The sequence below is a fragment of the Schistocerca gregaria genome, chromosome 8 (assembly GCF_023897955.1).
Source record: "Schistocerca gregaria isolate iqSchGreg1 chromosome 8, iqSchGreg1.2, whole genome shotgun sequence".
Taxonomy (NCBI): domain Eukaryota; kingdom Metazoa; phylum Arthropoda; class Insecta; order Orthoptera; family Acrididae; genus Schistocerca; species Schistocerca gregaria.
In genome coordinates this window covers 506529822-506673688 of record NC_064927.1, presented here as the reverse complement: position 1 = coordinate 506673688, position 143867 = coordinate 506529822, and the positions used below count along the sequence as shown (strand labels likewise).

The following is a 143867-nucleotide window of genomic DNA, read 5'->3' as shown; positions in this document are numbered from 1 at the left end:
TGTGTTCTTCTTCTTCTTCTTCTTCTTCTTCTTCTTCTTTTCTGTCTAGAGCTCCTGTGGTGTGTACTGTTTGTTTTCTGTTGTATCCCATGGACTTCATTCAATGGACCAAGGGACTGATGACCACGTAGTTTGGTCCATTTAAAAATAAATCAGCCAATAACCCCCATCCATCACGAATAAATTCAGTGCTGAAGACTCTAGTCCACACAGCTTGAACACTTTCAGATAAGGAGACCATCACTGAAGAATTACATAACACCTACAACTAGTGTCCTGAAGTAGTAGGTACTCAGATCATGAAACTGAACGGGTGGTGCAGACAAAATCAAGAACACCTGTGAAAGAGGTTGACATCGAGACTGAGGAATGTATTACGTAGAGGTGATACGCAAGAAACATTATTGACACAGTCAACTAAAACAACGAAGCAAATCAGCTGTCACCAAGCACTGTTGCAAATATAATTGTGGAACGCAATATGATGAGACCAGTATCATGGTGCAGATGTCAAGTTCCTGGGATAGCATAGTGAAGTAGTCAGTCAAAATAAAGATGTCAGAAAATCTAATAAACAGGGACAGCAGTTTCAGTTTAAATAACGCTTGGGTCCAGCTTCAGTTTATTATGATCTTCCAGGCCGTCACATCTACCAGAGTCGGAAAACCTTGCAAGAATTTCTATTTCATGAAAATCAGCTCTGAAAAACAAGAAAGCATCAAAAGGAGTAATTGGCATCGGGAATAGAACTCTGCTATAAATACTGGCATGAGTCCAACTACAGTTCAATCTGGTTGGGGTCCATATACAGCAAGTATAGATAACAATGGAACTCACAGCACCTGAAGAAGATAATTGGGTCAGTCATTAAAGTACTGTGCATTAAATGGAAACATCACCATTACAAAACACACGGAAGCACACTATTAATAGGTACTGGTAGGCAGTTTTATGACTGGTCTAAAGTAATTTCGTGTTAGTTGTAAGATGATTTGTAGAATGCTGAAATGTGCGGTTACATGTAGTTAACATTATTTTTGATAGCATGTAATTCATAGTTAATGTAAAATAAATTCCGGTTTAAAACATGTTAGCAGTGCTTTGAGAATTAATCAGAATTGGCATTTATCACAGCACAGGTGTTACAATTGAAAATTTGTTGCCCAGTGTCTGAAGACTGGCACAAGAGATTGTGTGGTAATAGATAAGACACACTGCACCCATTTTGCACCATTCGTCTTTCTCGCATCATCGGTATAGACGGCTCCACAAATACTACGAGACGAGTCATCATCATCATCCACATGGATTGCTTCTTTCAGCTTAGACTCTTCCTGAGACATAGACAGTGCTGATGTTTCCCATTTGTTTTCTTGGGTAGCAGTGAGATACTTTATCCCTTCTCTTTTTCTGCAGCTGTACACTTAAGGATGTGGTGAAGGACTTAAGTTTCATGTGGTCAGTAATCTGTAATTTTTTCTGTAAGCAGCGATAGCTTACCTTGAGATAGCTTCCTCAGTGAATGAAAAAATCACTGTTTTTAAAAAACATTAGAAATATTCTGGCTATTACCCTGAGATAGCTTCTTCATTGAATGAAAATATTCCTGTTTTTTTAAAAAGCATTAGAAATATTCTTCTGGCTAAAAACAATGACAAAAGTTGCATTTAGAATTTATGGAAGTTAAACAATGGGAAATCCAGGATGGAATGTAACAATTTTAAGAAAATGAAAGTTGCTACTCACCATATAGCAGCGGAGGTGCTGAGTCGCAGAGAAGCGCAACAAAATGACTGTCATGAATAAGCTTTCGACCAAGAAGGCCTTTGTGAAAAATAGACGAAACAAACACACACACACACACACACACACACACACACACACACACACACACACACACACTCACTCACTCTCTGGCAGCTGAAGGCATACTGCGAGCTGCAGCAGTAGTAGTGCATGATGTGAGTGGCAACTGGGTGGGGGTAAGGAGGAGGCTGGGGTGGGGAGGGAGAGAAATAGTAGGGTAGGGTAGGGTGGGAGATAGTGAAGTGTTGCTGGGAGTACGCAGTGATGAGGTGGAGAGAGGGTAGGGCAGCTAGGTGCAGCTGTTGGGAGGTTAGACGGAGGGCAGGGGAAAGCTTGGGGGAGGGGGGGGGGGGGTGTAGTGCAAAAGGAGAGAAGTAAAAGGACTGGGTGTGATGGTGTAATGAAGGCTGTGTAGCACTGGAATGGGAACAGGGAAGGGGCTGGATGGATGAGACAATGACTAATAAAGGTTAAGGCCGAAAGGGTTACAGGAACATAGGGTATACTGCAGGGAGCGTTCCCCCTGTCCACTATTCATACCACCCCTCCCACAGTGGTATTACGCTGCCCACCGAACCTACACAATTTACTCGTCCATCACTACACAACCCCTCCTCCCAACCCCTTATCTCGTGGCTCATATCCCTGTAACAGACCTGAAGCAAGTCCTGCCCCATACATCCTCCCCCCACCACCTACTCCACTTTAGTCACAAACATCACCTATCCCATCAGAGGAAGGGCTACCTATGAAACCAGTCATGAGATCTACAAGCTGTCCGTGTGAATGGTCACCGACAAACTGTGGCCAAGAAAAAAGTGGACTATCCTGTTCCTGAGCACACTGTGAAATGCGACATCCTTCATTTCAATGACTGCTTCAGAGCCTGTGCTATGTGGATCCTTACCATCAACACCAGTTTTTGTGTATTGAACAGGTGGGAACTCTCTGCAATATATCCTATAGTCCCGTAACCCTCGTGGCCTCATTCTTCATTAATAATTGTCCTCACCCATCCAGCCCCTTCCCTGTTCCTGTTTCAGCACTACACAGCCCTGTTTCAGCCACCACACCCAGTCTTTTTACTTCTCTCCTTTTCCACTACTCCCCCTCTGTACCTCTCCCCTGCCCTCTGTCTAACCTCCCGACTGCACCTAGCTGCCCTACCCTCTTTCCACTGCGTCCCTGCATACTCCCTAGCAGCACTTCACTATCTCCCCCCTCCCCTACTATCCCTCCTCCTCCCCACTCCAACTTCCTCCTTACCCTACAACTAGGTGCCTCTCCCATCATGCACCGCAGCTGCTCAGTGTGGCTTTAGCTGTCAGAGAATGCAGCCGTAACAGTCTTTTTGTTGTGCCTATCTGCGACTCAGCATCTCCTCTATTTGGGGAGTATATTGTTACTTTTATGGAAGTTTGTCATCTTGGGTATGCTGTTGCATCGTCTGTGCAGTGTGACTTGGTAGCTTTGTAAATTGATACACACAGAGGCGGCAGAAGATCTGTAGTATGCACAGGAAAATTCAGGGAGAATTATATGTGATGAATGAGAGCCCATAATCAAGGCAAATGGCCTTCTAGGTGGAATGGAATTAATGAAAAACTGGAACCATTGCAGGAATATCTCACTGGCGATCCACCTCTTTGGAGAAAGTTTTACAATATTCGATACACAAACCATTCTTAGCCGTTCATTACAACAGACTCCTTAAAAAAATCAGTGATGGTGGTGTCCAATATCCCATTATTGCGCACACACAAATGCACATCCAAGAAGAGTTTGAGTTTCTACTTGTTCTTTATAAGTTCTTTTATAAACATATTTTTCCCATTGCTGTCACTACTTTCACAGGTTTGACAACATACTGCAGGTAGTTCCAGATTGTGTAAGGATTGTCCTTGATATTCACTTTCATTAGAAACTCCTCTAATTTCTTGTAGTGGTCTTCAGTAATCTTCTTATTGCCCGCTGAAGTTCTGTCAGTAAAGAGATTCCCAGTAATCATAAGAGTGAAGTTGCATTTTCTCTTGAAACTAGCCAACAGCTACTTATGAGTAATGTAATCACTGGGGTTTAGAAATTTCTGCCTGTCAACCCTTCTCCCTATCTGATGGGCAACGTTCCTTACCAAGGTAACTGTCAACTCAGATCCTGTTTCTTGGATCTTTATAATGCAGTTAAAGAGCAGAATTTCCATTTCTGATGCCAGTGCAAATGATCTCCCTAATTTAGGCAAATTTACTGATTCTTACTCAGTCGAATGTCGGGAAAGAGTGTTAATGTGTTTTAAGGTAGGTAACTTCATGATAAGCCACAATGAAAAAAATATTTACATGGAAATGTAGCTAGTTATATAGCCAGTCAATTTTAATTAGTGCCGTACTCTGGGAGAACTGTGCCATTCTATTTTCTTATGCTTGGTTTGTTACCTAAAAATGCAAAAAAAAAAAAGTAAGTTTTTGAAACCATCCTAAAACATGAGTCTTGGTCTCTAGTTTCATAATCTGTGGATAGGTGACAGCTTACTTATGTGTTTACACAGTACAAAAAAATAAAAAATCATGTTTGGCAATGTTACCTGGCAAACCGGCCAACTGAGCCCACTGTGTTAAAATCAGTGGAAATCACTAAAAAATAACTGAAAAAATGTTTAAACCCTTGAAAACAAATAACACACAAGAATTAAACTCATCAATGCAAAGATAGTTACAAAGAAAGTGACACAGAAAGACACACAAAATTCAAATCTTCAAAGTTAAAAGAAAAGTTAAACATTTTCATCTGAAAAGAAAAATTTGTCGTGGTTTGTATTGTAAGGATTATTAATTGTGTACACAATGTCTTTTACATTCAGGGATGCTTTGTCTGGCACATTTGGTAAGTAAAAACTTTAACCCCTGTCTGTCGTGTGAAGATACAACACTTCGAACTTCCAGACTCCGTAGAACTGAATAAGGTTACAAACAAAATGCTTGATACTTTTAAAACACATTCCAAGGTTTAGTTTTGGAAGACCCTGGCCATTGTGGCATTAATTTCAGTATGTTCACAAATGGCGAATTACGAACTTCTTGAAACTTCCTGGCAGATTAAAACAGTGTGCCGGACCGAGACTCGAACTCAGAACCTTTGCCTTTCGCAGGGAAGTGCTCTACCAACTGAGCTACCCAAGCACTACTCACACCCCATCCTCACAGCTGTGAGGACGGGGTGTGAGTTGTGCTTGGGTAGCTCAGTTGGTAGAGCATTTGCCCACGAAAGGCAAAGATCCCGAGTTCGAGTCTCGGTACAGCACACAGTTTCAATCTGGCAGGAAGTTTTATATCAGCGCACACTCCGCTGCAGAGTGAAAATATCATTGTGGATACGATTTTCTTCACAGCAGAAAGTGAAATCAACAGGATCAGCTAATTCCCGACTACTTCGTACTTCCGTATGTTCTGCATCTTGTTAAAATTCAGAGTCAGATGCGGTGTATAAAGAAAAAGCACAGTCAGATTCGTTGCTGCTGTGATGGCTATTCCTCTTAGTGTTTTTCCTTCTGTCAGTCCCCTCAGTTTGTTTCATTACAAAGGTACTTGGAAGAGACTGGTGGGGACAAAAAGTGTGATTCATCAACAGCTTTTGGTGCCTCATAAATTCTTCTCCTTCTCTTCAGTGGACTATGACTATTATTTCCATGATATAGCTCCTCCCTCTGTCAGAAGGCAACAAGCAGCTATCCGAGAACGGAAGAAAATTAATGACCCCTCTCTCTCTCTGAAGATATACCTATCCGAAAAATATTGGACCAACTACCCGCCTAAAATCCAGGAAACCTATCTGGGAAGACGAAGTCCTCAAAGTCAAAGGAATGAAGGTAATAATGGTCACTGAATAATCACCATCCTCTCATCACTGATTTTGATCCTTCGATACTGGTGGAAGGAATGCAAATGCCCAGAAGAACTTGGTGCAGACTTAATCATGTGAGGACTAACCACGGCAGGTGTAACGCCATTCTCCACAAATGGAAACTCAGATGACCCACCTAATCTTCGAATAATGCCCTACGAGAAGGTTTGAAGGAGAGTGGAGGAATATCATGACTGCTACTCCACATGCTGTTCAGTGGGTGACCTGCTTAGATGTGGGCTTCTAATAGCTGCAGTGGCTGTCTCCCTAATCTTTCACGTATTGTTGTTTGCAATCAATCATTTAATAATATACGAGGGTCAGTCAAAAAGTAATGCCTCCTATTTTTTTTCTACGTTTAATTGTCAGGAAATTTAAATGCAATTACATAGGTTGAAAACCACAACATTGAGGATCATTTTGTCATTTTTCAATGTAATCTCTGCCCATCTCTACAGTTTTGGTCCATCTTTGAACAAGGGCATGTATCCCAGCACGGTAAAAATCACAGCTCTGCTTCCTAAGCCATTGACGCACGGATGTTTTGACGGCCGCCTCATCTTCAAAATGAATCCCACGATGAGCTTCTTTTAGTGGCCCGAACAGATGGAAGTCTGATGGTGCCAGGTCAGGGCTGTATGGGGGATGAGGCAAAACTTCCCATCCAATTTTGACAATCTCGTCAGAGGTGTGACGACTGGTGTGTGGTCTTGCATTGTCATGCAAAAGAAGAACATCTGCCATTGATTTTGTTGGGCGAACTCGCTGAAGACGTGCTTTAAGTTTTTTTAGGGTTGTGACGTATTGAACAGAATTTATTGTGCATCCCTGCTCCAAAAAATCAACCAGAATCACACCCTCTGTATCCCAGAAAACTGTTGCCATAACTTTCCCTGCCGATCGCACAGTTTTGAATTTTTTCTTCCTCGGCGAGCTTGTGTGACGCCACTCCATTGACTGCCTCTTTGATTCGGGTTCAAAAAAATGCACCCATGTTTTGTCCCCGGTCACAATTTTTTTCAGAAACTCATCTCCCTCCAAACGGAAGCGCTGCAAGTGTTGGGAGGCTATTGTTTTCCTTGCCTCTTTATTCTGATCGGTTAACATTCTTGGAACCCACCGTGCACAAACTTTTGAGTACCCCAATTGTTTAATAATCGTGATCACACTGCCTTTACTAAGAGAAATAATGCGACACACTTCATCTGCAGTCACCCGACGGTCACCACGAATGATGTCATCAACTTGCTGAATGTTGTGTGGAGTCACTGCACTCACCGGCCTGCCGCTCCGCTTTTCGTCAGTCAACGGTGTTTGCCCTTCAGCTTCCTTACAACGACGAACCCATCGTCTAACAGTGCTGACATCTACTGTCACAACACCATACACCTTCTTCAGTCTTTCATGAATGCGTATGGGTGTTTCACCTTCTGCATTCAAGAATTCAATCACACAACGCTGTCTCAAACGAACATCGATGTCGGCCATCTTACAAACTTCTGCTGTGCTGCCACCTGTTGACACAGAAAGTTACTACTGCAGTGGATTGCAGAAGAAGGTTTGAGGAATGGCGCCAAATTCAAATTTTTCACTTAACTTAATTTTTTTAAGTAGAAAAAAAATGGGAGGCATTACTTTTTGACCGACCCTCGTATTTGTAAAACTTCCTGGCAGATAAAACTGTGCCGGACTGAGACTCGAACTCGGGACCTTTGCCTTTCACGGCCAAGTGCTCTACCACTGAGCTACCCAAGCACGACTCACGCTCCGTCCTCACAGCTTTAATTCCGCCAGTACCTCATGTCCTACCTTGGAAGGTAGGAGACGAGGTACTGGTAGAATTAAAGGTGTGGCGATGGAGCTTGGGTAGCTCAGTGCTAGAGCACTTGCCGAGTTTGAGTCTCAGTCCGGCACACAGTTTTAATCTGTCAGGAAGTGTCATATCAGTGCACACTCTGCTGTAGAGTAAAATTTCATTCTAATATATTTGTAATTCGTTTATTACATTAATTAATAGTATGTGTGCAATTTTACTCTGTAGATGCCACACACTAAATAAATAAACAAATAAAATTTCCACGACAGGCTTGAAGGTAATTCATGAGTGAATAACTAATTCTTGTAGGTGTGCCATTACCATCAGCTCTCTCTGTATGTAAGTAATAAAACTAAGTGCAGTACACAACCAAGTAGCAACATTCATGACTACCAAAATGACACTTTTTTTTTTTTGTACCTTGGTTGGTTATCATGAATTTTCAGCGGTAGTGCGCACACTGCTACAACTAACGATGACCCAAGTGCCAGCTTTTTTCTCTCAGTTGAGTGTTTGCAGCTAGGTCAACATTATCTTGTTCGCCAAGCAATGATATCCCAAGAGACTACAAGCCGAAGTGGTGTGCTCCAACAGGTATAGTTGTAGTGAGTTAAAGAAAATCATGAAATTACCTGTATCACAGAAGTATCTGCCTCTACAGTATATGTTTTAGCACTTTATGTGCTACTGTATGTGGTTTTTTTTAATGTTCTACATCAAAAGCTTTTGTAAAACGATCATGTAAAACGATTATGTAAAACGATTATGTAATGTGTTGTTTATGTACACCACAGGCAAATGATGCAGTCTCATCTGCAAAACAGAGGTGCTTCCTATATGTTCCATTCACACATTCCTTTTTCATTTCTTCTTTAGGACTGCTGGGAACAATTTTGGTTGTACGGAATCTCCATGCCCATCTCATCTTTCAGTTTTCCAGTTCATTGATGAAATCTAATTGTAGCTATAACACTGACAAATGTATGTACAAAGCAACTGAAGTAGTATTTACAGCTTCTGAGGGTGCATCCAGAATTAGGAGACAGAAGCCTAACCCCTATATAACTAAAATTAAGCATATGGACATGTGTATTCTTCAGTATTCTAAGATAGGTTGAAAATTGCTGCCTTATTTCTCAATGACTGTTGCAACAGAATCAAAACCTTATTCATAATCAATGGGGCCTGAAGAAAGTAGTAATTTATAATTTTTAATCTATAATTTAGTTAATGAGTTGCAAATGGTCCTCCATGTTATATTTAAAGACTATTCGTTTCTTTGCCTAAATCTATTGTTTCTGACACTGAAGTGACAAAGAAGTTGGTATAAGCATGTGTATTCAAATGCAGAGATATTCAAACAGGTAGAATATGATGCTGCAGTCGGCAATGCCTATATGAGACAAGTGTCTGGTGCAGTTTTTAGATTGGTCAACTGCTGCAATGGCAAGTTATCAAGATTTGAGTGAGTTTGAACATGGTGTCATAGTCGGTGCTCGAGCGATGGGACAAAGCATCTCTGAGGTAGCAATGAAGTGGGTATTTTCCCATAAGACCATTTCACGAGTGTACTGTGAATATCAGAAATCTAGTAAAACATCAAGTCTCCCAAGGTCGCTGCAGCCAGAAAAAGATCTTGCAAGAACAGGACCAACAAGGACTGAAGAGAATCATTCAAAGTGACAGAAGTGTAATCCTTCCGAAAATACTTCAGATTTCAATGCTGGGCCATCAACAAATGTCAGAATCCGAACCATTCAATAGAAACACCATCAATATGGGCTTTCGGAGCCAAAGGCTCACTCGTGTTCCCTTGGTGACTGCACAACACAAAGCTTTACGACTTAGCAGGGCCCGTCAGCACTCACATTGGACTGTTGATGAATGGAAACATGTTGCATGTTTGAATGCATCTCATTTCAAATTGTATTGAACAGATGAACATATATGGGTATGGAGGCAACTTCATCAATCTATGGATCCTGCATGTCAACAAGAGACCGTTCAGGCTGGTGGAGGCTCTGTAATGGTGTGGGGTGTGTGCAGTTTGGGTGATATGGGACACGTGATATGTTTAGATACGACTCTGACAGGTGACACATATGTAAGCATTCTGTTTGATCGCCTGCATCCATTCATATCCATTGTGCATTCTGATGGACTTAGGCAATTCCAGCAGTACAACGTGACATCCCACACCTCCAGAATTGCTACAGAGTGGCTTCAGGAATGCTCTTATGAGTTTAAACACTTCTGCTGGCCACCAAACTCCCCAGACATGAGCATTATTGAGCATATCTGGGATACCTTGCAACGTGTTATTCGAAGACGTCTCCACCTCCTCATACTGTTAAGGATTTGTGGACAGCCCTGCAGGATTCATGGTGTCATGCGTGCTTGTGGGAGTCCTACATGATATTAGGCAAGTGTACCAGTTTCTTTGGATTTTCAGTTTATATGCATATGTTGATCATTTTAGTGATGTAACATGAGATTCTTTGGGATAGCACATTCCACTATTATTCTCTTAGGCCAGCGAAAGATGTTTGCGAGAGTTGAAAAAGTATTTTTCAGTAGTTAGTGAATGGAAAACATCCCACTGTCTACACTCATGTGTTGAAATATGACCAGATATGATGACAGAAGTGTGGGCACAGGTCATTGACAAAGCACAACGGCAACAGAGTGTCTCTGCCTGCTGTGAAGGAGTAGCTTATGCTTTGGTGTCGTGGCTTGGTGTTGATTTTGGAGGCAGAGAGAAAGAGGTGTGGCCTATAATGTTAGCAGCTTAGGAGGCAGTTGATCTGTTCTGTTCTCAAATGTCTTTTCAATACATTCTCCTTATGTGATGTTATGAAAGTCTCTTGGTGCGTGTTGTTATGATGTATGTGACTTACTGCATAAGGAGATGAGGTCAACACGGCCACAACTAATGGGATAGCACAGTTGGTCCACATCATCAAGAAAGCTAGAAGACAGTGACTGTACACCTTAATAAGGCAAAGGTGACTGCTTGGAGCTGCAGGGTGACAGACCAATCATGAAGTGAAAAAATTATGTCACTTCAGTGAATACCTTTGTATGAGCATGTTATGTGGACGAGACTGATGGTCAGTAGTTTGTGTTGCACATTTCCTATCTTCAATGACGATATGATTTCACATAAGTTCAAAACTATGTTCCTAAATCTGTTTCATAATTTAAAAGTATATCTTTATTAATTACTGATAAAATAGTGAAAGTAATGGCAGACAAAGACTTCCATTACAAGGTCTCACCCTTGTTCTGCCAACAGCTTTGTCGAAGAGGACGGAGGAGTGCACAGAGGTTTAAGGCAGTCTCTTGCCTTTGTAGGGGAAAACTGTCCTAAAAGGTGGAAGAGGTTCCTGTTGTACAATTAAACATGGAACACAGTATTTTAAACTCAAAAATATTTTTTTGGAAACTTCCATTTGTTACAAAGACAAAGGTCACACTCTCCAAAAAGAACGATTGATGTCTAGACCTCCTCTTACACTGTTCATTTTCGATTTTTTTTCCGTTTTTCTCTAAAGACAAAAAGAAAAACTGTTTACAGAATCATCGACTGTGGACATAAACAAAACTCCTATAACTCCCCCACCCTCTGCCCTGTATATTAATCTGTTACTTGTACTTTTCAGGGTATTTCACAACTCGACCAGGTCGAGTAACTTTCTTTGGTGAGAGTCTTGGAAGTGTGGGTAGCTCTTTGACAGGTGAAGTGCTCAATAGATTATCCTGTAGGCCATTGGTGTTTAAGTTCATAATAATGTAGGCAGGTTTCAGTCTGTTGGGTGAGATGTTAATTGCCACATCCTTAATTTTTAGAGTGATTCTTTTTTGTCTCCCCACTCCAGTATTTTACTAGAATCTTTGTAGAGAGGGCGCTAGTGTGGCTTTAACTTTGTCATTCCTCACAATTACATGAGTCTTATTATGCAGATCTTTTCTGACAAATATTGTCTCCTTTCTTGTGGGCCGTTTTGACAGGCATAGTTTATCCATATGTTGGCATAACTGAAAAAGTGAATGGTGTTTCATCTACTTCCTGTTTATTTTCTGACCTTACAATGAAATCACCAGGCAATGTTAGAGTTGTGCCATATAGCTTCCCAGCAGCTGTTGACCTACTTTCTTCCCTCACAGAGCAGCACAGACCTAGGACAATTGTAGGAGTGATGTCACCCTATTTATTTTTAGCATACGTTCTGATGTGTGTCTCATTATTTTACGGAATCTCTTTATTTTTCCATTTGATTGTGGATGATACACCATAGTTTGTGTTAATTTAGGACCACAGATCTGAGCTAATGCACTTAATGTGTCTGATTGGAACCGTGCTCCTTGGTCCGTCACTTTTTTGTGAAGTGCTCAAAATCTAGTCATCCAGGAGTTATAAAATGCTCATGCTACTGTTCCTGCTCGAATATCATGTAGTGGAATGACATCTGTTTAGTTACTGAACTGATTGATACATGTGAGGTATTGGTCCTATCAGATTAATGTGTACTTCCTCAAATTGTCCATCTATGCCTGGAAACTGGCCAATCACATATTTAATATGTCTATGCATTTTGTCCTTTTGCCATGGCTATGCATGAGTTCACCCATTTTTGGATATCGTGTTTGATGTTTGACCAAAGAAAAGGTGTGACATACTGTAGTAAGCTGAAAAACTGAATATCTAATTGCTGAAGAATATAAATATTGGTGTTAATTGTTGATTCATTGTAACATTAATCTTCCACCAGGGGTTTTATGCTGTGTAAACTTCATTGAGGTATGAGGAGTAAAACAAAGTTTCCATAGATCATCACTCACACGAGCATCTGCTATCTTCTCGTAATCATCTGGTACTACCTTTTCCAGTATGGATCAGTTGTCAGCCACAGTATTCAGTTGCCCAGAAATTTGTCAGATAGTTGTCATAAATTGTTTTATGAGTTGTAGGTGATTTAATTGCATAGCGATTGCCCCACTGTTTTACTGTTTAAAAGCATATGTTGAAGGAGCTAGGTGAGTATGCAGTGTGAATGAACATCCTTCAAGGAGATATTAAAATACCTTATTGCCATGTATATTCTGAAAAGTTCCAAATCTTAAGTTGAGTATTTTTTTTTGGATGGTGAAAACTTTTTGAAGTAGAAACTAGTTTGTTTCCTTATTCCTCGTCCTTTTCTTTGCAGCACTGTTCCTGAAGCAAAATCAGAAGAATCTACAGATAATGCATCTTCATTGTTTACATTCAGGAATGTTAAAAGCATTGCATTTGCAAAGTCTATTTTGTACTTTTTGAAATGCCTTATTGCATCTTCTGTCAGCTGTATGCTTCTTCTGTCGTATTTCTTGGTGTTCTTCAAGGAATCATTTAGGATAGCTTGGTGTTCTGCAATATGTTCCCAATGCTTTTGGTCAAAATTCAGTGTGTCAAAGAAATGACGTAATTCTGACACAGCGAAATTAGTTATCACTTGTACTCATATTGGGTCTTGTCTGGTACTTTCTCGAGTTATCACATGACCTAAAAAGCTGAGCTCCATTTACAAGTTTTCCAACATTAATCCTTAAACCAAATTTGTTCAGTCATTCAAACAGGATAGTTAAATGTTGAGCGTGTTTTTCTGGAGTGATATAAGTTACCAGTATGTCATCAAGATGTGCAAAACAGTAATATAATTCTCTCAAAACTACATTAACGAGTCACTGAAAGGTACTGGATGCATTTCTGAGGACAAATGGCATGAAATTGAATTCATAAAGTCCAAAGGGCGTGATCGTGGCACTCTTTTCTTTATCACTTTCAGCTAGTGGGATTTGATAATATGCCTTCAGGAGATCAGCTTCAGATAATAGTTTCTTGCTCACAAGAATGGAATTTACATCATTTTTATGAGAAACTGGTTTTAGTGATCCAGAAGGATCTGGCCATTAAGATGTCCATAGTCTCCACAAGCACTTCACTGTCCATCCGGATTTTAGTAGGCCACTGGGATTTAGAGGGGCAAATGGTGATATGATTAACTAGGAACTGGGTGTTTGTTTAGCCAAGTTTATTTTGTGTGGATCTAACGTGTGGACTTTTGAATAGACTGGAAAGTTGCTACTAACTGCGATATGTGTAACTTCATCCTTGATTTCTCCTGGCGAAAGGTAGGTTTTGTCACTTCAGGAACTATTTTAAGTAGCTCTAAGTATTTACTGTTAGCATGGAGTGAGGTAACTGAATCACACAAATCAACTGTACAGCAGAGTGCAGCCACACATAACTGAGTATTACTGTCATCTATTAATTTTCGTTTCATGTCTATTAATAAACTAAACTGATGAGAGAGTGCACTGATTATACCTTTTGTTGGCTACATTGAAAGACAACTCAAATCAAGGATGAGTAACTTTGATCTGTAAATTTTAATCTCAGATCCATTTGCAGCATAAAGTTTGTAGTCTGCATGTTTAACCTTATCCTTGGGACATGCTGGTATAACATAAACATCAGCACTGCTGTCATTCAGGAAATGTAACCCTAACTAATTTTATCTTTCTTCTATAAACTTTACATTTCTGAAGCAACTGACTGGGTTTCCTATCATCAATTTCTTATTTTCTAATTAGTTTCTTAATATGATGCTCTTCAATTTCCTTAAAAGTCATTTACATTCTTTCCTTAGATAACAAATATTTGTTGCTTTGTAATTGTTCACAAGATCCCATATATTTTCAACAAGCTGGGGCTGTAACTGTGCTAACAGGTGATTGAATCTTTTTACTTTAGTTTCTGTTCCAACAATTGTGAATTGTGTTTTAGCCTGATAAAAGTATATATCAGCCTTTTCTGTCCAGAGTGGACGAAATTTCACACTAACTTTGCCCACTTCTATTTTAGTATCACTGCTTGAGACATTACTGTTCACTTTTATCTTCCATCATATTTTTAGATCACATCAGTGTCAGCACTTGTTGATCCTGTTGTGCAACAAAATACGAAACAGTTTTTAAATTCAAAAATATTATTTGTTGATGATGATGTAGTCCCATACTCCTTGACAGAGCGTAGCAGAATGATGTGGGAGACCTACACTGTACTAAGCAAGGTCCTAGTGGAGGTGGTTTGCCATTGCCTTCCTCTGGCCGTTGGAAATCCCTGACCCCACTGGGAATTGAACCCAGGACCCTGTGCTCGGGAAGCGAGAACGCTACCACGAGTCAATTGATATCCAGACCACCTCTTACATGGTGCATTTCAAATGATGTTTGTTTTCAAGGAAAAATAGTCAACACAGAGAAGAACTATATACAGAATTGTAGACTATGAACACAAACAGAACTCTACTGAAGAACCAGCCATGGTTGATGACATGAAGATGCTAAATCATTGCATTAACAACACAAAATGTGTACCCACAAGACTTGGGGTTTGTAATTGAAAAACTGTTATGATTATCTCTCCATTGGCAAAAGATTCTGGATTAACCCCAATCCCAATCTCCAGTAGGGCACTGCTTTAGAAGAAAGTGTGCATGAGAAAAAGATTGAAAAATCAGCAAAGGGATAACATTCTAAGAATCAGAGGATGGTATGCCAAAAGTCTGGTTATGACAGAGAAATTAGAAAATGAATAGGGAAATTGAACAGCTCAGTTTAGATACAGTGGAGGTCAGTGAAGTAATCTAGGAAAATGAGTGTAGGGTCACGTCAACAGCAGCAGAAAATGGTGTAATGGCAGTGGGATTCATCACGAGTTGTCAGGTAGGGCACAGTGTGCAATACCATGATTAGTTAGTGTGCTGAGTAACAGGAATGAGAGGGGAGAAATACTAATTGGGTTCTGTAATAAATTGCAATTAGTGACATTGAATACACTGTTCAAAAATCACAAGCAGAGCAGATATTCTTGGAGGAGGACTGGGAACATGGAAAGATTACAACTGTATTACACCATGGTGAGGTAAAGATTCCAAAATCAGACAGTTGACTGTTAGGCATACTCACGGAGAGACAAGGATTCAAATTACATTTTAGTAATGTAAGAAAATTGGTTACGACATTCATGAAGAATTATTTATTTATCTTCTAGTTACAAACTTTATTCCTGAACTGTTAAAAAAAAAAAAAAAAACTTTTTCAGCAAACTCAGGTTTTTTTCATGTACGTTATTACACCAATATTCAGCTTCTCTGGTGTGTCACCAGTCTTTGTCAGCAAGGAAATCCTTAAACCCCTCATCCAAATCCCACATCCAGTCATCCTGGCAATAATGAGTAGTGACATGACCAGGACTGCATACATTCAGGACATTTTTTTGTAGTCCTGTTTTATATCATTAGTTTTAACTTTATCATTAGTTTTAACTTTTGTAACCCAATAGTGACCTAAATTCTTGGTCTTCAGCTTTATTGTTGGTCCAGTGGTGTTTGTTTATTGCCACCAGTTCACTAACTTTGTACTTGGATGCTTTCTTCTGACATCAGTTGAAGCTATCACCATTTCTTCTTGCACCTTGCTGACATGTAACTTATCATCTTCTTTCAGTTTACTGCATCTCTCTTCAGATGAATTAATAATTTTTTCTTCTAATAATTTTGTGATATGAAGATCACACTGTGTTTATATCTTACCTCCTATCTAAAGTTCAAATAGTGTTTTCTTAATACTGCTGATGTATATTGAATTCATGGCACATCGTGCTGTTATTAGGGCTATCAATACTATGCTTAGCAATGCTTTTAGCCAAAATATAATTAATCCTCTCAGCCCATCCATTGGTTCTAGGGTGCTCTCTTGTTATTAAAATGTGTTCAATTCCTTCTGCAGTGCAGTACTCATCAAATTTTTGCGAAGTAAAGCAAGTCCGTCTATCAGTAATTACTTGGACTTGATTCCAAAAATTAATTTTCTATAATTCCATCTTACTAACAGCTTCTGTTGACTTTATAGTCTTTACAGGGTATAGCCAGGTGAACTTGGTAAATGTGTCAATAACACTTAAATGTGGTTGTGTCCTTCGCACATTGATTGAAGTGGTCCAGTATGATCCACATGATAAGTGTATAATGGCTCACTTTCTTTGAATAATAAATGAAAGAAACCTTTTACTTCCTTCACAGTTCACGTAACAGCATAATGACCTTTCTCATGTACAAGCTTGATGATTTCACATAGCACAGTAAGTGGAACCACCAAAGTCTCTTTCCCATCATTGAAGTTGAAAAGAATGCCATCTTTCATTAAAAAGTTCATCCTTCTTTTGAGCTTTCCTAATTCTAGATATTAAACCATTTGCCAAACAAAAGGGTGGATTGACACAATGACTTAAGCAGTTTACATGTTTCATCCTAGAACTGGATCATTTTTGGATGGTGTGGGAATACTCTTCCTAATCTAAAGCCCACCTTTCTATTCTTGGACAAGTCCTTCTTACCCATAGTCTTTTGCAATGCAGTGTAGTCCTTTACAATTTTAAAACATATTCCTAGTAAATAAACCCAGAATTTCTTTAAGGCATCAACAACAGCTAAAACTTTAAGTTCAGAACTATTGTATTTTTCATCTTGAAATGTTCCTTCCTCCCTCCCCCCTCCCCCTCCTCCTCCTCGCACTCCCCTCATATGCGAAACTGGATGGAACTTGTCATCATCTAGAAATTTTAGTAATAACAAGCTCCAAAACCCTCTTTGCTTGCATCCCTGTGTAGTTCACTTTTTTTCCGTTGTAGATTTTTAAAACTGGGTCTGATGAAAGAATATCTGTGAGCATCTTGAATGCTTCCCTCTGGTCATCTTCAAAATTATATTGTCTATTACTACTCTTAGAGGTGCGGCAATTCCAGAATAATTTGAGATAAACTTCCTAAAGTATCCTGTTACACCTAGGGAAGTTCATATTGCTGCAACAGATTTTGATTCAGGGAAGCATTGAACAGCTATTGTCTTCTCAGAAAAAGTTGAGGTTTGCCCACACTGTGTAACATAACCAAGAAATGCAACAGTTCACTTCAGGAACTGACATTTTACAACATTAATTTCCAAGCACATTATGCTGCAGTTTTTAATACTAATTCAAGATGTTGAAGTGTCTCAACATCATTTTTTGTTGGTATTATATCATCCCTGTAAATAAATACGATGTTTTGTCGAGCCACTGCCCAGAAAACAATGTTTATAAAATGATAGAACACTGCAGATGGATTTCATAAGCCCATTGAAACTTTTGTGTTACTGATGTATATTTTGGACTTTCCTCTGCAACATCAATATGGAAAAAACCATTCTTGAGATCTAGTGCGAAGAACACACAGGTGTCTTGTAATTTATCTAGAAGATTTAGGTGGGGCAGTGGGTAAAGATCTTTCATTGTGATCTTGTTTAATTGCCTGTAGACTATACAAGCACAAAAATATCCATTTTTCTTTTTTTTTGCAACTACAGCTTCACTAACTTATTCAAATGAACTTCGTTCTATTGTTCCAATGTTACCAAAAGGAAAGTTGCTACTCATCATATAGCAGAGATGCTGAGTCACAGATAGGCACAATAAAAAAGACTGTCACAAATAAGCTTTTGACCAGTGTGGCCTTTGTCAAAAATAGACACCCCCCCCTGTCCCCCCCCCCCCCCCCACACACACACACACTAAACTGCAGTCTCTGGCAACTGAAGCCACACTGCGTGCAGCAGCACTAGTGCATGGCGGGAGTGGCGACTGGGTGGGGGTAAAGAGGAGGCTGGGGTGGGGAGGGAGAGGGATAGTAGGAGGGGGTGGGGTACCGTGAAGTGCTGTCGGAGAGCGCGCAGGGACAAGGTGGATAGAGGGTAGGGCAGCTATGTGCAGTTGGGAGGGTAGACATTGGGAAGGGGAGATATGAGTGACGAGGGGGGTTGGGGGGGGGGGGGGAGGGGTGTGTGTTCAAGCCAGGTTTGGACGTGTGTGTCAAGAGTTTCATTCTCTCCTAGTGACAGTCTTTGCGTCGACTATGTAACAGTTGTTCTTTCACAATAATCTTCATTCTGACATCAGTGGCCTTTGTCTTTCTTGGAGTGTGATTAGTTACTAGATTGTTTTATCACTAACAGAGCTGTTTTGTCTGCTGTATGGACACACATAAGATGAGTTTCCCCTTGTGGTTTCCTAAGAGATATTCTGTCCTCGCTTATCAAAACTTCATTTTGATCTAGTAAATCGGTTCCAACTTCCATCCCTAAATTCATAGTGTCTCTAGAAACTATATAAATATCTGTTTCAATTTCCATCCCACCAATCTCTGCAATGCCAGTGAAATCTGCATGTAGAGAGAAGTAGTTTTTCCCAAATTCTTTCAAAACTCCATCTGTTTTTTGCAAGCATACATAATCTCATAAACATCCTGGAATTAAGTTGTGTGCCACAGTCAATTAGCACCTTCACCTCTTGATTAATTATTTGTCCCTTTTTAAATTTTATAGTTGTTACTACTCTTCTTAATAGCGCTTGTATTCATTGTTGCCTTAGATTAGTCTTCCCTATCATGCATACAGATGAGATGTGGCCAAACTCATTGCAGTTGAAGCACCTCTTTACCTTGCCCTTGTGGTTACAGTCACTTTAGCTCAACCGCTGGCAACACAATTGAAACACTTTTTGTTTGGATCCCAAGTTGCACTTTTAGTATTTCTGTTAATTTACCATCTTTCTTACTGGAGTTTAATTTTGTGTTGCTCTAACTTTTGTTATTTCTTTTCTGCAAAGACTGCACACTTCTTTTGGTAATGCATCACACTTTATACCTGAATCCTTTTCTGTCTCATCAGCCACATGCCAAAACAGCGAGTCATTATCAGTATCAGTACTTCTGGCAATTTCCTTCATTGCAAGAAATATTCTTGACAAGACACTTCCCATTTCTTGTTTCATTGAGACAGCAGTTGGTGGATTTTTGCACCACTTGTTTTCATGTCGAATTATTCCTGCAGAGTTTTCTTTAGTGCAGCCCATGACGTTAAGACCCTTCTCACTATCAAAAACAAGCTTATCCTAAACTTCAGGTGATTCTTTTTCTTCTTTTTTTAAAAAAAAGAAAAAAAGAAGCATAATCAGTTTACTCCAACTCACTAAAAATGCAGGTGCCTCCAAGTCCACGGTCAACTTTTTAAATGGATATCTGTCACCACCACTAAATGACTTAAGAGCCCCCTCGACATTATGAAATGACGGAGAAAATTTACATTGATCACATGAATGTAGTAAGAATCGCATTTCACTTTTATCGCCTATTTCTAAATTGGAATCTCTTTCCATCTGATTTTCGAGTAAATCTGATCGTTTCCCATTTGGATTACATCCTCTTCACCACCATCATCATCATCATCATCATCACTACCATCCTCCTCACATTCTATGTTGTCATTAATTTTCAGTTTGTCTGTGATGGATAAGTAATAAAAAATCCTGGTAGTTCTTTCATTTGTCATTCCAGTGTCTACAGTATATATTGCAGATTGCTCCTTACTCTGCTTCTGTAAATGTTGCTCCAATGAATGGCATTTTAACTTCAAGTTCACCAGCTAGTGATTGAAAAGTAAAACCAAACAGTTCACTCGAGTGTTTCTGATTTCTTCTGTCATCGGGAACTATTCTGAAAAATAACTTATGTAGAGATTTAATATTTTTAACGAGCACAGAGGTTACATTTTTATTTACTTTTTTGATTTCACATAATGTTGCCATTCCTAGAAACTTCCTTGGTTTTTTTAGGTGGTTGTTTCTCCTTTCATCACATTTAAAATTTCTCGATGCATTACTCTACTACTATTACTACTACTACTACTTCTAATAATAATAATAATAATAATAATAATAATTGTATTTAAAATGTGAATCCTCATAGTAGATCTAATATCACAGGTCACTATGTTGTTGCAGGCAAAACTGTGCTCAGAAAAGTTCATCATAAAAGTCACAGATTAGGCAGCAAAACTCATTCACTCATTCAGTTGATTTGGTACAAGCCCCCCAAATTTGTAGGCAAAATGGTTCCATCTTTCACAAAGAACTATTAATTAATCTCCTAATTACAAACTTCAGCACTGAATTGTCAAAAGATACAAAAAAACTTTTTTTTTTACTTCGTTTATCCATGAATACACATAATTACTGTCCAATATTCAGCTTCTCCAGCATGTCACCAACCTCATCAGCAGGAAAACATTTAAACCGCCCACCTGAATTTCACAATAATGATAAAGAGTAGGCTGAAACTTAAGAGAATCATCTGGAAGAATTACTCGAGGAATGATGTGCATTCTGGATTCTGTAAGGCTAAAGGTACTGAGATAGTAAATACTGTAGTAGGTGGTTCAGTTGAAGAGGAATGGACTCTTTTAAAGAGGTCAACTGCAGGAGATGGAGATATGAACAGAGGTACAAGGAAGGTAACGGCAAAGAAATCTGGGGTAATAGAAGAAACTTCCATTGATCAACAGAAGAAAGTACAAAAATATTTAGGGGCAGACAGGAATTCAGCAATGTAAGTCCCTTAGGAATGACAAAACTAAGAAGTGTAGGGAAGCTAAAGCAATATGGTTGCAGGAAAAATGTGAAGAAATCAAAAAATAAATGTAGTCAAAAGGACGCATTCAGAATATATGAAAGTCAAAACAACCTTATGCACATCTGTCAACATTAAAAGTACAAGAGGAATTCCACTGAAAAACGCAGAGGAAAGAGTGTATTCAAGGCCTCTTTGAAGAGGACAACTTGTCTAATAGCTGGACTTGATTGAAAAAAAAAATGGAAATATAGTTTTAGAATTGGAGTTTACATCTACATCTACACGATTACTCTGCAATTCACATTTAAGTGCTTGGCAGAGGATTCATCGAACCACAATATACTATCTCTCTACCATTCCACTCCCGAACAGTGCGCGGGAAAAACGAACACCTAAACCTTTCTGTTCGAGCTCTGATTTCTCTTTTTTTTATTTTGATGATCATTCCTACCTATGTAGGTTGGGCTCAACAAAATATTTTCGCGTTTGGAAGAGAAAGTTGGTGACTGAAATTTCGTAAATGTATCTCGCCACGACGAAAAAAATCTTTGCTTTAATGTCTTCCATCCCAACTCGCATATGATATCTGCCACACTCTCCCCCCTATTATGTGATAATACAAAACGAGTTGCCCTTTTTTGCACCCTTTCGATGTCCTCCGTGAATCCCACCTGGTAAGGATCCCACACTGCGCAGCAATATTCTAACAGAGGACGAACGAGTGTAGTGTGAGCTGTCTCTTTAGTGGACTTGTTGCATCTTCTAAGTGTCCTGTCAATGAAACGCAACATTTGGCTCACCTTCCCCACAATATCATCTATGTGGTCTTTCCAACTGAAGTTGTTCGTAATTTTAACACCCAGGTACTTAGTTGAATTGACAGCCTTGAGAATTGTACTATTTATTGAGTAATCGAATTCCAACGGATTTCTTTTGGAACTCATGTGGATCACATCATACTTTTCGTTATCTAGTGTCAACTGCCACCTGCCACACCATACAGCAATCTTTTCTAAATCGCTTTGCAACTGATACTGGTCTTCGGATGACCTTACTAGACGGTAAATTACAGCATCATCTGCGAACAACCTAAGAGAACTGCTCAGATTGTCACCCAGTCCATTTATATAGATCAGGAACAGCAGAGGTCCCAGGACGCTTCCCTGGGGAACACCTGATATCACTTCTGTTTTACTCGATGATTTGCCGTCTATTACTACGAACTGCGACCTTCCTGACAGGAAATCACGAATCCAGTCGCACAACTGAGATGATACCTCGTAGGCCCACAGCTTGATTAGAATTCGCTTGTGAGGAACGGTGTCAAAAACTTTCCAGAAATCTAGAAATACGGAATCAACTTGAGATCCCCTGTCGATAGCGGCCATTACTTCATGCAAATAAAGATCGAGCTGTGTTGCACAAGAATGATGTTTTCTGAAGCCATGCTGATTACATATCAATAGACCGTTCCCTTCGAGGTGATTCATAATGTCTGAATACAGTATATGCTCCAAAACCCTACTGTAAACCGACGTCAATGATATAGGTCTGTAGTTTGATGGATTAATCCTACTACCCTTCTTAAACACTGGTACGACCTGCACAATTTTTCAATCTGTAGGTACAGATCTATTGGTGAGCGAGTGGTTGTATATGATTGCTAAGTAGGGAGCTATTGTATCAGCGTAATCTGAAAGGAACCTAATCGGTATACAATCTGGACCTGAAGACTTGCCCGTATCAAGCGATTTGAGTTGCTTCGCAACCTCTAAGGTATTTTACTTCTAAGAAACTCATGCTAGCAGCTGTTTGTATTTCAAATTCTGGAATATTCCATTCGTCTTTCCTGGTGAAGGGATTTTGGAAAACTGCGTTCAATAACTCCGCTTTAGCGGCACAGTCATCGGTAACAGTGCCATCGGCACTGCGCAGCGAAGGTACTGACTGTGTCTTGCCGCTTGTGTACTTTACATACGACCAGAATTTCTTTGAATTTTCTACCAAATTTCGAGACAATGTTTCGTTGTGGAACCTATTGAAGGCATCTCGCATTTAAGTCCGTGCCAAATTTTGCGTGTCTAAATTTTAGCCAATCTTCGGGTTTTCGCGTTCTTCTGAACTTAAACAATCCATTCACAAAATGTAGGGCTGCATTTGGCTGATGTTTTGGTGGCCACATTACACGTAATGCCGCATACACCAGGTGTTCTTAGTCCTAAGGTATCTTTTGTGTAGCCAAGCCTCATCCTAGTTTTGCATGCAAGGTGGAAAACCATCTTCACATTATGTTATGAAGGCAACATTATGAGAAGGATAGATTGACACTCACCATGCAGAGGAGAGGAGCAGCAGACAGGCACAACAAAAACACTGCCAAACAAGTGAGCTTTTGAGGAGGACAGGGTGTAACGAAGATTGAAGTGATGTGGGGGTTATGGGAATTCGGGACACATTGCATGGAGAGCCCTCACCGGTGCAATTCAGAAAGATGGCGCCAGTAGGAAGGTTCCAGATAACATGGACTGCGAAGCAGCCATGAAGTGAAGAACCATGTGTTGGATAGAATACTCAGCAACCATGCGAACCAGATGTCCACCGGCCAGTTTTTGTGTGGCCATTCATTCATGCAGACAGCCAGCTCGGCGGTTTGTTTAAAAGAGCTTGTGAAGAAGCAAGCTGGGATAATTTTACTTCCCCTCTTCTTTTACCATCTGCCTCCTCAAAATTCATATTTTTTTTCCATTTTTGAACAATTATCATTAACAAATGTGTGTATAATCTATATTTTCATAAAAGAGAGAGGTTGGCCCTCAGTTTAAAAGAATATAATGCCAGATCTAGTTTTGTGCTTAGTTTTATGTATGTCATAAATTTCCTAATTTATTTTGACTGTTCCTAGTTAATATCTTTTGTTATAGGATGAAATCAATAAATGTTCCGTAACTTAAATTCTGTTGTTGACTTGCAACAAATATAAATTCTGTACTAATGATAAACATTTGGAAGATGAAACAATAGCACTAGGGAGCCTGTCTCTGCAGTAGGGATATTTTTTGAGAATGCACTCCACTGACTAACAAGGTAAGAAATGTAAGTAAAATAATGGAGCTGACAGACATGATTAATGAAAAAGATAACTGTGCACAAACAAATGTGGTGTAACTGTATTGAGGATCTAAATTTTGATCGAGGCAGCACTTGGTACTGTGTATATTGTGCAAATCATGACACTGCAGCTGGGAATGAGAGCATAACAGAAAGAGCAATATTTTTGTGAGGTGCAAGTCATATAATGCTGCATCATTGGATCTATACATTATCTGAAAACTTCTATTTGTGTTTCTGTGGAATTATGAGATTAAAGTGGTAATACTGAAACGAAGAACAGTAATTTTGCTATTAACTGATAACTGTGATGTGAATATTTCTGACAGGTCACATATTTGGTAACATTTTGTGATTTTGTGAGGATTTAATTTTCTGGTTGAATGAGAATAGTGCCAAGAGCTGAGTAGAGAAGTGAGGCAATGATTTGGTACAACTTGCATCCCCTTAATTTTGAGTTGAATAGTAATTAAATTATGTGATGGTGACTATTCTTTTTTCATAATATAATGATTTATAAATCTGTGCTACTGCACATCTTGAGTTCTTGCTTGAATTGGGTAAATTTCAAACCAGGACTTGGCATTTGAGTGATTTTGTAAATGGGAAAGAAACCCAGAAGCTTTCAAGATTCACAGGTTTCAGGCAATTATGACTTAAAGTAATGTTTTGTAGTGTAGTGTGCACTTGATTTAAAATTTTTACTTGTCCACATCTTTCGTACTATAGTCAATTTCAGTGCTAATTATTGTGATGTTATAAGAACTGTGTAATGTATCTATTTATGAAGTAATGACTATCATTTTTAGTGTGAAACATTTTTTCCTTACAAGTTAGACTAAATTAGAAGTAAAAGTAATTGTACTAAAGTAGGGTATTTTGTCTTAATTCTTTCATGTACTGTGGTGGAGGAAAACCACCTCCAAGGGAACTGATAGCAGTGTATTTCCTTACTAACTGCCACTGGTACCTGTTGAAGGTGTGGGTAAAATGTTTAAAAGCTTATTAAAAGAGTGAAAGTGCTTGTGAAAAATACTAAACATTGAGCAAGTGAAATTTTCTGTTTAAAAAGTGAACTGCAATGCACAGTGTAATTTAACTTTGTGCAACTCATGAGGATTTATTTTTTTAAGCAAGACAGGACTTGTATAAAGTGATATGTATGTTAGAATGTAATCCTTGTTTAACCAAAAAGGGCATCACTTACAATGAAGATGCCTAAATTTTATTAAAAGTATAACTTGTGGATATTTTGTGCCATTGTACCATACACTGTACGTAAATATTTTGTGTGGGGATTTTCGTATGGCCAGTTCATGTAAGTATAAATCTGCAGAGACTTACATACTATAGTTTTGATAAGATTTCTTATGTAATATTTTTTGTGTGTAGAATGTTAAATCTATCTGGGGTCTCTTGTGGTCATTGAATTGCCCAGTTAGCTATTTGCAATATCTATCTGGTAAACCCAATGAGGGGGTGATGTGATAAAGCAAGCTGGAATAATTTTACTTGCCCTCTTGTTTCGCCACCTGCCCCCTTAAAATTCATTTCTTTCATTTTTGATTAATTATCATTAACATACATGAGTATAATCTGCATTTTCATAAAACAGAAAGGTTGGCCCTCAGTTTTAAAGAATATAGCACCAGATTTAGTTTTGTGCCTAGTTTTGTGAATGTCATCAATTTCCTAGTTTATTTTGACTGTTCATAGATAATACCTTTTGTTATAGGATGAAATCAGTAGTTGTTCCATAACTTAAATTCTGTTGTTGACTTATAAACAAATATAAATTCTGTACTAGTGATAAACATTTGGAAGACGAAACAATAGCATTCTTTTTGGCTTTATTCGAAAACATCTTAACAAAGCCAGCTCTTAATTAATTCCAAGGTAATTACCAGTTATGTCAAAAGTATTGTTTGTATAATATATATGTGAATTTCATCATTTAAACAAATAATTCAGCTTAACCATCATGGTAGAAGAAACTGTTAAAACGAACCAATTTTTTGATGTATTCAGCTAATTTAATGAGTGATGTTTTAAGTGTAATTTCTGTAAATTAAACATCAAACAGTGTATAGTTTCAGTGCCTATTATTGTGATGATATATAAAGTCTTGAGTTTTGGTCCCAAGACAGTCTGTGTATGGCTGATTTTCAAACAAGAAACCCGTGCTGGTTAGGTCAACAACAGTGCATCAACTTAACTATGAAATAAGTGTAAAACAAATAGGCCATGTGTTAAAACAATGACAGTGTCTGTTCAATGTGTACTGTATTATTCTGCAAGAACTGTGAACTGTGTTGCTCATAAATAGTCAACAGTAAACTATTGTAGCAGTATATTGATGTTTGCTTGCAACCTATTAATGAGGTTTATCAAAATTTGCCAATATAGCTGTGTATATTGGGGGTTGTGAACAGTGAAAGTAAATAACTATAAACACAACTGTGCAACTGTTGGCTACATCATTTAAAGTAGTCAGTGAACTTCCACGCTCCTACTTTTCAGCCAGTATAACAACACAGTACGCCGACACAGAGAACCATCAACGAAGAAATAAAGCAGGCAAACATCACAAGCTTCAGAAGACTTAGGATCAGGTAAGATGGAAGGCATAGGTAATATTTCTTTGAAGTTTCTAAGTATTTGAGGAAAGTGACAACCAAATGATTAGTTAGGTGGTTTGAAGGATCTTTGAGACTGAAAATAAACCATCAGACTCTTGGAAAAAATCATCCACATGATCCTGAAGATAGCAAGGGCCTTCACATGATCCTGAAGACAGCAAGGGTAGATGAGTGTGAGTAAATTGCACAATCAGCTTAACAGCTCATGAATCCAAGTAACTGACAAGAAAAATGTACAGAAGAATGGAAAAGAAAACTGAGGACTGTTAAATAATGATGAGTTTGGTTTTAGGGAAGGTAAAGGCACCAGGAAGACAGTTCTGATGTCTTGCCTGATAATCGAAGCTAGAATTAAGCAAAATCAAGACAGTTTCACAGTATCTCAAAAATTTAGGATAAACAATCCACAATGTAAAATGACGCAAGATGTTTGAAATTCTCAGGTAAGTAAGGTTAAGCTATAGGGAAAGCTGGGTACATACAAAACTTTAAGGGAAAAAGAAGAATGAAAACCCAAGAACAAAGTGCTTAATTAAAAGACTGTAAGACAGGGATGCAGCCTTTCATGACTACTGTTCAGTCCTTACACAGAAGAAGCAATGATGGAAATAAAAGAAAGTTTCTGCACTGTGATTAAAATCCAGGTGGTGCTCAAAGGTTTCCTATCCTTAGAAGACTGTAGGTCCCTTAAAGAAAAAAAACTGGAGGACCTCATCTTTGGTTGCGCACCTCGATATAGATTTTGAGTGGAGCAGTCAGCTTTCTTCTTGTATGGGACATCACATTGATGAGCTACAACAGTCTTAATCTTCTCACAACTGCAGTAGCTCACTACATGCAAGTAACCACAGTTTCTGCACTTTGCAGGGTGCTTCTTTGGATAGAGGTAGTGTTCCCTTTTATGGTCACCAGCACATTTCAAATGTGCCTCTGGGAAGGACCAGCAGTGTGCCACATGGCCTATCCTTTGACATCTGAATCCCTCTGAGAAGCCCCTCAAGTGCTTCAAACGCTCTACAGCAGTTGTGGTGTTGGCCACCATCTCCAATTGAAACAGCCTCCTATTCCCTAGACCGTTGACTGTGATGACCAGGAGAGATGGGAGACCTGACACATGACACATTTGCACACACCAAAGCTGAGGTCCTTGAATTTATCTTTAAGGAAGCTAGGGTCTTCCAAGAGTAGTAAACCTTTGAACACTATCTTTATGCATCATTTCAGACTGGTAGTATGCATTTGGAAGTGCAGCCACAGTGCTGCTGCCTCACTCACCACCTTCCAGAAATATTCACTGTTGGTGAGTTGCACTAGCATCATGTTACCTTCCGCAGTTCCCAAGTGTGAACAGCCATTGTCTTCACGAATCCACGGTAGTCATTCTTCACCTTGATAACAATGGGAGGTGGCTACTGATTTAAACGCCTGACTGTATGGGGAGCAAGAGTGAGATCCTTCTAAATTAGTTTGCTGCCTGCTCTGCAGCTGGCTAGGACTGTTTTCTTCTAGGGCAGCAAGTGTGGTGTTATGCTACATGGTCTGCAGCAGCTCTTCCATCTCTACATCTGCCAGTGTTTGGTAGCAGTTGATAGTGTTTGTTGGTGGTGTGTTGGGCATCACTGCTGGTCGTGCTGTGCATTTTGACATGACGGTAGACCAGACGAGCCCCACAGCACTAGTATCTGCAGTGGCCCACTTTCTGCTGTTGGTCATCTTTCAAGAGCACACATTGTGGTTGTTCACAAACCACCACATCATCATCATCATCATCATTGTCATCCACGACCATCTCGGGGTCAGTCTTCGGTGATCAGATCATCATAAATGGTGTGTCAGATGGGACTGCTGGGGAAACAAACTCCACCAGTGATCTGCAGCACTCTTCTTTGCAGTAGACATTGTAGATCAGGAGCCAGATGAGACTGACAGAGCAAGCTCCATTGGATAGTGATCCACCCCACCTGCTGCTCAATTCAGTGTTCCTCTAAACTCCAGGCACCTCCACAACATCTCTGCACTGTGCTTCAGTGATGGCTTAAGTATATGCTGAGACATTCCAGGAGGTGGCACGTAGATGGAGCAATGAAGAAGAAACAGTTTACAGGGTGGGCATGTAGGAGGCAGACAGCTAAGCACGCAGAGGCAAGTGACAAGATAAAAGTTTACAAAAAAACTTTAAAAGTAAAATATACAGCACAAAATGGTATTGAAAAGGTTAATATGGATGCATAATGGAAAGACTTGTAGAAAGTACTATTATGAAAAGAGAAATGACAACAGATCATGCTCAGAGTCACTACTCTGAAGGAAAATTTGATCTAGAAAACTGTTGACGGCAAACAAATGGAAGCAGTCAAGAGTATCTCTGTACACAAAAACAATATTAATACAACTTGCTGCCATGAGAAACTGAATCTAGTCTGTCATTTATAATTCTGTGATACTATATAATGAAATATAACAGTGCTGAAATAATACATCAAACACACACTGAAATGCATTCAGTCAGCAGGAAAACAATCTTCTTTAGGATTTTTTGTTAATTAAGAATATTGTTCTTATGATGGCCCACATGGCTGTAAATTTTAATTTACTCCAAGATACCCATAAAGGGACCTTTATCCTTCTTATACAAAATAGAGAGGTAAATGGTAATATTAATGACCATGTGTCTCTTCACAATTGAGTGAAAAGCAAAGGTGAGTTTGTCTTCTGCATTTTTTGTTCCTCCCTATCCCTCTCCCTCACCCCCCCTCCCCATCCCCATCACCACCTTCATCACCCATCGCCCCTCCCTCTAAACAAGCTGATTATTTGTGATTGCCATTTGGGGGGATGGGGTAGGGGGGGGGGGGAGGGTAAGATAATTATGAGATAACCACCAAGGATGGAAAGCTGTATATGCTGGCACTACAATCTTCTGTTTCTGATAAAATTCATGTGCAAAACTCATATTTTTTGTGCTGTTGAAAGCATGAAGCATATGTACAAAGATGAAAAAATGTTATCACTGTTTTATAGAAACAGTGCTCTGCAGATCACATGAATTTAAGGAACAAATCGTGATAAAAGCCAACATCTTGTGCAAGGTAGTTTAAAACTACATTCAATACAGTTGGGTTGACGCCATAGAGTACCAAGAGTACTTCACTTGCAGTACATTTTGATGTCTTGCACACAGTTGATCCCATGTAGTTCAGTGGCTCCCTATACAAGCTGCTTTAGCAGGGGGTCACAGATGGAAATTTGTAACTAAGACTGTTTAAATAAATATATTTAATTTTAAAGATGCTGGTGCTCTGTATCCTTTTTTGGAGCACAATTTCTACTGGAGGCTAGAGTGCATCTTTCACTATATACTGAGGACATACCACTATTCAAGGAGCAGAGGTGGTGCCATGATAAAATGGATGACTAAAATGGTGCTTGTCCTACAAAACCAGCAAAACCCAAGCCATAGCAATCTGTTGTCACCATCTGTCAGCAGGCTACCAACCTGTTGTGGTCCAGGGCACACCTGTCCTCTGCTCAAAGACGGCCAATTATCTTGGCGTGACTTTCAACAGACAGCTAACATTAGGCCTGCACTAGACATCTGTTAACAATTTCTTTTGCATCTTGAATGTGATGATGATGGATTCTTTAACAACATTGTGACAGACGATGAAAGGTGGGTTCACTCTTTTGAGCCTTCAACTGAAGGGATTAGTGCCATCCAGAGTGCTGTACATTGGACCCTTCACAGGTAGCAGTACAGGGTTATGTACACTGATGCATCACGAACAGGGTCAGAAAGAAGAATGTGGTGGACCTGCAGATGAAGTGTTTTCTTGACACTAAATTTCAGATTGATTTTATTGATTTTGGGGAAGCACTATTATACATGGCTGTAAACATCAAAGTTAAAAGAACATGGTGCATTGGCATTTACCAACAACTGCCAGGGATTAGAAGAAGTGTGCTTCGATGGTTAACATTAGTCGCCAATATGAGGTTGTAAAGTGAACTTACAGGCTAGTATCACCAACATGCCACATCCACTTCTCTGCTATCACCATCCAACCATTAAAATAAAATAAAAACAGTATGATGGTGTGCTGAAAAATAATGCCTCTGAATTTTTTTTATTCTGTTCTCAGTATCAGTTGAGGCATTACACGACACATGTTTTACTCAGTTGACTTTCCCACATCACTAATGAAAGCCAAAACCCTCTGCCACTATAGGTCTCAGAACTGTAGTGTTTAACATGTCAGTGTGTAATGTAACTATGTCAGTGTGTGAGGAACAGCATACTGCTATCAAATTTTTAACCACAGAAAACATGCTTCCAGTTGGAATACACTGGATAATGAAAGCTGTGTACTGTAATGTGTGACATTGGGTTGCTTGTGCTAGTAAGGGGGGAAAATTCACTATTAACCTCAACATGTTTGACAGAGCTTCAAGTAGATGACCAAGCATGGCAACTAAAGAGACTCCTCGGAATTGGGTTGATGATCTCTTCAGAGAAAATCATTGGATAACACAGACACAGACACAGCTCTCAGGTAAGTGAGGCTTATCACAAGAGTGTGTACAGGACATCACTGTAGAACTGTGGTACTGAAAACTGTGAGCACAGTCAGTGCCTCAAATGCTCACTCCTGACATGAAATAGGTGATGGGACATCTGTGAATAATTTCTTTGCATTTTGAGTGTGAGGATGATGGGTTCTTTAATAACATTGTGACAGGTGATGAAAGCTAGGTTCACCTTTTTGATCCCAAAAACAAAAAAGTATAAATGGAGTTCTACCACAAAGATCACCGATGCCAAAAAAGTTCAAGAAAATGCTATCAGCAGCAAAGTCACACACAGTGTTCTGGGTGTGGTGTATTTGGAATTCATGCGTAAGTGCACCATCATAAAGCATGAATTTGAAGAGTTCATCTATATGTGGAGCACCCTCACCTTGAGGATGACAATGCTAGACCACCATGAGTGCTGCAAGAATTCGGCTCCTTGCATTCACTGTCATTGATCGTCCTCCATACAGTCTCGACTGGGCCACATCTGATTTTTATCTGGTTCCAAAACTTAAAGAATATCTTCAAGGTCTTCAATTTGATAGTGATAAAGAGGTGCAAGCATAGGTGAGATTGTGGCTCTGTCAACAAAGACAAACATTCCCACTCTACATATTTACTCTTCAATGTGACACATTTTTCTCCTTAATAGATGACTGACTGTAATTTGGCTATTCATGAAACATTTCAACTAGAAAATCATCTCATTGCGGTCTTGACATGCCTGTCATGCAGTGGTTTCTTCATCTGAGGAAAGGGGAAGGAGTCACTGGATGCCATATCAGGAAAATATAGTGGGTGAGGCAAAATTTTATAGGTGAAAGAATCAGCATTTTTACTGTCACCTATGCAGAACGAGCTGGAGTGTTTTTGTGGAGCAAAAAATCCGCTTAGACTGCTTGGTGTGATGCTGTGTCTTTACAGCCTCTCATAATGTCATCAGAAGATTTCAGTATATTCGCCTATGATGATTCACCCATTATCATCATAATATGATAGCAGCACACTATACCAGTCCCAGAAAACGCTCAGAATCACCTTGCCCGATGATGGATAGGTCTTCATCCTTATTGGTTGTGGTGAATTTACATATCCCACTGCTTGCCATGCTCCTTTGTTTTATGGTCACAGTCCTACCCCAAACACTCATACACAGTGATTAGCAGGTTAAAGAAGTCATTTGGATTGGCCGAGGAAGCTGCAACAATCATGTTGCTGCCTCAGTTGGTATTTTCGAATGGTGTGAACAGTCATAGAATCCAGCGAGCAATGATGCCGTTCATTTTCAAAATGTCATGCAGGATGTTGAAAATTAATCCATGATTTATTTCACATTTTCCCTCTAACACATCATTTTTGATACACCCATCTCTGAGCACCAGGACCCCTACTTCTTTTGTGAATCTTGGTTCTTCACAGAGAGATGATCTGATGCATCATTGTTTTGTCATTCAGTCTTATTTGATCATGAAGGAAGTATATGTACCACCTAACCACTGTATTATATGATGTTGTATTCCCTTGCAAACAAGAAATTAATTGTGCAACTTTATTTTGATGAGATGATAATGAGTGTTCCACATACCAATAGTCTAATTGGAGAATTAGACCTTGTATATAGACCCATATGCAGAGTGATCTGAAATGTGGAGGGACTGAGTGTGTATATGGGAGTGAATGTACATATGGGTAGGTGCGTGCATGTTGCAGTATATAATACTTTTTTAAAAAAAGAAATGTAGATAAGTGTATGTAACATAAATTGCAGACAACAGCCATGAAAACCAAATAGTTATTGTTTTAAATTATAAATAGCATTATTGAAGATGCAGCCAGCAGGATAGTGCTTCTTTTACAGACAGGATATGTAAGTGTACTGATCTGTGCTTTCTGGGCCTTATTGGCTTTTTTTCTTGATGTCAGTCCTCTCGTAATTATGTTAAAGTGTCAGGATTGGTGAGGAAGGGATAGCAGTGGGCACTCGTTGAGATGAAGAAGTTAAACATTTTATAAGGGCATGATGATTTAATGCAGTAAAAAAGGCAGGCCCAGAGAAGTGGCTGAAACTGAATGGGCTGCTGCTCAAGAGAGCAGGATAGGAGAGCATCCAGTCAGGTTGGAAGCTGCCAGCAAAAGAGAGCGGCCAGCGTGTCCACTCCCAGCAGCTGGCCCCACATGACCACGTCTAACCCTCCCTACTGGGCATCCATTTGTAGACGTGCAGTTCGGTAGCGTCACCTCGTCAGCAACACGTGAGTTTAGCTGCTGATGGTTCAACACGTTAGTTTCAAAGTGGATCTCTCCGGTTTCATGCAACATGACTTACATGCTGAAATCAAATTTTTATAATATAAAATCCTTTCAGTAACGGTCCCCACTGTACAGTTATTTGATTTAGCAACTTAATTGTTAAATGATGACCACAATAATGTAGGAGTTAGCTTGAAAGTTTATCACAGTTGTTCATATCAGAAACATTAAGATTATCAGTTTTTACTAATGAATTTATTAATTCACAAATCACAGAAACTTCTTACAGAGGTAACATATTTACTGAACTATTTTCATCATCAAACTTCGTACTATAGACATTGCATGTGCTAAGTATTCACACAAATTTTTTTATGAGTATTTGATTTATAGTAGGAAACAGAGCAAAATTACTGCACATGAAATTAAAATTCGCCAGGGAACAATTCTGTTTAATTGTGGGATGGCTAACAGGAAAATCAACAAAATTATGAGAACTATTTTGCAAATATTATGTGTACTCCTGTAGGGATTCCTAAATTCCACCAAAATTGACTAAAACATGAAAATTTCTAGATTAAATAATTGACAAATTAACAAGTTTTTGTAATGAAAGTGGGTATTTTTTACATCAGAAAAATCTGGTCTACAAAACTATAGTCCTGAATCTTGCAAATAAACTGCCTGCCAAAGAAAGTGGTTGACTAAGAAGGGGAAGAGGAAATGAAACTTCACGGGCTGAGAGGGTGTGTGATGTTATTTCAGTGACTATGAAATTAAGTCAGTTATACATATGACTTGGTAGTGTGAGCCCAGTATTCAGTGCCTGCTCTGGCCTGGATTCATGCACTGATTATGTTGGGAAGGGTGTCATATAGCAACTGTACAATCTCCTGAGGCAACCTGGCCCTCATCTGTTGTAACTGTCCTTGATAATTTGTATACTGGCACTGGAATTGAGTTCACATATGATCTGGTCTCACACATCTTCTATTGGCAATAGGTCTGGGGATCTTGCTGGCCCTGGGACTAGGTAAAGATCATGTAGGTAGTTCATAGAGACATGTGCCATGTGTGGACAAGCATTGTCCTGTTGGAAAATGACTCCACAGTACCATTGCATGAAAGGTAGCACATGAGAATACAGGATTTCCATTACGTACTGTTGTGATATCAGTCACTACCAATGATGATCCAGGGCCATACCAAATGCATCCCCACACCATGGCACCAGGAGTAAAACGGTGAAGGAATGAGAACTCTAAACAGGTCACTGCCATATTCACCAATGATGGTCATCTGAACTAGTGTAGAACTCACAATGAGGAAACCTTTCAAACTCTGTCAGGTGATGATAACGGTGTGTCACATCAGTACACAGTACCTCTAAGTCCTTCACAGTGATCACTCAACATCTGATGCTATTCATGCCCCTTATATATCCTACTATGCCTGGTACCAACTCTAAACACAAACATCATTAATGCACTGCCTATGTTGTTCTACCTGTCATAGAAAATTGCAGCTCTAATCAATTACATACTCATCAATGGTTTGTACATGTTCAGAGTTATATTGACGTCCAATGATGTCGTCTTCGGGCTTCATTCTTTTGTCAGGTGGTGTAATCACCATATCTATACAATTAGACCAACTAAAGAATAATAATAATATCAGAAACAGAGCAAGAACAGGTAGGATGGTGTTACCAAACATTAAGAAGCCCATCCCTGATAATACAACAGTGGTGGATTAGTTCTGTTAGCATCAGAAGTTGATTAGTCTTGGTTAGCCATGTCAGTGAAACAATCTATGGTCTCAAGAGTCAGTATTTGAGCAAGCTTTCATGCCTCAGATGACTTCAATAGTGAAGTGTTGTATCACCGAAAGAACTTCTTTATTGTGGCAGATAGGGACTGATGACCTTAGCAGTTAAGTCCCATAAGATTTCACACACATTTTGAACATATTGTGGCACAAAAATGTTATAAATGACACTTTGAGTGTAATACTGGTATGAAACTGTAAAGTGATTTTCAGTTAACTGCATCTCTGTTTGTTTATTATATGTCATCTGCATGGGATGGCAAGTGTGATTTTACCAGGACTATCAACTTCATGTTGAGAAAACTTATACTGAACTCATCTGCAGATATATTTCAGTTCTGCAGTGCCAGATGAAGAAACACTTGTAACTGTGCTGTAGAGAGTTCTAGCAAGCCTAGATTTACTTTAGAGGAGGCTGAGCAGATACAACACACACAGAATATTAGAACAATTTATTAAAGTTTGAACAATCTGGAATTCTTAACTTGGAAACAATCCCTGTCCACAGGTATGATAAATGTATTTGTTATTGTCTCTGCACTCTATAACTTATCACTTGATACAATACAGAATGATAGTCATCTCTCAATGTACGGTTGACTATAAACTTTGATACAGTTCTGACTTCTAATACAAATCACATTGCTGGAACTGACTAAGACGATGATGCAATCATAAGCAACGATTGTGAGTGGGGTAAGCAGCGCTGCGCTCTCTAACATAAGTAATCTTACGGCAGTGGCAGCTTACGGAACCTCTTGTGGTTACGTCTACACCAATGTCTATCATCATTGCTGCATCAGACAGCAACTGTCCTTAATCGTGGTTCCGTCATGAGCTACCAACCTCTTGTGGTTACGTCTACACCAATGTCTATCATCATTGCTGCATCAGACAGCAACTGCCCTTAATTGTGGTTCCGTCATGAGCTACCAACTTTGACAAAAGGCTTCATTCTTTGGACGACACTGCTTTTGTCCCCCCACAAAGCTCTGCACCTTCATTGTGTAGTGCTGTGTCATGGGATGATGGTGGTGCTGAGGGAGGCCTAAATGGGGACATAGATGAGGGAATGGGGAGTGTAATGATGACCAATGGCAGCTCCCTGTCTGCACCCTAGTATTCACATTTCAAGTGACTAGGAACACCAGTTGAAAAACTGCCCACAGGGTGCATGCCTACACCTAGTGATGCAGACACTGGGGTCAGGTTGACTGCAAATGGAACTCCAGGAGCCTTGTGATGGTTGTCTGGGAACAGCGCCTCCACTGAGATTGGCTTAGGCTGCAGGACTGGCATGGACGTCAGCAATCGCGTAATGTCTATCTCTGGCGGCACCACTCTGGACAGCACATAATGCGATGGAGATGGAGATGACTGCTGTTCTAGACACTATTTGCATGCTGAGCCTGTGGGCAAAACTTCTGATGTAGAATCAGTGACATAAGAGTGAGACAGCTGGTTATGGTGACACTGATGCAGACCAGGGGAGCTGGAACGATGTAAGAGGAACAACACAAGACTTGTGTGATGACACCATGCTTTAAACACTGTTTCTTACCAAAAACTTTAAAGATAATTTAACTCTGTGTGTGAAACTTGGCAGCGAAGGTCACAATAGCTACAATTAAGAAGAACAGGAGGAAACCATGGTTTGGTGAGGAATGCAAGAAGTTGGTAGAGGAAAGGAGAAAAGCGTGATTAGAATGGGAGACAGATAATGAGAGGAGTTCTTGAACTTGAGAAGGGAAGTTGGTTGTAGGCTACGGGCAAAGAAGATGGATTATTTGAACAATCAAATTACAAAAATGGAAACAAACAGTAAAACAAAAAACATTAGGGAACTTCACCTAGACATAAACGGGTATAGGAAGGGCTTCAAGGCTACGACAAAGGCACTTCGAGGGGATGCTGGGAGAATACTGACAGACTCCAGTGCTATATTAAGTAAATGGAGGACGTATTTTGAGCATCTATTAAATGTACACCTGGAAGCAGGAAATGAGCAGGTGTACGAAATACATACAGCAGAACCCCAGATACCTGAGCCATCATTAAAGGAAGTAGAGATGCAATCAACAAATTGAAAAACCATAAAGCACAAGGATCAGACTGCATAACTGCAGAATTAGTTAAAAATGGGGGACAGAAATTGGTGGAAGTAGTTCACAAAGTGATAACTAAAGTATGGAACTCAGAGATGATACCTGAAGAATGGCAGGAGTCAATTCTGATCCCAATTTTTAAGAAAGGCAACAAAATGGATTGTAGTAATTATAGAAGGATATTGCTATTACCAGTATGTTCCAAAATTTTCTTGAATATTCTGCTAAGCAGGCTTACACCATATGCAGATGAAATTGTGAAGCATTACCAAGCCGGCTTTTGGAGGAACAGATCAACTACAGACCAAATATTCACCCTGCGTCAAATTTTGGAAAAGAAATAGGAATACAATAAACCAGTTCATAATCTTTTCATATATTTTACAAAAGCATATGATTCAGTATTGCAATCAAAATTGTACAGAATTCTTTTGGAACTTGGAATACCAAAGAAGTATGTTAGACTTATAGAAGTGAGTTTGAAAAACACAAAAGGTAGAGTATGCATGGGGAAATTTAAGTCAGAAGAATTTGTAATAAGGAACGGACTTAAGAAGGGAGATGCCCTGTCTCCACTACTTTTTAATTTAGTCCTAGAATATAGTGTATGAATGGCAGCAGATAATTCAGAGGATGTGGAGTTAAATGGAAATATTAAGATATTAGGGTATGCAAATGATCTAAACATCATTAGCGATAAGAAAGAATCTGTAACAGCAAATGCGAATGCGTTAATCAAGGCTAGTGAAGATGTAGGTCTAAGGATAAGTGAAGACAAGACAAAACTAAATACCTGGTTATTATTAGAATGCCAACGGCAGTAGATCAGGAAATGCAAAGAGTTGGAGACATGTAGTTTGAAAAAGTGAACAAATTTAAGTATCTGGCGTGGACATCACTTCGAGAAATGAGATTGAATCTGAACTGAAGAAGAGATTATGGGGGGGGGGGATGCGTGCTACTTCTCACTGAATAGATTACTTTCATCATGGATATTGTCTAGGAATTTAAAGATTAGCATATACAAAACTATTATTCTACCAGTTATGTTGTATGGGTGTGAGACTTGGTCTCTCACTGTGCAAAATGAAAAGCCATTTAGAGTATTTGAAAACAAAATTTTGAGGAAAATTTTCAGAGCTAAAAGGGATGACATTAGCGGAGAGTGGCGAAAACTGCATAAAGAAGAGGTTCACAAACTCTATTCAAGCCCTGACATAATCAGTATTATTAAATCACGTAGGCTGCGATGGGTGGGCCACGTAGCTCGAATGGATGAGGGCAGGGCAGCGCGTAGAGTACTGGTAGGGCACCTAAAGGGAAAAATGTCCAGTGTGAGGAGAATGTGAAGGGCGATTTGAGGAGCCTAGGTATTGAAGGGGAATGGAAGGAAATAGCCCAAGACAGGGACAGATGGTGAAAATACGTTGTTGTGGTAATGGACTCTCGAGTCCGGTATGACCAGTGAGTAAGTAAGTGTGAAACTTCGTCTGACCCAGTGGAATAAACAGTTTCTGAGGCGGCTGCAGAAGATGCAACAGGGTATAGTGATGATGACTGGGTAATAACTCTACTGGCGACTTTCCATCATGGGGCAAGAAACAGTCGGAGGGAAGAAAAATTTTTAAGACTTGCTTTCATGCATTGGAGGAAAGGTGTTTCTCCATGTGACTTTTAAATCTTCAAATGAACTGTTCGGCTTTGCCATTAGACTAAGGGTGAAAAGGTGCAGTACGTACATGGTGTATGCTATTGTCAGCACAGAAGTGTTGAAAACTGGCTGACATGAATTGCAGTCTGTTTCTGAGAGAAGGATGTCAGGAAGAAAAAAAAAAAAAAAAAAAAAAATAGAAGACAAAGCCGATACAGTACTGGTGCATGTCATGTAGATGACAAAAGGAATTTTACTGTATGCATCTACCAGCAACAAAACTTTTATCATCCTGAATGGACCCACAAGATCAATATGAATGTGTTGCATGGTCTGAATAGACATTGCCGCTGAAAAAAACATTGTGGCAGTGCGGACTGATACTCTGCACAGACATTACAGTAAGAAGTCATTTGCTGACTCTGGGTGTCCTTGCCATGCCAAATTCAATGAAGTTGATGCAACAAAGGCAGATCTTTCCACTGGAGGGAGTGAGGGATCACAATCCATGCATCGTCATTCCCTGGATGCAACAGCAGAATACCTGTCCATGCACATTGTGTATAACAATGTGGAAAGTATGATGCAGGACTGGATGGGGAATGTCTTTCAAACTACATGGCCATTCCATGATGGAAAAGGCAGCTCACTGGTTCCATGAAAATAGGCTGTCATTAAATAAAAATAAAACTGGACACATCATCTTTTCCATTAGAGATATTAATGATGGACCTAATGAACTCAGACATTCAGTAAAATTGCTAGGCATTTATCTTGATACCAAATTGTGCTGGAATACCCATACAGAAAAGCTGCGCAGTAAGTTGGCACGAGTTCTATATCTCCTTAGGAAACTGAAGGATTGTGTCAGTAAGGAGTGCATACTTATGGCATACCATGCCTTTTTTCATACTCATCTGCATTATGGAATACTTCTTTGGGGAAACTCTGCTGGGGCAAAAGATATTTTCCTTTGGCAGAAGAAAGCCATTAGATGTATTTTTGGTGAGAGCAATTTAACTTTTTGCAGACAGTACTTCATTGAGCACAAAATTCTTACGGTTCCCAGTCTATACATACTTAAAGCACTTATGCATGCCAAAGAGAATGCCCATGTGTATGACAGCAGGTCAGGTGTGCACTCATATGAAACCAGAAATAGGAACTTATTTGACATTCCTTGGACATGTTTGTGAAAAATCCAAAATAATTTTTTACATGCTGGCAAAACATTTTACAACAATACATCACATGGAACGAGGGAATTGCATGAGAATAGATTTAAAATGGTGGTAGAGACATGGTTGAAAGAGAAAGCATTCTATAGCATAAGTGAATTCCTACACAATGAAAAAATATGATTCTCTATTATTATAAATGTGAATGTGATCAAAGAAACTTTAATTTATGTCATACAACCATACTGACCTTTTGTATAATCATATACCATATGTTAACTTTTGTGTAATCATTTATACCACAATCTGTATAACTATGTAACTACTGACCTTATGTATAATCATTTGTATAAACATCTGACGATGCCTCTACAACACAACAGTTGTCTACAGGCAATTAAATATGAAATACACCTATTGCCGCGCTAACTGAGGAGCTGGATCACTAGTAGTTGCTCCAGCAATACAACTAAAACCAAGAGGAAAAGTTTTAAGAAGTCCAAAATCTTGAGAATCAAACTGATAACATTACTCTTCAGATAAATTTGACACTGTGTCATTACCAACCCGAAACTGAGGCAACAAGTCAGCATTCGAATGTTGACCAATGGACCTGTAAAACAACTCATATTGATAATTAGACAATAACAGAGGCCAACACTCCAATTTTTGAGCTGTCTGCAGTAGGAAGGCTTGAAAGGCTTGAACAAAGTTGTTAAAGGCCAATGATTTGTAATAAAATAAAACTTACAACTGTACAGATATTGGTGGAATTTGGTGAACCATAGATAATGGTGAGCATTTCTTTCTCAAGTTGACTATAGCTGCACTGTGCTTTGTTAAGAGTTTTTGAGCAAAAGCAATGGGTCTGTCAGAAGAACTAATTCTTTGAGAGAGCACAGCTCCAGTCCTGTGAGAAAATGCACCCACAGCTAACATAATAGGCTTAGTTGTATCAAAATGAATCGGACAACACCAAAAACTTAACAATGCATCCTGTAGCTTCTGAAATGCATCCCAACATTCTCAGGACCACACAAAAGGAATACCTTTCCAGTGCAGGTGGTTCAATGGAGCAGCAATTTGCACAGTGTTTGCAATAAGTTTACTGTAATATGTGAGCTTGTCCATGATAGCCTGTAGTTCTTTGATGTTACAGGGTGATGGAAGATCTTTAATTGCAGATGAGTGCAAATAAGTATGATGAATACTCTGTGTCCTAAATATTCAAGTACTTTGTGGAGGAAGGAGAAAAGTTCCTTGTTTAAAACAGCCACAGGAAGAACTTTAAGCAATCATTCTAAATTTGCCAAATGTCTAGCAGGCTTGCAACCCATAACAACAATATTGTCCAGATAGTTTGTATACAAATGAGGTTTGGCTGTTAATTGTTCCAGGAAATATTTAAAAAAAGCAGAAGCTGAAGCACTTCCAGATGGTAATCTTTGAAACAGGGAGATTCCCAGATGAGTGTTGATCCCAAAATACTGCTTGGACTGCTCATCCAGTGGTAACTGTAAGTATGCCCAAGTAAGTCAATCTTGGAAAAGAATCTGCCCTGTCGCAATCTGTCCATTAATTCCTCTGGTCTTGGAGAGGAAATGAATCAATGATAGTTGGTGGGTTTGCTGTTGCTTTGAAATCAGTGCACAAATGTAAACCTCCTGATAGCTTTTTGAGAATGACCAAGATGGATACCCACGGTCTTGCAGAAATGGATTGTATTGCCCCATTGACTGTCCATCGCTGCAGTTCCCAAGCAACGTGCACCTAAAATCTTTAGCCATTCCTAAATGTGGTTCAACAGGATCACTGTAATTGTTGCAAAAGTCAGAAACATTGGTATGAGGCACTGAAGCACTGATTTGTCACACATAGTTTTGTGAGCACAGGTTGAATAAATCAAACAAGTCTAAACCAAAAATGTTTTCACTATTTTCAAAACGTCTGCAGCTGGTGTGTGCTTGGTGCAAAGTTGTAAGATGAACTAAAAATTGAAAAATCACATGTGAGTGTAGGGCACTGAGTGGAGGCTGTGGACATAATACTATGTAGCTATGAATCTTTTGAGGCCCAGTGGTTTCTGCCTCAAACCATCTTTTCATTGATTTTGTTTTGAAGTGTCAGTACCTTCAGCATGAAACCACCACTGCTATTGCAAAACAAAGACACGTAGCGGCATACTGAAGTACTTTTACGAATGTAGTGTATTGTATTAGTGGCTTACAGTATTCAAAGCAACAGTCAACGAGGACCTGTGGTATGTGATTGTAGGAGATTCTGATATTTCTTTTTATATTCATCACACTAAGATCATTGACAGTTAAAGTTAAGTATATCTACAGCTGTGTACAAATTACCAGTTGTACGTCTGCTGTTATAAGTGGCTTCAAAATGAAACCACTGGGACAGTACATCCTTTTGATATAAATTTGTTAAATTTTAGGCCAATTTTTGCTTGTTATTTAGGAATACGTTTGTTTTAGGCATTAAGAGTTCAAGGAAATTTCGAGATGTTGTATTGAGTGTAGGAAGCACATGAAATTGCTTTCAAATATATCACATGAAATGATGGTTAGTTGAAAACTGCATGTCCCAGTGGTTCCAAAGTGAACTTGCCTTAAAATAATTGACTGTTTAATGTTTACCCATTTATTTTGAAATTATATTTTGTTTTTCATATTGTTGGGACTCAAATGATTAAAGCTGGCACCTGCTATGTGAAGCTGTCTGAGGATATTGTGTCTCCAAGTAGTATTACCTATTAGGTGATACTTGCACAAGAAAGTCTGCTGCAAAGCCAATTGAAGTAGAGTCAGGTTATCAATAATGTTGCAACATCTCCTGAACACACCTTGTGTCTGATGAAGAAGCTGTATAGATTATAAGAGTGTAGTAGTGTAGTTGCCCATCTGCCCCAAGGTCCTTCTCGGAGCAGCTGCCGAAGGCAACACTATGGTAGCCACTCAGCTCATATGATCACTCCCATGTTTTTGGAGGGGAATAAAAATGTCATCTCTTCACTCAGGATATTGTTTTTCCCCATATATGAGGATAAAAAGATTAAGGAAGACTGAATAAGTCTGATGAAGTGCCACAGCATGCTGTAATGGATTTTATTGGGGACATGTCATGTTCTCTGATGAAGCCAAATCCTGTTTGTAGAGGAAGGGCAGTTATAAACTTCATTATTCATGGAACTAAAATCCTGTCTTTCTGACAGTCACTCAGCACTGATGAAAAACATGATCTTGTCAGGCAGTGGCTGTTATTTGAATGAAATTCTCTACAATGCTCTGTGACAGTGTCTTCCTGGTAGGTCAAGAGATTCTCACTCTTCACTACTGCATTGATACAGAACATCCCACCTGTTTCCAAAATCTTACTAATGGCTTCTTACAAATGAGTAGGTTTTGAGGTGCAGTTGACTGAGGTTAGAAGCCGTTGCCAAGATTTCTTTTTTGTCTCATTTACTATCCTATTTTCTCCTTAAAATTCTACAGTTTGTGGTTTCTTGTCACAAGGTCTGTTCTTGAACCTCTGCAGAGTAACATGCCTATCCCTCATTGCAGAATGATTCACATCATTCCTCCAAGTGTCAGGCTATCTTCAAAACCATTCTGAAGACTTTGGCATGAATACATCTGTGGCAAGGTGGATCATGCTGATGTTGCACACCCAATCCATTAATGTAGGCTCTCTGTTCCTTAAAAACAGTCAGGTTGCTCTACAGCATTCAGTTTGCCTTAGGGATTCTTATCTTGGTTGACTTTTATTTCCAATGGTGATTAGGGTTGAATGTCCTTTTGATTTCAAGTAATTAGAAAGTAGTACATGCTCAGATTTGGGGAGGATGAGGAAGTAAATCAGCTGTGTCCCTTTCAAAGGAATCATCCCAACATTCACATTAAAAGATATAGGGGAACAATAGAAAACATAATCTCAATGGCTGGACAGGGATTTAACCCACAAACCTCCAGCACAGGGACTGTTGTGTCACCTTGCTCAGCAGATTTCATCACAAAGCTTTGTCTTGTAATAATATCCACATCAAAAAGTGATCACTGAAGTGCAGCACATTGACTGCGTCCCAACTGGGTAGTGTGTGCAAGGGCTAAAGAGGGTGAAGACAGATCAGAGAGCAGGACAGTCATATACCAGAGCTGAAATGAGTACTCTGCCCTGTGTCCAGTCCAAACTTATGCTCCCTCTGACACCTTCCTCAAGATTGTGCTTACAGTCCTGTTCTTCTTTCCTTTTTTTCCATGAAAATGGTTTCTCTGTAGCACAAACCACCGTCATCTTAGTGTTCCTTTGTAACATAGTAAGGTTATATTATTATATTTCACTTCAGTATCAGTTTGGTAGAAAATACAAAGAAAGAGTGTCACTTTCTCCATGCAGACATAAATCCTTCAGGTCAGGTATTTAATGGTAGTTTGTTCCTTTGTTTATGTACAGCATGTTCCATTACACACTATTTGTAATACTGCTTGCATGTACAGTGTATGTGTTGTGTGTGTGTGTGTGTGTGTGTGTGTGTGTGTGTGTGTGTGTTGGTGCTGTATGATGATGATGGTGATGATGATGAAACCCAGTGCCCGCACATATCCTACTCCTTATGACTAGCATCAAGGGGGCCACTAAGGTTAATGTCCCCATTCAACTGATGGATCACCCTAAACAGGGTCATATGTCTTCACTTCACGAGAAACTATGGAGAGGTTTGGTATTTAAACCAGGATATTGGCACAATGTCAGGTAATCAGAAACTTTATGCTGCCATGTCTCTTCCCCTTACCAGCCAAATACTGGCAGTGAAAATATTTTCCACTATCAGGATTTGAAGCAGCTTATCCCTGGGGTCCAGTGGCACTGCACAAGCACGACACTGCACAAGCACACATTAGTGACCTCAGCCAAGGAGGCAGGTTATATAGTGGTAGGGAAAATTCACCATTTTCAGGACAAAGATAGCAGATAGTGTGGAACCACGGGAACAAGCGATTCAGCAGATACTGCAATTGGAAGTGATAAAAGGTCAGACAATACTTCTAGCACCACCACAACAACAGTGAACAAGCAGTTATATCCCTGATGACTAAATGGGCTGCAAGAGCCCATAATTAAGTAAACGAGGCCATACAATGAGATCCTTGGAATATTAAAAGAGCTCTTGCAGGTGTCTGAAGGGATCAAAATCAATCTGAGTCCTGATCTAACAAATGGTATTGACTTAAATAAAATAGAAAGAAACTTCCACATGGGAAAAATATATTAAAAACAAAGATTCCAAGACTTACCAAGCGGGAAAGCGCCGGCAGACAGGCACATGAACAAAACACACAAACACACACAAAGAATTACGAGCTTTCGCAACTGGCAGTTGCTTCGTCAGGAAAGAGGGAAGGAGAGGGAAAAATGAAAGGATGTGGGTTTTAAGGGAGAGGGTAAGGAGTCATTCCAATTCCGGGAGCGGAAAGACTTCCCTTAGGGGAAAAAAAGGACAGGTGTACACTCGCGCACACACACACACACATATATCCATCCCATGCCACTTTCCTAGACGTTGACCTCCATCTGTCCAATGGCCAGCTGCACACATCCGTCTTCCTAAAATTCACAAACCCAAACATCCTGGCCGCCCCATTGTAGCTGGTTACCAAGCCCCCACAGAATGTATCTCTGCCTACGTAGATCAACACCTTCAACCCATTACATGCAGTCTCCCATCCTTCATCAAAGACACCAACCACTTCCTCGAACGCCTGGAATCCGTACCCAGTCTGTTACCCCCGGAAACCATCCTTGTAACCATTGATGCCACTTCCCTATACACGAATATCCCGCACGTCCAGGGCCTCGCTGCAATGGAGCACTTCCTTTCATGCCGATCACCTGCCACCCTACCTAAAACCTCTTTCCTCGTCACCTTAGCCAGCTTCATCCTGACCCACAACTTCTTCACTTTTGAAGGCCAGACATACCAACAATTAAAGGGAACAGCCATGGGTACCAGGATGGCCCCCTCGTATGCCAACCTATTTATGGGTCGCTTAGAGGAAGCCTTCTTGGCTACCCAAGCCTGCCAACCCAAAGTTTGGTACAGATTTATTGATGACATCTTCATGATCTGGACTCACAGTGAAGAACAACTCCAGAATTTCTTCTCCAACCTCAACTCCTTTGGTTCCATCAGATTCACCTGGTCCTACTCCAAATCCCATGCCACTTTCCTAGATGTTGACCTCCATCTGTCCAATGGCCAGCTGCACACATCCGTGGGATGGATATGTGTGTGTGTGTGTGTGTGTGTGTGTGTGTATGTGTGTGTGTGTGTGTGTGTGTGTGTGTGTGTGTGTGTGTGTGTGTGCGAGTGTACACCTGTCCTTTTTTTCCCCTAAGGGAAGTCTTTCCGCTCCCGGGATTGGAATGACTCCTTACCCTCTCCCTTAAAACCCACATCCTTTCATTTTTCCCTCTCCTTCCCTCTTTCCTGACGAAGCAACTGCCAGTTGCGAAAGCTCGTAATTCTTTGTGTGTGTTTGTGTGTTTTGTTCATGTGCCTGTGTGCCGGTGCTTTCTCGCTTGGTAAGTCTTGGAATCTTTGTTTTTAATAAATGGTATTGACTGGTTGCTTTGGAAGAGGAGTTCAGGCAATACACTGCATTGAACAGATACTTCCATATCTTAGTTGTTCGATTTGGGCCAAGCGTTCATTCATTATGATCTAGGATTATATATTAGCTACTGTCTTGTTAAAGAAAACTCCCCGAAGCAGATGCAAAAACTCCTAAGTTCTATTTATTGGTCACTGAACCTTTTGCATATTAAGAATTTCTCAGTGAAATGCAGTGAAGACTGCTAGTCAAGAAGAAGTAGAGATGTAATTACAGTTGGGGACCTGACAAGATTTATAAGCTTTTAAAAATAGTACTGTTACAGAGAAACTATAATTAAAGCTTATAATATAAAAGCTAGAAGTGTTGAGTTGCCTCAACAAAATGAAAATGAACTTTAACAGTTGCAAATATGCGTTTCATAAGTAACAGTCAAGTTATACAGCTTCAGAGATCATGTAATATACATTGTGCTAAAAATCAACTGGAACTTAATTCGTAAGCACTGACATGAGGTTAACTCCAGGGAGAAGACAAGTGGCCATAAAGAGTGAGTCTTTAAAAGTCAGACAACTATAGGCCAAAGAGTTTTCAGAGATGGTAAAAACCTGAGGGACAGCTACTCAGTGAAATAGAAAAACAGAGACACTACTTATGTACTAACAATGAAATAAGTGATTTGGGAACATGAAATGCTTTAGCATGTATGTATGACTCAGTCAAGAAGTTGTAGTGATTGCATACCTCACATAATCTAACTTATGATAATACTATGAAAAGGATAGTTTTCTAATCGCCATGTAGAGGAGATGTTGAAACAGAGACAGACACAACAAAAAGATTGCCAAACACAAGCTTTCAGCCAAAAGACCTTCTCCTAAATTGGACCACATACACACACATTCATGCAAGCACAACTCAAGCACATGCACGCACACCAACCCACGCACACAAGCATGCACACATATGACCACTGCCTTTTTGTTGTTGTGCCAGTCTGCAATTCAACATCTCCTCTATATGGTGAGTAGCAATATATCCATTTGGTAATACTGTCATTATTCTATTCTGGATTTTCCATTGTATAATTTAATATAAAATTTAGAGCTGCTTGTACAGGGTAGATATAAATGAACTTTGAACAATAGTTTACCTGGAGTGTGCACTAAATATTAGGAACCTTGCAATTAACTGTTTGCTATATGCTCAGATGTCCATCAGCAAGGTTAAGATATCTAAACAAGTCTTTTGAGAATCCATGAGCCGCTCAAGAGACCTCTTGGTGCTAAAGTGGTTTCCATTATTTCATGTTCCAGCTTGTCAGCCAAAATCAGCTTTTGAGTCTACTCAGGATGGAGCAATTACTGTTTCTTCAGCAGAATGCAGCTATTATTAACCTCCCCACTACAATGTATGGATCAAAAAGACCTGAGAGCAAAAAAATGCACATACTGCAGTGGCAGGTGGTGGGAGTGGCTTGTGACCTTGAGCAGCTTTACATCTATTCTGTCTTCAGATGTAGACATGGCTGTATCCTTGTCAGAGGTGAGTGACCTTTTATTATTCACAAATGGTGAAAGAAAACTCGAGCTGGGTCAATATGACCCCACATTGTATGATATATTCTGCCAATGTCAATTCAGAGCCAATTCTGTTTTTTAATAGAATGGCATGGCTGAATCTGTTGTATTTCTTTATGAAGAAGTCTTTCTACATTTTTAAGCACATCTGAATTGATTCAGCTGTGGCAAACAGCTCATGTTCCCTAAATTCAACAAGAACTTGAAAGATTGGCAATGCCAATTTTTTGATGATGACGATTACTCTTCTGAAGAAGTATCTGACAGTCAGGATGAAAATAATGTGATCCTAAATGACCACAATGAACCAGATGCCTCTGAAGTTTTTCCTGAAGAGCATGCAATGTTGGAGGATCAGTTTATTCTACAAACTTCATAATACTTGATAGTGGATGAAACAGTTCTCTGTTTCGGGGCTAATAGCTTCTTTAAAATGTACACTCCAGCAAAATCTGACAAATATGGAATGAAAACTGTATCACTTTGTAACAAGAGAACCTTCTTCTATATATGTATCCCTTATATATAGGGGAAGAAAGAATAACTTACCAAAAACATTTCCAGTCATGAACTCTTATCAATGATTTCTGTATGAATTTTTCTAATTTTTCTGACAATTTTCCTTTCGATCTTTTCCACCCTGTACTTGTATATTTTTTTGCCACTCACGATTTCTAACTCCCCAAACTGTCCTCTCTTGCCATGATGAATCTCATCTCATATTACATCCATTCTTTTTGAAAAAATGCCTTTGCACTATCAAAACTAAGGACCCACATTCTATTTCTCAAAACTTGATTGTCCTTTGGAGTTACTCCAAAAGGCCTAATATTGAAAGTCCCTGTTTCTGAATGGTATCATCCACCATGCCAACTTCTAATTGCAACAACGTGCCAGACTTCACCTCAAAAAGCTATCCCACCTTCTCCTAAACTACCTGAACAGTGCTATTTCCCTTCCTGTCCCTCTGCAGCTACCTAAGCAGCCACACCATCAACCACCACTCCTCTCCTACAAACTGTGTTTGGCAAACCTCCTTAACATCCCACAGCCTTCACCACTGCCTCCCAGGCCAAGAATAACCCATAATACCAAGAACCAGTCACAACATTACAGCATCCTTAATCTCTCATCTAAAGCACTCTCCCCTTCTAAATTATCTGTATTATCTAAGGGCCTCACTTTCAGCCCTAAACCTGCACTTGAACATGCCTTTGGTTAAGGGCCTACTTTCCTTGACACATAATAGCACTTGGAAATATCACTTTGCAACCCAGCCCCAAAACCTTTCCAACAGAGAACCTGGCATTGAACCTTGCCTTGAACAGTTCAGACCACAATCCCAGCTTGATCCACTACTACTGCCTCAAAATCATCCCTTACAAGTCTTCCAAGAATTCCTCACATCCAGCACTGCTTCACAATCCTTCATCAGGTCCCTACATTATGTTAGTTAGTTATATTACTTGTTCCATGGATCATGAACACGATTCTTTCGTAATGATGTGGAACGTGTCAAAGTACACAAGATTCATTTATCCCAAATAATCATTGTTAGTCTTATATACGGTACAATTGTTAATGCTTACTGTATTTCTTTGGCCTATGTCTAAAAATTCATCTATGGAGTAGAAGGAGTTGTCATTCAGGAATTCCCTTAACTTACTTTTGAATGCCGATTGGTTGTCTGTCAGACTTTTGATATTGTTTGGCAATTGACCAAAAATCTTTGTGGCAGTATAATTCACCCCCTTTTGTGCCAATGTCAAATTCAATGAACGGTAGTGAAGGTCACCCTGTCTCCTAGTATTGTAGCTGTGGACTGTGCTATTAATTCTGAAGTGATCTGGGTTACTAACAACAAATTTCATTAGGCTGTATATATATATATTGTGAAGCTACTGGCAATATCCCTAATTCTTTAAATAATTGTCTACAAGATGATCTTGGATGAGCCCCAGACATTATTCTGATAACACGTTTTTGTGCAATAAATACCTTCTTTCTTAGTGATGAATTTCCCCAAAAGATGATTCCGTAAGAAAGCAACAAATGAAAATATGCATGGTAAGCTAACTTACTGATGTGCTTGTCTCCAAAATTTGCAATGACACTAATAGCATAGGTAGCTGAGCTCAATCGTTTCAGTAGATTGTCAATGTGTGTCTTCCAGTTTAAATTCTGATCAATACAGACACCCAGAAATTTTGAACAATCTGCTTTAGCTAAAGATTTTCCCCCACACTCTATATTTATTTCCGGTGTTATGCCTTTCCCTGTACTGAACTGTATGTACAGTGTTTTTTCAAAGTTCAGTGAAAGTCCATTTGCGGAAAACCACCTAATAACTCTTTGAAAAACATTATTTGCATTTTCCTCAGCTGATTCTTGCTTTTTAGGCTTGATTACAATACTTGTGTCATCTGCAAAGAGAACCAAGTTTGCATCTTCATGAATATAATTAGGCAAGTCATTAACATATATTAAAAACAATAAAGGCCCCAAGACCGAACCCTGTGGTACCCCATTCTTGATACATCCCCAGTCTGAATAATCTGATGCCCTTTGTGTACTATGTGGGTTTACTGTTTCAACCTTCTGCATTCTACCAGTTAAATATGAAGTGAACCATCTGTATACTGAACCATTCATTCCATAGTACTTCAGCTTATCTAAGAGGATTTCATGATCCACACAATCAAAAGCCTTAGAGAGATCACAGAAAATCCCAATTGGTGATGCTCTACTATCCAGAGCATTTAAAATTTGATCAGTGAAAGCGTGTATAGCACTATCTGTTGAAACACCTTTCTGAAAACCGAACTGACATTTTGTTAAAACGTTATTCCCACTAATGTGTAAAGTTACTTTTGAGTACATTACTTTTTCAAACACTTTTGTGAAGGATGTCAGAAGTGAAATAGTACAATAATTGTTGCCGTCTGTCTTGTCACCTTTTTTATACAAGGGTTTAACTATGGCATATTTCAATCTGTCAGGAAATATTCCCTGATTCAATGAGCTATTACATATGTGGCTAAGAACTCGACTTATCAGGTGCGGACAAGATTTTAGTATTCTATTGGAGATACCGTCAGTTCCATGTGAGTTTTTATTCTTAAGTGAATTTATTATTTTCTTAATTTCAGACGGTGAGGTGGGTTGGATTTCAATTTCATTTGTTTGCACCGGGAATGCCTCTTTCATATAGAGTTCTGCCCTATCTGGTGAGCAGCTGGTGCCTATATTTTCCACTACATTTATAAAATGATTATTAAAAATATTTTCAACCTGTGATTTTTCGTTTATAAGCTTTTCATTGTGCTTAACAGTAATACTGTTGTCCTGTGACCTTGGTTGCCCTGTTTCCCTTTTAACTATATTCCATATTGTTTTAACTTTGTCATCAGATGTGCTAATCTCAGACTTGATACACATACTTCTGGATTTTTTATAACTTTCCTTAATATATTACAATATTTCTTAGAATGGTTGAGCTTTTCTTCATCTCGACGTATTCTAGTGTCTTGGTATAGTTCCCATTTCCGGCTACAAGAAATTTTAATCCCTTTAGTCAGCCATGGTTTTTTATCAAGTTTATTTGAATTATGATTCACTAATTTCTTAGGAAAACTGTTTTCAAATATACCCACAAGTTTATCATGGAATAAGTTAAATTTAACATTTGCATCAGGTTCCCAATAAACATCCTCCCAGTCTATCCTTTTTCAAGCTTTCCTTAAATTGTTGAATTGTTATATGGTTAATTGGGCGTATTATTTTTTTTTTTTTTTTCACATTACTGTATGGAGCAAAGTCATGAATTGAAAGTAGCTGTGCATCGTGATCAGAAAGCCCGTTCTTAATAGGATAGGTGCTTACTTCTTTTAATTTATCTTGGTCTATGAAAATGTTATCTATCAGGGTGCTACTGTCCTCTGCAGAATTCCAGGCTCTACATTCCATAAAAGTCAATGACTCCATCAATAGATGGAAGATGAAAACAGATTTAAAGTAAAATTTAAAGAATTTCTACTTGAACAATGTTTTTATTCAGTAAATGACTATTTAGGCCACTAAATAATTCTGAAAATGTTTATGAATTTTTTAAATCTGATGGACAGCTTTTGAGTGTGGTAAAATCTTTGCTGAATTATTGTAGTGAATATAAGGGCTTCCTGTTTAGGGAAGACAAAAGGAAAGCCTTAGGGCAAACAGACTATGCAGTTACAAAACTGTTAGTATACATGTATGAAAAATTGTATTACTGTGTCTTTTATGACCAAGTATTATTCTTTGTACATTTTTTGTCCAATTTTGTATGTATTTTTCTTTGTACTACTAAATGTAAAATTTTGTATGTTCCTTTTGCACAGATTGTTTCCCATAAATTTACATGTACCTTTGGACAACATCCATACAATATTTATTGTCTATGGATGGATAAATAAATAAATAAATAAATAAATATCATCCTCCCAGGAGACAAAGGATCTACCACTGTAGTACTTGATCAAAAGGAGTATGTTAGTAAAGGTCTACACCAGCTGTCTGACACCTCTAAGACAGTGTCTGCTGTGAATATCCCATTCCTGTGATTCAAATTAGTCTGCAGTCCCACCTTAAAAACTGAGACTCCTCATAAGGACTAACATCTCAATCCATAGAACTTCTCACCCCACCCAAATGATGCACCCCCACCTCTTAGCTTCTTCCTAAGATCCATAAACCCGATCATCATGGCCGTCATATAATTGCTCGCTTCAAAGCACACCCCAAACATATATCTGTCTCAGTTGATCAACACCTGCAGCCCACAGTGCAAAGGCTCCCCTCCTACATCAAAGATACCAACTATTTTCTAGATCGTCTGAAATCTGTGCCCATCCCACTCCCACCACACACCTTGCTTGTCACCATTGATGCCACCTCCCTCAAAACCAACATCCCCCAGGTACATGGTCTGTCTTCTGCTGAACATTTCCTCAGTCAGCACCCACCTGACTCCAAACCTATGACACCCTTCCTACTCACCTTAATCAACTACTACTACTACTACTACTACTACTACTACTACTACTACTACTACTTCACCTTTGAGGGGCAGACATACATACAGATCATGGTTACGGGCATGAGAACTGTGATGGCTCCTTCTTATGCCAACCTTTTAATGGGTCACTTGGAAGGGTCTTTGCTGGGATCCATTAGTCTTCAGCCCCTGGATTAGTTTCAATACGTTGATGACATCTTTACCATATGGACTCATGGTGAGGCTGACCTGCTAAAATACTTGGAATCTCTGAATACCTTCTCCCAATTAAATTTCACATGGCCCTATTCTGAATCCCATGCCACTTTCCTTGATGTTGACCTCATCCTCACTGAAGGCCAGCCCAGACTTCTGTCCACATTAAACCTACCAACAAACAACAGTACTTACATTTTGACAGTTGCCATCCTTTCCATGTCAAACATTCCCTCCCATACAGCCTTGGCATCTGAGGCCAACACATTTGTTTGGATGCAGACTCTTTACAGCAACACACTACCACTCTCACTACAGCCTTCACTGCATGTAATTACCCCACAAGCTTAGTTAAAAGCAGATTTCCCGGGCCATCACATCCAATCCTGGTACTGCTGATCCCTCCCCAAAACAGCTTCGGAGCACACCATTGGTGACTCATTATTACCCTGGTGTGGAATGTGTCAGTCAGCTTCTTTGACACAGCCATGACTTCCTAAAATTATGCCCTGAAATGAGATCCATTCTGTCTGAAATTTTGCCCACCACACCTAGAATAGCTTTCTGTCACCCTCCCCCCCCCCCCCCCCCCCCCAATCTCTGCAATATTCTTGTCAAACCCTATGCTCCTTCTGCACCCATCTTCCTACCCTATTGCTCCTACCCCTGTGACCATCCCTGCTGCAAGACTTGCCCTGAGCTCCCTTCTACCACCACCTATAACAGCCCTGTAACTGGAGAAACATGTACTATCAAAGGGAGAGCCACCTGGGAAATGACATGTCATATACCAGGTATTATATAAACACTGTGAAGCCATCTACATCAGCATGACTATCACCAAATTATCAATTAGAATGACTGAGCCTAGGCAGAGTGTGTATACTGGCAAGTCACAATATCCAGTTGCAGAGCATGCTCTACAACATGACATTCGTGACCTTGGCACCTATTTTACCACAAGTGTCATTTAGATTCTTCCCCCAGACACCAGCTTCTCAGAACTCCACAGGTGAGAACTAGCACTATAACATGTCCTTGGTTCTCACTGCCCACCTGGCCTCAGTTTACATTAATTTCTGTCGTCTCAGCTTTTCTTCACTGTATCTAATCTTTGCTTCACTCCATTTTAGTTTTCTTTCATTGCCTTTCCCATTGTGGCAAAACAAGTGCTGCATCACTGGAGAAATACAGAGGCGAGCAAGTATGCTGGGACTTACCCCAGTTCACTGCTAGTAGCGTCATGTCACCGCAGTGCATCTGTGTGTAGCACATGAGTATTGCACCATAATTTAAGAATTGAATCAAAAGTTAAAGTTGCTTTCCCAAACATTGTTAGCATGTGCTTTAGTATATTAATTTGTGAACTGTCAAATCTCAGAATGGTTGGGTGAGATTTCTCCCTAAATGCATTGTTTTAAGAAAATAAATAAGTGGCACTAAATAATAAAGTTAGAAATGCAAAAATTGGTCATAATGTGCAGATGCATGTCAAAATTAACTGGTACAAGTCTCAATGTGATTAAACAAATATTTTAGGTCAGAATCTGCATTTTTAAGAAAAACTGAAGGCGCTAAATATTAGACTTAGAAATATAAAAATATGCATGAAGCTTCAGTTCAATATAAAAACATTAATTATGTAACCCCATTGTGCTACCTCTAATAGTTTTCAAGCACTTTGCAGAAAACTAAGTCTGGAACTAAAACATCCTTATTTGTAGTGGATTAAGTATATGGTATATCAGAGCTAGAAAGTTTTGGTGAAAGCATGCAATGAAACCTATTAAATAATAGAGCTATAACAAGTTTCAAGTCCTGGACATAAATAATAACAAATGCAAGGTCTCATAAAGTTGTAGTTCAGAGGTCGGGTTCTACTGTCAGTTCCATTCTGAAAATTCTAGATGGCAAAATTTAAATCAGGCGAGCTAAAACTTTTTCTGTAATTTTAACCAAATTAACTACACACATACAAAAATTATGAAGATTCTAAATTAATACACAACATTTTTATAAAATATTGTGTGTCGGAGGAAGCAGCCATTTAGAGGCTGCTACCATGGGCATAGGGCAAATGACAAAAGGTATTCTTTTGACCGTCTGCGGCGCCACATATATAAATACAGCCTGAGAGGCAAGACTAGGCTTCACTTCACACCCACAGTGTACCATCTGCATCAGTCAGACACCGGAGTAAGTGCTGCCTCAGATTGCAACAGAGGCAGGCTGTTACTAAATGCATATTTTCAGTAATAATGGAAAGTGAACTCATGAGGACTGTACACCATCCTGGATCACATAGATTTCACAGAAGTAACTGTTATTGTACTGCCCATAATGTTAACAAAATCTGCATGACCAACTTTTGTGGCGAGTAATTATTTTGATCATCAGAAGTCAGGGCGAAAGACAATTTAATAGGAACTTACCATAGAGGTCACCCCGGAAGTGCTGTTTAGGGTAGAGAGATTTATTGTCAGAAGTAACATACTGAATACTACAATGTTGAGCATGTCAAACTTTACCAAATGTGTCTATCAATTAGAACTCAAAATCTTAATTTATAATTACAGTCCTGATCTTGATTTACAATATTTTTTCATATTACTTACAACTGATTATATTATTATTATTAACCTGCCACCCCACACATGGTGCATATCATCCAGAGAATTGAACAGTGAAAGTGACTGGTAGAAAACAACAAACTCGGTAGGCACTAACAGGATACTGAAGTGAAATAGGCAGAAACCAGTGTAAGAAGAATGCCAAGATGTACTCGTGAGTGTGGTACATAAACTGAGAGTGTTAGCCACAATAACCTTTATTGTGATGGAAGGAGGGAAGAAGATGATGGTAGATCACAGGTGCCACCAGTGCTGAGGTTAATGGTGCATCATCATGGAGCTGCAAGACACCTGCCAGCTGCATGTGCTCACCAGTGCCAAGCCCACCTCCCCTGCCCCCCCCCCCCCTCCACTGGAGCTACTGCAGTAAGCAATAACCGCTACCACCCTCACTGCCACAGCTGCTGCTGCCTGTATTATGTTGCAATGTGTCGCATCACGTTCGCTGGTACATCACTCCGGCATCTTCATCAAGGTCAAGAAATTAAGTTAAGTCAAGAATATTTAAAGTATTTGTTAGTTGCTGCTAACAGGCTACTAAAAATGGAGAGCTATGTGAAGCTGAAGGTGGAACCAGCTTATATGGTCCTACTTAAGACTGGATTTATTGTTAAGTAGGAGTGGGAGTCGGAGGACTAGGCCAAGTTGCAGGGGATCAAGCAATACAGGCAGTGACAGAGATAATGAGCGATGCACCTAAGAATAGAGCAACTCTATCAACCCAAAGGCGTGTGTGAGGTACAGGGTACAGGATCATGGTTGGGTGTGGAACATCAGAAACAGATGTCGGCCGTGCAATGATCATAAATATAGACGTTTCTTGTTTTCCCAGAACTATTTTATCTTTTAAATATTAACAGACATAGATAAAGGACTACAATAAGATAAATGTTGAAGCAACAAGTAGCAGGTGTTACTGAGAACAGTAACCCTTAGTTGCCAAACCTGCTGTGACCCAGCATATACATCATTAAAAATAAGTAAGTTTAAACAGCAATATATATAGAACTATGATATCTTGCTGACAACGCTAATAATCAGTCGCCAGACCTGCTGTGATCCAACATACACATACATAAAAGGAGTTTAAACAGCAATATATATATATATATATATATATATATATATATATATATATATTAAAAACAAAGATTCCAAGACTTACCAAGCGGGAAAGCGCTGGTAGACAGGCACAATAAAATAACACACAAACACACACACAAAATTTCTAGCTTTCGCAACCAACGGTTGCTTCTTCAGGAAAGAGGGAAGGAGAGGGAAAGACGAAAGGATGTGGGTTTTAAGGGAGAGAGTAAGGAGTCATTCCAATCCCGGGAGTGGAAAGACTTACCTTAGGGGGGAAAAAGGATAGGTATATACTTGCGCGCGCGCGTGCGCAAGCGAGCGAGCGAGCGAGCGAGCGAGAGCGCGCGCACGCACACACACACACACACACACACACACACACACACACACACACACACACACACACACACACACACATATCCATCCATACATATACAGACACAAGCAGACATATTTAAAGGCCAGTCGAGGCGGAAGTGCAGAGGCAAAGATGATGTTGAATGACAGGTGAGGTATGAGTGGCGGCAACTTGAAATTAGCGGAGATTGAGGCCTAGTGGATAACGAGAAGAGAGGATATATGGATATATTGAAGGGCAAGTTCCCATCTCCGGAGTTCGGATAGGTTGGTGTTGGTAGGAAGTATCCCGATAACCCGGACGGTGTAACACTGTGCCAAGATGTGCTGGCCGTGCACCAAGGCATGTTTAGCCACAGGGTGATCCTCATTACCAACAAACACTGTCTGCCTGTGTCCATTCATGTGAATGGACAGTTTGTTGCTGGTCATTCCCACGTAGAAAGCATCACAGTGTAGGCAGATCAGTAGGTAAATCACGTGGGTGCTTTCACATGTGGCTCTGCCTTTGATCATGTACACCTTCCGTGTTACAGGACTGGAGTAGGTGGTGGTGGGAGCGTGCATGGTGCAGGTTTTACACCGGGGGCAGTTACAAGGGTGGGTGTCAGAGTGTAGGGAAGGCGGTTTGGGGATTTCATAGGGATGAACCAAGAGGTTACGAAGGTTAGGTGGAGGGCGGAAATACACTCTTGGTGGAGTGGGGAGGATTTCATGAAGGATGGATCTCATTTTTGGGCAGGATTTTAGGAAGTCGTATCCCTGCTGGAGTTCTCCTTCCCTCTTTCCTGACGAAGCAACCGCCGGTTGCGATAGCTCGAAATTTTGTGTGTGTGTTTGTGTGTTATTTTATTGTGCCTGTCTACCGGCGCTTTCTCGCTTGGTAAGTCAAACTATGTTATCTTGCTGACAATGCTAATAATCAGTCACCAAACCTGCTGCAACGCAACATACACAGACATAAAAGGTGCTTTAACAGTACATGTATATATCTATTTCAGTAAAATTAAAACTATGTAATCAATCTAGTCACAAGCCCAGAGTACAACTGCTAGCGGCTGTAAAACATTTGTTAATAACAGTATTTTCAACTGTTCACTGATTGAGCACTCAACAGTGCTCTGTCAAAAGGCTCTTCATGTGGCTTACCACTAAACAAATTCTGATTCAACAGCGTACATTAAACAACAGGAAATACCAACAGCACTCTGTTAAAAGGTAGTAATCTTTGCCAAGTTATTAATAATCACAGAGCAATGACATATTTGGTTATAACAGTAATTTCAACTGTATGCTCATTGAATACTCAACATCATTCTGTTGAAAGGCTCCTCTTGTTGCTTGCAATTAAACAAAATGCCATTCAATGGTGCACTTTAACATCAACAGGAATATCAACAGCACTCTGTCAAAAAGTAGTAATCTTGTCAACAGTATTTAATAATCACAGAGCAATGACATATTTGGTAATAACAGTAATTTCAACTGTACATTCATTGAATACTCAACATTGCTCTGTCGAAAGGCTCCTCCTCTTGCTTGCCGTTAAACAAGTTGTCGTTCAACGGTACACGTTAAGAACAACAGGAAAATTCTGGGAACACTACAAGAAAGCCAAGACATGAATCTGCAAGATGCAAACTTGCAGATCAAGTTGACAATCTACCATCCAACGGTGAACACACACGTGCGCCCGAAGGCAGATTCAAACTGTCAAACAGTACACATCGCTCTACCAGGAAGCAATCTTGCCGATGCAACCTTGCGGGCACCAAAATAAATAGCAAACAACTGGCACATACTAGCAACCACGAGCCCACTTTGCGTGAGACAGCTTCAAATACCAATGGCCACAGTTTCACAGACCATCGGACACAGTTTAAACCACCATGTCCTCTTTAGGGGGGGGGGGGGGGGGGGGAGTTACAATGCATAAGGAAAGAGCAATCTTACTACAAGAAGCTGGAAACTCGATAATACAAATGGCAGAACATCATGCATCCAGGCACATTGCCTCACCACCCTTCTGGATGAGTCATTAGACAAACCATGAGGTGTAGCTTCCCACCTCAAACAGCTTACTGTATGATACAGTCCCACTCGCGAAACGTGGCCGTCCACACGCTGTACGCTAGTATGACCTCTTTCTTTGAAAGCCTCCAGCATTGTGACCCCCTCTGGCAATGCACCAGAAGGAGAGCACAGCTCACTAGTCTCTGAGAATCAGTTGTCAGAATCACAAATTAATGAGGACGATTCTGTCAAACCAATAAATCAAAAATCAGGATGATTTCCCAAAAGTAGAATCTGATTTGAATTTCAATGATACTGCAAAGTTAGAACCATTTTATGATGATGAAGTAATTGAAGTAGTGGTCAAAAAGGAGAACATAGAATTAATAACATTATCAGATCATGGAGCTGAGCTCAATATGTCTCAACATCATCCAAGTCAGAGAATGCTAGAAACTTCTTTAAAATCAGTGGAAATGGCTAGTGACAATGTAGAGACGCCAGATTGGATGCAATTACTGTTTGCTAAACTTAAGTCACATCATAAAGAACTAAAAAAGAGTAATAAAGAACTGGACTGTAAGATTTAATCTAGATGCAAAGAACTGAACTATAAGGTGGAATGCAATAGTAAACAGTTAAGTAGTAAGATGGAGTCAAGGAATAAAGCATTAAGGGATGAAATGACCTCAAAACTGAGTTGTTTAAACTATAAAATTGATGCTAACCACCATGATCTACAAGTCAAATTAGGTCAACAGCTAAATGAACTGCATAGTACTTTAAAAAGTGAAACTGACAAAGGTTGCAAAGATTTCAAAGACACAGATGAAATTCTGGAAGGGAAGTTGTCAGAAAGAATAGGCAACGAATCCATACTTTGCTCTAATCAGTCTGAGGAAGTAGATATTCAAGTAAATGCTTGTCACAAAGATATTAAGAAAATGAAAGCTCACTGTGCTAAATTTTGTGAAGATGTTGATAAAAGATTCTTTGACAGAGTGGGAGCAGTAAAATCACAAGTTAAAGAACTAAATACTAATATTACTAATACAGTAGTAACCTCTGGTAGTGCTAGTAATAGTATTGTGCAGCATGTGGCTTCAGTTGAAGCCGCTTTCATCGGATGTCATCAGTTTTTACGTTTTGATCCAGACAAACAAATTCATCTATTAGAGTTCTGGAATGATTTTGAGGATGTTTTGCCTTATGCATGGTCAGAGCAGGAGAAAATTTATTTCATATGAAGTCATTTGTCAGTAGTTGCTTTACGGTGGTCAGCAGAAGTAATGATAAGACACAAAACTCTTTCTGAATTTAAATCTGGGTTTCTGGAGTACTGGTCACACAATAAACAAAATGATATTTTAAGAGAATTTTGGAGTGGTAAAATGTTTGATCCAGGATGTGAATTAGTAAAAGGGTTGTCTAGGAAGTGAGTTACATGGCTATCACATCTGACAGAAAGGATGAAACCATAAATAATTATCATGGGACTAGAAGGTAAGCTGCCTTGGTACTGGCAGAAGAGAGTCATTTCTGCACCTAGCGATAATGTGGAAAGGTTCATTGAATATTTAGAGCTTGTAGAAAGAGTAGCTGCTACTGAGGAGCAGATGGAAAATAATAACAGGTCTTTTAACAATCTCATAAACAACATAAATAATGACAGTGGGAACATGAATGTTAGAAGTGTGGAGATTCAGAATACAAGACCTAATTATCATAATCAAGGCCGCGGTAGATGAAGAGAAGTTAGACAGTCACCATGTTTTCACAAGTTATTACAACGAAAGCAGAAGTGTAAATAATGTGGTGTTGAGACCAGATGCAGAGCAAAATGCTTATCTGATCCTGTATCAAATGAATATAACAGGCTGCATGTGGGAAACTAAATCCTGTCTATGAGGAAATGAGGAAACTGGTGCTCACAAGACAGGGAAAAAAAGAGACAGACAGACCACAGTCAGCCAACACACGCAAACAGAAGGAACAGACAGTAAAAAAAGTGATGTGTTAAACCACTCTCATAAAATAGTTTACAGCATTTTGGACACTTTAGAACAATGGATCACAGAAGAAAAAGGAAATCATATAGTTAACATGGAGGAAGAAATTAATGTGTTTGAGTCTGATGTGGACAATGATGACAACCTGTAGGCTAAAGTTGTGGTAGAGGAAGTAAAGTCAGTTTTGCGAAGTTTTAAAGTGGAGGAATTGATGAATGAAGGGGTAGCAATAATATTGAGGTCAAGGAAAAACTGTAAAAGCCGATGACAGTATTATAGGTAGCAATGTTGGACAAGGATGCAGTTGCTTACAGGTAGAGAATAGTTTAGCTGATGTGCAGAAAATGAAAGTGCAGGTAGGTCTCAAGTGCTCTGATTTGAAATTGGTGGACAGGTTGGAAAAGGCAGGTAAAAATGTAGAGATTAATGAACCCCAGGATATAAGTGTGAACATACTTGCAACTGAACAAAAGTCCTTTAGCTGGAAACAAATTGAGACGGATTTACTAGATGTTTATGAGAAACCAGTTCAGAGTAAAATAACTCACCCCAATATGAAAACTAACATCTCAGGAGTAATAGTGCATTTTCTTCTTGACAGTGGCAGTGAAGCAAGTGCTTTGTTCCAAGCATTTTTTGATTCTATTCCTAATAAGAGTAAATTAACTGCCATGAAAGTAAGTGGTTTGAAAATAATAGGTGCTACTGGAAAAGTTTCTAGACCAGTACAGCATGAAGCTTTGATACCCATTGGTTGAGGTGACATGATAATAGACCATCCTTGTTTAAGTGTTGAGATATTAATAGGTACAAATTTCTTAACAAAGTATCAGGGAAGGATTGATTTTAACCAGAACAACTTAGTTTTAACCTTAACTGACTCTCAGGTAATAAAAGAGCCTTTTATAGGAAGTTATATAGGCAGTAATAATGAAACCTGGGAACTGCCTCTTAGGGTGATGAGGAATAAAGGGTACTTACAGGAACATACTGAATTCAGTAATAATGTACAAGATGTTAATGCAGAAGGGAGCTATATCCTACAAGAAATAGAAGCAAAGGTACAGTCAACAAATCAAATTTCTGATAAACAAAGGGCAGAATCAAGGAAAGTGTTAACCACACATCACAATGTATTCTTGAATACACTTGGTGAAATTAAAGGGTATGAATGCCGTTTGAATGTAAAGCCAGGGCCGGTATTTTTCAAGAAACCTTATCAGATACATGTTTCAAGAAAACAAGCAGTTAAGAATGAATATGTTGGCATGGGGTGTCATTGAGCAAGCAGTTAGTGAATATAATCCTCTTGTTGTTGTGCCTAATCATGATGGAAGTGTTAGATTAGTGTCCTAATAGGCAGTTCCCAGGTTGGATTAGTACTGAAATTGTAATAAGAGAGAGTGACTGTCCCCAGAATATGGATGAGCTAATTCAAAAATTCTGAGGAGCTAGGTACCTTACATCTATGGACATAACTTGCGGTTTCTGGAATTTGCCCCTGCGAAGGGATCACGTAAATATACATCCTTTTTGTATGAAGTAGTGTGCTACTAGTATAAAGTATCCCATTTTGATTAAATATTTCTGTGTGTGCCTTTGTAAAAGTAATGGCTCATGTATTGGGGCAGGAATTGTTAGATAAGGTAAATATTTATGTAGATGATATACTGTTGGCAACTCCTGCATGGGAAGAGCATATCAGTATACTTGACAGGATGCTAGAAGCTATAGAAAAAGGAGGTATGAAATTGAAGTTAGAGGAGACTGAGTGTGTAAGGGACAAAATAAAATTCCTGGGCCACAAAATTAGTAGAGATGGAGTATTACCTGATCCCTCCAAATTATCAGTCATTGAAAAATTTGCAGTGTTCCAAAATAAAAAGCAGCTCAGGTCAATGTTCAGTTTGTTCGGGATCTACCAGCATTGTGTTCAAGATCACTTGTTTAATGCACCTTCTTTACTCAATTTGTCGAAGAAGGATACCCCACAGGTTTGGACTCAAGAGTGCCAGTCTGCTTTAAAGTATTAAAAAACTGTTTGGTAAATAGTCTGCTTTTACACCATCCAGATTTTTTAAAACCTTTTGGCATGTCAGTTGACGCAAGTGGTTATGGGATTGCAGTAGAGGTGTTTCAGATGGAAACAGAAGGCGACAGATAGTTTCATAAAATAATCGCTTTTGCGAGTCAATCACTAAAACCTGCTGAGCGAAATTATGGAATTTTAGAATTAAGAGGCACTGGAGATTGTGTTTGGTATGCAGAAGTTTGAGCATTATTTTTTAGGGCACAAGGTGATAATATGTAGTGATCACAAGGCACTTACATTTTTAAAAACATGCAAACTGTGACATCCAAGACTACCCAAGTGGGCTATGTACCTTCAGCAGTTCGACCTTGAAATTAATTACATACAGGGGAAAAACAATCTGGTAGCAGATGGGTTATCAAAAAGTGCTGAGTTATGCAGAGAATCAGAACTTCCCTTAGCGGATAGGAATGAAGTAAGCATGTTGGCCACACATGGGCTCAAGGAGGAGAGTGGCTTGAAGAAAACATTTAAAAAGTTACGACAGGAGCAGAATGAGAATGGTCAGTTGAGGTTAGTCAAAAGCCATTTTTGAGTCCCTAATTATGTAAAATTAGAACTGCAAGGTTTGCAGGAGAGCTTCTGTAAAGTTTGGAAGGTAGGAGATGAGGTACTGGCAGAAGTAAAGCTGTGAGGACGGGTGTGAGTCGTGCTTGGGAAGCTCAGATGGTAGAGCACTTGCCCGTGAAAGGCAAAGATCCCGAGTTCGAGTCTCGGTCTGGCACACAGTTTTAATCTGCCAGGAAGTTTCATATCAGTGCACACTCTGCTTCAGAGTGAAAGTCTCATTCTGGAAACATCCCCCAGGCTGTGGCTAAGCCATGTCTCTGTAATATCCTTTCTTTCAGGAGTGCCAGTTCTGCAAGGTTCGCAGGAGAGCTTCTGTAAAGTTTGGAAGGTAGGAGACGACGTACTGGCAGAAGTAAAGCTGTGAGGATGGGGTGTGAGTCGTGCTTGGGTAGCTCAGTTGGCAGAGCACTTGCCCGCAAAAGGCAAAGGTCCCGAGTTCGAGTCTTGGTCCGGCACACAGTTTCAGACAAAGCGCACTTCCATCTGACAGGATATGTCAATACACAGAAGTGTTGAATATTGGCAATGGAAAATCCACACGCAAATAAAGCGGTACCACTTCATCCTGAAAGGGTCACTGTGTGGGGCGAGTTCACGGCCTCATTTATCATAGGACCATATTTTTTCAAAGAGACAGGTGCTTCCGACCCTGTTACCTGTACTGTCACTGGTAAGTACTATGAGTGTCTTTTGGACAAACCACGTCATTCCAGCTCTCCAATAGTGTGAGGGTGTGGAGGGGATCATTTTTGTGCAAGATGGTGCACCTCCACAAATTGCAAATACAATTAAGCAGTTACTGAAGCGCCATTTCGGAAATGCTAGAAATTATCAGCTGCCATTTCCCTACAACCTGGCTGTCCAGATCACCTGATCTTAATATGTGTGACTTCTGTCTGTGGGCTATCTGAAATATGTTGTGTTCAGTGTTCTGATTGCAAACTTAGCTGCATTGAAGGAACACATTGCGCGACACATTCTGAACATGACCACGGAAACACTTCGATAAGTTGTGGAAGATGCTGTTTCTCAATTTCAACTTGCTGCAGAAAACAGTGGACAGAATATCGAACATGTTTTGAGCCAGTCACACTAAAATTAATAATTCGATTTTATTTTGATTGATGCTTTTTATGCGGTTTTTGGCCTCCGATGTGATATGATCTTGCCGTGGTGGATGGGCTTATGTAACTAACAGTATCACACCTGTACACTAAGTAGTACAGTTTGTTTAAGGTCAAATGTACATCTTAGGCATTGCTGTGTGATTCATTTGACATTTGCATTTGATCACTATTAAATTATGATGCTTAGAGGGCCATCTATTGCTACATTTTGTAACTGTTTATTTTTCTTCTGCCACATGTTCTCGCCTGTCTCCAAAAAAATGTTCTGTTGCAATTTGACGTCATTCTGACTAATGGTGTTATTTCTACAGTGGTTTAAAATGTTGTTGTTGTTGTCTTCAGTCCTGAGACTGGTTTGATGCAGCTCTCCATGCTACTCTATCCTGTGCAAGCTGCTTCATCTCCCAGTACCTACTGCAACCTACATCCTTCTGAATCTGCTTAGTGTACTCATCTCTCGGTCTCCCTCTACGATTTTTACCCTCCACGCTGCCCTCCAATGCTAAATTTGTGATCCCTTGATGCCTCAAAACATGTCCTACCAACCGATCCCTTCTTCTAGTCAAGTTGTGCCACAAACTTCTCTTCTCCCCAATCCTATTCAATACCTCCTCATTAGTTACATGATCTATCCACCTTATCTTCAGTATTCTTCTGTAGCACCACATTTCGAAAGCTTCTATTCTCTTCTTGTCCAAACTAGTTATCGTCCATGTTTCACTTCCATACATGGCTACACTCCAAACAAATACTTTCAGAAACGACTTCCTGATACATAAATCTATATTCGATGTTAACAAATTTCTCTTCTTCAGAAACGCTTTCCTTGCCATTGCCAGTCTACATTTTATATCCTCTCTACTTCGACCATCATCAGTTATTTTACTTCCTAAATAGCAAAACTCCTTTACTACTTTAAGTGTCTCATTTCCTAATCTAATTCCCTCAGCATCACCCGATTTAATTTGACTACATTCCATTATCCTCGTTTTGCTTTTGTTAATGTACATCTTATATCCTCCTTTCAAGACACTGTCCATTCCGTTCAACTGCTCTTCCAAGTCCTTTGCCGTCTCTGACAGAATTACAATGTCATCGGCGAACCTCAAAGTTTTTACTTCGTCTCCATGAATTTTAATACCTACTCCAAATTTTTCTTTTGTTTCCTTTACTGCTTGCTCAATATACAGATTGAATAACATCGGGGAGAGGCTACAACCCTGTCTCACTCCTTTCCCAACCACTGCTTCCCTTTCATGCCCCTCGACTCTTATTACTGCCATCTGGTTTCTGTACAAATTATAAATAGCCTTTCGCTCCCTGTATTTTACCCCTGCCACCTTTAGAATTTGAAAAAGAGTATTCCAGTCAACATTGTCAAAAGCTTTCTCTAAGTCTACAAATGCTAGAAACGTAGGTTTGCCTTTTCTTAATCTTTCTTCTAAGATAAGTCGTAAGGTCAGTATTGCCTCACGTGTTCCAACATTTCGACGGAATCCAAACTGATCCTCCCCGAGGTCTGCATCTACCAGTTTTTCCATTCGTCTGTAAAGAATTCGCGTTAGTATTTTGCAGCCGTGGCTTATTAAACTGATAGTTCGGTAATTTTCACATCTGTCAGCACCTGCTTTCTTTGGGATTGGAATTATTATATTCTTCTTGAAGTCTGAGGGTACTTCGCCTGTCTCATACATCTTGCTCACCAGCTGGTAGAGTTTTGTCATGACTGGCTCTCCCAAGGCCGTCAGTAGTTCTAATGGAATGTTGTCTACTCCGGGGGCCTTGTTTCGACTCAGGTCTTTCAGTGCTCTGTCAAACTCTTCACGCAGTATCGTATCTCCCATTTCGTCTTCATCTACATCCTCTTCTATTTCCATAATATTGTCCTCAAGTACATCGCCCTTGTATAAACCTTCTATATACTCCTTCCACCTTTCTGCCTTCCCTTCTTTGCTTAGAACTGGGCTGCCATCTGAGCTCTTGATATTCATACACGTGGTTCTCTTCTCTCCAAAGGTCTCTTTAATTTTCCTGTAGGCAGTATCTATCTTACCCCTAGTGAGGTAAGCTTCTACATCCTTACATTTGTCCTCTAGCCATCCCTGTTTAGCCATTTTGCACTTCCTGTCGATCTCATTTTTGAGACGTTTGTATTCCTTTTTGCCTGCTTCATTTACTGCATTTTTATATTTTCTCCTTTCATCAATTAAATTCAATATTTCTTCTGTTACCCAAGGATTTCTAGCAGCCCTCGTCTTTGTACCTACTTTATCCTCTGCTGCCTTCACTACTACATCCCTCAGAGCTACCCATTCTTCTTCTACTGTATTTCTTTCCCCTATTCCTGTCAATTGTTCCCTTATGCTCTCTCTGAAACTCTGTACAACCTCTGGTTCTTTCAGTTTATCCAGGTCCCATCTCATTAATTTCCCACATTTTTGCAGTTTCTTCAGTTTTAATCTACAGGTCATAACCAATAGATTGTGGTCGGAGTCCACATCTGCCCCTGGAAATGTCTTACAACTTAAAACCTGGTTCCTAAATCTCTGTCTTACCATTATATAATCTATCTGATACCTTTTAGAATCTCCAGGGTTCTTCCACGTATACAACCTTCTTTCATGATTCTTAAACCAAGTGTTAGCTATGATTAAGTTGTGCTCTGTGCAAAATTCTACTAGGCGGCTTCCTCTTTCATTTCTTAGCCCCAATCCATATTCACCTACTATGTTTCCTTCTCTCCCTTTTCCTACACTCGAATTCCAGTCACCCATTACTATTAAATTTTCGTCTCCCTTCACTATCTGAATAATTTCTTTTATTTCATCGTACATTTCTTCAATTTCTTCATCATCTGCAGAGCTAGTTGGCATATAAACTTGTACTACTGTAGTAGGTGTGGGCTTCGTATCTATCTTGGCCACAATAATGCGTTCACTGAAAAGGTGAACTTTAATTATAATCACCCTTTACATTTACACACCTCCAAAAACATTTTTGGTTGTACGGCATGTTCCACTGTGTGTTTATTATCCGTGCCATTTTAATGGAGAGTATATTTATTTTACACACCTAATTCTGTAGGATCAAATTGAGGAGCAAATACACAAGCCATATGTTTAGGCAAACACAATCAACAATATACCACAGGAATCACCTTAGTTTTTCAAGGAACTCCTCAACAACATCGAAGGAGTGACCCATGAGGGAACTCTTCAGTTTTTATTTGAAAGAGTGTGGATTGTTGCAAAGATTTTTGAATTCTTATTGTGGCTTATTGAAAATGGATGCAGCAGTATACTGCATACCTTTCTGCATAAGGCACAAGGAAGTAGATTTCTGCCTGGTGTTAACTGAATGAAAGCTGCTAACTATTGGACATAAGCTGATACTGTTAGAAAGAAACTTCCACATGGGAAAAATATATTAAAAACAAAGATTCCAAGACGTACCAAGCGGGAAAGCGCCAGTAGACAGGCACAATAAATAAAACACACAAACAATCACACAAAATATCTAGCTTTCGCAACCAACGTTTGCTTCTTCAGGAAAGAGGGAAGGAGAGGGAAAGATGAAAGGATGTGGTATATATGTAGAGGTAGGGGGGGGAGGGGAGAGAGAGAGAGAGAGAGAGAGAGAGAGAGAGAGAGAGAGAGAGAGAGAGAGAGAGAGAGAGAGAGAGAGTATAACTGTCATTCCCTCATCTGTAATGTGTTAAAAAAAATAACATTAGAGTTAGTATATGTAAATGCATAATGTTACAGTTCTGAAGATGTTAGTCTTACCTGTTGAAACTGATTCGATAAAAAACAGTTTTGAACACATTCTTGGCTATAAAAATGTCTTTAATGATGATTAAGTGTAGCAAAGTCTTTGTCAGCGCACTATGTGGCTCCAAAGTGTTGTGCTATTAAATGACTGTCGAAAGAGCTGTTATGTATGTAGAACAGTAAATAAAGGCTGCTTTCCTAGTTACACTAATCAGCTGCAATTACACAACAAGAAGCTTCAAATTCTGGGGGACATACTCATTCCCGTTGAAAAATAATTGTTATTATGTAGCATATGATGGTTTATTTGAAGTTAATGTATTTATCCATGTTATACAGTAGTTTGTAACTTGGTTTATAGGCCTATACAAAATACGTTAGTGCCAGCAAATACGTCCAAGCTCAAAATCAAATGTTTACATAATGCGTGAGAGTCACTAATAAGATATAACTTTAATATAGTTTTAAATTTCTAAGGTATTCATAATTTAGTGGCTTAATGAATTATTTTGCATCTTTAATGCAGACTATCGATTAGCAACTGATAGCTGAAGGATTCCCTAACTATAGGTTGTTGATGTATTTGCTGTGTGCACATCAGAAACAAAATCTGACATATGGGACTTGGAATTTTGACAGACGACATGCAAGCAGAGTGGTATGGATATCTAATAACAAATGTACATCAAACTACATTATTTCAAACAATAAATATTTATTCTTATTTACAGTTACATATACAATTGGGGTGTTAAGTGCTTTATCATGGTGAGATATAATTTCTGAAAAATAAAATTTTGTTTTAAATTTTGCTAGTATATGAGCTGTATCCATGAAATATTCAGTGGCGCTCTTAAATGGTCTACTTATTCTAACTCTAGCAAACTGCCACCCAGTAAAATCATAAAATTCACATAGTGGCCATGTGACAGGGTCTGACATAAATGTTATTGTCGCCATGTGATACTTGTCTACCTATTGTATTACTTCAATGCATCATGGTTCATCATAACCTTAGAGCAGTGTTACTGAAGGACAAAGCAATCATACAACAGTCCAGTATATTTGACTTATACAGCGAACACATAACAATCAAATATATTTAACTTATACATCATTTGCCAATGCAAGCCAGCAGCATGACAAATGCTTTTTAAGTAAAACACTATGTACAGATTGGTGCACGGCTTCATAAAGTTTTGTACAGAATCGAGTCCCCCATGGCACACTGAAGCTACTCTTAATTACGCACGTAGTTTCTCAACTTGATGATGTGTTGTCAGGGGTCACAGCCTTCTTTCTTTCCTTCACAACATCATATTTTTCTCCATCTTGCGCTTTCAATACATACATAAATGCTGCTACTCCAAGTACAAGACTATAAAAAATCACCTCGTGCTGTTTGTCGTGAGAAAAGAATGCTTCTCTTTGGAGGCGCGCTTCATATTTAGCTTTATCTTTCTGTTTACGGGCAAAAGTTTCACCATAATGTGCTTGCGTCCACTCGTCGAAGTCATATATAGGTGTCCTTCCAGTAGGTGCTGGGGGCTTAGCTCGGTGCATCCTCGATTTATAGAATTTCGCTTCTGGATCGTCTTCAACATCTACCGTTCCTGCAGATGCAAACTGCGGCCCTGCAGTGTGCAGTATACCCTTGTCATACAACTTTCTCAGTTTCAAATTACCGAGAACTTCATACGCCGTTGTTATGTCACGAAATTTTTGAGATGCTTCTTCGCTTCCTTTATTTTTATCAGGGTGATATACCATTGATAATTTATAATATGCATTCTTAATGTCACTTTGTGTTGCTTTGGGTGTAAGACCTAAAGCATCGTAGTGAGATTTGATACGTTGTGGACTCGAAGTAAAAAACCTTTTCGGATGAAGATGACCTCCGAACTTTGTCGCCCGCAACAGGTACATTGTGAGGATGTCTTCTTATTCTGTTGACATTATCAAAATTACACAGTACTTCGACATGGAACTTTTACAAACACTGTACCCACATCTTCCGACATTTCAAAACATCAACTGCACAGCTTAAAGATATTTATTTGTATGACTGCTGAATGCTCAATCATACACTCTGATTTCTTACTTGTGGAAGGGATATGTATTTTAAAGCTCATAAAAATATAAATTCTTCTTGCTTACAGTTCGTAAATTATATATGATATTTAATAAATTAATTTGTGGCAGTTTTACATTAAATTATGAATTAACAGGTATCTGTAATATAATGACAGGCCCACTGTAGAAGTGGAATGTCTTTACGTTTGGTTGTGTTAAGTAAAGCAAATAAAGCATGGGTTTGTTTTTGTTAGGTACTCCGACTCGAAGGAACATGGAAAAGCAGTAGAATAGTGATTTGCTCATTTGTTGGAAGAATTTTATTGAAGTTCAAGAATGTCAAGACCAGAACACCAAGCACCTCCTGAGGTGGTAAGTTTAATACCACCAGCCACAATAGGAGTTTAGTGATATTTTCAATTTCAAAGCCTTGCTCGTTTAATTTGCTTAAACTATAAGTCATCGAACGCCTACATTCACTGATACGTGTCTGTTGGTAAGTCCACCTCCCACACACATATTAATATCTTGTCAACTTTTACGAAAATGTCATCAGTAATTGATGGTGTTCTAGATTACATCGTGAAGCAATGTATTACAAACGTTTCACTGCCTCGTGCACGTACAATCAATTCATATTTTCTGACTGACGCATTTACGGAGTACCTAGAAATTTCTTAAGTGACCCTATTCATAAGAAAGACAGATCAAATGTAGAAGCTATAACCCAAACGCCATATCAGGTTTTAGTAAAATCCAAAAAAACGCAAATAAAATTTTATTGCTGTTCAACAGTTTCAGCAAATGACAACGTCAAATTACAAATGTATGTAAATATGCAGTGTGTATTAAGAAGAAAAGATTAGTTCATAAAAGCTAAAACAGCATTAGGTTACAATAATTTTGCAATAAAGTATGATATTAAAGTTACAAAAATTTGAGCGAAGCATGTTGCATTATGTTAACAACGTTAAAGAAATTCCTGTACGTTCTCCAAACAATTACCACTTTTCCGTCATTCTCACATTCATAAAATTCATTAACTGATTTGAAGGTGTTAATGGATAACCAGCTGCACAATATGTGCTTAAATAAGTCTAAAGCAACCTCTACCCATTGTAGAGGCAATTTACCGAACATTTTCGTACCCCCCCCCCCCCCCCCCTGCAGTGCAGTATTTCAGTATGCCTATTATTCTTTGTACCATGGGAGTGTAAATCCTGTCAAAGCTGAGATTGTGATGAGTATATGCATATAAGAGATCAAATAAAGGAAAAGCTCTATTACAGTTAAGGTATTTGGTGAGAAAGTTTTTATGGGGTTGTAATAAGCCTAATAACTTCCTTTTGAACTACCAAAATGTTCTGAACATGGTTGCTATTGCCCCAAAGAAAGCCTGTAGTATAAAGTGCATGGAGGGGGGGGGGGGGTGCAAAATAGGTTGCACTTACATAAGCCAAAGTTACATAATTTTTTTAAAAAAATTTCTTCCCTTGTACAACAATCTAGACAACCTTGCACTAACATATTTTTTGTGTTGATTGCAACAGAGTTTACTAACATTAACAATACCCAAAAACTTAAAACTACCTAAACAGTCTTCTACTGGCAAATCTCTTAGACTGAATACAGATGGTTGGGACTTACTCTCATTGAGCACATTTCCATTAGCTCAAAAACACCAGATTAACACCTGCAATATGGTGTCTTTAGTTGTAGTTTGAAGCATATTGGAGTCTGAACTGACACTGGAAAAAGTTGTATTGTTGGAATAGAGAATGGAGTGCGCACACACACACACACACACACACACACACACACACACACACACACACACACACACACACACTGAATAACCAAAGAAACTGGTACATGTGCCTAATACCATGTACGGCCACTGCAAACATGCAGAAGTACCACAACATGATCTGGCATGAACTTGACTAATGTCTGAAATAGTGCTGTAGGGAATTTACACAATGAGTCCTGCAACGCCATCAATAAATCTGCAAGAGTATGAGGGGGTGGGGATCTCTTCTGAACAGCATGTTGGGAGGCATCCCAGATATGCTCAATAATGTTTAAGTTGGGAGAGTTTGATGACCAGCAGAAGTATTTAAACTCAGAAGAGTGTTCAAGAAGCCATTCTGTAACAATTCTGGGCATGTGGATTGTTGCCTTGTCCTGCTGGAATTTCCTAAGTCCATCGGAATGCACAATGGATATGGAATAAAATAGCAAATCGTTTGTAATTGGAATAAATAACACAGGTCCCAAAACTGAGGCTTGGGACATACTACACTTAATTTCAGCTATCTTTGATCTCCACTTTTCAATACAGACAATTTGCTTATGATTATTAAAAAATAATTCAGATATGTTACCAACTTTAAACCAATTCGTTGAGAAGAGAATCACTATACACAGCCGAAGACCTTGCTAAGTAATGTAGTCCTATAATGGGTTATTGAAATTTGTAGATGAAAACAAAGTTCTCACTGATACTCAGTATGGAGTCATGGAAAAAGAAAGCTCCAAGTATATGGAATTAGAGGCTATGAGTAAAAGTGTTCGCATTGTACTTAACAAGAAAAATAAATTTATGTGCACAGGAGGAAAATATTACGACGTGTTTCTGAGATACCAAAATTCTAAAAATATTTCCTCAAGGATTCATTTTTGGGTTAGACATCAAGTCGTGAATAAGCACTCTAAATTCTAGTCAACACAATCTGGAACCACAACACCCCAATTCAGTAGTTAACCATTCCTCCAAACCTTCAATTCAACCAAACTGCTCTCATCAGAGATTTACTGTCCTACACTCGTAATCTCTGCTGGAAATATCACTTTGGCACGAAAAAAATATTCCTAATCCTACACCCAATCATCAAAATTGAACGCTGCCTGGAACAATTTCGTCCTCCATCAAAGCGGGACCCACCTCCTCTTCCTCAAAATCACCCTATCCAAACCTTCCAGGAATTTCTCACTTACAGCCTTGCCTCTCAATCTTTCTTGAAAAACGTTAATCCTACTCCCAACTTCATCACAGCTGAAGCCCTGGCTATCCATGATCTTAAAGCTGACCGATCCATCGTCATTCTTGCGGCTGACAAGAGTTCCACGACCGTGGTACTTGATTGTCAGCAGTATGTGGCTGAGGGACTGCGTCACCTTCCGACAACATTACATACAAAGTTTGCCAAGGTAATCCCATTCCTGATGTCCAGGCGGAGCTTAAAGGAATCCTCAGAACCTTAGGCCCCCTACAAAACCTGACTCCATCAACCTGCTGACCCCACCGACACCCCGCACCCCTACTTCCTAAAATTCACAAACCCAATCATCCCGGCCGCCACATTGTAGCTGGTTACCAAGCCCCCACAGAACGTATCTCTGCCTACGTAGATCAACACATTACATGCAGTCTCCCATCCTTCATCAAAGACACCAACCACTTTCTCGAATGCCTGGAATCCTTACCCAATCTGTTACCCCCAGAAACCATCTTTGTAACCATTGATGCCACTTCCTTATACACAAATATTACGCACGTCCAGGGCCTTGCTGCCTTGGAGCACTTCCTTTCACATCAATCGCCTGCCACCATACCCAAAACCTCTTTCCTCATTACCTTAGCCAGCTTCATCCTGACTCACAACATCTTCACTTTCGAAGGCCAGACATACCAACAATTAAAGGGAACAGCCATGGGTACCAGAATGGCCCTCTCGTACGCCAACCTATTTATGGGTCGCTTAGAGGAAGCCTTCTTGGTTACCCAGGCCTGCCACCCAAAGTTTGGTACAGATTTATTGATGACATCTTCATTATCTGGATTCACAGTGAAGAACAACTCCAGAATTTCCTCTCCAACCTCAACTCCTTTGGTTCCATCAGATTCACCTGGTGCTACTCCAAATCCCATGCAACTTTCCTTGACGTTGACCTCCACCTGTCCAATGGCCAGCTTCACTCATCCGTTAACATCAAACCCGCCAACAAGCAACAGTACCTCCATTATGACAGCTGCCACCCATTCCATATCAAACGGTCCCTTCCCTACAGCTTAGGTCTTCATGGCAAACAAATCTGCTCCAATCCTGAATCCCTGAACCCTTACACCAACAACCTGAAAACAGCTTTCCCATTCCACATCTACCCTCCCGACCTGGTACACAAGCAAATAACCAGAGCTACTTCCTCATCCCCCTCAAACCCAGAACCTCTGACAGATGAACCCCAAAAGTGCCCCACTTGTGACAGGATACTTTACGGGACTGAATCAGACTCTGAATGTAGCTCTCCAGCAGGGATACGATTTCCTCAAATCCTGCCCTGCAATGAGATCCATCCTTCATGAAATCCTCCCCACTCCACCAAGAGTGTCTTTCCGCCATCCACCTAACCTTCGTAACCTCTTGGTTCATCCCTATGAAATCCCCAACCCACCATCCCTCCCTCTGGCTCCTACCCTTGTAACCACGCCCGGTGACAAACCTATCCCATGCACCCTGCCACCACCACCTACTCCAGTCCTGTAACAAAGAAGTTGTACACGATTAAAGGCAGAGCCACATGTGAAAGCACCCACGTGGTTTACCAACTGACCCGCATACACTGTGAAGCCTTCTATGTGGGAATGACTATCAACAAACTTTCCATATGCATGAGCGGACACAGGCAGACAGTGTTTGTTGGTAATGAGGATCACCCTGTGGCTAAACATGCCTTGGTGCACGACCAGCACATCTTGGCACAGTGTTACACCGTCCGGGTTATCTGGATACTTCCCACTGATACCAACCTATCCGAACTCCAGAGATGGGAACTTGCTCTTCGATATTTCCTCTCTTCCCGTTACCCACCTGGCCTCAACCTCTGCTAATTTTAAGTTGCCACCCCTCGTACATCACTTGTCACTCAACAACATCTTTGCCTCTGTACTTCTGCATCGACTGACATCTCTGCCCAAACTCTTTGTCTTTACATATGTCTGTCTGTATCTGTATATGTGCGGATGGGTATGTGTGTGTGTGCGAGTGTATACCTGTCCCTTTTTCCCCCTAAGCTAAGTCTTTCCGGTCCCGAGATTGGAATGACTCGTTGTTGTTGTTGTTGTTGTTGTTGTTGTTGTGGTCTTCAGTCCTGAGACTGGTTTGATGCAGCTCTCCATGCTACCCTATCCTGTGAAAAGCTTCTCATCTCCCAGTACTTACTGCAACCTACATCCTTCTGTATCTGCTTAGTGTATTCATGTTTTGGTCTCCCTCTATGATTTTTACCCTCCACGCTGCCTTCGAATGCTAAATTGGTGATCCCTTGATGCCTCAGAACATGTCCTACCAACCGATCTCTTCTTCTTGTCAAGTTGTGCCACAAATTTCTCTTCTCCCCAATACTATTCAATACCTCCTCATTAGTCATATGATCTACCCATCTAATCTTCAGCATTCTTCTGTAGCACCACATTTCGAAAGCTTCTATTCTCTTCATGTCCAAACTAGTTATCGTCCATGTTTCACTTCCATACATGGCTATGCTCCATACAAATACTTTAAGGAACGACTTTCTGACACTTAAATCTATACTCAATGTTAACAAATTTCTCTTCTTCAGAAATGCTTCCCTTGCGATTGCCAGTCTACATTTTATATCCTATCTACTTCGACCATCATCAGTTATTTTGCTCCCCAAATAGCAAAACTCATTTCCTGATCTAATTACCTCAGTATCACTTGACGTAATTCGACTACATTCCATTATCCTCATTTTGCTTTTGTTGATGTTCATCTTATACCCTCCTTTCAAGACACAGTCCATTCCATTCAACTGCTCTTCCAAGTTGTTTGCTGTCTCTGACAGGATTACAATGTCATCGGCGAGCCTCAAAGTTTTTATTTCTTCTCCATGGATTTTAATACCTACTCCAAATTTTTCTTTTGTATTCTTCACTACTTGCTCAATTTACAGATTGAATAACATCGGGGAGAGGCTACAACCCTGTGTCACTCCCTTCCCAAGCACTGCTTCCCTTTCGTGCCCCTCGACTCTTAAAACTGTCATTTGGTTTCTGTACAAATTGTAAATAGCGTTTTGCTCCCTGTATTTTACCTGTGCCATCTTCAGAATTTGAAAGAGAGTACTTCAGTCAACATTGTCAAAAGCTTTCTCTACGTCTACAAATGCTAGATACGTAGGTTTACCTTACCTTAATCTAGTTTCTAAGGTAAGTCGTAAGGTCAGTAATGCCTCACATGTTCCAATATTTCTATGGAATCCAAACTGATCTTCCCCGAGGACAGTTTCTACCAGTTTTTCCATTCGTCTGTAGACAGTACGCGTTAGTATATTGCATCCGTGACTTATTAAACTGATTGTTTGGTAATTTTCACACCTGTCAGCACCTGCATTGTTTGGGATGGGAATTATTATATTCTTCTTGAAGTCTGAGGGTATTTCGCCTGTCTGATGCATCTTGCTCACCAGATGCTAGAGTTTTGTCAGGAATGGCTCTCCAAAGGCCGTCAGTAGTTCTAATAGAATGTTGTCTACTCCCGGGGGCCTTCTTTCGACTCAGGTCTTTTTGTGCTTTGTCAAACTCTTCACGCAGTATCGTATCTCCCATTTTCTCTTCATCTACATCCTCATCCATTTCCAAAATATTGTCCTCAAGTACATTGCCCTTGTATAGGCCCTGTATATACTCCCTCCACCTTTCTGCTTTCCCTTCTTTGCTTAGAACTGCGTTTCGATTCGAGCTCTTGATGTTCATACAAGTGGTTCTCTTTTCTCCAAAGGTCTCTTTAATTTTCCTGTAGGCAGTATCTATCTTACCCCTAGTGAGATAAGCATCTACATCCTTACATTTGTCCTCTAGCCATCCCTGCTTAGCCATTTTGCACTTCCTGTCGATCTCATTTTTGAGACGTTTGTATTCCTTTTTGCCTGCTTCATTTACTGCATTTTTATATTTTCTCCTTTCAACAATTAAATTCAGTATTTCTTCTGTTACCCAAGGATATCTACTAGCCCTCGTCTTTTTACCTACTAGGTCCTCTGCTGCCTTCACTACTTCATCTCTCCCTTAAAACCACATCCTTTCGTCTTTCCCTCTCCTTCCCCCTTTCCTGATGAAGCAACCGTGGGTTGCGAAAGCTTGAATTTTGTGTGTATGTTTGTGTTTGTTTGTTTGTGTGTCTGTCACCCTGCCAGCACTTTCGTTTGGTAAGTCACATCATCTTTGTTTGTGTGTGTGTATATATTGTAAATAAAATAGAAAGAAAATTCCACATGGGAAAAATATATTAAAAACAAAGATTCCAAGGCTTATCAAGCGGGAAAGTGCCGGTAGACAGGCACAATAAAATAACACACAAACACACACACATAATTTCTAGCTTTCGCAACTGACGGTGCTTCTTCAGGAAAGAGGGAAGGAGAGGGAAAGATGAAAGTATGTGGGTGTTAAGAGAGAGAGGGTAAGGAGTCATTCCAATCCCGGGAGTGGAAAGACTTACCCTAGGGGAAAAAATGGACAGGTGTACACTTGCGCGCACACACACACATATCCATCCGCACATACACAGACACAAGCAGACATTTGTAAAGGCAAAGAGTTCGGACAGAGATGTCAGTTGAGGTGGAAGTACAGAGGCAAAGAAGTTGTTGAAAGACAGGTGAGGTATGAGCGGCGGCAACTTGAAATTACTGGAGGTTGAGGCCTGGCGGATATCGAGAAGATAGGATATACTGAAGGGCAAGTTCCCATCTCCGGAGTTCAGATGTGTTGGTGGAAAGTATCTAGATAACTCGGACGGTGTAACACTGTGCCAAGATGTGCTGGCCGTGCACCAAGGCATGTTTAGCCACAGGGTGATCCTCATTACCAACAAACACTGTCCGCCTGTGTCCATTCATGCGAATGGACAATTTGTTGCTGGTCATTCCCACATAGAAAGCGTCACAGTGTAGGCAGGTCAGTTGGTAAATCACGTGGGTGCTTTCACACGTGGCTCTGCCTTTGATTGTGTACACCTTCCGGGTTACAGGAATTGATTAGGTGGTGGTGGAAGGGTGCATAGGACAGGTTTTACACTGGGGTCGGTTACAAGGGTAGGAGCCAGAGGGTAGAGAAGGTGGTTTGGGGATTTCATAGGGATGAGCCAAGAGGTTACGAAGGTTAGGTGGACGGCGGAAAGACACTCTTGGTGGAGTGGGGAGGATTTCATGAAGGATGGATCTCATTACGGGGCAGGATTTTGGAAGTCGTATCCCTGCTGGAGAGCCACATTCAAGGTCTGATCCAGTCCCGGGAAGTATTCTGTCACAAGTGGGCACTTGTGGGGTTCATCTGTGAGAGGTTCTGGGTTTGAGGGGATGAGGAAGTGGTTCTGGTTATTTGCTTGTGTACCAGGTCGGGAGGGTAGATGCGGGATGCGAAAGCTGTTTTCAGGTTGTTGGTGTAATGGTTCAGGGATTCAGGACTAGAGCAGATTCGTTTGCCACGAAGGCCTAGGCTGTAGGGAAGGGACCGTATGATATGGAATGGGTGGCAGCTGTCATCATGGAGGTACTGTTGCTTGTTGGTGGGTTTGATGTGGACGGATGTGTGGAGTTGGCCATTGGACAGATGGAGGTCAACGTCAAGGAAAGTGGCATGGGATTTGGAGTAGGACCAGGTGAATCTGATGGAACCAAAAGAGTTGAGTTTGGAGAGGAAATTCTGGAGTTCTTCTTCACTGTGAGTCCAGATCATGAAGATGTCATCAATAAATCTGTACCAAACTTTGGGTTGGCAGGCTTTTTCCCACATAACCGATCATTTTTTAGCAGCTTCCCACAGGTTTAAACATTATCTCTTCGTCAAACAATTGTTAGCCTCATTTTCATAACCTGCCAGTACATAACCAGTCCTTTGAATACATTTACACGCATTTTTTTCGAAATTTTTTTCCAAATTTTTTCGAAAAATTTATTTGAATATTTTTTTTTTTTTTCGAGAAATTTTTTTCGAGATTTTTCTGTATTTCCCCACCCTTTAACGTGTTGTGGAGACAACACAACTACCTAACCTTTGCACCCATTGTTGTTCACCAACCTAAGTTCAGCACAGGATCAACATAGCTCATCTCAAACCAACACTTTTCGACTTTTTTCATACCTTTATCTCTCCCTATATATATTTCTATTCATTTTCACTTTAACCTCATATTACCCTTTCCACCTTCTAATACCATGTCAACCTCACAACATCCCTACAACAACCCCATTAAATTTTATTTACTTTCCCTCCGCAAACATGGCTTCACCCTAGCCAGATTACACTCCCATATTTTATTTACTCAGGCTTGTCTGACATTTGGCATTACTCCCAAAGGCCTCACACTTAAAGTTCCCATCTCTGGCTGCAATCCTTCTTTCCATGAGTCCTTATACCAGTTCCAAACAGCACAATCCATAGCTCTCACCCGCCTAATCTTTCACTCGGCCAATGAACACACCCGTCAACTCCTATCCCAAATCAAAGTCCTCAATCTTTCCTCTCCCACATACACACCGGCTGTTCATAGCATCCTCCTACAGGCCAACCGCAAATTAGAACAGCATGCCACCCTCCACTTAAAAAAACTATCCAATCTCCTGGTTTCCCACCTCCGGAAAGGCAACTCACTCACCCTCCACAACCTTTCCAACAAACCTCAACCTCCTCTCATTGCACACAGACCCAGTCTCTTACTTCTACTCAATCTCCCACTTCCAGCTCCACTCCCCCCAACACATCAAAATTCTAGTCAACACAATCTGGAACCACAACACCCCAATCCAGTAGTTAACCTTTCCTCCAAATCTCTCTCCCAATCCGAAACCTCTGTCCTATCCAAAGGCCTCACCTTCAGCCCCACTCCCAGGTTCAACCAAACTGCCCTTGTCAAAGATTTACTGTCCTACACTCGTAATCTCTGCTGGAAATATCACTCTGCCACGAAGAAAAATAATCCTGATCCCACTCCTAATGATCCAACTCCCCAAGACACTATCCAAATTGAACCCTGCCTGGAACAGTTCCGTCCTCCATCACAGCGGGACCCACCTCCTCCTCCTCAAAATCACCCTCTCCAAACCTTCCAGGAATTTCTCACTTCCAGCCTTGCCTCTCAATCTTTCTTGAAAAACCTTAATCCTACTCCCAGCATCACCACAGCTGAAGCCCAGGCTATCCATGATCTTAATGCTGACCGATCCATCGTCATTCTTGCGGCTGACAAGGGTTCCACGACTGTGGTACTTAATTGTCGCAGTATGTGGCTGAGGGACTGCGTCACCTTCCGACAACATTACATACAAAGTTTGCCAAGGTAATCCCATTCCTGATGTCCAGGCGGAGCTTCAAGGAATCCTCAGAACCTTAGGCCCCCTACGAAACCTTTCACCTGACTCCATCAACCTCCTTACCCCACCGACAACCCGCACCCCGACCTTCTACCTACTTCCTAAAATTCACAAACCCAAACATCCCGGCCGCCCCATTGTAGCTGGTTACCAAGCCACCACAGAACGTATCTCTGCCTACATAGATCAACACCTTCAACCCATTACATGCAGTCTCCCATCCTTCATCAAAGACACCAACCACTTTCTCGAATGCCTGGAATCCTTACCCAATCTGTTACCCCCAGAAACCATCTTTGTAACCATTAACGCCACTTCCTTATATTCCGCACGTCCAGGGCCTCGCTGCGATGGAGCACTTCCTTTCACATCAATCACCTGCTACCATACCTAAAACCTCTTTCCTCATTACCTTAGCCAGCTTCATCCTGACTCACAACATCTTCACTTTCGAAGGCCAGACATACCAACAATTAAAGGGAACAGCCATGGGTACCAGAATGGCCGTCTCGTACGCCAACCTATTTATGGGTCATTTAGACACCTGTCCTTTTTTCCTCTTAGGGTAAGTCTTTCCACTCCCGCGATTGGAATGACTCCTTACCCTCTCCCTTAAAACCCACATCCTTTCGTCTTTCCCTCTCCTTCCCTCTTTCCTGAAGAAGCACCATCGGTTGCGAAAGCTAGAAATTTTGTGTGTGTGTTATTTTATTGTGCCTGTCTACCGGCACTTTCCCGCTTGGTAAGTCTTGGAATCTTTGTTTTTAATATATATGTATGACACAGGCATCCTTATTGCAGGAAACATTCAAGCCAGCTCTTATGGAAACCCTATATCGTGGCATTTTAAGGTGGGGAGTGTTTGAATTGTGGTTGTGTAAGACACTTGTAGAGGTCAGGCCTGAACAATCACTTCCAGTCGCAGCAAGCAGTTATGCTCTAGTCACTACCAAATGCTTTGTATACTCCTTTTTGCTTTATGTAGTGGATTACTTCTAAAAAATGAGTGAAGAGACTAATGGTGGTGGGTAAGGTAATTCAGATGCTAGTCTCACAACAACAAAAGGAATCAGCTATCCCTCTGACCATTATGTCAGATCTGCCTTCGCAGAAGCACAGAACATGGATGTAGTATGGCAGCGCTTTGAAGGGGAGACGATGCCCCTTGGCCAGTCTGTCGTCGTTTATTTATGGTCATGGCTGACTGCCACGATATACTGTCCATATATAGAGCATGTTACAAAAGGGTACGGCCAAACTTTCAGTAAATATTCCTGACACACAAAGAAAGAAAATATGTTATGTGGACATGTGTCTGGAATGGCCTACTTTCCATGTTAGAGCTCATTTTATTACTTCTCTTCCAATCGCATTAATCATGGAATGGAAACACTCAGCAACAGAACGTACCAGCGTGACTTCAAACACTTTGTTACAGGAAATGTTCAAAATGTCCTCCGTTAGCGAAGATACATGCATCCACCCTCTGTCGCATGGATCCCTGATCCGCTGATGCAGCCCTGGAGAATGGCGTATTGTATCACAGCCGTCCACAAAAAGAGCATGAAGAGTCTCTGCATTTGGTACCGGGATTGTGTAGAAAAGATCTTTCAAATGCCCCCATAAATGAAAGTCAAGAGGGTTGAGGTCAGGAGAGCGTGGAGGCCATTGGAATTGGTCCGTCTCTACCAATCCATCGGTCACCGAATCTGTTGTTGAGAAGCTTACAAACACTTCGACTGAAATATGCAAGAGGTCCATCGTGCACGAATCACATGTTGTGTCGCACTTGTAAAGGCACATGTTCTAGCAGCACAGGTATCTCGTATGAAATCATGGCGGTTAATCGAGGAAGTACAGTACATACTGACGAAACTAAAATGAGCCCTAACATGGAAATTAAGCGTTTCTGGACACATGTCCACATAACATCTTTTCTTTATTTGTGTGTGAGGAATGTTTCCTGAAAGTTTGGCCGTACCTTTTTGTAACACCCTGTATAAGCAGCTGAAAAAAGAAAAAGATCTACAGCCCAACTAAATATTTATAGTTGCAGAATGGGGGTGTAAACTCGTAATTTAAAAAAATCCCAAACTTCTGTCTTCAAGTGTGACGGTAGACTCCAAAAAATTAAATCTACTTTGGAAAAAAAGTTTTTAAGCATATGGCTTCAGTATGACTTCAAACAGCATAGGCATACCAAAAAAGTAAATGAGCACTTCAAAATATGTTATGGTCTATGTAACCCTGTTAAAACGAGTTTTTACATTATTCGAATTGCCTACTTTGCCCTGTTGACTTCATCCATTTATAGGGAATTATATTCTGACACAGTGCACCATCTAGTTCAGTCACTTTCGTAACTCTGAAAAGAGCTGTAAGAGCAATGCAACATGCTCAACAAACATTCTTGCAGGCCCTTTCTTCAAAAGACATGTGGCTTCCTTGTATCAGCTTATGAAGCTTTCACTACGAATAGTGCTATACAATTTTAAAACAGTCTTCTGCATAAGTTAAAAACTATATCATCATTCTCACTTTTCTTATTAAATCATTGCTTCCATTCAGTAGCAGAATTTTTAGAACATCTGAAACGCAAGCAGTTTGAAAGAATTCAGTGCAGCTACTGCAAGTAGTGCAAGCTCTTTTATGGATACAGCAAAAAAAATCGTGAATTTGCTGAAATAATATTGTTTTGTACTTTATGTAAGTGTGTGTGTGTGTGTGTGTGTGTGTGTGTGTTTTTGTGCTGAATCCTACAACCTGAAAGGATTTGGTTTGGTGAACAAATAAATAAAGATGAGTATTCAAAATAATGTGAAGCACATCTTTTGACTTATTTGTTTTATTTTTCAGTTTTACAATGAGCAGGAGGCAAAGAAATACACCCAAAAGTAAGTTAATACAGGTTGTTCCAAACCTCTTTGAAATGCATAGTTTGACAAGCAGATTGTAAAATTCCCAACATTTTTTTTCACTTTCAGCTCCAGAATGATTGATATTCAAGTGCAGATGTCCGAACGTGCAATAGAGCTTTTAGCACTACCAGATGACAATCCATGCTTGCTTCTGGACCTGGGCTGTGGATCGGGATTAAGTGGTAGTGTGCTTGAAGATGCAGGGCACATATGGATTGGTGTTGATATAGCCCAGGCCATGTTAGGTATTCCAACTTGTGAAATACAAATTAAATGGCTCTTTGAGGGTGGATATGTATTCTTGTGTGTGTGTGTGTGTGTGTGTGTGTGTGTGTGTGTGTGTGTGTGTGTAAGCGTGCGCAACTTCATTATTTTTCATATGACGGGCAGCATAGATTTTTGGATATATTGTTCAAACAGTGGAAAATCCAGGATGGAATGTAGCAATATTAGAGAAGGGAAGTTGCTACTCACCATATAGTGTAGATGCTGAGTCGCAGATAGGCATAATAAAAGTCTCACAATTATAGCTTTCGGCCATTAAGGCCTTTGTCGACTACACACACACACACACACACACACACACACACACACACACACAATTGCAGTCTCAAGCAACTGGAACCACACTGTGAGCAACAGCACCAGTGCATGATAGGAGTATATATAGAAAGAAACTTCCACATGGGGAAAAATATATTAAAGACAAAGATTCCAAGACTTACCAAGCAGGAAAGCGCCGGTAGACAGGCACAATAAAATAACACACAAACACACACAATATATTTTTCCCGTGTGAAAGTTTCTTTCTATTTTATTTACATTCTGTGCATGTAGAAAATTTGGAGTCACGAAGGATATTAGACATCAATCATTGGCTTTGATAAGTGCTGTAATGTTAATGGCTGCTGCAACATCTCCTTTTGGTGCATATTTTCACAATTTGGTCATTACTTAGTGGCACAAAAATAAGAACCTGATTATGGTGACAGACTGACCTTTAGCCTAGTCTGAGGTCTAAGTTAGGCTTGTAGGTTGCAATTTGGTGGTGAGTTGTCAAAGTCAATGAAAATGAAAACAAAAAACTTGGTTGTGATGAGAGGCTGATATGTAGCTTAGACTATTAGGAAGAAATTACCACTGATAACACATTATAGTCGACATGTTGCTTACAACATTTGTCACGTTTACTGTGTTACTGGTCAGAACTGACAACCTAGTATGGGGTATTCCTCTTTATCCAAAATATTGTCTGTGTTCCAGATTTGTACACTCTGTACATCACACTACAGTATCATGTCCATTGTAAGGAAGGTACAACAATTTAACACAAGTTCTGTGTTGTACATCGCAAAAGACAGTGTATTCATTGAGATACATCTAAAAAGTTCTTTCCTATGCAACAGAATTTATTACTTGGGTTTTACACCAGTCAGCTGTTGTAGCTCAAGAATATATTATCCTTTGAATTGTTTTCGTAATCTGAATAGGTACATCCGTTCATAAAGTGAAAAACCTTGTTTTGATATCATTAAAACTGCTGACAAAAAATTGGCACCTACAGTAAGAGGCTTATTGTCTGCTAGTTTTTCAAACTATATTGTAGTTTCACGTTTGGAAACACTCATAGCAGGAATTCAAAGTGTTGCTAACTGTATAGTTATCATATATGTGGACTTCACTGCATGTACAAGGCGTGTTTTTTAAGTAAGTACCGTTTTGAAATTAAAAAAGGCATGCTAATATATCCCAATAATTTTATTTTTACATGAAAGCCTGTACCTTAATCTACTTTTATATATAATTTCCGTCAATATTGAGGCACTTGTCATAACATTGTACCAGTTATTGAATACCCTCCTCATAGAAGGCTGCTGCCTGACTTGTTGTTATCCACTGCATCACCACTGTTTTGACTTCATCATCGTCTTGAAGACACTGACCCTGAGTGCAGGATCGGGGCTGTACGGAGGATGATCTAGAGTTTTCCATCGAAAAGATGTGATGATATCGTTGATCTGATTCGCCAAATGCAGACGGGCATTGTCTTGCAGCAAAACGATGCCCTTGTTCAACTTCCATGGACTGTTGCTTTGATTCTGGTGTGATGTAGGCCACCCCTATTTCATCGCCCATAACAATTTGGCTTAAGAAATAACCACCGTCATCGTGGTACCGCTCAAGAAAAGTCAATTCACTGTCTAAATGTTTGGTTTTGTGCACATCCATCAACATTTTCGGTACCCAATGTGTGCACAATTTTTGGTAATTCGAGTGCTTGAACATAATGCCATACAAAACACTAAGAGAAACATTAGGAAAGTCATCCCGCAAGGAGAAAATCGTAAAGTGTCTGTTTTCTCTCACCTTATTGTCCACTTCCTGCACCAAACTTTCATTAACAACCAAAGGACGCCCATTCCATTGTTCATCATGCACATTTGTGCGGCCATCTTTAAATGCTCTCACCCACTTTCTTACCATTCCATCACTCATAATGTTTTCTCTGTAAACTGCACAGATCTCACGATGAATATCGATCGCTTTTAGGCCTTTAGCACTAAGAAATCTTATAACGGCCCATACTTCACAGTCGGTGGGACTCACGATTATCAGAGGCCTCTTAAACACTCAGTACACAACGTAAACAAGGAAGCATCAGACTGTAATGGCGTCAGTGCGTAGATTAAGGTACAGGCTTTCATGTAAAAATAAAATTATTGGGATATCTTAAAATTCTTTTTTAATTTCAAAACGCACTTACTTAAAAAACATGCTTCGTACCTCATCTCAGCTCTGTTCCCATGCTGGCTGATCAAAAAAGTATAAGATCTGTGGCTCACATACATTCAGTTGCAGCTACATTTATCTCAGTTTCCTCAATTTTAGAATGCTGCTACAAACCCATAATTCTGTTTGCATTTCTGCCACTTATTCACTGCATCAGGTTTCATGTTTGAGGACATAAATTTGTATTTCGTGGAATTTTTTGAAATCTATTACTGTTTTTGTTTTCCTTGTGTCAGTAGTTGTTTTTGTGTGGGTCTGTGTGTGACCTAGTAGATTCCACCTTACCAGATTTTCAAGAGACATTCAGCACTACCACAATGTTGATTTGATTATCAAGATTAGACCATACTGAAAATGTTCACTAATGAACAACCAGATCAAAGAAATTTTCACTTGTAGAACTTAGTGTTATACCATCATTGTTCATACTAAGGTGGACATGCCGGTTCCCATCAAATTATCACTGTTAAGCACTGTTGGCTATGGGCAGTACTTAGACGGGTGTCTGTCCATTTATGCTGCATGCTGTTAACAGTTTTCTCTGATTGCCAGTCTTTGCACCACTGTCCTGGATTATGTTCCAAACCTCTAAGCGTCTTGTGAAATCAGGGCATGCGATACTGTTGATAGTGATCCATCTGTTGGATGGGTGTATTAAGCTTGGCAGTCCCCTTGGTGCTCATAGGAACAAGCAGATTATGTACCAACCTCAGCTTTCATATTCTCCCTTCTCTCATCACCTCCAGCACAAATGACACTACATTATCCATTACAGTCATATACAATTAATAGATACTTACACACACAGCTCTCAACTTTGTGAAGAGAAGTGTGTGAGGGTACAAAAGGATAGGGAAAACCATTCCACTTCGGTGACTGGAGCTGCCTTTTGGGGTCTCCTAGCCATTCGCACCATACAGCTTTACTTCAGCATGTTAGAGTGGATGGTGAATTTTCAACAGAAATGGAATATGTGTCCCGAGGATGTGTAACAGGATTGTTAATGTTTCCTATACATGCAGATGATTTAAGAGCTAGTTAGCAGTATTCTGATTTGCCTCTGATGAAGTTGTTTCTTAGAGGAAAGTATTATCCCAGGACGTTTGTAATGAATAACAAAAATGGCTGAGGAGAAGCAGGGCCACGTGTGAAAGCTTCAAACTCATATACTAGTTCCACTGCAATTTCTGCACAATACTTTACGTGGAGGTGACCACCAATCAAGTGCCCACCCAAATGAGTGGCCATTCCCAACGTGTTATCATGAGCAGAATTGTCACCCAGTGGAGCAGAACATGCTGCTGACCACAACATTACTGAATTTGAATTTCTACTTCTCAGCCTTTGCCATCTGGATCCTTTCCTGTAGCACCAGCTTTACTGAACTATGTAGATGAGAGATATCCTCATAACACATCCTTTGTCCACCATAATGCTCCTGTCCTCAATCTCCTCTAACCTTCTGCAACCCACCTCCTCTTCCTCAAAGTCTCCCCTTTCCCTTGTTCCGTTACCCCCCTCCCAATCCACTACCCCACGTCGTCGTTGTCATCGTTGTCTTCTTCATCATCATGTGCTGCAAAAACTCGCCATTTCCAGTGATTTTGTGTTGCATTCCCGTATCCTGTGTACCATCTGCCTCCCTGTACTGTATTCCTATCTTGTACACATGCTACTTCCCTCCGAGATGTTAGCTATCTTTCCCCCTACGCCTCCCTCATTTCTCATCTCGCCCACTTCACGTAACACATCCCCCTCACCTGCCTGCCGTTGTGTGTGTGTGTGTGTGTGTGTGTGTGTGTGTGTGTGTGTGTGTGTGTGTGTGTGTGTGTGTGTGTGTGTGTTTGTTTGGGGGAGGGGGTGGCATGGGCAGGGGAGATCTGCCAATAGACAACAAATAAAATAAAAATAGAACCACTGTGGTCAGTAGCATAACTGTGAAAATATTCTGTATCACCAAATTGGACAAAAATGTGGTACACTGTCAAATTTTGTTCAGAAATCTAGAAAAACATAATCTAGCTATTCACCTGCATCTAACATGTGGAAGATACGTGTGTGTGAAAAGTACAAGCTATGTTTCCTATTAGTAGTTTTAGCTTTACCCATGCTGGTTCTTTGAGAGAAGCTTCTTTTTAACCAGGAATTTTGTAGTGTTAAAGTTTACAATGTGCTCTAGTATTCTGCAGCAGATAATGTTACAGATTTCATCCTACAAGTTAGGAATACCAGTATGTTGCTTAACCTTTAATCTTCCACAGACAGACAACCACTTGCTGCATGAGAGACTGATAAATACGGTTTGTAAAAGGGAATAATTCTTAACCATGTTCTGCGTAAAATCGAATAGTATTTGTCAGATTTTTTTGCCTTATTTGATTGTAATTTACTTTCAGTAGCAAGTTGGACACAAAGCCAACTTCCACCATAGTAGTATAAGTTTATATGCCAACACAGATGATGATGAAATTTGAAGAAGGTATGATGAGATAAAGTAAATTAATTGGGTTGTTAAGGTAGAGGAAAAGTTTGTAATGGGGGACTGAAATGCAACAGCAGGAAACAGAAGAGAAGGAAAAGTAGTAGGAGCATATGGACTGGAGGAAAGGAATGAAAGAGGAACCTGTCTGGTAAAATTTTGTATAGAACATAATTTAATTATTGCTAACACTTGGTTTAAGAGTCGTCTAAGAAGGCTCTATATGTGGAAGAGACCTGGAGACACTGGACGATTTCCGATTAGAGGTAGATTAGAGGAGATTGAGGACAGGAGCATTATGGTGGGCGGGAATACGGATGTTTAAGAAATAAGTTTGGCAGAAAGTGCAGAATAACTAAGCAAGAATCGCAAGGCTGTAGGAGCATGTATAACTAGTGGAAAAGTGAATACCGTCCATAGGAAGGTTAAATAAACATTTTGAGAAAAGAAAAGCAATGGTATGAATATAAAGAAGTCAGGTGGAAAGGCACTGCTGAGCAAAGAAGGAAATGTAGAAAGGTGGAAGAACTGTATAGAGGGGTTCCACAAGGAAAATAAACTGGAATGCAATGTTATAGAAAGGGAGGAGGAAGTAGATGAAGATGAGACGGGGAATATGATACTGCAAAGAGAATTTGACAGAGAATGGAAAGACATAAGCCAAAACAAGGCCCCTGGAGTAGACATATTTCTCTCAGAACAACTGATATCATTGGGAGAACCAGCCATGAGTAGACTGTTCCAGCTGGTGTACAAGAGACACAAGACAGGGGAAATGCCTTCAGACTTGAAGAATGTAATAATTCATATTTCAAAGAAAGAAGGTGCTGACAGGAGTGAGTATTACCGAACTACCACTTTAGTAAGTCATTGTTGCAAAATGTTGACATGAATTATTTGCAGAAGAATGGAAAAACTGGTAAAAACCAGCCTCAGGGGAGATCATTTTGGGTTCCAGAAAACTGTAGGAATGTGCGAGACAGTACTGATCATATGACTTATCTTAGGAGAAGAGTTAAAGAAAGAAAAATCTACATCTGATGGTTGCAATCTGTAAATGATATCGTGATCTATTAATAAAGTCTAGGAAACTGTATGGAGATTGCGTTACCTGTTTTTGCTTGTAACAAGTGTACATAGGGCCACAATATGTCTTCAAGGTACAATGGTGATCATAGTATCTGCAAGAGATGAAGCCTCTGCATGGGCTTTTGTGTTAATGCCATACATCATCTTGCCAGGAAAGAGTAATACAGCAACCTGTGAATGAGTGTACACAGTATAACAATACTGTGCAGAAACAGAAGAAGATATGTGAGTTGCTTCAATGTTTCACTTTTTTTTTTTTTTTTTTTTTTTTTTTTTTTTTTTTTGTCGTAGCTTGAGAGCTCAACTTCTGTGCATGTTCCTTAAGTTTCATATAGAAAGAATTTACAAGAAAATGAACACCCTTAGCCACTTACTGGCATTGGCATACGTCAACAGGAACAGATGAAAATGTGTGCCCCGACTGGGACTCGAACCCGGGATCTCCTGCTTACGTGGCAGATGCTCTAGCCATCTGAGCCACCGAGGACACAGAGGATAGTGCGACTGCAGGGATTTATCTCTGGCACGCCTTCTACAAAACCAACATTCTCAATGAGCTGTATGGTCACCAATGGTATCTGTTCTTTCGGACATGTCCGAAGGAACAGATACCATCTTAATAAATATATAAAAAATAGAAAGAGTAATTGTTTTTCTTTGTGACAGTATGTGGAGATAGTGAGAGAACAACCTCATTGTGTTACCAATGAAAATATTATACATGCTCAAGCATTTCAGTTCCAGCATTATACAAGACTGCAACACCTAGTGTGAAGTTCGATCGTCCTACACTATCACGGTCGTACCTAAACCAATTTCTGGTGCAGACATCGACAACTACAAGATGAGAAATCAAATCTGAACTCAAACATGTAAAGGGAACAAAGCAGTGTGTAGCATTTGTGTACTCAGTGTTTGACAATGTTGACTTGAATACAGTATTGGAAATTCTGAAGGTAGTGGGGATAAAATACAGGGAGCAAAAGGGATTCACAGCTTGTACACAAACCAGACTGCAGTTGTAAGAATTGACAGACATTAAAGGGAAGCCATAGTTGGGAAGGGCGCAAGACAGGGTTGTAGCCTACCCCCAATATTGTTCAGTCTGTGCATTGAACAAACTGTAAAGGAACCAAATAAAGATTTGGAGAATTAATTAAAGTGTGGTGAGAAGAAATAAGGACTTTCAGGTTTCCCAGTGACATTGTAATTCCAGCATAGAGAACAAAGGATTTGAAAGAGCAGTTGAATGGAATGGTCTGTGTCTTGAAAAGAAGTTATAAGATGAATAACAACAGAAACAAAACAAGAGTGGTGGAATGTAGTTGAATTAAACTGGGAATTAAATTACAAAATAAAACGCTGAAAGTAGATGATGTGTTTTGCTACTTGGTCAGTAAAATAACTTATGAGGGGCAAAGCTGAGAGCAACTAAAATGTAGATTTGTAATGGCAAGAAAACTGTTTCTGAAGAAAAGAAATTTCTTAATCTCGAATATAGATTCAAGTTTTAGAAAGTCTCTTCTAAAGGTATTTGCCTGGTGTGTACCCTTACATGGGTGTGAAACATGGACGTTAAGCATTTCAGACAAGAAGAGAATAGAAGTTTTTGAAATGTGGAGCTATACGAGAATACTGGAGATTAATATGTAAAATAAAGGGAAAACAACCACTCACCCATAACTGACTGACATGCAGCAAATGGAAATATGCACAGAAAACTATTTAAACTAGTTTTCGAGCATTTGCTCTTTCTCTAGTAGAAGCACTCACATTCATGTGCACAACCACAGAGACTCCCAAACACACTCACCCATATCCATGGCAAGACTGACTGTTGATTGTCGAAAGCAATCCCCCGAACAGATCAGAAGAGTATGGAGGGTCTGGGGATTGACACACAAGGAGAGGATTTAGGGGAGTAGTGTGAGGCAGGTGTCTCCATAGCTGACTTCCTGGCTGCACAACAAGATGCTCAGAGGGTAGAGTATATAAAAGATAAAGGGTAGGGAGAGGAGGGGAAGGGAAGTGAGGGGAGAAGAGGAAAGTAAAGATGGGGGGGAGAGAGAGGGGGGGGGGAGAGAGAGAGAGAGAGAGAGAGAGAGAGAGAGAGAGAGAGAGAGAGACTGCTTGGGAAGGAGAGGAAGAATGGTGAGAGAAGATGGTACAAGATCTAGATAGGTAAGAAGTGGTGTGGACAGAAGAGGAGGAAAAAGGTAATGTGAGACAGTGGGAAACAGTTAGTGGAGGTTTAAGCCAGGGTGTAGGGGCATTGCAAGAGTGCAGAATATGCTGAAGAGACTATTCATACCAGCCTAGTTCAGAGATACTAATGCAAGAATTGGAGTATCCAAATGGCTCACATAGTGAAGCAGTTGCTGTTGAAGTCATTTGTATTGCAGTGGGTACCACAAGATTAAGTTTGTAGTTTGGCACAGTTTTGCAGCAGTTGTTCATGCTGGTTACTTGTCATGCCCACATAGAGTGTTGTACAGTTAATTGCAGCATGTTGTTGTTGTTGTTGTTGTTGTTGTTGTTGTTGTTGTCTTTGTCTTCAGTTCGAAGGCTGGTTTCATGCAGCTCTTCGTGCTACCCTATCCTCTGCAAGCCTCTTCACCTCCAAGTTACTACTGCAGCCTACATCCTTCCAAACCTGCTTGGTGTATTCATCTCTTGGTCTCCCTCTGTGATTTTTACCCTCCCTGTTTCCCAGCAGTATTAAATTGGTTGATCCCTTCATGTCTCGGAATGTGTTCTACCAACCATGCCCCTTCTTCTAGTTAGGTTGTGCCACAAATTTTTCTTCTTTTCAGTTGTATTCTGTACCTCCTCATTAGTTACATGACTTACCCATCCAATCTTCAGCATTTTTCTGTAACACCACATTTCAAAAGCTTCTGTTCTCTTCTTGTTTAAACTGTTTATCGTCCATGTTTAACTTCCAAACCTGGCTGTACTCGATACAAACACTTTCAGAAAGGATTTCCTGATACTTAAATCTATACTCAGTGTTAACAAATTATCTTCTTCAGAAACACCTTTTTGCTATTGACAGTTACATTTTATATCCTCTCTACTTCAACCATCATCATTTAGTTTGTTGTTCAAGTAGCAAAACTGGTCTTCTACTTCAAGGGTCTCATTTCCTAATCTAATTCCCTCAACATCACTGGATTTAATTCGGTAACATTCTGTACCTCTCATTTTGCTTTTGTTGATCTTCATCAAATATCATCTTTTCAAGACATTGTCCATTATGTTCAACTGCTCTTCCAAGTTCTTTGCTGTCTCTGAGAGATTTACAATGTCCTCAGCAAACCTCAAAGCTCCCCTGGTCTTTAATTCCTACTCCAGCTTTTTATTTTGTTTCCTTTACTGCTTGCTCAGTATGAGGATTGAATAACATCGGGGATAGGCTACAATCCTGCCTAACTCCCTCCTCAACAATTGCTTTCCTTTCATGCCCCTCAACTCTTATAACTGCCCTCTGGTTTCTGTACAAGTTGTAAATAGCCTTTTGCTCCCTGTATTTTACTCCCGCTACCTTCAGAATTTTGAAGAGAGTGTTCCAATCAACATTGTCAGAATCTTTCTCTAAGTCTACAAATGCTATAAATGCAGGTTTGCCTTTTCGCAACCTATCTTCTATGATAAGTCGTAGAGTGGAACTGCAATTATTATGCTCTTCTTCAAGTCTGAGGATATTTTGCTTGTCTCGTACATCTTTCGCACCAGATGGAAGGAGTCTGTCATGGCTGGCTCTCCCAAGGCTATCAGCATTTCTAATGGAATGTTGCTTATTTCCGGGCCCTTGTTTTGACTTATATCCTTCAGTGCTCTGTCAAATTCTTGTCGCAGTATTGTATCTCCCATCTGTCCGCCCCTGGTAGCTGAGTGGTCAGTGCGAGAGCATGTCATTCCTAAGGGCCTGGGTTTGATTCGCAGCTGGGTCAGAGATTTTCTCCACTCAGGGACTGGATGTTGTGTTGTGCTAATCATCGTCATTTCATCCCCATATACGCACAAGTCGCCTAAGTGGCGTCAAATCGAAAGACTTGCAACAGGCAAACGGTCTACCCGACGGCAGGCCCTAGTCACATGACATTTATCATCTCCCATCTCATCTTCATCTGTGCCCTCTTCCATTCCCATAATATTGCCTTCATTTACATCTACCTTGTATAGACCCTCTGCGTACTCCTTTCTGCTTTCCTTTCTTTGTTAAAACTAGTTTCCCATCTGGGCTTTTGACATTCATGCAGATGTTATTGAATCTGCATATTGAGCAAGCAATAAAGGAAACAAAAGAAAAGTTCAGAGTAGGTATTAAAATCCATGGAGAAGTAATAAAAACCTTGAGGTTCGCCAATGACATTGTAATCCCGTCAGAGACAGCAAAGGACTTGGAAGTGCAGTTGAACGGAATGGACGGTGTCTTGAAAGGAGGGTATAAGATGAACATCAACAAAAGCAAAACAAGGATAATGGAATGTAGTCGAATTAAGTCGGGTGATGCTGAGGGAATTAGATCAGGAAATGAGACACTTAAAGTAGTAAAGGAGTTTTGCTAATAGGGGAGTAAAATAACTGATGATGGTCGAAGTAGAGAGGATATAAAATGTAGACTGGTAATGGCAAGGAAAGCGTTTGTGAAGAAGAGAAATTTGTTAACATTGAGTATAGATTTAAGTGTCAGGAGGTCGTTTCTGAAAGTATTTGTATGGAGTGTAGCCATGTATGGAAGTGAAACGTGGACAATAACTAGTTTTGACAAGAAGAGAATAGAAGCTTTTGAAATGTGGTGCTACAGAAGAATGGTGAAGATTATATGGGTAGATAACATAACTAATGAGGAGTTATTGAATAGAATTGGGGAGAAGAGGAGCTTGTGGCACAACTTGACTAGAAGAAGGGATCGGTTGGTAGGACATGTTCTGAGACATTGAGGGATCACCAATTTAGTATTGGAGGGCAGCGTGGAGGGTAAAAATCACAGAGGGATATCAAGAGATGAATACACTAAGCAGATTCAGAAGGATGTAGGTTGCAGTAGGTACTGGGAGATGAAGAATCTTGCACAGGATAGAGTAGCATGGAGATCCACATCAGACCAGTCTCAGGACTGAAGACCACAACAACAATAAAACAGATGATTCTCTTTTCTCCAGAGCTCTGTAGGCGGCATCTGTCTCTCACCTAGTGATGTACGCATGTAAATCCTTACATTCATCCTCCAGTCATTCCCGCTTAGCCATTTTGCACTTCCTGTCAGTCTCATTTTTTAGATGGTCATATTCCTTTTCGCCTGCTTCATTCACTGCATTTTCATATTTTCTCCTTTCATCATTTAAATTCAATCTCTCTTGTGTCTCCAAGGGATTCCTACTTACTAGCCCTCGTCTTTTCACCTACTTGATCTTCCACCGCCTTCAGTATGCAGTATGCGTTCTTCTTCTATTGTATTTCTTTCCTGTTTTCTTGTCAGTCGTTCCCTAATGCTCCCTCTGAAACCCTCTCCAACCTCTGGTTCTCTCAGTGTATCCAGGTCCCATTTCCTTAAATTCTACCTCTTGGCAGTTTAATGAGCTTTAATCTACAGTTCATAACCAATAATTTGTGGGCAGAGTTCATATATGCTGCCCCTGGAAATGTTTTAAAATTTAAAATCTTGTTCTGAAATATTGGTCTTACCATTATATAATCAGTCTGAAACCTTCCAGTGTCTCCAGGTTTCTTCCACATTTACAGTCTTCTTTCATTATCCTTAAACCAAATGTTAGCTATATTTAAATTATGCTCTGTGCTAAATTCTACCAGGCTGCTTCCCCTTTCATTCCTTTCCCTCAGTACATATTCTTCTGATATTTTTCTCTCTCTTCCTTTTAATAATATCGAATTTCAGTCCCCTGTGACTGTTAAATTTTCATGTTCCTCGACTATCTGAATAATTTATTTTATCTTATCATATATTTCAGGAATCTCTTCCTCATCTGTGGAGCTAGTTGACATACAAACTTGTACTACTGTGGTGGGTGTGGGCTTCATGCCTATCTTGGCTACAATAAAGTGTTCACTTTGCTATTTGTAGTAACTTATGTGGATTCCTATTTTTCTTTTTGTATTCATTATTAAACATACTCCTGAATGATCCGTATTTGATTTTGAATTTATAACCCTGTATTCCCCAGACCCCAAGTCCTGTTCCTCCTGCCACCAAACTTTACTAACTCCCACTATACCTAACTTTAACTTGCCCATTTCCCTTTTTAAATTTTTTAACCTACCACCCCAATTAAGGGATCTAACATTACACACTTCAGTCCATAGAATGCCAGTTTCCTTTTTCCTGATAACAACATCCTCCTGAGTAGTTGCTGGCCAGAGATTTGAATGAGGGACTATTTTACCTCCAGAATATTTTATCCAAGAGAGTGTCATCATTTAATGATACAGTAAAACTGCATGCTTTTGGGAAAAATTAAGGCTACAGTTTCGCATTGCTTTCAGCTGTTCACAGTACCAGCACAGTAAGGCCGTTTTGGCCAGTGTTAAAAGGCCAGATCAGACAATCAACCAGACTGTTGCCCCTGCAACTACTGAAAAGGCTTCTGCCCCTCTTCAGGAACCATATATTTATCTGGTCCCTCGACAGATACCCCTCCTTTGTGGTTGCCCCTAGAATATAGCTGTCTATATTGCTGAGGCATGCAAGCCTCACCACCAACGGCAAGGTTCATGGGGTAAGGAGACCTGCAGCATCACTGATATACAACATGGCTGATTTCACATGGCTCTGCATTTTGTATGATAGGAAGTGCCTATGACTGGATTGCAGTAGTAGGTGGTGCGTGGGCATATGGGTCTGGTCTTGCACCTAGGAAAACCACAAGGGAATGCCCCATTTGGAGCAGGGTTGGAATGGGAATAGACAAGAACAACAAATATTGAAGCTATAGTGAAGGATGTGCTTGAACTTTTCAAGGCCAGGGTGAGATCAGAGGAGTACTGTTTAGTGTCTGCTTAACAGGTTTACTGGTGTCAGTGGGGGGGGGGGGGGGGGAAGAGATTTATTTATAGATGAGCTGGATGGGATACTGTCTATTAGTAACAGCTCCGGTATGGATAATAGTATGTATTGACAAATCCTGCTTTCCACTGCAGACATGGCATCCATGGGTGGGGAGGCTGTAAAGAAGAGACTTTTTGATATGGAACAGGTGAAATGTTGTGGAGATGCTGGTGGTAGTAGGTGTTCTTATATGAACCGACATATTTTTGGAGCCATTTTAGAGGTGGAGATCAACATCAAGCAGAGTGACTCGTTGAGCTGAGGAAGACTAGTTGAATTGGATATAGGAGTGGGTGTAGAGGTTATATAAGAAACAGCAAAGGTTGTCACTGCCATATCTTCAAAATGTCATCAGTGAATCAGAACCAGACATGGGGGTTTTATGTGCTGACTGGAGAGGAAGGCTATCTCCAGAGGCCCATAAATGAGTTGGCATAGGGTGATGGCATGTGAGTACGCATTACAGTACTATGCATTTGCTTATATATTTGGCCTTCAGAAGTGAAATAAAAATTTTGGGTCAGGATGTGGTGGGCTAGAATTAGGAAAGAGATAGTAAGTTTGGTATCAGAAGGCCATGTACATAGAGGGATGTTGTTATGTAAGAACATCACATCCACACTGATTAACAAGGCATCTGGTGGTAATAGGACAGGGACTATGTAAAGGCAGTGAAGGAAGTGAGTGATGTCTTGTATGTGAGGTGGGAAGTTACAGGCAATAGTTTGGATGGGTTGGTCAGCAAAGGTATAGGTTCATTCTGTGGGAATATTGTACCGAGCCACAATGGGACAACCAATAGGAAATCCTGTGGGGTGAGGTTTGTGCAGTATGGGGAGTGGGTAAAAGGTAGGAGTGCAGGGAGTTGCCATTGTGAGGAGGAACGTAGATTCAATTGTCAGGCTTTGGGGTGAACCTAACTCCTTGGGGAGCTACTGGAGATTCTGTTGGACTTATGGAATGAGATCATGGTTTCAAGTTTCATATGCAGAGGTGTTGGAAAGTTACCAGAGATCCTCAGCCACATAGTTACTACTTTGACTGCTGTGAAGGAGCCTTTGTCTATTGGAAGGATGATGATGTCTGGATTGATTTTCAGGTTACAGACAGCTGTTTCTGCAAAAGTCTAACACCTGCAGAAGTCTTAGTACTTTCTGAAGGCCTCCCCAACCCTAGTCCAGCCATGTTAGACTTAAAGGCCCTTCTTTCCTTAACCCATTTTCTGCTGTGGAAACTTTTCTTTGCTCCACACCCCACTGACAGCAGCCATCCAGAACCATATATAGTGTCTTGTCTAAAATAGTTACGAACTCGGTCTAACCATGATCCTCCTCACCTTCCACCCAGTCATCTCCTGGTAAACCTCCAGGAATTCCTCATTTTGAACTTGGCCTTACTTTCCTTTCCTAAACTTCTTCCCAGTGAGTCCTTTACTTGTATGGAGCACACAGCTAACAGTAACCTGAAAACTAATCAAGACTTTTTATCATCCTTCGCACAGTGGTCATGAATCATAGTGACTATGTAGCTGAGGGCCTCCGCCAACTTTCCAGCACTTCTGCATACAAGCCTTACAACCATCATCCCATCCCAGAAGTCCAACAGAACCTCTGGCAGCTCCCCAAGGACTTAGGTCCATCCCAAAACCTGACAACTGAATCCATCTCCCTCCGCCCACCTGTAGCCCCCAACACTTGTACCTTTTACTTACTCCCCAAACTCCACAAACACTACCCCACAGGTCTCCCAACTACTCATCCCATTGTGGCTGGTAGCAGTGCTCCACAGAATGAATGTTGTGGACCAACAAACCCAAACTATTGTCCATAACTTCCCATCGTACAAACAAATCCTTATCCAGCTTGTCCATAAACAGATCTCCCGTGCCATCTCCTCCTCTGACACCAGTAAACCTAATAAAAAGCAACTGACCAGCACTCCTCTGCTGTCGTCATCCTTCACCAGAGATTCAGTTTATCTCTCTTTGTGTCCTGAAATGAGGAGTCGTAACCAGAAACCTACAGACTATCCTTGTCCATTCTTATGTCAACCCTGCTGCCAGTAGGCCTTTTCCTTGGGGTCGACCCAGGTTCAAGACCGGTCCCATGTGCCCGTCCACCTCCTGCCACTGTTAGGCATTTCCTATCCTACAAAAGGCAAGACTGTATGAAAGCAGCCATGTTACGTATTTGCTATGCTGCTATTACTGTACATACAGCATCCTATGTGGGCACGCTTAGCTACCAGCGTGCATGAATGGTTGCAGCCACACTGGGCAAATTGCTAACTTGACCATCCAGTGGCCAAACATGTTGCACACCACAACAGCAACTTCACTATGCAAACTGTTTGGTTTCTACCTACCTACCTACCTACCTACCTAGCTAGCTACCTACCTACTTACCTAGCTACCTACCTACTTACCTACCTGTTACGTGCTCTTCCTTCTGAATTCCTTTCATGTTGTAGTGGTGCTGCTGTGTCATCTGTGTAGAGACGTGCCTCATATTATCCCACTACCGCTTCCTCACCTCACCGTTCTTCCCTAGCTCCTCTCCTCCATCATCCACCCAGGCAAATGCTATTTATAATAAACGGTCAGTCTCGCTGTGGCCACGGGCCATGTGCATGTGTGTGTCTGTGGTTGGGTGCGAGGGTGTGTTTGCTTGTACCAGGAATAGAGTAAGAACTCTAAAGCTATTATGAATAGTTTTTTATTACATATTTCTATGTGCCACACATCAGCCAGCTGTAGGTAAATGATAGCTTTTATTTTATTTTTATGTGTTATTCGTAGTTCATCGTGTAACTTATGAGGAGCTCCAAAATCAGATGACAGAGAAAAGAAATGTATAGTCCAACTTCACTTTAAAAAAGGGATTGGTTGATAGAAGACATTCTGATGCCTCAAAGAACTGTAAATTTGGTATTGGAGAGGAATGTGAGTGTTAAAATTTGTAGATGGACCCTAAGGGATGAATACAGTAAGAAAGTTCAAATGGACGTAAGTTGCAGTAGGTATTAAGAGATGATGGGGCCTTGTGGCGATACCTGTAAGACACCGCTAGCCCACGCCTCTCGCGGTGTGCGTTTAACCCCATTTAAATGACGCGCCAAGCGCGTGCCCAGCGGCTGTACGATTAATTAAATAATCGGCATGCGAATCACAGTTGAAATCTCTGGTCCAGAGGGACATGAAGAGGCTGTGGTCCAGAGAGAGAGTAGTGTCAGTCGAGTCTTGTTCAGTCTTAAGAGTCAGTCGAGCTAGAAAGTGTCTTGTGAAACGATCATTCTGTGGATAATATTAGTGTGATGATTTTTTTTATATGTGTTGTGTTGTCTTCTTCGATGAGTAAAAAAAAAAATATAGGTAAAATAAATTTTTGTGATGTCCATCAATAAGTTCATTCCAGTAAAAATAGAACCACTTCCCTTCACCTTTATTCACCCTTTTTTCTTTCTTTCCTTTCAACAAATCAAAAAAACAAAAAATTACCACCCTCCTTTTTTTTTTTTAATTCCGGACATCACAGCCTGCACAAGATGATTTGTTTGGAATGCTGTATCTAACCACTCTTACGATTGAAGACCACAACAGCATTAGTGCTTCATTTGGTATCTCATTTGTGAAAGTGTGTAGCAGTCAAACATAGCACTGTATTAGTATCATTAGGTGTGAATGCATTGTTAAATTTGCAGGTGAATACTTCAGCTTTGTGTTGGTTGTGTTCAGTTGCAACAGATTGGGCCATGAAACGGGAAGTGGGAATTCATTCATTGAGTATACGAATGATAAGAATTTTCTAATGTTTTTTGAGAAACCAGTGCCAATCTCTGGCTTCAAACATTGTTGTAGACTTTCACACACAACCTTCCTTAAGGATGCACAAGTCGCCATTCATTTTTTTCTATAATTTTCCTGTATTCTCTTACATAGTTTCACACTCATATTCCCCCTGTGGGTCTGGGGGTTAGAATAGTCCCCAGGTATCCCTGCCTGTTGTAAGAGGCGACTGAAAGAAGTCTCACACTTTTCGATCCTGTAAGTTCAGGTCCCATTTTATGGTTTGATCTGCCACTTTCCAAATTATACAGAAGTGCTGGCCATGTGGGGAAGTACACTTTACGTGGTGCATGAGTTATCCATAGCGCCCTTAGTTTCGATCTCCTGATCCTCTTGTTATGGCTTTGCATCTCCACTTGCAATTCAACTATTTGTGTGAGGACACTTTCCGGCGTATGTCATCTTCTTCCGTTGTCTGCTGTCCTCTTTCGCCCCCGTGACTACTGGATTTCTCTGTGCCCAATATCCAGCATGGTAGCCAGTCTGTTGTGGTGGGGCTGTCATGTACCCATTTGGTGGTATCCCCCTGACACCACAGGGATCGCCATTGCTGATGCCTGAGCTGTAAACTCCCCATGTATGCCAAGGAGTAGGTGCCCGCCTTCCTGGGACATCAGGACTCCTGGCAACGGCCGTCATATCAGGTGGCCTTTGCTGTGGCTTGGTGGTGCCCATGGGGAGAGCCCCTGATCGGAGTGGGTGGCATCAGGGCGGATGACCTGCAAAGAAGTGGACTGTCATGTCTTGCTGGTGACCGTATGTTGCCAGCAGTCTCTAAGAAGGGCAAGATCGAGTACAATGCTGACAGATATGACCCAAAATCATTTCCCTTCCTTGCTACACCAGGAGAGGAACGTAGGGCTACAGAAAGAAGACAGCTATATTCGCCTTGGTATTTAGCCTGTAGCAGAATGGATGGGGACTCCTTTCTACATATGAAGCCTCAGTTTTTTGTTAATATCTTGAGGATAAGTTTGGGGAAGTGAAAGCGGTGTTCAGGATGAGAAGTGATGTAGTCTTGATTCACACAGCATCCCTAGCCCGACCTCGGGCATTGCTCGCTTGTGATTGGCTGGATGATATTCGTGTTTCTGTCACTCCCCATAAAAGCCTCAACATGGTCCAGGGGCTTATTTTCCATCGTGACTTCCTCTTGCAGTCTGTTGACAAGCTTCGCACCAGTCTAGAACGGCGGGGTTTTCATTTCATCCAGTGCGTTTACAGGGGACCCAAAGACAACGGAGTTGCTACCGGTGCCTTCATCTTGGCCTTTGAGGGTGATTCATATCCTGAAAAGGTCAAGGTGATGGTTTACCGCTGTGATGTCCCTCCCCCTATGCGGTGCTTTAAGTGCTGGAAATTCGGGCACATGTCTTTCTGATACACTTCCAATGTCACATATAGAGACTGCGGACGTCCACTGCATCCAGGTACTCCCTGTGCGCCTCTTCCCACATGCATCAACTGCGGAGAGCAGTACATCCCGTACTCACCAGACTGCAGAGTACTCCGAAAAGAGCAGAAAATCATGGAGTACAATACCCTGCACCGGTTGGCTTACCAAGAGGCTAAACATAAATTTGAACGATTACACCCTGTTCGGTTGACCTCCAAATACACTGCAGCTACACAAGTACCAGTCGTACCACACTGTGCCACGAACAGTGGGCCCTCCAGGTCTCCAGAATACATCTGCCCCCCTTGGTGGTAGGGGGAAAAACTCCTTCCATTGCTCCCAAAGTACCTACTTCGGGAGCAGTGCCACCCCAAACACAGGGGACATCAGTTTCCCCCCAGCTGGAGAAGGAACAGCCTCCTCTGGTTCCTATCATCACCACCACCACCATTCCCTACCAATTCTGCACCTGTGGATGAGGTGGAGGTCTCAGCATCCCCTGAGGACCTGGATCTCTCTGATGTTTCATTTACAATAGGAATGGATAAAAATACTGAATCGGTGGCAGCAGGTGACCCTGAGGTGTAACATGCCTCCTTGCATGCTTCATGCCTTCCCAGCCTCACGATAATGTGATCCTCCAGTGGAATTGCTGCGGTTTTTTCCACCACCTGGCTGAGCTACGGCAACTGTTGAGCTTTACACCTGCTTTCTGCATTGCCTACCAGGAAACCGGTTTTCGTCAATGCGGACCCCTGCCCTTCGCGGCTATAAGGGATATTACATTAACCATAGTGACTACAGTGCGTCAGGTGGAGTTTGTGTCTATGTCGTAAACCCAGTATTCAGTGAACTTGTGCCCCTTCAAACCCCTCTTGAAGCTGTGGCTGTCAGGGTAAGGACGATGCAGGAAATAACTGTCTGCAATGTATATCTTCCTCCAGATGGTGCAGTATCCCTGAACGCATTGGTTGCACTGATTGATCAACTCCCTAAACTAATCCTACTTTTGGGAGATTTTAACACCCATAACACCTTGTGGGGTGGTACTGCACTTACTGACCGAGGTAGAGATGTCAAAACGTTCCTGTCTCAACTTGACCTCTGCCTCTTAAATACTGGGACCACAGCACATTTCAGTGTGGCTCATGGCACATAGTTGGCCATTGATTTATCCCTCTGCAGCCCAGGACTTCTCCCATCTGTCCACTGGAGAGCTCACAATGACTTCTGTGGTAGTGACCACTTTTCCATCTTCCTATTGCTCCCCCAGCTCTATTCCCCTGGACGCCTACAAAGATAGAGTGGGATGCTTTCACCTCTGCTGTCACCGTTGAATCTCCCACACATGGTACCATCGATGAGGTAGTCGAGCAGGTCACTAGAACGATCGTTTCTGCGGTTTTTTAGGGTGCCCCTAGCCATTAAAGAGCATTTGGCGAGCTCTGCAGCAACATAAGCAGCACATAATAGCTTTTAAATGGCTCTGTGCCCACGTAGGCCAGCTTATAAAAACACGGAAACAGGAGTGTTGAGAGAGGTACGTCTCGACCATTGGGTGCCATACGTCACCTTCCCAATTCTGGACAGAGATCAGATGTGTTTATGGGTACCAAGCCTTGACAGGTGTTACTGGCATTAACATCAATGGTGTGTTATCTACCAATGCAAACGCAATTGCTGAGCACTATTCTCAAGCCTCCACGTCAGAGAATTATCCCACAGCATTTAGCACCCTCAGACAGCGGATGGAAAGGAAAGGCCTCTCATTCACTGAACGTCACAGTGAACCCTATAATGCTCCATTTACACAGTGGGAGCTCCTCATTGCCCTTGCACATTGTCCTGACACAGGTCCTGGGCCAGATTGCATCGAGTCAGATGCTCAAAAATCTCTCGTCCGACTACAAGCGACATCTACATGTCATCGTCAACCGGATCTGGTGTGATGGCATCTTTCCATCATAATGGCGGAAGTGCACCATCATTCCAGTGCTCAAACTCGGTAAACACCTGCTTGATGTGGATAGCTATTAGCCCATCGGCCTCACCAACATTCTTTTTAAGCAATTAGAATGTATGGTAAGTTGGCAGTTGTTGTGTCCTAGAATTGCGTGGCCCACTGGCTCCATGCCAGGGCGGTTTCCACCAGGGTCACTCTGCCATTGATAATCTAGTCTCCCTCGAGTCTGCCATCTGAACAGCCTTTTCCAGACGTCAACACCTTGTTGCCATCTTTTTTTAATTTATGTAAAGCTTATGACACAACCTGGTGACATAATAGCCTTGCCGCACTATACGAGTGGGGTCTCCGGGGCCCACTCCCGATTTTTATCAAAAATTTCCTATTGATCTGTACTTTCCATGTCCAAGTTGGTGCCTCCCACAGTTACCCTCATATCCAGGAGAATGGTGTCCCACAGGGCTCTGTATTGAGTGTATCTTTATTTTTAGGGGCCATCAACGGTCTAGCAGTAGATGTCAGACTGTCGGTCTCGCCTTCTCTGTATGCAAACGTCTTCTGCATTTTATACTGCTCCTCCAGTACTGGTGTTGCTGAGCAGTGCTTATATGGAGCCGTCCACAAGGTGCAGTCATGGGCTCTATCCCAAGGTTTCCAGTTTTCAGCTGCGATGTCATGTGTCATGCACTTCTATCAGCTTTGTACCATTCATTTGGAACTAGAACTTTACCTTAATGACAATCCACTCGTGGTAGTGGAGACATATAGATTCTTAAGACTAGTTTTCGATGCTTCGTTGACATGGCTTCCTCATCTTTGTCAGCTGAAGCGGAAGTGCTGGCAGCATCTCAATGCCCTCTGCTGCCTGAGCAGCACCAACTGGGGTGCAGATCGCTCTATGCTGCTGTGGCTCTACAGGGCCCTTGTTCAATCGTGCATTGACTATGGAGTCTGGTTCATGGTTCAGCAGTGCCGGCAACATTGCGTTTACTCAACCCAATGCACCACTGTGGCATTCGACTGGCAACAGGAGCTTTTAGGACGAGTCCGATGACCAGCGTCCTGGTGGAGGCCGGAGTCCCTCCATTGAAGGTTAGGCGCACACAACTGCTCACCAGTTACAGTGCACACATTCATAGTTCTCCTGAGCATCCAAATTACCCTCTCCTTTTCCCATCCACGGCGATTCAACTACTGCATTGGAGGCCAAGGTCAGGGCTTACTACTGCGCTTCGTGTCAGATCTCTTCTCTCTGAAGTGTGTTCCTTGCCTTTACTACCTACACTTGAGGTCCATTCAGGTACATCTCCATGGTTTACACTTATGCCGAAGCTTCTCCTGGACTTTTCTAATGGTCCTAAGGACTCGGTTAACACCGCACCTCTCGGCTGTCACTTCCTCTCGATTCTTGACTTGTACCAGTACCATGAAGTTTACACTGATGGCTCGATGCCTGATGGTCACGTTGGCCTCGCATATGTTCGTGGAGGACATATTGAACAGCACTCCTTGCCAGATGACTGCAGTGTTTTCACTGCAGAGCTGGCGGCCATTTCTTGTGCTCTCGAGTGCATCCGCTCGTGTCCTGGCGAGTCGTTTCTCCTCTGTACTGACTCCTTGAGCAGCAGTCTACAAGCTAGTGACCAGTGCTACCCCACTATCCTTTGGTAGCGACCATCCAGGAGTCCATCTATGCCCTGGAATGGTTTAGTCATTCCGTGGTGTTTTTGTGGACCTCAGGAAATGACCTCGTCGACAGGCTGGCCAAACGGGCTACACGGAAACCTCTTCTGGAGATCAGCATAACTGACCTGCGATCATTATTGCGCTGCAAGGTTTTTCAGCTTCGGGGGACAGAAAGGCATAATCTCAGTATGCTCAACAAATTGCGTACCCTTAAGGAGACTACAAATGTGTGAAAGACCTCCATGCAGGTCCCTTGCAGGGACTCTGTGGTTCTCTGCCGGCTCCACATTGGGCGTAAGTGGCTAACACGTGGTTATCTCCTCTGTCGCGTGGACCCACCTCAGTGTCACTGTGGCTCACATACGATTGTCGTCCACATACTGCTGGACTGCCCACTTTTAGCTGCTCTGCGGCAGACTTTTAGCTTTCCCACCACCCTACCTTCTTTGTTGGATGACAATGCCTCAATAGCAGATTTAGTTTTACATTTTATTTGTGAAGTGGGTTTTTTTATCGTACCGCATAATAGTGGGCATTTAGTGTTCTCTCTGAGGTCACCACCTTCCCTCCATTTTAACTCTGTCGCACTTTCTTTGCATTTGTTTGTCTTGGTGGTCATTTTTCTCACTACATGTGTTCATCTCACCTTGTCTTTTTGGGGTGGACATTTTAATGTGTTACAGAGTGGCTGTCTCATCCTCTTTTTATTATTGTGATCAGCCAGCCCAGACCATCTGTTCTGTAGTTTCAATACCTTCTTCTACTTTTCCTTGTGGTGTATGTTTTCCCCATTTTTTGTTCATTCCATTTGTTTTCTTCTTAGGTGTGGTGTTGGCTGTTTTTGTACCTCGAGACTTGCTTGCGTCAAGAAAAAGGGACTGATGACCCTTTAGTTTGGCCCCTTTATACCCCAAACCAACCACCCAATCACACTCATATTGTTTATATACCAAATGTTTCTGTTTTCTTGTACAAACATTCTATTACATTCTCTGTGAAATTCACGTTGATATATCAAGCTGGTCTTTTCGTGCTTTAAATTGTTTTCTGTTAAGGATGTTCGATCACACAGTGAGCACTGTATGTTCATGCTTTGGCATTTGGAAGGATGATACCATCACTCATTGCTCCAGTGAAGACATACATAAGCATCAAAGATGTTATGGCTGTAGACCTTATCGACTTGTCATTTCCAGTCGAAACAAGTGATATGTGTCAGTATTTATCAGTACATCATCTCTCTCACACACTGACACAGAATTTTCTGATGGCATTCCAAGTCTTCTATCACACTGCAACTTAAATTGGAGTCAACACTGGAAAGAACTGTTTGATACACACACGCGCATATTCATGTACTCACTGTGAATGCACCATCCAGTGACAAATTGACAAATGCCCCACAGTTCACAAGCCTTCTGTGTACAGTATTTGATAATATCACAGTTAAAGTGGCAGCATTAGTGGTAGTCAGTAGTTGAAAGGGGTCAGTGGTTCTGTTCTTTTGAATATGTGACAGTTAATATTTGTCATACACTTATCATCCAGAACATAATGGTCACCTACCTTATAGGAGGTACATTCACTTTTTTCACAGATAACAGTGGCGAAATGTAGTGGCATGGAAGGAATGAGGCCTTGATTAGTCATTGGATGGAATTGGTACCGCAGATGTGCACAAGTGTGCTGCACGTCCCCCCCCACATCCCAGATGTGGTAAATTGGGTTCAGATCTGGTGAGTTGTGGAGACTGCACATCAGTTGTAACTCGCCACTGTGTTCCTTGAACCACTCCATCACACTTCTGGCCTCGTGACACGACACATTTATCTTGTTGAAAAATGGCATTTCTGTCAGGAAACCTGATCATCTTGAAATGGTGTACATGGTCTGCAACCAGATACTACTGGCCATCATGGTGCCTTGCTCAAGTTTTACTGGCTCCACGGATGCTCACGTGAATGTCTCCAGACCATAATGGAGTCGCCACCAGCTTGTTTCGATCCTGCAGTACAGCTGTTAAGGAAGATGATAGATTCAAGCCCTCCAATCAGCATGCTGAAGAAAGTATCGGGATTCATCAGGCCATGCAATCCTCTAACACTGCACCAACATCCAGTGCCGATGGTCACATGTCCATTTCAGTCGTAGTTGCCGATGTTGTGGTGTTAACATTGGCACACACATGGGTCGTCAGCTGTGGAGGCCCACCATTAGAAGTGTTCAGTGCACTGTGTGGTCAGGCACACTTGTCTTTGCCCAGCATTAAAATCTGATGTTCTGCCATAGTTTGCCACCTGTCCTGTTTTACCAGTCTGCCCTGCCTACAACATCCCACACATATATTGAGCAGTGGTTGTTCAACCCCATGACATCTTCAGATGGTTTCACCTTGGTTTTGCCATGTGTTGAAGACACTCAGCACAGCACTCCTTGAACACCTGGCAAATCATTCAATTTTCAAATACTTGAGCCAATCCTCCAGCCATCAGAGTCTGCCCTTGGTCAAATTCAGATTGATTGTAAGCCTTCCTCATTCTACACACAGACAGCCTGCTCACTGATACTACATGGAGCACGTGTGTGTCTGACTAGCAGTCATTCCTCACCAGGTGATGCTGCTATTGCCTAGACGGGTTTATAACAATATTAGGTTGTTGGTCATAATGATCTCGCTTATCAGTGTGTGTTTGTCATTGGTGGATGTCATAGTCATTCACTATCTCCGTCTGAGCCTTCTGGATTCTGAACTTGAAGTTATATAAATTTTACCACAGTCTGTGAACAACAAAGAAACAAATATAACCCTCCCACCTACCAAACTATGGGAACAAGTACTGTTCTTAAACGCGAATGTGCTGTTGTCTACTATGTACACTTGATACAAGTTGACAGAATTGCCTCTGGTTGCTTGTATTAGTTTTAGGTGAGAGTTCACTCTGCATGTGTGGTGGTCACTTAATTCTCATGAACTGATTTTTGCATTTAATATGTGAAAAACACTGCTAATCTTAGAGATTAGATGACAGGTTAGATTAGATTGGATTGTAGTCTCCTAAATTGTTAGTTACTTGTAGTCTCTCTCAAAAGTTACATCAGTAACAAAATTCTGAAATTCTTAAAGCTTTGCAGCACTTAAATCACAGTTGAAGTTCCGTTTTAGTAATTATAAATGGAGGTGGACGAAATTTCTGTTTTACAGCACATTTAGAGTTGTTTCCTTTTGCTCAAAGTTTTCCTGTGAAATGTTGTAGAAAGGAAACTTAGCCTTTCATATTATGGTGAAGTTTATATTCAGTATATCATTTCTGTGCTTTGTGTTTCAGAACACAGACATTGAGACAGCTTTTTAAATGCTGCTTGCGTGAACTAATGTATTTATTTCCGTAGTTATAGATTAATATTATTTTGTGTGTGTGTGTGTGTGTGTGTGTGTGTGTGTGTGTGTGTGTGTGTGTGTGTGTGTGGCAAAAAGATAATTTCCATGATTTTCATGTTGCTTTTTATAGAAATTGCACTAGAGAGGGAAGTGGAAGGTGATTTGATTCTTGGTGACCTCGGCCATGGAGTACCATTCCGAGCTGGCTCGTTTGATGGGGCTGTCAGTATTAGTGCTCTACAGTGGTTATGCAATGCTGATAAAAGAAGTCACAATCCTGTTAAACGACTGTATAAGTTTTTCAGTACATTATATGCATGTCTGGTGAGTCATGGTTCTTTATATCATTTTATATTAGCTGTTACCCACTGTTGTGCTCACATATCAGTATTGTTGTATGAAGAGCGATGCTGAACAAGCAAGCTATTGTACATGAAATTAAATCGACTGCTCTCACTTGTCTGCCTGTATGGGTAGTAGGCATAGCTCATGATATGCACACCGTTCTCCCCCCTCCCTAGCTATCACAAAACGTGAAGCATTGTCATATACAGCATTGCTGCTGAGCAGTGCATACAGAGGGGCATGGGCAGGAGTGTGCATTAATGCATCATGCTATTGAAGTAGCTGCGTCATTTCACATCACCTCACCTATACCTCCCTGTTTGACGATTGTGGATTTCATTGATATTTTATGTGAACTCTCACATGCGTCCTCAGTGGATATTAGTAGAGGCAATACTGGCAGAGGTAGAGTCACTTGTTTGACTCAATGCACAACTTTGCACAGAACAAACATGAATTTCTGGCAATTTTGAGCTGTTATATCTAAGGCATTATTTTGTTGAAAGAAATGAAATTTTGCCATATTGTACAACTTTACACATTCTCTTAGGAATACTAATGAAAAGAATTTTATGAGGGATATGCAGCCATAAAATTTTAGGCAAAATTGCCCAAAAATTCGCAATATTTGGCTTCTTATATATTGGGGACTAAAGATGTGATGTACATTAAACTTGGCTTGTGGTATCCTAAAAACACATGCTTCTCAAATATAATGTTTCATTTACATACCATTTTCAAATGCTGAATATGTTACATGCATAGTTGAAGATTGTGTAAGAAGGTAAAAAATGTATTTTTGACCTGATTTTGCAAAAAATTTTCTACACTAAGCTCATTAGAAAGAACATGGTATTAACCACAGAAAAGTGTATTCGATTATCCATCAGAGGCTAAAAATGCCAGATACTTTGACTCAAAGCTGTGGCTGAAAATTACTGGCATGAGATAAATGTGAAAATTTGGATACTTAGAGTTCACACGTACTGAACATGAAACGTAATGTGCAGTCGCTCAGTAGCACATAGATGTGGACTACAAAATTTCATTCACTTCTATTTTCCAACAGTGTACAGATTTGTTGATAAGATGATGATTTTTGTGAAAAGGGAAAACACGATATATTCAACACTTCTTTTACAAATATGGTTTTCTGTTGAAGCTTTGAAACAGTGTGTTTTAAGCCCCATCGCCTGCCCTCCCTAAAAACAGTGGGTTTAATTTCCAATGTGGGTCAAAATACTCAGAAAAATCAAACTGCAAATAAAATTTTAACTTTGGCTTCTTATCTCATTGACTGAAGCCATGAAAAATATGAAACTTGGGTCTCAACAACTTAGCAACCTAAGGCTTTTGCAGTATAAAACATCAGTCACATACTGATTCCCAAATTTCTACAAAATTGGTTCAAACTTGTTTTTTGTAAAAATTATATAAAATAGATAACATTCAGTTTGCTTTTAGAAAATCTGTTTTTCAAATGATTTTAGACTAATCACAGTTGGAAAGAACATTTTTTTCAAGCATCCAGAAAATCATGTTGTTGTTGCTGTGGTCTTCAGTCCTGAGACTCGTTTGATGCAGCTCTCCATGCTACTCTATACTGTGCAAGCCTCCCCCTGCGGGTCCGGGGTAAGAATAGGCGCGAGGTATTCCTGCCTGTCGTAAGAGGCGACTAAAAGGAGCTTTGCGTTTCGGCCTTCCATGTGATGGTCCCCCTTGGGGTTTGATCTCCATTTTCCAAAATTCTACAGAAGTACGAGCCTTTTGGGGAAGGACGCCTTACTTGGTGTACCACTGGTCCTCAGTGCACTAAGACCTTGGCACTCAGCATTGTAACGGCGTAGTAACCGCACCCACTATTCCTCAAATTGGGCCCAAACGCCTGATGGGTGGCACAAGTTACACCCATAGTGCATCCCCATCTGCACCTACGATCATGATGGACTTTCCATGGCACCCGAAATCGAGCATGGTAGCCAGCCCGTTGGGATGGGGTCATCATGTACCCTCTAGGTTGTAGCCCCCTGACAACACAGGGATCATACTGCCGATACCTGAGCTGCACCCTCCCCAAGTCGGCCTAGGAGTAGATGCCCGTCTCCGTGGGGCATCAGGACTCGCAGCAACGGTCATCCTGCCAGGTGGCCCTTGCTGAGGCTGGGTGGCGCGTGTGGGGAGTGGGTGGTATTGGGGCGGACATTTCACAGATGAAACGTCAACATGTATCGGGTCGATCTGCGACCGAGTCTTTTAAAAAGAGAGGTACTGTCTCTGGTTCTGGTTCTCCTGCCCTTTCCCCCTTGGCCTCTCCCTGGGAGGAAGAACAGGCCCACCGGCTTGGGGCGAAGTACTTCCCCCGCTATTTAGTCTGTTCTCGGACTGATGGGGGGACGTTCGCCACCTCCAAGCCCTTGTTCTTTGTCCAGCACATAGAGGACATCTTTGGGGAAATCGAGGCTCTCAGTAAAATGCGTTCGGGGTCCGTTCTTATAAAGACCACCTCCGCCACACAGTCGTCGGCGCTCCAGGCGTGCGACTGATTAGGGGACATCCCAGTGTCCATTGTCCCGCATCTTGCACTGAATAGGACGCAGGGGGTTATTTTTCATCGGGACCTCCTGCTGCAATCTGATGAGGAGCTCAGGGCCAACCTGGAGCGCCGAGGCGTGCATTGCGTCCGGCGAGTCTAGCGTGGCACCAAAGACCATCGCATTGACACCGGGGCCTTTATCCTCGCCTTTGAGGGGGACGTTCTCCCGGAGAAGGTAAAGGTGATGTGCTGCCGGTGCGACGTGCAACCTTACGTCCCGCCTCCTATGCGCTGCTTTCGGTGTTTGTGCTTCGGGCACATGTCGTCACGGTGTGAGGCTGAGCCCCTTTGTGGCGATTGTGGACGTCCTCTTCGGAGGAACACACATGCACCCCACCACCTCGGTGCGTCAATTGTCCTGGCCTCCACTCGCCTAGATCTTTAGACTGTCCCACATATCAGAAGGAGAAGAAGATTCAAGAGTTAAAAACTTTGGACCGTCTCTCTTATTCTGAGGCCAGGAAGAAGTATGACCGCCTCCATCCCATGATGTGGACAACTTCGTTTGCCTCAGTCGTGTGCATTCCTTACACAGTATCCTCACCCCTATCCTGTCCCCCCTCCACCTCCTCACCCCTATCCTGTCCCCCCTCCACCTCCTCACCCCATCCGGGGTCTACACCTCCGCCTCCCAAATCCCTCCCTTCCAAATCCTCCTCCCTCGCGGCCCCTGCCCCCTCAGCCCCAGGGGCCACCCTTCCTCCTCCCCCCCCCCCCCCCTCCTCTGCCGCCTGAGAAGCGATCCTCTTCTCAGGCATCCATCGGGGAATCGTTTCGGACCCCGGCTTCCGAGGTCCGGCGTTCCAAAACGGACCCCGCGCGTGAGGACCTTCTTTGGGTCCAGCCCACCATCCCCGTACCTCATCGGACTTCCAAGAAGAAGTCTTTATCCTCCTCTCCACCCCGGCGCGTTTCGTCTGATGCTCCATCCGTGAGTCGCTGCTCCTGGCCGTCCTCAGTTTCGCCAGGACGCTCTGCTGCCAGGTGCTCGGCTGGCCTGTCGTCGGCGAGTGATGCTGCCCCTCCTACGCAACCCAGGAATGCGGCCGCAGCTGGTGACGACTCGATGGAACAGGATCCGCCTCCCACTGGTTGTAGCGTCGTTCCCTCGAAACCTGGCCCTCTGCAGCCGTCGAGGTGACCAGCTCTCCACCCATTTCGTTCCCCCTTTTTTCTGACTAGCGATTACTTTGTTACATTGGAACATAAGAGGTATTAGATCTAATCGGGAGGAATTACAGCTGCTCCTCCGCCTGCACTGTCCGCTCGTCCTTGGTCTCCAGGAAACCAAGTTGCGCCCAACTGACGGTATTGCTTTTACCCACTATACCTCGGAGCGGTCTGACCTCACCCCTGTGGACGGTATTCCAGCTCATGGTGGGGTCATGTTGCTCATTCGGGACGATGTCTATTACCATCCCATCCCATTGACCATCCCACTCCAAGCAATAGCTGTCCGTATTACTCTTTCTGCCTTTACTTTTTCTGTTTGTACTGTCTACACTCCATCGTCATCTGCAGTTAGTCGGGCTGACATGATGCACCTGATTGTTCAGCTTCCTCCGCTGTTTTATTGTTTGGCAACTTCAATGCCCATCATCCCCTTTGGGGCTCTCCTGCATCCTGTCAGAGAGGCTCCCTCTTGGCTGATGTCTTCAACCATCTCAATCTTGTCTGCCTCAACACTGGCGCCCCGACTTTCCTCTCGGACTCTACTCATACCTACTCCCACTTGGACCTCTTGATCTGTTCTACCACTCTTGCCCGTCGGTTTGAGTGGTTGTCCTTTCTGACACCTATTCAAGTGACCATTTCCCCTGTGTCGTTCGTCTCCTGCACCACACCCCATCCCCACGTCCTTCGAGCTGGAACATATCGAAAGCTGACTGGGGACCTTACTCGTCCCTGGCGACCTTTCCGGACCACGATTTTCTCAGTTGTGGCAGTCAGGTCAAATACCTCACGGCTGTTATCATCAATGATGCCAGACGTTCCATTCCTCGTACTACCTCTTCTTCACGTCGCGTTTCCGTCCCCTGGTGGAATGAGGCTTGTAGAGATGCTATCCGTGCTCGACGATGTGCTTTACGCACCTTTCGCCGCCATCCTACGTTGGCGAATTGTATTGGATACAAACGACTCCGATCCAATGCCGTAGAGTCATCAAAGACAGCAAAAAAGCTTGTTGGACCTCTTTCACCAGCTCCTTTAACAGTTTTACTCCCTCTTCTGTCGTCTGGGGTGGCTGTCAGGCATTAACACCCACTCCTCGGTACCTGGCCTGACTTCAGGTAATGAGGTACTTGTTGATCCTGTGGATGTCTCCAATGCCTTCGGCCGCAATTTCGCTGAGGTTTCAAGCTCCGCCCATTACCACCCTGCAGAAGAGGCTCGGCGACCTTCCTTCCACTCGCTGAATCTGGAAAATTATAATGCTCCCTTTACTAAGCGGGAACTCGAATGTGCAATTGCACTGTCCCGGTCCTCTGCACCGGGGCCAGATGCTATTCACGTTCAAATGCTGACACACCTTTCTCCGGCAGGCAAAAGCTTTCTTTTTCGTACCTACAGTCGCGTCTGGGCCGAAGGTCAAGTCCCCATGCGTTGGCGTGACGCCGTCGTTGTTCCTATACCCAAACCCGGGAAGGATAGACACCTTCCTTCTAGTTACCGCCCCATTTCTCTTACAAGCTGTGTCTGTAAGGTGATGGAGCCCATGGTTAATGCTCGGTTAGTTTGGATTCTTGAATCTCGACGGCTACCTACCAATGTTCAATGCGGCTTTTGTCACCGCCGCTCCGCTGTTGACCACCTTGTGACCTTGTCGACATTCATCATGACCAAACTTTTGCGAAAGCGCCCAACGGTAGCCGTGTTCTTCGATTTGGAGAAGGCTTATGATACCTGTTGGAGAGGAGGTATCCTCCGCACTATGCACAGGTGGGGTCTACGCGGTCGCCTGCCCCTTTTTATTGATTCCTTTTTAACAGATCGAAAGTTTAGGGTACGTGTGGGTTCTGTATTGTCTGACATCTTCCTCCAGGAGAACGGAGTGCCTCAGGGCTCCGTCTTGAGCATAGCCCTTTTTGCCATAGAGATCAATCCAATTATGGATTTCATTCCACCTAATGTCTCAGGCTCTCTTTTTGTCGATGACTTCGCGATCTGCTGCAGTGCCCAGAGAACATGCCTCCTGGAGCACTGCCTTTAGCGTTGTCTTGACAGCCTATACTCATTGAGTGTGGCTAATGGCTTCCGGTTCTCTGAAGAGAAGACGGTTTGCATCACCTTTTGGCGATATAAAGCGTTCCTTTCGCCATCCTTATATCTTGGTCCCATTGTTCTCCCATTCGTGGAAACAACTAAGTTTCTAGGGCTCACACTGGACAGGAAATTTTGTTGGTCTCCGCACGTCTCTTATTTGGCTGCCCGTTGTACACGTTCCCTTAATGTCCTAAGAGTTCTTAGTGCTTCATCTTGGGGATCTGTCCTGCTTCGCTTGTATCGGTCCATAGTCCGATCAAAGCTGGATTATGGGAGCCTCGTCTGCTCGGCCATCCCTCTTACGCCGTCTCAACTCCATCCACCATCGGGGGTTACGTCTTGCGACCGGAGCATTCTACACTAGTCCCGTCGAGAGTCTTTATACTGAAGCTGCCGAATTACCGTTGACCTACTGGCGCGACGTACTGCTTTGTCGGTATGCCTGCCGGCTGTTGTCAGTGCCTGACCATCCCTCTTATCAGTCCTTCTTCGCCGATTCTCTAGACCGTCAGTATGGGTTGTACGTGTCTGCCCTGCTGCCCCCTGGATTCCGCTTTCGTCGCCTGCTTTGATAATTGGATTTTGCCCTCCCTACCACCTTGGCTCCAGGCTCCGGTTCATATTCATCTCGACCTCAGCTCGCTCCCGAAGGAGGGTACTCCAGCTGCAGTGTATTACTAATGGTTCGTTGAACTTCGTGCGCGACTTGCCAGTCACACCTTTATTTACACTGATGGCTCCAAAACCGACGATGGTGTCGGCTGTGCCTTTGTCGCCGGGGCCGTCACCTTTAAATACCGGCCCCTCGATCAGTGTTCGAGCTTTTTGCTATCCATCAGGCCGTTCAGTATGCCCGCCGCCATCGCCCTTCAGAGCCTTGTAGCTCCATATCCGGTCCATCCCTTGGTGCAACGGATCCAGCAGTCCCTCCATTCTTTTGCTGATCATGGCTCTCCTGTCAGCTTTCTGTGGGTTCCCGGCCATGTAGGTGTGCCTGGGAATGAGGCTGCTGATGCTGCAGCCAAGGCTGCAGTCCTCCTGCCTCAGCCAGCCTCCCATTGTGTCCTGTCATCTGACATTAGTGGGGTTGTTTGTAAGAGGCTTGTGTCATTGTGGTGGGATACTTGGTCATCACTTCAAGGAAACAAGCTCCGGGCCGTAAAACTGTTCCCAACTGCTTGGACAACCTCCTCCCGACCATCTCGGCGAGAAGAGGTCCTTCTGACCAGGTTGCGGATTGAGCATTGCCGGTTTAGCCACCGCTACCTGCTCTCCGGTGACCCAGCCCCGCAGTGCCCTTGTGGTCATGCATTGACAGTGCGCCATGTTTTATTGTCGTGTCCCCATTTTAGTCAATCTCGTGTTGTCCTGTCTCTGCCATCTACTTCGCAGGATATTTTAGCTGATGATGCTCGAGCAGCTGCTCGTGTTCTTCGTTTTATTACTTTGACTGGCTTGTCCAAAGACATCTAACTCTTTCGCTTATTTTATCTACATCTTTGATAGAACTTTCTGGTGTTCCATCCCCCCCCCCCCCCCCCCTCTTTGAGTTTTACTAGATTCTGTGTGCTCTTACAATTGTGACTGGGTGCTAATGACATTAGTAGTTGAGCGCCCTTAAAAAAAAAAAAAAAAAAAAAAAAAAAAAAAAAAAAAAAAAACTGTGCAAGCCTCTTCATCTCCCAGTACCTACTGCAGCCTACATCCTTCTGAATCTGCTTAGTGTATTCATCTCTCGGTCTCCCTCCACAATTTCTACGCTCCACGCTGCCCTCCAGTACTAAATTGGTGATCCCTTGATGCCTCAGAACATGTCCTACCAACCGATCCCTTCTTCTTGTCAAGTTGTGCCACAAACTCTCCTTCTCCCCAATTCTATTCAATACCTCCTCATTAGTTATGTGATCTATCCATTTAATATTCAGCATTCTTCTGTAGCACCACATTTCGAAAGCTTCTGTTCTCTTCTTGTCCAAACTACTTATCGTCCACATTTCACTTCCATAGATGGCTACACTCCATACAAATGCTTTCAGAAACGACTTCCTGACACTTGAATCAATACTCGATGTCAACAAATCTCTCTCCTTCAGAAACGCTTTCTTTGCCATTGCCAGTCTACATTTTATATTCTCTCTACTTCGACCATCATCAGTTATTTTGCTCCCCTAATAACAAAACTCTTTTACTACTTTAAGTGTCTCATTTCCTGATCTAATTCCCCAGCATCACCCGACTTAGTTCGACTACATTCCATTATCCTCATTTTGCTTTTGTTGATGTTCATCTTATATCCTCCTTTCAAGACACTGTCCATTCCGTTCAACTGCTCTTCCAAGTCCTTTGCCGTCTCTGACAGAATTACAATGTCATTGGCAAACCTCAAAGTCTTTACTTTTTCTCCATGAATTTTAATACCTACTCCAAATTTTTCTTTTGCTTCCTTTACTGCTTGCTCAATATCCAGATTGAATAACATTGGGGAGAGACTACAACCCTGTCTCACTCCCTACTCAACCACTGCTTCCCTTTCATGCCCCTCGACTCTTATAAGTACCATCTGCTTTCTGTACAAATTGTAAACAGCCGTTTGCTCCCTGTATTTTACACCTGCCACCTTCAGAACTTTAATGAGTATTCCAGTCAACATTGTCAAAAGCTTTCTGTCTGTCTACAAATGCTAGAAACGTAGGTTTGCCTTTCTTCTAAGATAAGTCTTAGTCAGTATTGCCTCACGTGTTCCAACATTTCTACAGAATCCAAACTGATCTTCCCTGAGGTCGGCTTCTACCAGTTTTTCCATTCATCTCTAAAGAATTCGTGTTACTATTTTACAGCTGTGACTTATTAAACTGATAGTTAAGAAATTTTCACATCTGTCAGCACCTGCTTTCTTTGGGATTGGAATTATTATATTCTTCTTGAAGTCTGAGGGAATTTCACGTGTCTCGCACATCTTGCTCACCAGATGGTAGAGTTTTGTCAGGACTGGCTCTCCCAAGGCTGTCAGTAGTTGTAATGGAATGTTATCTACTCTCGGAGCCTTGTTTCGACCCAGGTATTTCAGTGCTCTGTCAAACTATTCACGCAGTATCATATCTCCCATTTCATCATCATCTACCTCCTGTTCCATTTCCATAATATTGTCCTCAAGAACATTGCCACCGAGCGAGGTAGCACAGTGGTTAGACACTGGACTCTCATTCGGGAGGACGACGGTTCAATCCCGCATCTGGCCATCCTGATGTAGGTTTTCCGTGATTTCCCTAAGTCATTCCAGGCAAATGCCGGGATGGTTCCTCTGAAAGTGCAGGGCCGACTTCCTTCCCTAATCCGATGAGACCGATGACCACGCTGTGTGGTCTCCTTCCCCAAAAACAACCAACAACAAGAACATCACCCCTGTATAGACCCTCTATATACTCCTTCCACGTTTCTGCTTTCTCTTCTTTGCTTAGAACTGGGTTTCCATCCGAGCTCTTGATATTCATTCAAGTGGTTCTCTTTTCTCCAAAGGTCTCTTTAATTTTCTTGTTGGCAGTATCTATCTTACCCCTCATGAGATAAGCCTCTAGGCTTCCCTGCTTAGCCATTTTGCAATTCCTGTTGATCTCATTTTTGAGACGTTTGTATTCCTTTTTGCCTGCTTCACTTACTGCATTTTTATATTTTCTCCTTTCATCAATTAAATTCAGTATCTCTTCTGTTACCCAAGGTTTTCTACTAGCCCTCGTCTTTTTACCTACTTGGTCCTCTGCCGCCTTCACTATTTCATTCCTCAAAGCTACCCATTCTTCTTCTACTGTATTTCTTTCCCCCATTTCTGTCAATTGTTCCCTTATGCTTTCCCTGAATTTCTGCACAACCTCTGGTTCTTTCAGTTTATCCGGGTCCCATCTCCTGAAATTCCCACCTTTTTGCAGTTTCTTCAGTTTCAATCTACAGTTCATAAACAATAGATTGTGGTCAGAGTCCACATCTGCCCCTGGAAATGCCTTACAATGTAAAATCTGGTTCCTAAATCTCTGTCTTGCCATTATATAGTCTCTCTGAAACCTTTTAGTATCTCCAGTGTTCTTCCATGTATACAGCCTTCTTCCATGATTCTTGAACCAAGTTTTAGCTATGATTAAGTTATGCTCTGTGCAAAATTCTACCAAGCGGCTTCCTCTTTCATTTCTTAGCCCCAATCCATATTCACCTATTACGTTTTCTTCTCTTCCTTTTCCTACTGTCGAATTCCATTCAACCATGACTATTAAATTTTCGTCTCCCTTCACTCTCTGAATAATTTCTTTTATCTCATCATACATTTCGTCAACTTCTTCATCATCTGCAGAGTTTGTTGGCATATAAACTTGTACTACTGTAGTAGGCGTGGGCTTCGTGTCTATCTTGGCCACAATAATGTGTTCACTATGCTATTTGTAGTGGCTTACCCACACTCCTATTTTTTTATTCATTATTAAACCTACTCCTGCATTACCTCTATTTGATTTTGTATTTATAACCCAGTATTACCTGACCAATAGTCTTGTTCCTCCTGCCACCGAACTTCACTAATTCCCACTGTATCTAACTTTAACCTATCCATTTCCCTTTTTAAATTTTCTAACCTACCTGCTCTATTAAGGGATCTGAGACATTCCACGCTCAGATCCGTAGAATGCCAGTTTTCTGTCTCCTGATAACAATGTCCTCTTGAGTAGTCCCCGCCTGGAGATCCGAATGGGGGACTATTTTACCTCCGGAATATTTTACCCAAGAGGATGCCATCATCATTTAATCATACAGTAAAGCTGTATGCCCTCGGAAAAATTACGGCTGTAGTTTCCCCTTGCTTTCAGCCGTTTGCGGTACCAAAACAGCAAGACCGTTTTGGTTAGTGTTACAAGGCCAGATCAGTCAATCATCCAGACTGTTGCCCTTGCAACTACTGAAAATGCTACTGTCCCTCTTCAGGAAAAAGACGTTTGTCTGGCCTCTCAATAGATACCCTTCCGTTGTGGTTGCACCTATGGTATGGCTATCTGTATCGTTGAGGCATGCAAGCCTCCCCACCAACGGCAAGGTCTATGGGGGGGGAGGGGGGGGGGACCAATTCAATATAGTGAGATAATACTTGTAAATATATAAATAAAAAAAAATACATGCAACAAAACATGATCAACTGGTTGTTGAAATGTGGTCCATTACCATGGTACATTCCTTGAAATTCATCCAGAATTTTCAAGTATTGTTAGCACATGTTGAAAAATCAAACATGATTTTTTGGTTGCTTGGGGGGGGGGGAATTGTTCTTTCCAACTGTGATTGTTTGAAATCAATTATGCAAAACAGATTTTGTAAAAGTAAACCAAGTGTGATCTGCTTTTATAATTTTTAGAAAATACAATTATGAATTGATTTTGTAGAGATTTGGAAATCGGTATGTGACTGGTATTTTACATTGCAAAACCTTATGTTGCTAAGTTGTGTCCAAAGTTTCAAATGTGCCGTGCCTTCAATTAATGAGATATAAGAAACCAAAGTTAAATCTTCATTCACTATGGAGTGTTTTTGGCTGTTTTGTTCCAATTTATGTAGCATTGTTGGCCCATGTTGAAAATTGAACCCATTGTCCGTGTTGGGGATTGTTGAATGTACCACCTATTTTCACCTTTTCACAGAAGTTTTTTTCTTATCGACAAATTTGTAGACTATTGGAAAACAGCAGGTGAATGTAATTTTTTATTCCACATCCTTGTGCTATCAAGCTATTGAATATTAAGTTTCATGTTCAGCAGCAGGCACTTACTTTGAGATATAAGAATCCAATTTTACATTTTTTCATACCCAGGTGTGATTTAAAATATCTGGCATTGTTAGCCTGCATTGGGTAACAAAATACACTTTTTTGTGGTTAAAACCCTGACCTTTCTAATGAGCCCAGTGTGGAAAATTTTATGGAACAGTTTTTTTGCAAAGTCAGTTCGAAAATAATCACATTTTAACATTAAACCATACCATCAGGGATGTGTGGGAATGTTCATGTAAAATTTCATTGAAATCCGTGAAGGCCGAGCAGGAAAAGTTCTGAAATTATGCAACACACAGTGTGAAAGTATGAGTTACACATTGAAAATTGTATAAGCTTTGGAGTCATTACTTTGAATCGTATCACGATACATATATTAACCAATAAAACTATTTTCACAAATATGACAAAGATGAGAGGTCGAGAGACTAAATAGCTTTTACAAAAAGTAAATATCATTCCAATATTTGTGTAATCACAAGCTAGTCATGGGAACATAACAGACAGATTTACTTTCACATTTATAATATTAGTATGGATAAAACTATAAATTACAGTACCCTTTTTTCCACTATCAGATTCTGAGGAGATAAGCAGATACAGTCACCATGAAACCCCCATGAAAGAGATTAAAATGTTCAGACAGATAGATATTGCAGTTTTAGATAAAACTTTAAATCACAATATCATTTTTTGTTATATGAATTTGATGAAAATAAAGCCTAGGCGGTGACCCAGATTGCTTGTGAACACCCTGTGAAAATTCATCTAACAGTTTTGCAGAAGCATGTTCAAAAAGAATGGCAGGCAGGACAGTTCTACAGATTTATTATTAGTACAGATGTATTCATCAGCACTTTTGCACCTGATATGAGAAGAAAAGTTTAAAATAAATAATTACATCACATCTTACTCCATTTCAGCCTTGAGGGAGACAGGTAAGAAATTTTATCATCCTCTTCTGTCTTATGTCATTTTATTGAGTCTCATTTCTTGTTACTTGCTTTTCATATCACTTGGGCTACCAGGGGCTCAGCATTCATTTGCTGAGTAAGGGCTTGGCGACCCCGGGGTCCTGAACTGGGGACTGGTCAGCGCTGCCAGTCTCCTGTCACCGTAACCCCCGGACATGCTTCAGCGACCACTTTATGGCACGGCGGTGGAATGTTGTGTGCTGTGGGGAATGGTAATCTTGGCTTGACCACCTGGATTGCAAGGAAGGCTAACCTCTATAAAAACCCATCAATCTTACGGTGTGCTCCACACCTATAAGATGCATGGCTGTTGGGGTGGAACAGTTGCAAGCGGGCAACCTCTGGGGCACCTGCCGCACCGCAGTTGTATAAGCCTTACTCAAGCACGCCGGGCTCTGTCTGAGCGGACCTTTAGTTCCCTAGCAGCTTGTGGGACCGGAGTGGACCCTTCGACCTCTACATTTCCCCCTACCAGTGAATTGGGTGGGCCACTGGTAGGAAAACACACCACATCGAAAAAGCGACTTCGTGCTGCGAGTACTCCAGCACCTGGTGTTGCTAGAGATTTATCAGACTGTCGTAACAGAGCACATGCTGATAATCAGAATCCGTTTTTGATTATTAAGTGGAAGGAGGGTAACTTTGAGAGGGTTTCTCCTTTTTACATCCACAAGGGTCTTGAGGGAATTGCAGGAACGCTGAAATCTGTGAAGCGACTGCGCAACGGGACTCTGTTAGTTGAGACTTCTAGTTCCCGCCAAGTCGCTTCTCTTCGGAAAGCAACCTGTCTCGGAGAGTATGCTATCGAGACCGAGCTCCACTCCACTTTGAACTATAGTAAGGGTGTTGTGACATGTAGGGACTTGGTGGATATCCCCACAGACGAGTTAAAATCCGAGTGTGCTGATGAAGTTATTGTTGACATGCAACATATTATGAAACGAGTCGATGGGGACCTAGTCAAATCTGACTCGCTTATTCTCCCGTTCAGTTGCCCGTGACACCCAGAGCATGTTAAAGCAGGGTTCTTACATTTGCCAGTAGGGCCTAATTTCCCCAACCCAACGCGCTGTTTTAAATGTCAGTGCTTTGGGCATACTACGTTGGCGTGCAATGGTATAGCCATTTGTGGGAAATGTGGTCAGCCTGCCCATGAATGATCCGATTGTTCATCGCCTGTGAAGTGCGTCAATTGCTCTGGGAGTCACCCTGTCTGGAGCCGGGTCTGCCCCATCTATCTTGAAGAACGGATGATACAGGAGATTAAAACATCTAAGTGCATCCCCTATGGTGAGGCCAAGAAGCTCTTTAAGGCCATGCATCCTCCTTTGTTTACAACATCTTTCGCTTCTGCTCTGAAAAAACCCATACAGTTGGCCACTGTTGCTACACAAACGGAGGTTGCTAGTGTTAGCACTAACACCTGCGTTTGCCAGTGCACTTGGGCTGCTGCGGTTGTTTTGAAATCTGCAGCTCTCCCCGCAACGTCGGACAAGGCCGTGGTTGCTGACATTGGGGTACTTCCTGCCTCTCCCCATATGGCCCTTTCTGCCCAGGCGAGTAAAGCTCCAACTGTTGACAAGGCTCTGCATTCTAAGCCCCCTAAGACAAAGACGCCGAAGGTGAAGGTTTTGCCACCTGGGGAGACTAGTCAGGGTCAGTACGATGACGAGGCCATCGTACTGTCCCACATCTCCCTTGGGTCGTCATCGGAGCTGATGGACATTGATGTCGACCGGGGGCGATCTTCTCGCCCCAGGAATAAATCCCCGGCCAGTACGGGCTCTCCTCCAAAGCACAGAGGCAGGGTGAAAGTTCAGCCACCCTGATCACTGGCTCCCATATTACAGTGGAACCTGAATGGGTTCAGGACACATGTGGCCGAATTACAACTTCATGTACGAGAGTGCCCTTTGTGCTTATGTCTCCAAGAGACACATTTTCGGGCCACTGATGCTCCTTCTTTATGGTGCTATACCGTATATCGAAAAGCTGATCAAACGGGGAAAGGGCAAAGGGTGGTGTTGCGGTTTTTGTCCATGACATGCACCCCTCATCTGAGCTCCCTCTCGTCACCGACTTGCAAGCAGTTGCAGTTGACCTTCTTGTGGGGCGGAGGCTCACAGTCTGTTCAGTTTATTTACCGCCTCCGGATGCGATAGACTCTGAGGCTCTCACAGACCGTACTAGCCAACTCCCCCGCCCATTTATTCTTCTGAGGGGCTTCAATGGTCATAATGTCTTCTGAGGCTCTCTGACTACTTGCCCCAGGGGTCACATTCTGGAAAGCCTCATGATGTCTGAAGAACTGTGCACCCTCAACTCTGGTACTCCCACTCACTTCTGTACTGCTTCTGGGTCCTCGTCAGCTATTGACCTTTCCTTTTGCTCTCCAGCACTCGCGGGTTCTGCTCTGTGGGAGGTTGCTGCTGACCTCCATTCTAGTGACAACTTCCCTCTTTGGATTCGCCTCCTGGATGAGGCTGTGGCATTACCAGTGCCGCCCTGGTGGCACCTCTGTAGAGCTGACTGCGCACTTTTCAGCCAACTGGCTGTTTTGGAACACCGTGCCAGCGACCATGAATGGGTCGACTATGTTACAGCCTTGATCTCCCATGCTGCTGAATTATCAATCCCGCAGTCATCCGGTCATCCCAAGAGGCGTCCTGTCCCTTGGTGGACCACTGAGTGCCACTCAGCCCTCCGAGCCCACCGTGCATCTCTGCTCCGCTTCAAGTGCCGTCCCTCAGCTGACAATCTTGTGGCCTTTCGGGTGGCAAGGGCCAAGGCGCGGCGAGTGATTAAAGAAAGCAAACGACGGTCATGGCAATCGTTCTTGAACTCCATCTCCCGCTCCACTAGGAGGATTTCTGGGAAACGCAGCCAACTACCTGTCACGGCATTGCTGCATCAGGGATGTCTCCTCATGGCGCTGAGAGACATTGCCCAGACACTGGCCATGCATTTTGTGGAATCTACCGCCACTATTAACTGTGATCCAGATTTCTGCCGCTACCCCACTGCCATCGAGAGGGGTCACTTGGACTTCCGGTCTCCAAATTCTGAGCCCTACAACTGCCCCTTCACAATGTGGGAACTGGATTCGGCGCTGTCTGTGGCTCATGATACTGCGCCTGGTCATGATCAAATCCGGTACAGCATGCTGCAGCACTTGTTGCTGCCATCCAAGGAAGTTCTTCTGAGTTGTTTTAATATGATATGGTTATCCGGTACGTTCCCTGACTCATGGAGGGAGGCGATTTTGATTCCCCTCCTCAAACCGGGGAAGGACCGAACGCATCCCAGTAGTTATCGAAGTATTGCTTTGGCGAGCTGTGTCGGGAAGACGTTTGAACACATGGTCAACCGTTGCCTGGTTTCTCTGCTGGAGACAAGGCAGCTCCGTAGTCCCTCTCAGTGTGGCTTTCGGAGATATCGTTCAACTATAGACAACTTGACCCTGCTTGAGGTGGCCATCCAGCAGGCCTTCCTACATAACCAGCATTGTCTAGGTGTATTCTTTGACATTAATAAGGCGTATAACACTACTTGGCGCCGCCTTTTCCTCAATCAACTCCATCAGTGGGGCTTTCGTGGCCGTCTCCCCATCTTCATTCGGTCCTTCCTTTCCCACCGCCTCTTTCTATATCATGTTGGTAATGTGCTATTTGATTTGTACGTGCAGGAGAATGGTGTTCCTCAGGGAAGCGTTTTAAGTGTCACCCTCTTTTCCACCGCCATTAACAGTATCACGTCCACTATCCGGAGTCGTGCCCAATGCTCCTTGTTTGTGGATGATTTTGCTGTTTTCTGTTCTTCCTCTGGTCTTGTCACTGCTAGTCAGCAGTTTCAGCTTACGATAAAGCGATTAGAGGCATGGAATGCGAAGACGGGTTTTACCTTTTCTGCAGACAAATGTGTGTGTGTGTGTGTGTGTGTGTGTGTGTGTGTGTGTTCATTTTAATCGTTCTCGAGGTCTTTTTACCTCCCCTGAATTACATCTGAGGAACACCAGTCTTCCTTTTAGCGACACTGTGAGGTTCCTGGGCCTCACTTTTGATTCCAAGTTGTCGTGGTTGCCTCACCTTAAAGACTTATAGGTGTGGGCCCTGAAGGCACTGAATGTTTTGAAGTGTCTGAGCCATCGGTCCTGGGGAGCAGACGGGCGCGTCTGCTGCAGTTTTATAGGGCTTTCATCCGATCGCGTCTTGACCTATGGTTGCAACGTGTATGGGTCAGCGAGGCCTTCTTATCTGAAGATTCTTGACGCAGTATACCATGAGGATATCAGGCTGGCCACTGGTGCCTTCCGTACCAGTCCCATCTCCAGCCTGTGTGCTGAGGCAGGGGAACCGCCGCTTGCCTCCTCATGGTGCGACGGGTGTGTCAATTCCTTGCCTGTCCTACCTCCCCTGCGTAGCCTACCATTGTCTGACCGCCTATGGACTGTCTCTTTTTTCCAGTCGTCCCAGGGCAACGAGGCCATTTGGGATTCGTGCCAAGCATTTGCTTGAGTCCCTTGGTGTGAAGCATGTGGCCCCACAGCTCCAAGGTTTTACCCGCCTGCCTCGCTGGTTGCTCCAGAGTCCTAGCATCGTTTTAGACTTGTCAGAGTACCGGAGGAGCTGCACTCCTGCGTTGGTTTTTATCTCCTTATTTTCCGATATTTTACACGAGCATCCCAACCATGTACCAGTCTTTAAGGATGGCTGTTAACAGGGAGACTATGTTGGTTGTGCTGTTGTTTTCCCTGATTGAGTTGTCAAGTTACGGCTTCCTGCGGCGTTTACCATCTTTGATGCCGAATTGTTTGAGATCTTGTGGGCATTGGAGCAGACGAGATGTGTTCCTAGTCTTAAGTTTCTCATCTGTTCTGACTCCGAGTGCCCTTCAGACCATGCAACACCTGTACCCAGCGGATACGGTCGTCCAGAACCTCCATGATGCCCTCCTCCACCTGCAGTGGCAGGGGAAGGAGGTTTCTTTCTGCTGGGTGCCGGGGCACGTGGGTATTAGGGGAAATGAACTGGCGGATGTGGCTGCCGAAGATGCATGTTCCCTCCCTCACGCTGTTGAATGTGCTGTCCCCCTCCATGCTGTTACCTTCCTCCTGTGTTTTCGTGTTATGCGTCAGTGGGAACAGGAGTGGCTGGCAGTCGATGAAAATAAGCTGCGTTTGGTCAAGGCCACCACACGGCCATGGCGTAGGTCCTACCAGTCATGCAGGCGGGATGAGGTTCTCCTCACTCGCGTCCGCATCGGGCACAGTCCCTTAACGCATGGTTTTTTACTCCGGCGGGAGGACCCCCCAATCTGCAGTGCTTGTGGCCTCCAGATTACTGTCCGCCACATTTTACTTGACTGTCTTATATTCTCTGACCAGAGAGCGGTGGTTTCTTTGCCACTGGATTTGCCCTCTATTTTGCAAGACAACGCAACGACTGTGGTTAAGGTCTTACGGTTTTGTGTCCTCTCCAATTTGTTGCCTCGGATTTTAGGGCGAGGGTTTTAATGTGCTGCTGGGTGACTGGCTCACCCAGGTTTTAGGTAAGAGGTCCACCAGTAACGATTACGTCCTTGTTCCCCTTCGGTTTCTGTTCTCTTTTCCTTGTGTTTCCTTTCCTTTTTTAGTGTGTCTCTTCTCCTCTTGTTTTGCCTCTGTATGTGAGGAACTGCGTCAGGTCTGTGTCTTTTAGCCGTTCTCCTTGTTCGCTGTCCGTCTTAGTCCCTTCACTGCATCTGTTCCTGTTTTTATTCGTTTAGGCCCTGTTGACCACCTGTTTAGTGCCCGTAAACACACACACACACACACACACACACACACACACACACACACACACCACTTGGATTGCAACAACTGAATTCTTATGAACACTTTGCTGACTTTTTGTCGTTTGTTTTCCTTTCATTCTTTGAACCAACACTCCGTGTAAATTTACTAATTAGTTCCTGATTTAATCCTGTTTTATCCAACTCTTCTCTTTCCTTCCTCACTTGAAGGAACCTCCAATTCCGATACCTTTCTCAACCGCCATGTTGAAACTGAAATGGAATTCCTTTACCCTGACAGTGGACGGTAAGTTACTGGCAAGTTTTGATAGCCCTGCATAGAATAACTGGAGGGGAGTGCTGCTGTCAGTATGAGGTGACTGTGGCACACTTACTTTCAGCATGTGGTTGATAAGTCAGCCAGTGAAGCATTATTTAATAATATACAATGGCAAAACTGACTGGGGCACATAAGGCAGCAATTATTATATAAGTACTTGAGATTATGGTATGAGCAGTGTGACTCCAAGTGAATTATCATTACTGACATCTCCCTTCAGTGCGGAACTAGTGCTGGAGCTGACAGAAATCTCTTAGATCTGTGGAGGATTGGTTGGAGGAACAAATCTATGTTCCTTTGACTACCACCTTAGTATGGCCAACAACTTAAGGCCAACCCTTTGGGGTAATATTTGTGATAACTGCTTCTGACAGCATTTTTATCCCACTGAGTCTACACTTTTCATTGTTTCTTGCCATATAACTGATCTCCTATATACGTTCAGTGGGAGTGCAATGAGTGTGTGGAAGAACCCTGGTTATGTGTATCCTTTTACCATTGTCCACTACCACCAATGGATTCAAGGAATTAAAGGAGCAAATTGGAAAACCATTCTGTGAAAACTGAGGTGTTCATTACCCCATGATAGTCACATTGCTGCTTGGAATGAAACTGTAATAAACAATTTGGGATGCAACCACGAGCAGAGTCAGTGTGAAAGATGTTAATTTTCTTTCTTATTGGTGCTTCTGTTGGCTGTTTGGTCTAGTCAGCCTTTTGTCCAAATGTGGCAGCATTAAATCACATTTCGTCAAACCACACAATCTCATAAAATAAAATGCTTCTCGCGTGGCATGCTGACACTGACATCTCCAGGCTACTACATCACTTCCCTTGATGAAGGATTTCTGAGACACAAACTGTTTTTTGCTGGAAACCAAGCTTGTGCAGACAAGTTTACCTACTCTCATTAAATACCCCGTTCCGTCGAGGGTAAAAAGAATCTTGTTTAAGGATACAGGATACTTTTCCGGCTCAGTATTGTGTAAAAATCAACTGCTAGTTGATCTTCCATATTTCACATTTTATGCCTAAATTTCTCAGTACTTCCAACCTTCCTATCACTCCATCATTGAAACGTGTAACTGCATCTAGTACACCAACTTTTAATGTATTTAGTCATAAAAAACCATTCTTGGGAAATCTTTCCCATATGCAATGGTTAAAACTTTCGTTTGTATTCTGAGTGCCCCGATGAAGACATTTACTAAGCAAAGCAAGGTCACTCAGGCCTCTAAAAATTGGTTTTATTTCATTCATAACAGGCCCAAGAAGAGAATGCTTACGATGGTACATTTGACCACTTTCTTTTGCCTTTAGGGAACCGCACCAAGAATCTGCTCTTTTAGGGTAAAGTCCGTGAACAGGGTGATCATCTGGTCTGTTTCAGTTTCTGTCAGTATGCCTCGATCAGACAGAGATTTTCCACCAGATAGCAACTTTCCTTTCATTTCTCCTCTTAGCTTCCTCACTCTTATCACTCATCCTATTTTGCACATGTCCACAACACTCCAGTTTTGTTGCCAAGGTATCACCATAAACATTGAACTCATTAATTTTATTGAAAGCTTTAGAGTCCCCATCATGTAGGTACTTCGTATATCTAACGTTATAAACAGGCGACGACCTCTGAGATATTTGTAGAGCTCCATCACACTCCATACCTCCACTGTAATGATCATAAGTCTTAGAACACTTATGTTCAGCATGTCCTTCAGTGTTACCATGCCAGGTTTGGCAGTACTTTGATATGCGCTCCACATCAACAACTTTTCCACTCTCCAGAGAACTAACACTTAAAACACCATTCAAGAAACGATGTCCTCGATGTTGCCATGTCCCACAAGTGCAACCACAATTTCCCTTGTTCCACTAATACTTACAGGTTCTTCTACTGCATGTTTAATAGACGCTTTAGACACAACTGTCAAGGCAGGTAAAAGTATTTTTATGTACTTGCTAAACCTCTGGGAGGAGGAGGAGGAAGGTCTATCAAACCACAGAATGTTTGCGCAGCCTTTTTTCTTTTCCCTGTTGCACACATTGCATGCACTAGCTTCAAATTCGCATCATACGAAATATGCACAATGCTTGAAGTAATTTTCGAGGTAGATTTATTGCAGGATCTACACAGAATAACAAATTTAGACACTAAACCCTTCTTGCTACTTTCTTGTTTAGCTATTTCCAGACAGCACACACCATCACATTGTTTACATTTCGCCACTTCCTTTATCAAAGAAGATAAGATGCCCTAACCAACAATAACAAATCCACTACAAGCAGTGCCATTGTTAACACAAAAATTTGAATCGCCAGGCGGCATGCTATGTGGCAGTTCCTTCCCTGAAGAACTGATACATAGGTTACTTTCAACAGTGTGGCTTGCTTTGTTTGTGAACTGACTACCACAGAATTTCCTTTTATTGAATTCCGTGATGCATGGCATAGTTCATATTTATTGCCCACTAAAGGATATGTACTTCCACAAATATATGCAGCATTTGGGCAACAAACATTCAGTAACATGTGAACAAACTGCTTCAGCAAAACAAAAGTAAATACTAGCAAAGATAATCATTTACATACACTGGAAACAAAAAGTTCACAATTCTTTTCAATATAGTACTGGTTTCTGTAACAGAAATAAAGGGGGTGTGGCAGCATACATGAGTGTAACTCATATATATATATATATAAAACAGAAAGAAACTTCCACATGGGAAAAATATATTAAAAACAAAGATTCCAAGACTTACCAAGCGGGAAAGCGCCGGCAGACAGGCACATGAACAAAACACACAAACACACACACAGAATTACGAGCTTTCGCAACTGGCAGTTGCTTCGTCAGGAAGGACGAAGCAACTGCCAGTTGCGAAAGCTCGTAATTCTGTGTGTGTGTTTGTGTGTTTTGTTCATGTGCCTGTCTGCCGGCGCTTTCCCGCTTGGTAAGTATATATATATATATATATATATATATATATATATATATATATATATATATATATATATATATATATATATAGGTCGTTTTTCATTTGAAACCTCATAATGTAAATATCAATGAAATCAGGAAAGACTATAGAATTTAATAAAGTCATAAAAAATTCTGATGTTTCACCATTTATAACTACCCTATATCCTTAAGATACAATACTCTTTATGCTGATAATCTCCATACATGATTTTGTATTGCACCCTGCCGAAATGAGTCCATCTTGATTATTCGTCTCTCACAACTTCTTTTTCTGGCTGGTGTTTCCCAGAAAGAATGACCTGGTGATGCTTAATCATTCGTCTGAACAATATCACATGGGGTGTGCACAAAAGAAACAAGACTAATGATGTAAATTTGTGTATGTACCAAATATATTTAGTTAGTGGTGACCAACTTCAAAGTTGTTGGACTTATAAGAGGCCACACGTGTTTATATTGGTTCCTTCCAGAAGAATGTGTCTGTAGTAATTGGCTTGTCCACTGCCAGTGAGCTGTTTTATTTTATTGAAACTTCTCATAGCTTAAGGACAGAGTTCCAAGTTCAGAAAACAGTAAAAACAATGATAAGTCACAATAAATAGTTTAAGTTGTAACATAAAGTTGTCCAGAAGGCGTGCAATAAGTTCATACGGTAGGTTGTGTGATACACACATCACCATGTATCATTTTTAGCAAGCTATATGTTGATTTTAACAACAGAATAAAGCAGTAATATAAGATGCACTCAGAGTTTACAACAAATGTCTCTTTAGTAAAGTGAGTCATCTAATTTCTTTCTTTCTCAAGTTTTATGGGCTTGTACTTCACCATGAATCCCACCTTAGCTAAAAAAAAAAAAAAAAAAAAAAAAACCTCCTGCTACCCGTTCTGAACATTCTAGTGTTCAACAAAGTGTAAATTGAGTTTTCTGTGTCATTAGTCTATTCCTGTAAATTGTGTAAAACATTAGATAAGTAAAGTATAAGAGTCACTTATGAAGAAATGCAATGATAAGATTGTACAGTCAGAACTGGTAGAAATCGTGACATACTGGTGTTAACCCCTGTAAATACACTGTATTTGGGAGTTGTGGTTCTGGAAAGTTATTATTATTGGTGTCAGTATTTTCTCAGGGTGAAACTATTTCCTTTCAATTGTATGAGAAAAACTGGTCATAATGTTGGAGCTTCAATGACCAAACCCAAAGTTGCTTTTTTTCTGCAGAATTTTTATCTGATATTTTTAGGTGCCAGCAAAGTCCACAGCATGGATTTAATTGTGTGACTCTTTTCTGTAACCCATATTCTTAGGACTTAGTTGAATGAACTATGTCTCCTAACAATAAAAGTTTATCAGTTGCTGCTTTTAAAGCATACTTTTTGGGATCCATAGTGCACATGCATATTTGAAATACATATACTTCTCACTATAGTAACTGACATATTTGTTCAGAGTGAATTCAGCAGCTATATTGATATTTAAAACAGTTTTAATATATTGTTTATTTTTCAATATATTAAAATTCTTCTAAACATACACTTCTAATGGTATCATAATTTGTTACAGAATGTTGTCGCCTGTTGGTAATTTGACATGTCACTTCACTTTCTTCTTTAGAATGAATGTTTTGCTTTACTGATTTCAGGTTTCAGGTATCAAATACACAAGACAGTCACAGAATAATTTAAATTTAGATAAAAGATAAAACTGTGGTCACCTCGGTGGTTGGTTTGAACATCACAGTGCATTACCAGGCACTTATTTTTATTTCTTTAGCATGGATTTGGTGCAGAATATAAAAATAATATGTATAAAACAAAGTTATAAAACTTTACAATGCATTCACAAGGATAAAACAGAATATACCAGCAGTGTATATAAAAATTTATATTTTGAAATTGAGGCCATTAGTCTCGTCCAGTCACAGTAAGGTCTTCCAATAAGATCTTGCTGCTGTCCTCTATGAAATTATTGTGGGCAGCAAAGGCAACGTCACCAGCATATACAAATTTTGTTGAGGTCATATTTTGAGGCCTACCACAGGGCACATTGCTTAACAGGGATGTTATTCATTTAGTAAGAATGTTACTTAGCTGCACGATACCACATTGAGAAGTTTATAAATAAGACCATCTCTCCAAACTGTGTCATATGCTGCACTCAAGTCAAGTTGATATACACCACTGAAATTTTCGGCCGTTTCTGAAACCTAGCCTCAGTGTGTGTTGTCAGGCTGAGTACCTGGTCAACAGAACTGCGATAAGGACTGAATCCAGACTGTTCAACCGGAATGTCTTCTAGTATCAGTGGGCCTCTACACTTTAGAATCTTTTTGTCTAGGAGTTTGTTACATGAATTCAGTAGGGCTATAGGGCAGTAACTTATGGATATGTTCTTTGGTTTTTTTGGTTTTAGTACTATGTTGACTTCCAATTTCTCGAGTTTCTGAGAGATATATCCTTTAAGTATGTTGAAGAAAAATTTGCTTATTGATGTTATGTATTTTCTGCAATTTTTTAGGAATCCAGGTTGGATTCCATCAAATCCAGGACCCTAGCCTGACTTAATATTTTCTAGGGCATTGTGAAAGTGATATGCCATTGCATTACTCCGAACTTTGAATTGGCTTACTCAGCCAGTAATAAGAGGACCTATAGTTCAATGTGTGGAATTGAGAGAAGTGATCATTACAGATAAGAATCCTAGGGTTGACCGGGCATCAAACCCCATACTATTGAAATTGTACTTGAACACTTAGCCACAGAGCAGCAAGATTCATCTGGAAAATATTAATCAGTTGGGTACAGATTTTTAAGATTGTCAGCTGTGGGAAAAGAATACAGATGATGACAAAATAATTTATTCTTGACATTATAGTACCTACGCCCTCTGTTTAGGGCTTTGCAAGGAAAGAATAAGGGTTGACAGTAATGGTAAACTTCTGGATATGGTAGGCCTGCTGAGAAAACAAAGTAAATGAGTGTGGAGAAGAATAAAAGTAATTGATGCTAAGAGAAGAAAAAAAAGTAAATAATGCTAAAAGAGCATGCACAAGGAATGGGAGTGAGCACAGAAAAGAGGGAAAACATGTGAGGCAAGTGAAGAGAAAGAATGAGAGAATAAATATACAGCATTTGTGCAGGTAATCATCCGATTTAATCAGTTTACAAAAGCTAGAGTGTAAGTATCTATATCGTTGAGAGCCATTTAAAGTAAAACAACATATGACTTACTAAAACACAACAACATGCAATTTTTTATTTGGGCCTTAGATTTTTTAAACCATGTAGAAGAAATAACAATGAGTACCTTTATGTGTACTTTGAATTTGACAAGTGTAGTGAAGTAGTAGTGCACATTATTGGACTAATAATTGTGATGAACCATTTACAAATTCATTACATTCATTTCGCATTGGAGTTACCAAGACGTTGCAAAACCAAATGGTTCTTTCAGGAGAAGTGTAGTCATATTCTTTTAATCTATCTGTGTCAAACCTAGTGTAAAAGTCCGTTTGTAACGAGATCACTAGTGGAAAAAGTACTATACTGTAACCGAGAAACATACTGAGTTAAGAAAGTTATAATCCCTTCAATTAAAGTGTCTGTATATTTTAAGTAAAAAATTTCCTTTTAGCTGACATAACTATCATTATTCTATTTGTTTTCAGAACCGAACAGCAAGGGCTGTTCTTCAGTTTTACCCTGAGAACAGTGATCAAATTGAGCTAGTTACAACACAAGCCATGAAGGCAGGATTCTTTGGAGGACTTGTTGTGGACTACCCAAACAGTACAAAGGCAAAAAAATTCTTCTTAGTTCTGATGACAGGAGCAGCAGTACCATTACCGAAAGCCCTTGGTACTGATGAAGATGCCAACGGAGTGTCATACACCAGTAAAAGGTTGTACTCTCCCCTTTTATGTTGATCTACATTGTTGTATGGAATAGATATTATTTAACATTATACTTGGGTATCATATTGCAGTAGTTCTTGAAAGGGTTGTAACTTGTGCTTTTTGCAGTATGAAAGTTCATAATTGTACTTGAGGTAAAGGGGTACAAGTCCAATATCCACGTTTTTTACTTAAAATACTCTTTTTTTATGTATACACAGTTTTAATTGTGGAAGAAAGGCAGCAATCCTGCTCCTACCAATTGCCAATTTAGGTGTGTTAAAATGGCACACATCTGCAATGAGCAGGAGACGGATTGCTACCCTTCATCTACAAGTGAAGTGTTGTGTAGGTATTAAAAATATGGACTTAAGTCAAAACTGCAGAAATTGGACTTCACACTCCTTCATAAATCACATACTGATTTGTTTGTATGTATGTGTGTATTTTTTGCAAGGAACATTAATCATGACTGATGATTGTTTAATTTCAAATAACAGTAGTTTCCTTCTTAATGTTAAGATTTGAACTATTTTATAAATCTGTTGTCAGGCAGAAGGATTGTAAATAATGGTGTTTTTATGTGTGTTCAGGGAACAAATGAAGAAGATCCGTGGAAAATCTCTCAAAAAAAGTAGAGACTGGATTCTAGAAAAGAAAGAACGGAGAAGAAGACAGGGCAGAGAAACAAGGATAGACACAAAATACACAGGTCGTAAGAGATCTGGAAGGTTTTAAAAAATGAATGTCAAAACTGTGTACAGTATCTGAACTTGTATTGATATTAAACCAGTATGTTTTCGTACATAAAAGCATTTTCTTAAATATTTATAGTCACTCAATCTTTAATACTTATAATGTTAGAAGTAAACCACTTGTCATATGGTTGAATTGCTGTACATTGAGTTAAGTTATTTATAATCATAAGATAAACATACATATCAGACAGATGGTTTTGATGTTCTTCTAAGTGAATTCAAAGTAATATTAATTTGCTGGATCATTGTATTAGTTATGTTTGTTGAGTTTTTGATGAATCACGGACCAGGTAACTGTCTAGATGAAAAAGATCGTTCTGCTCACTCAGAGATAAACAAACTTGTTTCATAAAGTAATAGATGAGGCTGTACAGTTTCCAGTCTCGAAGTGTTGTTGAGATGATGCTGGATGGTTACACACTATAGTTAAGTCGGTGTAAGTTAATCATTGACAGTTACAGAGGGTTGGGTCTACAGGGCCGCATGTCTCTATCAACCAGTGACATAATACTATTCTGTAAATATCGCTATGGTAATGCCTCAGTGTTGTCACAGCTCTATAGATGGCATACTTTTTTCAGCATGCAGCCGCAAGCACTTCATGGTTGAAACCTGGCAACAATGATGCTGTGAGTTGTCGGGAATCTTCTTACACTGTCTCGTCAATAGTCAGATATAAATATAATGGTGGAATAAAGACGCAAAAAAATAAGGTATGCAAAAAGTGCTCATGGAAATTGCTTCACCTGGAATTAATTGAAACCTGTAGAAGGCTATAGCAGTGTACCAGTATTAAATGATTGAAATTTCAGTTGTGTGATGGGAAAGATCAGTATTACACTAAACTTGCCAGTGAAGTTAGCTTAGTTTACCCGAATCAGTATTTCTTGTTAACGTCAAAACTGAGTAATTTCAGTATGTGTGTGAGTATGAGTGTGGCAATATAGCCGATCCTCAGAAAATGAGTGTGTAGTACTTTGACATAGTTGATCATAATGATGTGCTTCTACAACAGTTATACTATTGTAAAAGCAGTATTTGTATATAAACCACTTTGATACAAATTCCCCAGGAACTTAATTCATTGACTAAGGTGCAATGCTTAGCTCTCTAAATGATGGTTCAAACCCCTTTCTGCCCACTCAGATGTAGGTGTTTTATAATTTCCTCTATCACTACAAGGAAATGCTGGGATGGTTGCTTTGAAAGGGAACGCCTGACTTCCTTCCTCATTCCTCCTGTGCTCCATCTTTAATATACCTAGTTGTCAGTGCGATGTTAACCCCTAATCTTCTTTCCGCCCTTCCTTTTTTCTTTAGTATCTTTGGTTCCAAACTATTAAATTTAAAGGCAGTGATTGCAGTGCCAGCAGGTTTCAAGCCATACTAAATTCACAAAGTTAGTACAGTTGTGTAATTCCAGAGATGTATGTACTTTCTTGTATTTAATCTATGGCATAACATTTATTTCAGGTTTAAGTAACCTCCTCAGTATTAAAATTTTTACAACCATTGGTCTATTCGTGCAACACTGTATTTTGTTTATAACTTGATGATATATTTTTACAACTTGCCTTAAGTTACTTTACTACTGAGCAAGATGGTGCAATGGTAAGCCATTTGATTCTTGTTTGGAAATCGGTCATTTCAGATCCTCGTACAGGGATCCGGATTTAGCTCTTCTGCAACTCAAGTGTATTTCCTTCGAAGTTGATGGCCAGTTACATTCCCCAATCTGCTCTTTCACCAATGATTGCATTGTTGACAGAATGTAAAACCATGTTGTTTGGTTACTTTTTTCCACTCCACTAAACTCTGGCTAATTTGGTCTTCAGTAGCCCTGTCTCTCGGTAATTGGGTCCTTATCTGAAATGGCTCACAACAATGAATTATTGTGCACAACAGTGTTACTAAATTATAACATTAAGCAATGCTATACATATTTGAAATTGTGACGTTCTTTACAGTTGAGCATTATGTCTTGTAAAAGTAAACATGTTACGCTAAACCTCGAGCAGAAACTTGAAATTTCAGGTAAGTTGAACGTAGGTTTTTTTGTAGAAAGCCGTTGCTGCTTAGTAGTGTGCTGGACAAGCAGCTGTTTGACGTCAAAAAGAAAGACGATGTTATTAGACAATATGCAACCCAAATGGATAGTGAGTTGGGAAAATGGAAGGTTATGCAAAAAAAAGTGAGAATGAAGAACTGGATGTAGGTGTCCATAGATGTTTTATACAACAATGCAGTAAAGGAAATGATAGGAGAAAGCAATTGCATGTAACAGACAATGTGGCGGTAGTAACTTGATTGCAGCAAGCGAGGGCTATCTAACTAGAAAAAATGACATGGCATTTGGCAGCCAGTAGTCATTGGAGGAAGTCACTCAGCGAACGGAAAAAATGCTGGTTAGTTTGTAAACAAGACACGGAAGATAATAGAGAAGGAAGATTTAACTGCTGATGCCTGGAACCAGACTCATTTACAAGATGTTTTCTTCAGAAACATTAGGTGGCAAGAACAATAAAGAAGCTCGTGGATACAAGCAACAGAAACACTGTGTAATCTTAATGACACATTGTAACACAAAGGGGGATCATAAACTACTGCTCATGGTCACTGGTAAATCCCAACATCCATGTTGTTTTCAACACTGTGTGGATGGACAGGGAAACATTCTCTCAGTGGTTCCATGAAATGTTGGTACCATCAGTGAGAAAAGAACTTAAGAAGAAAAAGTTTTCACTGAAAGCTGTCCTCATTACTGACAGTGTTTCTGGTCATCGTTCTGATGTGACTATATAAAATTCAATGGTATACAAGCAATCTTTCTTCCATCCAGTGTGATAGCCATGATTAAGGGATTTTGAAATCAGTTTTAAGCAATTAGCAACATGCATTACACATTTCTTGCCTGCTTGGTGATCAAATGTGAAGACGACTCTACTGGGACTATGCTGAAGGTGTGCAAAGCAGTCAACTGGGATAAAGTGGAGAGTGCTACGATTATGAAAAGCTGTAGAAAAGAGTGGCCATACATTGATGCAGAGTTGGATCCAGTACTGAGTGACAGCGATGAGCCAGTGAATTCAGAATCATCAATTTCGGATACTTTGTATGTTGACATATTCTATAAGCTTCCAGGAGGTGGGGAAGTTGATGGTGAAGATGTTGCCAAGTGGCTGATAAGGAAAACTGTGAGACAAATCAAACTTCAACAGATGAAGAGATTGTCAAAAGTGTGCAGGGAAGTACTGATAAAAGTGATGAAGAAGAAAATATAGGAAGAGACAGCATGAAGATTTCTCACACTGCTGATACTGGAGCTGCAAACGTCTTCCTGGCATACATCGTGCAACAACAGATACGTGGGAGTACGCGCGTAGTGCTCGTAATGCAGTTGCTTGATAAAGTGTGTCGCTGTCACATATCATCAGTGTGACAATTAAACACTTGGGACATGTTTCACAGTGAGTGGCTCTACTGTATAAGTATGTATACAAAGACAAAAAGTTACGTACAGGGACAAAGTTTTCTTTGAAGACGAATGTATCTTTGGATTTAATAATGTAAATACCCTATGTTTTTAAAATAAATTTCATACACTCTTAGTAATCTGGCAGCCATATGTACAACGAATGACCAGATTAACAAGAGACTAGTATGTCACCACAGTCACCTCTGATACCCATACATTTCCTGATATTGTTTAAGAATTTTTATTTCAGAGTCTCACAACAGTTACACTTACTCCTACAAACCCTTCATTTCTCCATCCATATTGGATCTTATCATCAAGTGAGTTATGATCATCACAATTTCCATACCCTGTCATAATCCTTGATTGCCATTGTGACCTTTAGCAAGAATTAGTTGCATCTAGTTTACGTGCAGTTTCTGATAAGTTAGTCTTTGTGGAATGTAGTTACTGTATGCAGAAAATTTCTTAACACTTTCCACCAGTGGTTCAAAATTCATTCAAACATGAATTTCGTATTTAATTTCATCTTATACTCAGTTTCATCTTATACTCAGTTTCATCTTATACTCAGTTTCATCTTACTTACACTCAGTGTCATCTTACTTACACTCAGTGTCATCTTACTTACACTCAGTGTCATCTTACTTACACTCAGTGTCATCTTACTTACACTCAGTTTCATCTTATACTCAGTTTCCAAGCACAACAATGCTGCAAATAGTGAAAAAATACTACAGCTTTCCTTTTTACCATTTACCACCTCACCTTTTTACCATTTACCACCTTTTTACCACCCTTTTTACATTTTACAACCCTTTTTACATTTTACAACCCTTTTTTTTACATTTTACAACCCTTTTTTTTACATTTTACAACCCTTTTTTTACATTTTACAACCCTTTTTTTTTACATTTTACAACCCTTTTTACATTTTACAACCCTTTTTACATTTTACAACCCTTTTTACATTTTACAACCCTTTTTTTTACATTTTACCACCCTTTTTTTACATTTTACCACCCTTTTTTTTACGTTTTACTGCCAGTAAAACACTGAGTTGGGTTCATTACAAAATATATGTATGTTTCAGATTTTACTAGGGGCTCTCAGCTGCCAGTTCCAAGCCTTGATAGACTTTTTCATGAAATCTTATATTTGAAGTGTTTGTTTTCATAGTTGAAGCATCTAGGAGATATTTACATGGGTGGAAATTGAAGGTTTTTAAAGTACATTTGCTCACTGCCTTGGTGATATGCAGCTGTTCTTGTCTGGGACAGACTCCAAACTGAGACTGTAGGCTCCAGCAACTTACTTAATTCACTGGCTTTTATTTACTTGCTCCTCATAATACTACAAATTGTGTACATGTAGCTAACACACGTACTTGTTTTTCAATGATACTGAAAGGTATATTCCACCCCAGATTTTCTATTGTTTGATACTGAAAGTTCTAGTTTAGAATGAAGAATTATTTAGGAATAAAGGAGATGACTCGCCAAACGGCAGAAGTGTTGCATCATCAATAGGCACACAAAAAAAAGGTAAAGAGCTTGGGACACACACACACACACACACACACACACACACACACACACACACACACACACACACACACACACACACACAGTCACATTAAAATTGTTCACGTGATACCTCTACTTCAATAAGTTATTATTCTTGTATTCTTTTGTTCACACTCCTGATTTTTTTTTCCAGTGTTCAGTACTGAACCCAACTGTGTTTCTTGACATCACTCTCATAATCTGTCTTTTAGTTACAACAATGGAATCCATAGGAACCTGAACTACTTTAATGACTCATAACACTTGATCCAATAATGGGACACATTTGCAATTTTGGGAGATGGTAACACACAATTGGGAGATTACATGCATGCAAAAAGTCCTTACAGCAAATGTTGGAAGTGCACTCCACCACAGTCAGTGCACGACTGTTCTGGTTTCACCACATTCTGTGAAATGTATCCTCAGCAATTTTGCTTATTTCATGAATAATGGCAGCATGGAGTTCTGCAGTTGCGTGGGGTCTCTTCTTGTACACTCAGTTTTTAAGATACAACCACAAGAGGCATGAAAGGGGGATGGTTAGGTCATGGGAGCCAGAAATTTTTTGAGATTATTGGGTCTCCGAAGTCACTCGTTGCTAGTTGCATGGAAGTGTGACATTGCTCCATCTTATTCGAAGCAACCATCTGTAAGTTTGACATCATACAGCTGCTCCACAAATGTATTAATCCACCTATGTAATGTAAACTGTAGTGTCTATGGTTGTATCAAAGAAAACAAGGCCAAAAATCCTGGAAGCTGGCACCAAGCCCCGCACACTAACCATTTCATTGTGCAGTAGTGTTCTTTTTATTTTATGGGTGATTACACTAACACAGTATCTGCCGTTTTGTGTATTGGTGTAATGTGACAAATGGAACCAAGTCTTATCTGTAATCCAAGTTACGGAAAGAAAATGTGGATGTTAAACACATGAAGCCATTGGCAATAACGCATTCTTTTCTCATGCTCTGTTTCTTGCAATGCTTCCATCATGTGCATTCTCTGTGGTAGTAATGTCAATTTCTCATCAATGCAGCAGTTTCCTTGGAGTGTTCTCCACATATCTTCAGACATCGTTGTTAACCTCGGCACTCAGTGTCTTTGTCTGCCATTGTCACTGGTTAGTACACTAGTTGACTCCAGCTTCTTTGCAATCGCTAAAATTGTTGCCTTTGTTGGAACATTGTGCACATTGGATTCTCTCCAGAATGCCAGTTGTCGGTCTACCAATATGTTTTCACAATAACAACCTGATCTCAAAGTGTCTATTACATATTTCTGCCAGATAGAGACTGTGAACAAATCACTGATTTGCTCATCATTGTCACATAGACCGAACGACACACTCAGACTCACAAACCTGCGACCGACGAGGCTACAAACAAACTACCGTGACCGAGCAAGCATGGCATTGTACCAGACAAAGGACCTCATGCACAGAATCAACCATCAACTTGACAACAACGGATAATATTTCTTTTTCTCCCAGAGGTACTGAGATCATTAAAACAACTTTCCCATTTCTAAGGGCTTTC

The 143867-nt window shown here is 41.0% G+C and overlaps 2 protein-coding genes across 2 annotated transcripts; one reads left to right on the top strand and one right to left on the bottom strand.

Moving 5' to 3' along the window:
- Positions 1 to 70186: 70186 nt before the first annotated feature.
- On the bottom strand, positions 70187 to 71569 carry LOC126283970 (dnaJ homolog subfamily C member 30, mitochondrial). The gene has a single exon (XM_049982428.1). It carries the CDS (start codon positions 71415 to 71417, stop codon positions 70752 to 70754), a length of 666 nt encoding a protein of 221 aa, XP_049838385.1. The 5' UTR covers positions 71418 to 71569; the 3' UTR covers positions 70187 to 70751.
- A 193-nt stretch (positions 71570 to 71762) lies between these two features.
- Positions 71763 to 137356, top strand: LOC126283968 (probable 18S rRNA (guanine-N(7))-methyltransferase). The gene is made up of 6 exons (XM_049982426.1): positions 71763 to 71936; positions 84816 to 84853; positions 84944 to 85122; positions 110703 to 110896; positions 136305 to 136537; positions 137123 to 137356. The coding sequence occupies exons 1-6, from the start codon at positions 71901 to 71903 to the stop codon at positions 137265 to 137267; spliced, it is 825 nt and encodes a 274-aa protein (XP_049838383.1). The 5' UTR covers positions 71763 to 71900; the 3' UTR covers positions 137268 to 137356.
- The last annotated feature ends 6511 nt before the right edge of the window (positions 137357 to 143867 follow it).

Bases quoted from the DNA above. Each gene is read 5' to 3' on its own strand.
- LOC126283970 (XM_049982428.1), bottom strand. From the start codon at position 71,417: ATGTACCTGTTGCGGGCGACAAAGTTCGGAGGTCATCTTCATCCGAAA.
- LOC126283968 (XM_049982426.1), top strand. From the start codon at position 71,901: ATGTCAAGACCAGAACACCAAGCACCTCCTGAGGTG. The intron at 84,854-84,943 runs GTAAGTTAATAC...TTTCACTTTCAG, and splicing joins GCAAAGAAATACACCCAAAA to CTCCAGAATGATTGATATTC. The intron at 110,897-136,304 runs GTGAGTCATGGT...ATTTGTTTTCAG, and splicing joins GTACATTATATGCATGTCTG to AACCGAACAGCAAGGGCTGT.